Raw genomic sequence first — 144,179 nt, 5'->3', positions numbered from 1 at the left:
CATGGAAACACTCAATCAAAAGTTTCCACCATAATCAAAAGACTAAGACTGCCATCACAAGATTGCATTAAAGAACATGGCTTTTATGAGGGACATAATAGATTCAAACCAGTACACCTGCTATTCTCTTTTACCATTTTATTGTCTATGGGAACGGTAGTGATGTTTCCTCTTTCATTCCATATATTGGTAATTTGCAACTTTCATCTTTTTAAAAATCAATTTAGCTAGAGGGTTGTAAATTTTATTGCTCTTTTCAAAGAATCAACTTTTTGTTTCACTGTTTTTCTCTATTTTTGCCAGTTATGTTTTATTTCTGCTTTTATCTTTATTATTTCATTCTTTCTACTTACTTTGATTTAATTTGTTCATTTTTCCCTAGCCTCATACAATAGAAACTTAGACAACTGAATTTATATATTTTCTTATTTTTCATGTGTGCATTTACAGTATACATTTTCCTCTAAGTACTGCTTTAGTTACCTCCCAAATTTTGGTGTATTTTTCTATTCATAGGCAATTCATTTTTTATAATTCACTTAAAAAATTTTTTGTTATATATATGCTTATAATACAAATACACCCCATGCAATTTGCCATTTTAACCATTTTTTAGTGTACAATTTAGTAGCATTAATAACATTTTGAATGCGCTACCATCACCAACATCCATTACCAAAACTTTTTCATCATTCAAACAGAGACTCTGTATCCATTAAGCAGTAACTCCCCATGTTCTCTTCCTTCAACCCCTCTTAACTTCTAATCTACTTTCTATGTGAATTTGCTGATATAAGTTTGTTTCTCTTGGGAGAAACAAAATACAAGAAAAGGAAAATTACACACTTCCTTTCTGTATAACTTTCTAGCAGTAGACCTTTCTCTAATATGAAATATCAAATTATAAAATAACAAAATATGAAATTAAAATTTTTCTGGGAACATATTAAAAAACTCTAGGAATAAGAATGTGATCATAGGTAACACAAAGCATGATAAGTATTTGGAAACTTAACTCACTGTAATTCCAATAAATCAACAAAACAAATTTTGCCAGGTCTATTTAATTCGGTTTATAGTGAATTCAATTTTTTTCTGTAAGATATAAAATTTAATTCTCTCATCTTTCACTGATAATATTACTTTGCCATTAACCTGTCTTCCATATAACTCTTTCAAAAATGTGTTATGAATATTCAGCAGAAAATGTAGATGATATGAGCCCAAGAGGAAGCAAATTGAATCAGAGTAGTTGGGAGTTGGTTAAATAAGTTTATTTTATATGATCTGCACTAATAATCTTTCCAGGTCATGACAAATTTCCAGGAAATTTACCTGTAACTAGAAATTTCTACCTCATCAAAGTATTTCCACCTGGGGTTGGAAGAATATTCTTAAATTCTTAAAATCTTCACAATAAAGAGAGATGATAGGAAATGATAAGTAGCAGCCAGAGGACAAAATTTTCTCCAATAGATTGTAAGGTCTTTCAGGAAATGGGACCATGTCTTCTCCATCACCTGATGGATGGGAGGTTCTCAATGAACTGTGGAGAACTAACCAGCAGAATAACAAGTGAATGTATAACCAAAAGCCACAGGTGACTACCACATGGTTCACAGAGAAGGGAGTTTTTAGGAACCATGTTGGGAGAGAACAGATCATTATTTGGGCCTGGCCAGCCACCACATGTCATTTGCTTTTGTAGTGAATCAATCAGTGATTCCTCTTCAGACTACTGGTAGATATTTTCTCCCTTTGAATATTCCTTTTGAATGCCTAATGATGCCATGCAATTATATCTGTTAGGAGTCAGTAATATTAAAAGTGTTACATGGCAAGAGGGGAGTGAGAAAGGACCTCTGTTTCTTTTAAATTCAAATTAGCTTCCTCAAACCACAGCTGGAATAGATGATTTTTGACCTGTTTTTAAATCATAACTTATTTCTTTGCAAATTGCCACCATTGAAGTTGTCAGGACAGCAAGAAAAATGTTTCTGCTTCACATGAAGACATGATTTTACAAGGATATTTTTTGATGAATTGGGGCTTGTTTACTCATAGTTTTTCAAAATTATCAGATGGATCAGAATTATGTTCAGCTGTTAAGTTTCCCTTTGTTTCATCCTCTTTTACTCTTTACCCTCTTGAAAAACTCTAAATTCTGACTTCTTTTCTGAGGCCAATCTGATTATTGCATAAGGTAAGGCCTATAAGCTGACGTACTATATTTAATGCCACCTACATGCCAGGAACAAAGCTCTGTTATTTATTCCTTGTGACAACATCAGCAATCCCATGTTGCTGATGAGAAAACTGAGTTTAGGAACATTCAGTTATGTGTCAGGGTCACACAGATAGTGAGTGAAAGAATCAAGCCTTGTCCCCAGGCCTATTTGAGTCCAGTCTGTTAAAAACAAGATGTTACTAATTTAGTCTTCATTCACTCAATTGTTTATTCATTGTTTTATACTGTGCACTTATTATATGCTAGGCATTATTCAAGGAACAGAGTATTGAAGGGCATATAAAGATTTGTTTAAATGTCTTTTTTAAAATTGTGCTCTGTTTTAGCCTACCACTGCACCTCAAGAGAGAATAGTTATAGTTTAAAATTGGAGAGCCATTGTGTCTGATTCTGCTGTTGGTTACTATGGGAATGATTCCACATAATTTTTTTTATTATATCAGTTAAGCTAATAATTAGATGAGTTAGAGAGATGCTCAGAGCTATTTCTCTAAAACATAGAAAAAAGGAAAAATGAGAAGTCAAGTAAATAGTGGTTTTGGGTTTTTCAATGCAACAAATGGCCTGGAGTTGAAGTGTTGAATTGTTGTGTGGAATCATGGGACAATGCAACACAAGAATCCAAGTGACAGGAAAGAATAAAAGTGGACATAAGATTAAAGACCATTCAGTGTCCTTTGTATGGAGGGATTGTGTTTCAAAGTCTTCATGCCAGTAAGTTGTGGAGAACTCACAATACCCTCTCCCATAAAAATATTACATTTGGGGTTAGATTTCCAGACAAATCAAAACTGATTAAACTTTCTGTACCTTCTAAATTACTCATCACAACACCTTGAGTTCTGAGTCCTGGGAACAGGGAAGACTAATTGAGAAAGGAGTAAAGGAGGAGAAGGAAGACAGTTTCTTCTGTCTCTCTGGTTGCAGACCTGATCCTGGACAAAATTTGAAATAGAGTATGTTTGTTTTTTAGCAGCTTTATTGAGATATAATTCACTTACCATACAATTCACCTATTTAAAGTGTACAATTCAGTTGCTTTTAGCATATTCACAGAGTTGTGCAACCATCACCACAATCAATTTCAGAATATTCTATCACCCCCAAAGAAACTCTGCATCCTTTAAACATCACCCCCAACTTCCCATCCACCCTAACTCTAGGGAACCACTAATCTACCTTCTCTCTGTATAGATTTTCCTAATTGTACAGGGAAAGGGAATTATAAAATATGTAGTCCTTTTTGACTGGATTCTTTCACTCAACATAATGTTTTCAAGGTTCAACCATGTGGTAGTATGTATTAGTATTTCATAATTTTAGTGGCCAGATGAGATTCTCTTGTATGGATGTACCACATTTTATTTCTCCATACATTTCTGATGGACATTTGGGTTGTTTCTGATTTTGGTTATTATGAATAATGCTGCTATGAATGTTAATGTAAATACATTTTTGTGTCGATATATATTTTCATTTCTCTTGGGTATATACCTATGTGTGGCAATTACTGGATCATATGGTAATACTATGTTTAACAATTTGAAGACTTGCAAGAGTGTTTTCCACAGGAGCTGCTCTGTATTAGGTTCCCAACATCAGTGTATGAGAGGTCTAATATCTCCACATCCTTGTTAACACTTGTTATTTTATGTCCTTTTGATTATAGTCATCCCAGTGAGTTTGAAGTGGTATCTCACTGTGGTTTTGATTTGCATTTCCCTGACGGCTAATTATGTTGAGCATCTTTTCACGTACTAATTGGCCATTTGCATATCTTCTGTGGAGAAATGTCCATTCAGATCCTTTGCCTGTTTTAAAATTGGGTTGTCTTCATTGAGGCCTTAAAGCTCTTTATGTATTCTAGATATGTCCCTTTACAGATATGCGATTTGCAAAATTTTTCTCCCATTCTGTGAGTTGATTTCTCACTTGATGGCATCCTTTGAAGCAAAAAGTTTTAAATTTTGATTTAATCCCTGTATTGGTTTGGATATATTATGTCTCCCCAAGAGCCATATTCTATAATGCAATCTTGTGGGGGCAGACTGATTAGTCTGTTGATTAGGGTGGAAATGTTTGATTAAATCATTTCCATGGAGATGAGGGCACCACCCATTCAGGGTGGGTCTTAATTAAATCACTGGAGTCCTGTAAGAGAGCTCACAGACAGAATGATCTCAGAGCAGCTGAGAAGCTAAGAGCTGACACTGACGCTGACACTTGGAAATGCTTGGAAATGTTTGGAGATGCTAGCCCAGAGTTTGCTCTGGAAAAGCTAAGAGAGATTAGTCCAGAGACATTTTAGAGAAAGCCATTTTGAAAACAGAACCTAGGAGAAATGGTCAGCAGATGCCAACCACATGCCTTCCCAGCTAACAGGTTTTCCAGACGCCATTGGCCATTCTCCAGTGAAGGTATCCTCTTGTTGATGCCTTAGTTTGGATACTTTTATGGCCTCAGGACAGTAAATTTGTAACCAAATAAACCCCCTTTATGAAAACCAATCCATTTCTGGTATTTTGCATAACAGCAGCATTAGCAAACTAGAATAGTCCCATTTATCTATTTTTTCTTTTGCTGCTGTGTTTTTGGTGCCATATTTAAGAAATTATTGCCTAATCCAAGGTTATGGAGATTTACCTCTATGTTTTCTTCTAGAAGTTTTATAATTTGAGTTCCTACATTTAAGTCTTTGATCCATTTTGAGTTAATTTTTGTATATGGCATGAGGTAGGGGTCCAAGTATATTCTTTTGTATGTAGATATCCAGTTGTCCCAGCATCAATTGCTGAAAAAATTATTTTTTCCCATTGAATTTTTGTGACACTCTTGTTGAAAAATCAATTGATCATAAATGTGAGGGTTTATTTCTGGGATATCAGTTATATTCTATTGGTCTATATGTCTATTCCTGGGCCAGTACCACAGTGTCTTGATTGCTGTGGCTTTGTAGTCAAGTTATGAAAGTAGGAAGTTTGAGTCCTCCAATTCTGTTCTTCTTTTCCAAAATTGTTTTAGTTAATATGAGTCTTCTGACTTTCCCTGAGTTTTAGGATGAGCTTGTCAATTTCTGCAGAGATGCCAGCTTGGATTTTGCTGGGGTTTGTTGTGGGTCTGCAGATCATTTTGGGATTATTGCCATCTTAACGATATTAAGTTTTACAATCCAAGAAACATGGATGCCTTTCCATTTAATTAGATCTTCTCTAATTTCTTTCAACAATATTTTACACTTTTCAGAGTGTATGTTTTGCACTTTGTTAAATTTATTCCTACCTATTTTGTTCTTTTTGATGCCATTAGAATGGAATTGTTTTCTTAATTTCATTTTTGGTTTATTCATTGCCACTATATAGAAATACAACTGACTTCTGTATATCAACCTTGTGTCCTGCAACCTTGCTGAATTTATTAGTTCTAATTGTGTGTGTGTGTGTGTGTGTGTGTGTGTGTGTGTGTGTATATTCTTTAAGATTCTCTATATACAAGATCATGCCATCTGCAAATAGAATAGTTTTACTTCTTCCTTTCCAATCTGGATGTCTTTTGTTTCATTTTCTTGCCTAATTGCCCTGGTTAGAACCTTACTACAGTGTTGAATAAGAGAGGTTAGAGCATGCATCTTTGTCTTATTCCTGACGTTAGAGGGCAAGCATTCAGTTTTTCACCACTTAGCATGATGTTAGCTATGGGGAAAAGTATGCATTTGACAAATGCCCATGCCTGTTTTGTGTGCCTTCTCCACCTCTGGTCCACTGACCCAGTGCCCTCATATTTTTCTTGTCTCTGCTGCTGCACAGAGCCCAAGCTGCCCAACTTTCATAATGCTTCAAGCTCCAGAATGAATGTTAAAATAGCATTCCCTACTGTTCAGAGTAGATTAGCTTATTAAATTTTAAAGTAAAGACAATTTTATCAAAACCCTTGGTAAATAACTGATAGGCCTTCAAAACACCAGATGAATTTGTTAGTAAGTTTTCTTATTTTTCTAAATGAATTTCTGAGTCCCAAGTTCTTCACTTGGCCCCAATCCCTGGGCCTTTAAACCTACTGTGTCTTCTGTTTGAAATGCTCTTCTCTTAGTCTTTCTGTGGATACCTTTTCCATGTCATTTAGGTTGGAGTCACATGTCACCGTCTCAGAAAATCTTTGCCTGGCTACTCTATTTGAAGTGTCTGTCTCATACCCCCTCCTGTCACTGTCTTATATCACATCACCATAATGCTTTCTTTATCACAATAATCATTTCTAATTATATATTTATTTGTTTACTTCTCTGTAGTTTGCACTTCTCTTTAGAATGTGATATGAAAATGTAACTCTCATGTCTTGTTAACCACTCTATCCATGACACCTGGAATCTTGCCTTATATGTTGTAGACTCTCAATAAATAGTTGTTAAATGAAATAAAGTCTTGAGACCCAGAAATGCCCATGCTAAGCTCTGAATGTGAGTGTGAGCAAATAGAATATGATAAAGGTTAGTCTTAAAATAAAATGTTGAATAATGAGTACTCAAATGCTAGAATAAATGCTACATGTTAGTAGCATGTGTTCATAATAACTTATATGCATTATCCCCAAGTGTTTTGTTTTTAAATTATCTGTTGGGAAAATTAAAAATATATTGCAGAATAGTGTTTATGGTTTAAGTTCTGCCTTCTATACTCTGACATTATCTTTAGAGAAAAGAAAATGCTGGGATTTAGAAGCTGTGCTTGCCGGTCTCAATTCTGGTACCAAAAAGCTGTATGACTTTAACAGATACTTAATTTCTCTTGGACTCAATTTATGCATCTGTCAAATGGGAATAATGATGTGCTCTACCTGTTTTACATGGTTGGTATAAGGATGAAGCAATAGATTTAAAAATATTAATGTGCTGTGCAGTAATTATTGCATTCATCTGTTTAAAGAATCATACAAACATTGTTACTTATATCTAAATTTCCTTGCATTTTACTCTCTGCTTTCCAAAACGTTCGTTATAGATTTCCCTGTTTTTTTAATGGATTACTCTCCTCACATCCCAAAGAACTCAATGTAAAGTGTCCCTGATTAATTAAGCACAGTGCTGGAATAGAGTATTTAGGGATAGAAAGCTCCTTTGTGTAATAACCTGACATTGATTTATAGACAAAATGTCAATACATTTTTAAGTAGAGTGTTGAGTTAGCACAATGCCTGCCTTCAAATTTCATGTCTCCTAGTGTATGTGTATTAATATGAAAAGTTTCAGTCATGTTGTCCTGGTTGAAATATCCTCATGGTTGATTCATTGTCAACATTTTGTTTCCCTGAATATAACCTCTTGCATAATTAAGACCTAGAGCAGGTTGCATTTTGTACTTTTCCGAAAGATTTTTTTCATTGCAAACTTTTAATGGATTGAGCAGCCCTAACCAAGCAATCACAAACTGCCTTTTGGCAAATGATTTCCGTTTGCCCACTGCTTTGCAGCAATCCTCCCAGCCCTTCTATGACCTGTTTCCCTTGGAGACCACTGACCGTGGTTGAAAGAACCTGTGAGAGAACAATGTGACTGTGGTGTGCCCGAGGTCTACTGCGAGAAGCCTTTGTACCGGTTGCTGGTTTAGCTGCCCTTTTACGTTTTCTGGAGGAACGGGTTGGGGAAAAAATGGAGGCAGAAGGTATGAATCATTTTTGTAGGTTTGGTCTTTTTAAAACTGGCTTTGTATTTGTTGGAGATGACAGACAAGAGAGGGTTGATCCAGGGAAACTGTCGTTTCTGTAATTAAAAAGAAGCAAAATCAAAAAAAAAGAGTCATTCTTCAGGCTGGGCTTGAATTACAGTACATTCTTAATTAACAGCCCCTTTTCCAAGTTATTTTAATGTTTTATTAATGCTGTTCCTCAAAATATCTTCTTTCTCTTACAACCACTGGAAGAATAAAATGTGACAATTTGTTTTCTTTTGTGCTCAGTAGGAGGCGTTCTCTAACACTGTGGGTCAACACGACCTTAACTTTAGTTTTATTATATGATATCTACAATGGTGTCTTATCAGTGCCTCCTACTCTTTTGTGTTTATACAGTTTGTAAAGAATTACTGTAGATCAGTGGACCTTAACCCTTAGTAGCAGAAAATCAAATTAAGAATGCTTAACAATTATCTGCCTGCATTTCTTCCAAACTGAAATTACAAAGAAATTAATCACTTTTTTCCTTGTGGGTGGGGGTGGGGTGGGTGTAGAAAGTGAATGAATTGGTAACTAGGAGAGTTGATGTGATTTCAATAATTTCTCAACTTCAAATAGCAAAGACTTGAATATATCACAGAATTGCTAAGGAAATGAGTTGGTCTGTAGTAACGTGAGGCTGAAGTATTGAAACATATTAACAAAGGAGACTATGTAATCTTCCGCTCTGGAGAGATTTTTAACATGAATGATTTTTAGTTCAGGGGTTCTCAAAGTGTTGTCCTCAGACAAGCAGCACCAGCCTGACTTGGGAACTTGTTAGAAACAGAAATTCTCTGGTTCCACCTAGACCTGCTGAATCAGAGTCGCTTGGGATACTGCCCTGCAATCTTTGTGTTATCAACCTCTTCCAGGGGCTAAATACACTCAAGTCTGAAAGCTACTGGTAAGCTCATTCATGTTCGAGTTGCCTGTACATCAGAGTTTTGAAAACATACACATGCCAGGGTTCCACCTAAGATCACTTTGTGATTGGGACCTGGGCATTGGCATGTTGTATGGGGTCCCCACGTGACCCCACTGAACAGCTAAGTCCAGCACAGTAGAATATTTCTCAACAATATTGCTACATCATAATTACCTGGTGCTGCGGTTTGCTAATGCTGCTGTTTGCAAAATACCAGAAAATAGATTGGCTTTTATAAAGGGGGTTTATTTGGTTACAAAGTTACAGTCTTAAGGCATAAAGTGTCCAAGGTGAGGCAGTAACAATGGTGTACCTTCACTAGAGAAAGGCCATTGGCATCCAGGAAAGCTCTGTTAGCTGGGAAGGTATGTGGCTGGCATCTGCTTTCTCATAGGTTGCATTTCAGAATGGCTTTCTCCAAAATGTCTCTAAGCTGCAGCTTCTTGGAGCAAACTCTAGGCTGGTACCGCCAAAGCATCAGCAAAACTGCTTTCAACAGCGGTCTTCAAAATGTCTCTGTGAGTTGCAGCAGCAAGCTCCTTCTGTCTGAGCTCTTATATAGTGCTCTAGTAAACTAATCAAGGCCCAGGCTGAATGGAAATTATCTAATCAGAGTTATCACCTACAGTTGGGTGGGTCACATCTCCATGGAAACAACCTAATCCAAAGTTTCCAACCTAATCAACACTGATACATCTGCCTCCACAAGATTGCATCAAAGATAATGGCATTTTGGGGGCCATAACATATCCAAACTGGCACACCTGGGGAGATTTCAAAACTTACTGATGTTAGGGGCATCACCATATATCATTGAATCAGAATCTCTGGGGATGGAGCCTGGGAATTAGCATCTTTTAGGAGCTCCCCTTATAAGTCTCATCTGTAGCCAGAGTTGAGAACCACTGTTCTAACTGAAGCCATTTGAATGAATGAAATAATCTCGAAGTCTGTTCTTTTGATGAAATTTCTTTATTTAAAAATTGTGCTAAAAATATAATGCTATGTACACATTTTTTTCACTGAATCCAATTTTAATCTAGTTCTCTTTTTTTTTTTTTTTTTTTTGATCTTGTGACATTTCTGTAGTTCCCCATTAGGGTACATCACCTGTTGTTAATGGAGGAGGCATTGATCCATAAACCACCATTGATGAAAGGGAAAGAGTGGGGTGAGACGAGCACAAGGGCTGAAAGCTAGCGGCAGGGGGAAGTTTGAGGTCATGATAATTGACATGATAGAGCAAGATCTTACTTGCTGCAGAAGCAATCTTCCTATTTAGAGTTATGGTCGATTGAGTTATGTCCCTCAGAAAAAAACACTTTCTTAATCTTAATCCACTTCCCTGTGGGTGTGAACCCATTGTAAGAAGGATCTCATGAAGATGTTATTTTTTGTTAAGGTGTGGCTCAATTGAATGAGTAGGGGTCTTAATTTGGATTATTAGAGGCCTTATAAAGAAGACCCAGTTAGTCACAGAAGTTAGAAAGGAGAGGGCATTACCATGTGATGGGAGGCACATATAGAAGCCAAGGAACCCCAAGGATTGCTGGCAGCCGGCATACAGACTCCGGGAGAAAGCAAGTCTTGCCAATATATTGATTTTGGGCTTCCTTTTTGCAAAATTGTTAGTCAAGAAATTCCTGCTGTTTAAACTAACCCATTGCGTGTGTGTGTGTGTGTGTGTGTGTGTGTGTGTGTGTGTGTGTTTTCATAATATCCTGGCAAATTAGGCAGTTTTTGGTAATGGACAGTGGGGTGCTACTTTTACAAATTCCTAAAAATGTGGAAGTGGCTTTGAAATTGGTAAGTGGGTAGATGGTAGAAGAATTTTGAGTTGCTTGATAGAAAAAGCCTAGATTTCCTTGAGGATACTGTTAATAGAAATACGGATGTTAAAGGTACTTTTGGTGAGAACTTAGAAGGAAATGATGACTGTTACTGGAATGAAAAGAAAGGCAATCCTTATTATAAAACTGGCAGAGAACTTTGCAATGGTGTTCTGATGTCAGATGGAAGGTAAAACTCATAAGCAATAACTAGAATATTTAGCAAGGAGACTTCCAAGCTAAGTGTGGCAGGTGCAGAGTGGTTTCACCTTGCTGCTTAGAGTAAAATGAAAGATGGGAGAGATAAACTGGGGATTAAACAGCTAAGCACAAAGGAACAAGCTGTATGTGATGATACGGAAAATTTTCAGCCTATCTAGATAGCATGTTCTGAGAGTAAGATCAGAAGAAGCTCTATGGGGGCCTTCCCTGAGCTCCCATGAGATGAATTCACAGAGAACAGGGCTCCTCATGAGACCGTAGCTACACAACCCATTGCTAAAGAGGATGTAGTTGAACATGGATTTAGTCAGTCATCCTTGAGGAAATCAGAATTGAAAATGTTTGTCTAGAAAGGCTCTGTGGAAAATCCTTTGTTCTGATTGTGTGGACCCCTTTGAACTGCACAAAAGACCAATAAGGATCTTTAGAATTTTGTGTGAACAGAAGCACTGCCAGCCTGGACTGAAAGGGACGGAGACAGGGACAACTGAAGAAAAAATTACTTCAAGGGCAGAACCATGGAAGCAGAGATCCAGATCAAAAAGATCTCCTTGTGCCAAGACACAGGGCCCACCCACTCTTGTGGACATAGTGGATGCTCCCCTGTGCTTAGGGGGACAGGCCTTCTGCCCCAATATCTGGGGAGAGTTCAGCCACCATCCCAATGGTTGGAAAAGGTAGGGCCCACATCCCAATTTGGGGGCAGAGTGAGGCCAGCACTCCAGTGCTTGGAGAAGGTGGGACCGAGATCCCAGCATTTGGGACATGATGGCTGCTACCCCCATGCTTACAAAAAAGTGGAGTTACCACTCCATGAGGCCCAGTAAATTAGGCATTTGTTTTAGTTTCTTAGCTGCTAAGCAAATACCATGAAATGATTCATCTTAAATAATGAGAATTTATTCATTCATGGTTTTGAGGCCAGGAAAATGTCCAAATCAAGGCATCATCAAGGTGATGCTTTCTTCATGAAGACTGGTATTCTGGGCTGGCTGACAGTGATCCCTGGTCCTTAGTTTTTCACATGGTAAGGCACATGGTGGCATCCTCTGGTCTCTTCCTTCTCTTCCAGGTTCTGTTGATTTCAACTTCCGGCTGCTCAATCTGTGGCTCTTTTTCTCATGTCTGAATTCATTCCATTTATAAAGGGCTCCAGTAATAGGATTAAGACCCATCCTGATTGGGCTGGGCTACACACACCTTAACCAAAATAACCTCATCAAAAGGTTACTTACAATGGGCTCACACCCACAGGAAGGGAACAGACTTAAGAACTTGTTTTTCTGGGTTACATACAGCTTAAACCCACCATAAGATTGATCCACAGATGACTCCCAGACTGTGAAATCTAATAGAGTTTGCCCTGCTGGGTTTTCTACTTGTTTGGGACCCACAACTCCTGTTTTCCTTCTGAATTTTCTCTTGTGGAATGGGAATGTCTAGCCTATGCTTAGCCCCAACACTGTATTTTGGAATCAAATAACTTGTTTTCCAGGTTCCACAGGTCCACAGAAGGAGAAGAAAGAAGTCCCAGGACACACCACACCCATAACTAATTTTGATGACACTTTATACTTAGAGTTGTAACTGAAGTGACTTAAAGCTTTTGGGGTGTTGTGATGCTGAATGCATGTGGGAAGGACATGTTTTTTTGATATCCAGAAGGTGAACTGTGGTAGACTGAGTTACATCCCCCAGAAAAAATACATTGTTCGTCTTAATCCACTTCCCTGTGAGTGTGAACCCATTGTAAATTAGACCTCTTGAAGGAGTTATTTTCAGTTAAGGTGGGGCCTAACTGAGTGTTGGAGGGGGTTCTAATCCAGACTCCTTGAGGTTTTATACAAAGGACACAGTCATAGTAGTGAGAAAGAAGAGGACATCATCTTGTGATGGGAGGCACATATACAAACCAAGAACCCCAAGGATTGCTGGCAACAATCGCCAGAGCACACAGACTCCAGAAGAAAGCAAGTCTTGCTAATATCTTGATTTTGGACTTCTTCAGCCTCAAAACCATGAGCCAATAAATTCCCATTGTTGGTATTTGTCATAGCAACCTGGTAAACTGAGATAAGAGGAGAATGACAACATTACAGTGATCTCTTCTGAGTCTGATTCCATGATACAAAAGTGGATAAGGTATAAATAACATAAATGGTATCTGTATTTTTCCATTTTGAGTCCATAGGTATTTAAGATGCTAGATAAGACATTGATATTTACTTGGTCTCTCCCATAAACAAGTCAACACACAGGACACCTTAAAAATAACACGGTTTTGTTCTGTCTCGTTCATCACTCAGATTTAAATGAATGCTTCCACAGAAGGAAGTTTTCAAAGATTTCTTTGGTGAGTGGAATGAATCTTTTGCATTTGATACTCAAATGATTGTCTTAGTCATATTTGACTGTTAGCTCTTCTCAATTTCTTGTTTGGAATTTACCACAAAAATCTATAACCATTTTCTTGAGAATGGTTCAAGGGCTCACCATTTTCTATTCCCATTTGCCACTACTCCAAGTCTACATCCCTCTTGCTGGAGTTTCTCCCATCATCTCTTTTAATAAGCTGCTTTGTCCCAGAGTTTTCTATATATGACCCCATCCTGCATGTACTGCATCTAGGGATAATCATTAAAAAACACTGTCCCATCACGTCACTACCCTGCAAGAGCTCCAAATTTCCTTACAGATAGAGTGAATATTCTTTTGCATGTTTCAAATCTTCCCTAAATGGAGGCTGTATCTCATTTCTCCAACCTATTTTTATGCTGGTCCCCAAGGCAAACTCTCAGATCCAGTAAACTGATTCCTTTCCATATATGAAAATGGAATACATATATAAAGCTCATTCCTTTCCATATATGAAAAATATTATTTCTATTGCCATAGCATAGCAGCTCATGCTGTCACTTCCACTGCCAATCTAATGCCTCTGTCTATCCAAGTCTATACTTCAGAGTTCAGATGAAATCTTAAATCCCACACCACAGAGTTAGTTAGTCTTCAAGCTTCTCTGAGTATTAAGTTCTCTATTCTTAAACACACTGGTCTTTTCATTTGCTTCCTCCTAAAGTTCTTATCACAGAGTTCATTCCCTAATTGTCCTTTTTGTGTATAGGGGTGCTTGCTCCAGCTCATTTCTACAGTACTCTTCAGTTTCCTGTATATTCAACATCTCTCAAGTAACTTGTAACTTCCATTATGGCAGAGACCCATATTTTACCCAAGGCCAACTTTATGCTAGGACTCTGCTTTGTGTTTGACATAGATTATTACATTTCCTTTTATAATTCTAGTATTGTTGTTATCTGAACTTAACAGATAAGGGAAGGGAGACACAGAGAAGTTTTTAAAAAGAGAAAGAAAACTTACCCAAAATATACACCTATCAAGTGGAGAAGCTGGAATTCAGATCTACTAGGGGTATGTTGGAGTTCTCTGTTTAGGGTTTGCATTATTCTTGTAACTAGCCTATAAGTTTAAAAGTATTTCAAAATAAAAAGTTAAAAAAGAATATAAAGAAAATGAGGGGTAAGAATTTTCCAAGGTTAATTACTGAACATACATCCCAGAACAAGGCAGTAAGTACAAGAAGCTCTGTTGTGTGACAGATTTTAAAGGCCTAGAGCTAGGACCAACATATTGGAGATAACTTTCAAGTACAGTTCATTATTTAATAACATTTTACCTCCTAATTCTCTAAAGGTCAGGGTCAATTTTACAGTCAGACTTTATTTTCATTCTTTGTTAATTTGGAAATTGTCTCTTCAAGTACCTCTGTAAGCCTCTCATTGTATTGTGTATAGGTACTCTATTGAAAACATTCCAGTTAGCCAATCAGCCAACTTTTTCCAGCCCCTGGTGTTTTGGCTTTGTGCTAGGTGACACAGAAAGTGTATAAATATAAGGTAGATATATTATATGGTTGTGTATATATTATTGATATATATATATATATACACATCTTAATTTCAAAAAGATAAAATGTTTATGAAATGACAGCTACTATTTACTGAGCATCTGTTATATGACAAATGCTTATTGTATCATCTCTATAATCTTGATAGTAACTCCAAAAAGTGGTTAGTAGTTGCTTCCATTTTGCAGATGAGAAAACTGAGGTTTAAAGATGCTTCTTGACTTCTTCAAAGTTACATTTCTATGAAGTGGCAAATAGTGGATTTGAACTCAGATCTCTCTTTAAAATAAATAAAGTGGATTCCCTGTCCGTTGTGCTCCCATGTACCTCAGGATAGCGTGTATTATGCTATAATGATAAGTAACCTATAAATCTCAGGTATGTAACCCAACATTAGTTCATCTCTTGCTCAAACAAAATCTATTTTGGAGTTGGGCAACTTCTCAGGACTGCTGTCCTCACTGTGAAGGCTCTGCCTTAGAGGCTGCTTTGCTCTTGAAGCACCTCAATAGCTACCACAAGGGAAGAGAGTATGGGATGGTGCACATCAGCTTTTAAATGCTTCAGCTCAGAAGTGACACATTTCATTTCTGCTTACATTTTGTTGCCCAAAGCAAGTCACGTGACCATACCTAACTTCAAGGAAGTGTACCCCTAGAGGTAAGAATTGATAATTTCTACCACAACAATATATATTCTATTTCAGTACAACAAATAGTTGCTAAATCTTTACTTAGGAAAAGCAATTTGCTAAGAGCAAAGACGATGGTACTGAGTTCCAGATATTAAGAAATTGACAGTCTGGTAAGGAAGATAAATTAAAAAAAAAAGTAACTACTATCCTATTAACAGAGAGGGACAAAGAATATTTGTGTTCAGGAAAGAGAAAGGCAACTTTAATCTAGGTTAATGAGGGAAGGTTTAAGGTATTCATAAAGGTCTTTGGAGAATGGGTAGAATTTTATTCGGAAATACAGGAGAAGAAAGCCCTTCTAGATGAAGAGGCAAAAGGTGTGAAGGTGTCTGTGCTGGTTTGGATGTATTATGTCCCCCAAAACACCGTTATCTTTGATACAGTCTTGTGTGGGCAGGAAACGTATTGGTGTTGACTGGGTTGGAGATTTTTGGTTGAATGTTTCCGTGGAGAAGTGATCATTCAACTGTGGGTGAGATCTTTCACCCCAAGAGCAACTAAGAGTGACATTTTTGAGGAACTGTAGCCTAGAGAGGAACGTCCTGGGAGAAAGCCATTTTGAAACCAGAACTTTAGAGCAGATGCCAGCCATGTGCCTTCCCAGCTAACAGAGGTTTTCCAGACACCATTGGCCATTCTCCAGTGAAGGTACCCAACTGCTGATGTGTTACCTTGGACAATTTATGGCCTTAAGACTGTAACTGTGTAACCAAATAAACCCCCTTTATAAAAGCCGATCCATTTCTGGTGTTTTGATTCTGGCAGCATTAGCAAACTAGAACAGTGTCATAGGATACTTCACTTGTGGCCCAGCTACTACTGGCAGGTAACTTAAGACGATCCCCTTGCCCCCCCACCCCCAACCAAGGCAAACTTAAGTTGCCCCAATGGCAGTGGTAAGGGACACCCTCTCCACTGGCTAACTAGGCAGCAAGTCTGTGAAAAGTCCCTGCCTTTTGACTGCCTGCTCTTCAGGTATCTTGCTCTCACATTGCATCCATTAACATATTTTTATCATAATCACCACGAAGTGCATTTTAATATATTTTTGTTGTTATTTTATTTAAAAGTTGTTACTTCTGGAAAGGTTCACAGGAGTTCGACCACTGAGCTCCATAACAAGCTATACAACTGCCCCTTCCCCAACATATTCATTAGTTTTGGGGCTTGGATGCTATTGGGAGGTGGAGTTCAGCTGTCCCCTCATTAATTAACACTGAAAACTGAGGAGTCATACCCAGGTAAAGGGATCAGATCCCTGACAAACCTTGAGACTCAGGGTCACAAATGATGTCAATGGAATGGAATAGCTTTTGCCCTAAAGCCAGGGAGGGTAATGAAGACTCTAGTAGAAAATTTACTATAAAGGAATAGAGATGCGGGGCCAAAAGGTGGACTCATCACCAGGACAGATGATGCATTAGCTCGGTGCTTGCTCAACTGCTGTGAAATTCCTCCCAACTCAGGCCCGAAGAGGGTTGGAGAATGAAGAGAAATGGCCAATTGGGTGTGGAGAGCTGGAAGACATGACCAATTGTGCAATCTGAAAGGGCAAAGGCCAGGGCTTACTCAGCAACACAGATAGGTGCCCCAAGAAATTTGTGAAATCATTTGGAAGATGAGACCTTCAGAAAAGACTAGACTTCCTGTGAGTCAGTCACAACCCTCACACTTCCAGCTTCAGTGGTAGGTCATTCTTCCATCAAATCAGACTCCTGCAACCTTGGAACTATCTTTCTCTCTATCCATCAGCCCAGCCCATTCTCCTTCCCTCCTGGGCTTATTCAGCTGTGATTGCACAGGCCCTGATTATATTCACTCTCTTACAAATAGCTGCTGAAAGAACCTCACACCCGTCTCTCTCACTGCAGATAATTCTTAACTGGTTATCATTCCTGTGTGGGTTTTTATACTTTTACAACATATACGTGCATATCTAAACAGTATATAGCATTCTTCATGTTTTAAGCTTTATCTCAATGCTGTAATACACTATGTGTCACTAGGAACTTTGCTTTTTGTCCTTAACTATATGTACTTGAGACTTAGCCATGTTGATTTGACTATCTTAGCAGGAAATTTGTTCTAATGCATTAAAATTTTGGTTTGTAAGCTCATTTTTAGTGAGTGAGATTTGGGTTCTTGTGGGAGCTTTTTTTTACCTTCCCTCTTTCCTTTTACCCTTACCTCATTCATTCATTTAACAAATATTTATTGAGAACTTACCAGAAATGGGCAGAGTCCTGAGGACTGGGTATACAGCAATGAATGAAGCAGAACAACAACAACAACAAAAATCCTTACTGTCATGGAGTTACTATTCTGATTATGGAGAGATAGACCATGTACGTACAAGTCAAAATGGTGGAAAGTGCTATGGAGGAAAATAAGAAAGGGAGCTAGAGAGTATCTATGGCAAGGTTTACAATATCTAATACAATGGTCAGAAGAGGCCTCATGGAAAGGTAACATTTGAGCAAAAGCTAAAGGAGGTTAGGGAGCAAGCCCTGTGGCTCTCTAAGGGACAAGCATTCCAGTCATAGGGAACAGCAAATGCAAGACCTGAGAGAATAACAAGCATGGCCTGTGTTTAAGGAGCACTGAAGAGACCAATGAAGCTGGGATAAAGTGAGCCAGGGGAGACTTGGTGGGAAGAGGTCACAGAGATCGCAGGGAGTGTAGGGCATTGTAAAAACTTTGGCGTTTAACTCTGGATGAGATGGGAAACTTTTAAATACTTTGGACTAAAATATGATGAAATGACTGACACCTCAAAGGCTCACTCAGGCTGCCATATTGAGATTAGATGATAGGAGGGCAGAAGTACCACCAGGGCACCACTAAGGAATTGCAATAATTCAGATGAGAGATGATGGTGGCTTGAAAGAGGGTAGTAATTGTGGAGATAATAATAGGTAGTCATATTTCAGATATGATGTTAAGGTCTAGCTTTCAGGATTTGTTGACAGATTGGATGTGGAATGAGAGAAAGAGAAGAGCTAAGGATTGCAACCAAGTGTGTAGTTTCAGCAACAGGAAGGATACAGTTGTCATGAACTGAAATGGGGAAGACTATGAGAGGAGTAAGATTTGGGAATGAAATTAGGAATTTCATTTTGGAACATCCAAGTAGAAATATCAAATAGGCAATTGGGTGTTTGAATCTGAAACTTAAAAAGGTAAATTTTGAAGTCATCAGGCTATGGATGGTATTTAAACACATGAGCACGGACTGCATCACCAAAGAGTGAAGGTAGCTGAAGAGATTGGAAGATGGAGCTGTGGGCCAGTCCAATGTTTGGAGTTCCACCTAGCCTACTGGAAAGCCAATCCAGAATCAGGTTTCACAGTGGTAGATTATGTTTCCTGCCCCAGAGTAAGAAGTTGGTTTTGGACTTGGTCACAAGACTATGTCTGTATCCTTGCACATCTCTAGGTTAATTAAATACTTTATATAAGTTGTGGCTTTACATAAGTTCTTGCCTAGACCTGCCCTTGACTTAAGGGATCCTGACCAGTCCTAGAAAACCCCAGACCATTTCACATAAGCGCTCCTTGCCTCCCAGTCCAATTGCTTACTCATGGCTTCAACCACACTAATTACTTTACATGGTCTTCCATTTATATTCCATGGAAATATTTGTTTACTTTGTTTGTGAGCCTGGCTGTGTAATTATTTTTCATTTCAGATCTTAGCCATTGTAGTTATGTATGTGCTTGAAGCAGAAGGGCTATGTCAGAGTAAACTTACTACTCATCTTGACCCCTTGGCTTCCTCCCCATCCTTTCATAAGCATTTTGTACATTGACTCCCCGCTTCTCATTAAACAATTCTCTGCCTTTGGACTCTATTTTACCACACTTTTCTGATTTCCTCCTGTCTCTCTGGTTATTTCCCTGGCCCTTTGCAAGTTCATCCTACTCCTCCATGTATGGAAATTTCTCAGGCTTTAGCCTCAGGCCTTTGTCTTCAGATTCTATACTCTCTCCATAGTCAATAGCATCAGATTCTCTGATTTTAAATGCTATATATGTGCTGATGACTTCCATACTTATCTCCCTGTCTGATCTCTTTTCTAAACTCTAGCCTTGTGTATTTAGCTGCATATACACTTGGTTCTTAGAAGCATCTCAAACTTAAATTCTACAAAACTAAATTTCAGTCTTTCCCTCCAGTAGGGTCCTTCAGTATTTCTGACTTCAGTATATGTTTTCTCCTTTTGCCCAATGATTTATTCCAGGAATGAGCATGTCATTTTGACAATTTCTTCTTCCTCATTCCCACATTCCTACCACCAGCAAATGTTTTCAACTCAACCTATAAGATATATTTCAAACCATTCTTTTGTGAAATGGCTAGATAAGGCAGAACCTGGAGTTCTGTGAAACAGCATGAAGCTACTGGAACCCTCTAGCTATTGCACTGTAGGTGGGGTGTCCTGTGATCTTGGAGGGAGCAAAATAATGATGTTATACTCAAATACCTTCTTGCTAGGTTAGAATTATCACCTTTTAAACTTAAAATCGATATAGTAAATATCTAGCTTTATTCACTGACTTTGCATTAATAAAAACTAAGGCCCAGAAAGAGAAGGGCCTTACCCAAGTTTCTATTACTTGTAGTGAAAGACTCAGGATTAGCACCTACATTTCCTGATTCTGTCCAGTGCTCACAAGGACACATAGTTAGGCAGCTGTAACTGTGCTCTGATAAGTGAGGCTCATGCCATACAAATAAACTTCTTAAAATCTGTTATTTTTTTCTGAAGGATAAGGCAAAACTGGTTTTATAGAAATTTCCAGCTCTTTGGTAGTTTTGTCTTAGGATAAACCTGGTTTCATCAAACAAGAAAATTAACAAGTAACCTGGCTTAAATACAGCTCAGGTTACAAATAATGCAATTACTTGTGGTTAATGGTGTTTGTATATATGCACAAGATCTAAGATTTTGGAAGAAAAATTAACAGGAAAGCAATGGCCTTTTGCTATCCCCACATCACCCCTCCTTGTACTCTATTACCACTTTCAAAACTATTCTTCTAGAAGCTTCAAAGACCTGAGATTATTATCCTTTATTTGAGAGAGAAGATAATCCTGTTGATGTTTCTGCAACCAAGTTGTCTACACTTAAAATAGTGTACACTTAAAATAAAACATGATAATAAAATTGTGCCTTTCAATGCATAAATAAACTGATAATAGAAAGAACAAAGTGTAATTGAAGTAATCTGAGAAAAAGTTCAAGGCAGTTGACAAAATTATTTTCTTACAGAATACAGTTGGATTTATAAGCTGAGTGAAAGCTTTAATTCTCTCTTTACCTGAGTTGGATTCCGTCGTGTGAATGAATTGTGTGAGTTCAAGTAGATCCTTGCAATTAATCTGTTCTTAATAGAAAATTAACAAAGTGAAATCTTATTTTTAAATAGTAGATATGAAATTTTAGATGAAGAATTTTTATCATAGATATGGGACCAAGCAACTCTTGTGATAAAAACAGCAAAATCAAGTCTATTTATTTCATGCAAAATGAAACTATCTGAGAATACCTGTTTAATTGGCATCTAATTTCTGTACTTTGGCAAAAGAAAAATCAATGAGATAAATACTACTTATATTGCCAAAGATCTAATTTTGGCTGCCTGTTTTAAAATCATATGGTATGGATAGTCAAAGATAAAGGGATAGAGGTCAGGAAGAATTGAGTTTAAATGCTGCTTCAGTCACTGCATAGAGATTTTGAGCAGATTATTTAACATTTATATGCCGCTGTTAAATTATCTGCAAAGCTCTGATAATAACTTCTCCTTTAGAAGGTAACTTTGAGTATTCAATTAGATAATATGTTCAAATTCCTGTGCCCAGTACCTAGCACACAGTAAAGAATCAACCCGTGAATACCAATAAATGAATGAATGATGCCGATGAATATTGTTATTTATATTTATAGATGAGATAAAAAATAGTATAAAATGTAATGTATGGATTTTAGATGGCTGATGGATTTGTGTTCTACTGAGGAAAATAATAACAGTGACAGCAGCCATCTTTTGGTCTCTGTATTAGTTCCCTGTGGTTGCTATAATAAATTACCACAATCTGGTTGACTTAAAACAACAGAAATTTATTCTCTTAAAGTTCTGGAAGATAGAAGCCTGAAATCAAGCTGTCATCAGGGACACACTCTCCCTGGAGACTATAGGAGAGAATCCATTCTTTTCCTCTTCCAGTTTTTGGTAACTGCCAACATTCCTTGATTTATGGCCACATCACTCTAATCTTTGCCTCCGTGGTCACATTGTCTTGTCCTCTTCTGTTCTGTGTGAAATCTCCTTTTGCCTCACTCTTATAAGGATATAGATCATAGGGCCCACCCAGAAAATCCAGGGTGATCTCCTCAAGAGCCTCCACTTAATTACATCTGGAAAGACCCTTTTTCCAACATTCACATGTCTTGGGAATTAAGATGTGGACATATCTTTTGGGGGTCCACCATTCAATCCACCAGTTTCCAAATCCCAGATACATTGCTTAGTGCCGAGAATCAGAAAATGGAAATGGCTATATTTTACAATCTATTGGTAGATCTGAAAACATAATCACCACATAATATAATAAGCATTTATTGGATTCCTTATACCATGCTAAGGTAATAGAAGTGACAGACTAATTTTATCAGGAGATCCAGGGAGAGATTCATAGATAAGGTAGCATTTAAGCTGAACTCTGAAGGATGAGTAGGGGGCGTTGCTTAATAGAAGACTGAAGGATGTACATACAACTCACAGGGAACACCTCAAACAAAGTAGAATTATGAAAGGCACGGTGATTAGAGAACAGCCTACATGATCTGGGAGAGGCGGCTTGGGATGTGGGTTGGTAAGTTGAGCTGGCTTTGATTGGATGGATTCTTGTATGATATGATGAGCTTGAAATGTATATGTAAAATTCTTGATATTATTTTACAGCAAAGAGATGATATTATCTATACTTCTTATGAAGATTAGAGTGGAGGAACCAGGTAGAAGGCTTTTGTAATAGCCCAGAGGAGACCTAAGGCAGTGGCAGGGGGAATAGAGAGAAGGTATATTTCAGAGCTATTTCTGAGGTTATAATAATAAGGCACATGGAAAGCGAGGACTCTGATTTGAGTGACTGGTTGATACTATTAATAGAGGCAGGGAATTTAGATGGAAATGGCCAATGTCCCCACCACACCAAACTGCTTATTATGTGAGGCCATTATGTTCCCTCAGACTTCCACACCATTGTACTTGATGCCTCCTATCTCATTCAGTCTGAACACCTTCATCTCCTCTACCCCCTCACTGCCTAGCTAACTGAACATCTGTTAATATTCAATCCATGTGTTTCTTCTTTCAGGAAGTTCTCTCTGATTCAGTAAATAGGTTAAATTTGGATCTGGCATAGCTTGGTCTTAAATTTTTTAAATTCCATTTCAATTGTCTGTTTTACTGTCCTGTCTGTGAACTTCTTCAGGGCAGGGAACTTGACATTTATTTTTGCCTTTCAGCACCTGACATGAGGCTTGGCACACAGTAGGAGTGCAACGTATTTTGGTAAACTGGATAAAAAAGAAAGCTGAAGTGAAGAAAAGCTAGAGAAGTTAACTAAAATAACTAAAGTTGGAGAGCATTTGACCTCTTGTTGGTGCTTGCTGATAAATGCCTATCAGTCCACAGTCACCTACACTCAGCAAGTATTAGAAAATAAGGCAAAGACTAAAACAATAGCAGTTGTAGGTTATTTCTGCCCCTTCTTGCTGTTCACATACAGATCCTGTGTCCGGTAAAGCCTGCAGTATCTATCCAACCCAACCTCTGTGATCAACTCCCAGGCTTGTCATCCATTTAGCACTTTTTTTCAGCCATGTCTTGGAGTGACAAGAAAAGAAATAACTGGTTGCAAAAAAACCAGACACTTCAAATCTATTCTTCCTTCCTCTTTTTCATCATAGAAAACTGAAAAATATTCCTTCTCCATAGGTAGTAGAATTAAAAAAAACAAATATTTGCCTCCATTCCTCCAGATTCAGACCTACACTTGAACATAATCATTATATAAGGAAGCAAAGAGTTTAAGAGACAAGTTTAGTTGGACAAATAATGAGTCTGAGAAGAGAAAGCAAATATTATCCAGTCGTGGATTAAATCGTGTCCCCCACAAAGACACGTTTAGTCCTAACCCCTGGTCTTGTGGATGTGAACCCATTCATAAACAGCATTCTCTGAAGACGTTCTTAGTTAAGGTAAGGCCAAACTCAATTAGGGTAGAATGTGGACTCATTTGTAAGTAAGATCTCTGAAGATGATATTAGTTAAGATGAGCCCAAGCTGAATCAATATGACTAGAGAGTCCTTATAAGGAGAGGATATCTAGACAGGTGCAGACGACTGAGTAGGAGACAAAAGGAGACAGAACACCACATGAGAGAGGCAGAGAATGAGTTACGGATTGCTGGCAAGCCATCACCAGAACGCTACAGACTTCAGAGAGAAAGCATGGCCTGCCAACACTTTGATTTTTGACTTCTGGCCTACACATCTGTGAGACAATAAATCCCTGTTTTGTAAGCCAACCACTTTGCAGATTTGTTATAATGGTCCTGGCAAACCAAGACAGCCACCAGCCACTTTGTCTTAGACAACAAATAGGTTTGTAACTACTCCTTAGCTGCAGAACCGGGATCATACAATATGAGACAATACATGCTAATAAGGAGACACTTCAGTAGAACTGCTATCTTTCTATGTGATTAAAAAATGCCTAAGTTCAAGTTACTTATCAAGGTTTTCCTACAACTTAGCCCTTGGGGAATCATTTTTTAAAAGGTAAATAAGATAAAGTAGATTGAAGGAAATCACTGCTTCTAAATGTAAATGTGTGACATTTAGTATCTGCATTTTTTAATGAGTGAGAATTCTGTGTCAAAATGTTCTGTTGATGCTGTTATGCAGATTTGTACAGACCTTGAGACTAAAAGAAACAAGGCATAGCCTAAAGAAATGAATTAGAAACTAGCTAAAGTTAACTGTCAGATTTAGGCTATGGATGCCACTGCTCCCAGACACCTCCCTATTAAAATTGGAAAAGTCTAAATGAACATATTTCAAGACAATGCATTTTTAACTTGTCTATAAAACATTTATTAAGTAAAGTTAATCCTAATTTTAGATTAAAAACAAAGTGCTGAAATATCAATGTTAGGATAAACTAAAATCAAGATGCAAATGACATTAGGATCATCAAGGATCCCTAATCTTTAGATCTGTTGATTGAGTTTTGGAGGTCTGAAATTTTATGTCACCCTTTCTTAGAGTTATCAGTTAGAAAATAGAACCATATAATTCAATAGAATTACAATTTCCTCCCTCTCTCTTAGTCCCCATTCCTCAATTAATGAAGTAATTGCCTACTTGTCCCATGGCTCCTTTTGAAATCAGAGACAGGAGTGATATTTTCTGGATAATACAACCAGAACAAGACTCTTTTGGAACAGTCCTAGGAGATCTGAAAGGTGCTTAGTACTTAGACTGTTTGCAACAGTTGAATGATTCTTTGCTTAAATTGAGCATAACTGATTCAAGCTAATAGTGCAGGGGAACTTCAAAGGGAAATTTCTCCCGAGATTTCAAAAGTCTTGGGACATATACTCAAGGATAGGGAGGAGAATAAGGCGGGTTGATTTTCCACCTTACATGCTCAATATCATGGAATAAGTTAAAAAAAAAACCTGGGAATGCTTAACCTGGAGAAGAGCAAACTCTGGGGTAACATGATGCTGATATCAACTACTTGTAGGACTGTTTAATGGGAGAGAGAGTAGACTTTCTACATGTGGACTAAAGAGAGAAAACAAGGATGAAGTGGAAGGATTTTCTCCCAGCCTTAGACGTAAACCTATCTTTGAGACTGTGGCCATATCATCACTTGAAGGCAGTTAAGTATAGTTTGAACAATCCATTTATTGGAAATTTTAAAACAGAAATTCAACTGCTAGGGAGGTGAGTTAGATTGCAATAGATAACATTTGAGAGTCTATATTTCATTAAAAAGTTGAAATTAAAACACTCTATAGAGAACTTCTGTTTGTGACTATGATATAGTAACTAGCACTGGACAAATCCTTCTGCAATATGCAACTACAAATATGGGCAAAATATATGAAAGTGCTATTTTCAGACTTCAGACAAAAGACAGTGAAACAAATGAGGTAAACCCTATGATTGCCCAGGTTTTTGCTTAGTCACTTTCCAGATTGCAATGCACTGAAGGGGAATTTATGCAGGTCATAGTGATCTTCCTTCCTGAGTTGAGGATACGTAATTCAAATTTTGAAAGCATTACGTAGACAGAAATTTGGGAGCTAATAGGTTAAAGGGAGCTACTCAGAGAATGATCCCTGGAAATCTGCATAGGGATTCTCTTGAGTCTTCAATGAATACTAAGCTGCACAAGTGTAGGGTAAAACTCTATAAGTTAGAATAAAGAAGAACTGCTGGAGAAAGAACAAGAACTGGGTAATAATAAGTCGAACAACTATCAAAGCTCATACAGCACATGGAGACCTTGAAGTTCCAACTAACTAGAGTGGTGTGACCTCACTGAATATGCTGGCCTTCCAGTAAAGATCCCAGAAAGCCCATGACTTAGGTAAAGAGCTAAGTTAGTCCTTTAGTAAAAGCTATTCTAGACCCACATAACAAAGGAATTTAAAAATGTTTGAAAAGATCAAACTGATAAGCAAGTAAATTGATTGTCTGCTAGAATTAAAATGAGTCATATAAATATGTTCAAAGAAAATGAAGACATAAATGGAAATTATATATTTAAAAAACAATAGGACATCTAGGGATTAAAAATGTATCTGAAATGAAAATATCCCCAGAAGGGCTTTAAAACAAATTATACACTGCAGAAGAAAAGGTCAGTGAACTTGATGCTAAGGCATTCAAAACTAACCAATCAGAAATAAAGAGAAAAAATAAGCTGAAATAAAAGAACAAAAAATGGTGACACTCTGGTGGGCACTCTTATGCACTATATAGATAACCCTTTTTAGTTTTAGTGCAGTGAAATAGCTAGAAATAAATACCTGGAACTGTCAAACTACAACCCAGTAGCCTTGACTCTCGAAGACAATTGTATAGCATTGCAGCTTACAAGGGGTGACAGTGTGATTGTGAAAGTCTTGTAGATTGCAGTCCTTTTATCCAGAGTATGGATGGATGAGTAGAAAAACGGCGACAAAAAAACTAAAGGAAAAATAGGGTGGGGGGGTGATTTGGGTGTTCTTTTTTACTTTTATTTTTATTCTTTTTTTTTCACTTTTTCTGGTACAAGGAAAATGTTCAAAAAATAGATTGGGGTGATGAATGCACAGCTATATGATGGTACTGTGAACAGTGGATTGTACACTTTGGATGACTGTATGGTATGTGAATATATCTCAGTAAAAATGAATTTAAAAAATGGTGAGGCCTTTACTGCCCTGAAAGATAATCTAAAGCAATCTAACAAACATGCTATTGGAGTCTCAGAAGGAGGCAGGGGATAGAATGTATATTTGTAGAAATAATGAACAAAAACTTTATGTATTTGATGAAAAATTTCAACATACAGATCCAAGAAGCTCAACAAACCCCAAGAAAATAAACACAAGGAAAACAACAAGGAATGTTATAACCAAGTATATTTAAAACAATGATAAAGAGAAAATTTCAAAAGCAGCTTAAAAAAAGGACATGTTACAAACAAAGGGAAAAGAAAAGAATTACAACTGATTTCTCATTAGAAACAATGCAAACCAGAAGACAATGCAATGACATTTTTAAAGTGATGATAAGGAAAAAACAAACAAACAAGCATTAGAATACTATGTCCAGTGAAGATAGTCATCAAAAATGAAGGCTAGAGAAAGATATTTTCAGACAAAAAAGCTAAATAGATTATAAATAACTCATAGGATGAAGGGAAAAAAATCACAGGGGAAATTATAAAATAATCTGAACTGAATGATAATGAAAACACAACATATCAGAATTTGTGAAATGAAGCTAAAGCAGTGCTTAGAAATAAATTTATAGCTTTCCATGCCTATGTTAGTTAAGATGAGGGCAATCTGAATAAGGATGTGATATAGAAGAAAGAAGGAAAAAAGAAAAGACTAAATTATCTAAGCTTCCCTCTTTAGCTAGACAAAAGAACAGCAAAGGAAACAACATAAGTAGAAGGAAGGAAATAAAAAGTAACAACAGAAATCAAACAAATACAAGAAAACAATAGAGAAAGTCAACAAAAGCAAAAGTTAGTTCTTTGCAAAGACAAATAAAATAAACATCTAGCTAGATTGATCAAGTTATCTACATCGGCTGTGAAACAAGGGGAATCACTACAAATCCCATAAACGTTGAAAGGATAATAAGGTAATGTTATGAATAACTTTTATTTATTGCTAACAGACAACCATTACGAAAATGCTAAATAAAATTTTTAGGCTGGAGGAATATAACAAATGAAAACTCAGATCTACACAAAGATGAAGCAAGCATCAGAAATGTTAAATATTTGAATATATATGTATAAGATGTTTGCCTAAGCATCAGAAATGTTAAATATCTGATTATATATGAGACATTTGTCTAAGTTTTCCAGGTCTGCTATAACAAATACCATGGACCAGTTAGCTTAACAACAGGAATTTATTGTCCCATGGTTTTAGAGGCTATAAGTCTGAAGTCAAAGTGTCAACAGGATCATGCTTTCTCTTAAGTCTATGACATTCTGGTGGTGGTGTGCTGGTGATTCATCACTCAGCCTCTATCTCTGTCCCATGGCCATCTGCTTCCTTTGTCTCCTACTTCCCCAGTACTGTTGCCTCATTTTCTCTGCTTATGAGGGCTACAGTTATGTTAGATTAAGCCCCACCTGATTCAGTTTTGCCTCACCTTAATAGGATTTGAAGATCCTATTTACAAATAAGTTCACATCCACAGAACCGGGGGTTAGGACTTGAAAATGTTTTGGAGGGGTACATGTCTCAATTCATAAAAATATTTTTCTTGCTTTTTAATTTCTTTAAAAGATAACTGTTTAAACCAAAATAAGCACAAGTTAACACAAACAATAATGACAAAGACCTACGAGAAAAGACAGAACATTGTAGACATTTCAAATACAAATACCAACAAGTGTTTTCATAAGTCTTACAAGCTAATTATAAAATTTATATGAAACAGTAACGGGCAAGAATAGCAAAGAAACTGGCATAAATTTGCCCCATCAAGTATCAAGACTTATTATAAAGCAATGAAATTTAACACTATGTAGTTTTAAGATAGTCAAAGAAAAAGAGAACAATGGAATAGAATTGAACGTCTGGAAATAGACCCATAAAAGGATATGTGATGTACAACGGAAGTGTCTTTTCAGAACAATGAGGAAAACATAGACTATTAAGTATAGGGAGCTTGGAAAATTGGCTATTCTTTTTTTGTTTTTTTTGGCTATTCTTGCAGAGGAAAAAAATAGAATTTTATGCCTATACCATACCAGGCATAAAAATTAATTCCAGATGGAAAACAAAGCTTGAAAGTGAAAAGAAAAATGTAAAATCTCAGAAGAAAGTATTGAAGTTATCTTTAAGTACCTGAGGGAAGAATTATACTACAGCTTCAATTACAAGCCTCCTTACAAGAAATATACTTAAGAAGCAGAGAATTAAAACTAAAAAGAGCAAATGTCTGTATGCTGAAAAACAAAACAAAACAAAAAAAGAATTGTTTTATTGTTTTTATTTTCAGCACTGAAATAAAATATGAATCATATAATTAAATTTACATTAATTATAATGCACAGTGAAGGTGCCCTAGAGATCAAGTACTATCTATCCAGTAGCATAATTTTCCAAATGGCATAATAGAACAAAACCATTGGAAAAACAAGGAGGTATTTAGAAAAATATAAATATTTTTGTGGTGAAAAATTAACAAATCTTAATAGACTTTGTCAGAGCAAATACATTGTGAAAGCAATGGGGAGCATCAATTCATGGATATATTGAGCTTTCTACTTTGAAAACTGCATACACCGTCTTTCAAGCATCTATGGAAATTTTACTAAATTTAATCATGTATCATATCTGGAAGAAAGCCTCAACTAAATTCAAAATATAAACAGAATCCATAATAAAAGTAACAAAAACAACACTTAGGTAAAATAGGATATAAAATTTACACAAAAATCAGTAATGTATCTATTCAGACAATAAACAATTAAAAGATACCATCACAAAGAAAATCCCTCTTACAATTCCACACCCACCCTAATACTTAGGAATAAACAAGAAATACCCTGTATATGCAAAACATACATGATGAAAACTTGAAAGCACTCCTGAGAAACACAAAATTAGATTTAATGAATGAGATACTTGTTCTTGTACAGGATGACTCAATATCATAAAGATATCAATTTTCATCAGTTTAATATATAAATTTAGTGCAAGCCCAATATAAATAAGTTTTATTTCTTCCTGGAATAAGAAAAGTTTATGGGGAGTTTATGGAGAGAAAAAACATGCAAGAGTAAGTTAGAAACTGCTATAAAAGAAAGGGAATGAAAGGGAATGAACCCGTTAGATTTTAAAATTTACTATTAAGCCTCTAATAAAACAGTGCAGTCCTAGCATGTAAATAATGAGTTATATCAATGTAACATGACAGAAAGTTCTAGGAATAAACCTGAGTGGGTATCAAAATTTAGCATATGATGTAGTTAATGTCTCAAATCACTGGAGAAAAGGACATTTTAGAAATGGTGTTGGGGACAACTGGATAACCATTTTGGAAAAAAGGTAAAATTGGATTCAAATATCACATACATACCAGAAAAAAAATCTCCAAATGTTTCTGAAATGTAAATGTAAACAATGAACCCATACTAGTACTAGCAAAAAACATGACTGAAATTTTCACTGAATTGGAGTGGGGAAACGTCAATTTAACTAGACTGGAAATCCAACTGCAACAAAAGAAAAGATTAATACATTTCACTAAATAAAAACAAAATGCATGGCAAAGACCCCATGAGCAGAATCCAAAGAAAGTGACACTGTGAAAAAGTATTTGAAATGTCCCAGAAAAAAGGCTGATTTCGTTAATACATACAGAATTATTTAATATTAAAGGGGAAAATAAAAATCTGGTAGAAAAATAGGCAAAAGCACAACTATAAATCCCATAAAACAATGTACATGTGGCATTTAAACATGAGAAAAGTGCTCAGCTTCACCCATAATAAGAGAAACACTAATTTAAACTACTGTGTGTTGCAATTTCTTACCTATCAGATTGGCAAAAAATTAAAAAGCTTAACAACATACTTTGTTGGTGAGGCTGTGGGGAAACAGACACTCTTTTTTACACTGCTGGTTGAGTATAAAATGATACTATTCCTACTGGAGGGAATTTGGCAATATCTGACAAAACTATGCAGATATTTACCCTTTGTCCCAGCAATCTCACTTCTAGGAATTTACCTGAAGATATGCTTCCATAAATAGAAGACCAAAGTTATACATTGCATCATTATTTATATATCAAATAGCCATCCATAGGAGACTGATTGAATAAACTATAGTACAGCCATGAAATGAAGAACTGTGGAACTATACATGTACACACACACACACACACACACACACAAAAGAGAAAAAAACTATGAAGTGATATGGGCTCATTTCAAGGATACATTGTTAAGTAGAAAAAAAGCAAAATTCAGGGTAATGTGCTTCCTTTTATTTTAAGAAAGATCAGGCAAAAAGGATATGTATGTATTTGCTTATTTCTTCAAAAGAAATACAGAAAGGATAAACCATAAATTAATGAAAATGTTTATTTGAAAATGCTTAGGGCATGGGTGGGGATAGGGAAGAAGGGGGAATTCAGATAAGAATAGAGCTATAGCTAGAAATGGTGATAGACATAGGGACAGAAATGGAGCTGGAGATAGATACATAGAGAGATAAAGACAGAAAGATTTGATATTTACCAAGGATCAAGCCAGCCCTAGTTTTTGTTGTTGTTTAATTTCCTATTTTCTGACTCTGATTCTCAAATTGTTACTTAACTAGGTTCCTGATTCCTAGCCCAACTGCCCAGACAGCCAAGGATACATTTCTTTTTATTTGGACTTTAAAAATAAGGTTGTGACATATTTCTTTTCATGCTGAATTACACCGCAAGATTGCCAAAGCAATTTTCCCTTTTACTTTTAGCTCTTTTTCCTGCAGGTTTCTAAGTGTTGAGAAACATGGAGACTTTCTCCTGTTTTAAAGTGAAGAGACTTAAAATAGTTCTTATTTGTACCTGGTTAAGTTGAAGTGAGGGAGAGCCAGGGAGCATCTGTATGAGGGGGTGGGTAGGAAGTAGTAATTGGAAGCTAATACTAAATGGTGGAGCTTGGAGATAACATCTAATTTCATCTTTTTCTGTGAATATTCATGGCTATTTTCCACATAGACAAAAGGCATTTGAAATGATCAGCAAATCCAGATATTTGTACGTAAGCTCAAAGAATTTTTGCTAACTGCTTAAATTCTGCAGGAGAAGTGACTGTGGCAAATTGCTGGTGTGGTAGGAAGTATTCTATATATCAGAAAAATCACTGTCAGGAACAAGGTCTGGAGAGAAGATCCATGACAAATCTATAGAGTGCAGCGTATAGCTAAGGTTAAGTCAATCTGCTCATTCCACTTCCCTGGTCAACTGTTGGCTCAGATCAGGAATATAAATCAAGTCTAGCCAATCAGAACTAGAAGATTCAATTCTAGGGTTATTGGAAGGGGAAGCAGACTCTCACTTTTGTGCTTCTGCAGGCCTGAGCGTTTAGGTCACCTGTAAAATCTGAAATGGTTCCAACTGAGTAGAAGCAGAGCCAAGAAAGTCATCTGGTAACATTTGAACCAGAAATCAACTCTGCTACACTCAACTGTATCTCTCCAAACAAATAAATCTCTAGATATATCAATCATATCTATCATGCATTACTCAAGTCTATTTGGCTTATATTTTCAGTCACTTGCAACTGAAAGTATTCTAACTAATACACCTTGCTTATCTTGTGAGAGTGGTTCTTGCTGGAATGGCAGGGAGGAACAAATATTGTTGAACAAAAGAAACTCTCCAACCTGAAATTCTAACTGCTGCTTTTCTCAATGGGAAATCTCAGTGACTGCTTCTTTCAACATTTTTCAATGGTAAGGGATTTACTTCTTCCAGCTCCTTGTAAGTATAAGCTTGAACCTCAGCTACTCTCAGCTAACAACATATCTCATAGGTTTCCCAGTGAAACTTGCCTCTTTGCCCAAGACCTGCATATGGCTGGGAGAGCTAGACAACTCTCACTCTTATATTCTCATCACCTTTCCAAAAGGCAGCTCATGACCGGCATTTTAAATGTGGTTGCTACAGCTCTTTGCAGGAAAGAATTTTTGTTTGTTTGTTTGTTTGTTTTAATTTAAAAGTTGTTCATTAAAAAGGAAGGTTTGATGACTCTCAGAATTTTATAACTGGAAGATAATTCATTTATCTAATAATCCAAATTCATGATTTACAGATAAGTAAAGAGGTTTATTGAGTAAACTATGAAAGGAGTATATGAGTTAACATTGTGTTAAATTGTGACTAATAAAGGCCTCAAATATGGTAGATTAAACAAGAAAAGCATACTTTTCTATCACATGGCTATAATATGGAGATCAGCAGTTTTGGTGGAGACCGCTCTCTGCTCATTAACAAGCATTCTCCACTTCTTCTATTGTATTCAAGTTGCTGCTGAACACAGGAGCTGATTGTCCAGTTGGACCACATTTTGTTGCTTCCTAGCATGTAGGTGTGGCTTAGTAAGTATGATGTCATCAATGCAATGTGAGCAGAAATGATGGGTGTCATTTCTTCAGTCATTGGGTGCGTGCTCCTCATGTTTTCTTTTCTTCCCACTGACTGGGGAAAGAAAGACTGAGGCAGTCTAGAAGCCATGTGTTAAGGATGTCGTGGGTGATTTTGAAAAGTCAGCTTGATCCTTTCCTTTGAAGAACTGGAATTCTAACTTGTTTGAGCTCATCATATTCAAGGGCTATTTTTAATAAAAGTTTGGCCTTCACCACAATTAATACTGACATCGAAGGCTGGCAAAGTAATTCTCTGGTACCTGTAATCTCAAATCCTTCTATCCTATTGCTCTACTTTCCTTGATTTCTATTAGAGGCAATTCAGGGTCCAAAATGGCTATAGAAACATCTGCAGTTATATGTACATTTCAAATAGCAGGAAGAGGAAGGGAAAAATACAAAACAGAGGATGTGCTTCCTTTGTAAAGAGACTTTTCAAAACACACCGCCCTACACTTCAGTTTACATCTCATTGGCAAGAGCTTAGTCACTTGGCCTTACTTAGCTGCAAGGGAAATGCATCTTTAGTTGGATGGCAATATGCCCGGCTATAAAAATAAGCGTTGTTTTACTAAGAGGGAGAGTGACTAGAGGGAATAAAACAGCAATTTGTCATATAAAAGTAAATTGGTCTTTAATTTCTCATCAAAATCAGAAATTAAAAACAACAGCAAGCATGGGTTAAGTAAACACATTGAAGAAATGGAGAGGTCCTATCAGGACTATGTTCAACTTGAGCCATAAGAGTGGCAAAAGCTTCTAGAAAGTTCAGCAGAATTCTTACTACTGCAATTAACAAGCACTAGTTCCAGTTCCAACATCTGCAATATTAAAAGGCAGACCTGAACAGGCTATAAACTGCCAGGAGCTGACTTATCCTAGACCAAAGTTGGGAGATCCCCACACGGACAATGAAAATGGGGAACTTCCATGAAGTATTTTTTTATTTTTGTTTGGCCTCAGTGAAGGACGCTGTCCAACCAAGGCCATCACACAGATTCATCCACCCTGTTGGCCCCTCAGAGTGATTTTCCATGTCAAAATTTGGGCTTAGGTTATGTTCTTATATTTCTAAGGGGAAGATTTCTAGTATATTATAGAATAAGTATCATCAATTGCCTCAGCATTATCCAAATTGTTCCTGTACATATATATAGCTCAGAATTAACTACAACCCGAGTCATAGTCTTAACTCTGGGTATTCCAATATTCCTCAATGTAGATGTGCTAGATGTGCAAACACTATTAAAGAACCTGGGGTAAAAGCATAGCAGTAGATAAAATGTAACCCAAGTATGAACCACTTGGGGTTCTTCAACTCTGTGGGATACCCAGAGTCTTCTGAGGGTGGGCTATTGTGATAGATTGAATTATGTGTCCCAGTTTAGACACATTTTTGGCCTTAATCTGCATTCCTCTGGATGTGAACCCATTCTGAATATGCTATTGCTAAAGTGTGGCTCAATTGAATGAGGGTGGGTCTTAAACCACATGACTGGAGTCCTTGTAAGAGAAAGACACGGAGAGGAGCCAGAAGCCTGAGGTCAATGGAACCCGGATGAGAAAGGAGAGGACATTGCCATGTGACAGGAGTCAGTGATACAAGCTAATGAACCCCAAAGATTGCCTGCAGCCAGAACCAGAATGTTACAGACTTGGGGAAGAAAGCATTACATTGCTGATGCCTTGATTTTGGACTTCTCCTTAGCCTCAAAACTGTGAGTCAATAATTTCTTGTTGTTAAGCCAAAGCCAGTTTGTCGTATTTGTCATGGAAGCCTGGAAAACTAAGACAGTTACATATAAAAATTTATATATAATGTATTAAATATATAGTGTATGTAGTGTGTGTGTATATATATATAGAAACATATCTCCCCTTAGCCCACAAAATTTGAGAGAGCCGTCATTCTGCCCATGTTTTTGAGGATTAGTAGAAAGCCTGCATTTTGCTGTATCATCTCTGGCTCCAGTTTCTAACTCTCTTCTATAGCCGGTTTCTTCTGCCCATTCCATCAAACATGGAACATACCCTTTCACCTTGATTTTCCAATGCAACTACAGCACAAGGCTATTTAGTGCAACAGTTTCACTGTAGGTTTTGGGGGAGGATAATGGAGGAAAGTTTCATCCAGGCACAGCAAACAACTTAAAATTGCTTATAATATACTTTGCTCTTAAAAGGTTCTTAATCAATTCCCACCATTGAGATTGTCTCCTTCACTGGCTAGCTCCTTTTTTCAGTCCCCTAGTTTCCCTCCACATTCCTAAGCTTTTATTCTCTCTCTCTCTTCATCTCTCATCTGCTCCTCCTTCTCATTCCATTATTCTCCCCCTCACTCATCTCTCCTCTTTTCCCGCTCTCCACCTTTAAATAAAAATATCTCTTGCTTTATTTTGCAGAACAGTTCAGCATTATTTTCCTCACACTTCCACCTTTAAAACCTTTCCTGGAATTTCTCTTGAAGGCCAAGCAGTGTCTTTTGCTAAATAAAGACAATATTCAAGGTCTTAAAATTAAAGTCTTTCCTTAAACATGATCACAAATTCTTAGGCAAGGCTCACATATCCATCATTTTTGTAGGTATGAGAGGATATTCATATTTATTCTTCCACTAAATGAATTGTTTTCTCACCATAAGAGGCAATGGTGTTATAATTTTGTAAAAATTTTAAGTAACAATTATCTCTGCTCTTTACATAATAATCTTATGTAGAATAAACTAATAAAATTTATGTTCTGTAATAATTTCTTAGTAATCTCTAGTATTTTTAATTTTATTTCCTTATCAGTAATAATCTACTATTTATAGAGCTCCTGTAAGACATCAAGTGTTGTTCCACTGATGCTTTGCATTCTTCATATCATTTAATCTTCACAAGAACCTTGTAAGGTGGGTGTTGGGGATTGAATCATGTCACCTATAAAGATGGTTTCAAGTCTTAATCTGCATTTCTGTGGGTGTGAACCCATTTTTAAATAAGAATTTTGAAGATGTTATTATTAGTTAAGGTGTGGACTTATTTGTGAATAGGATCTTGAAAGTTCCTATTTAGATGAGGCCAAATTTATTCATGGTGGTCCTTTAATCTACATACCTAGAGTTCTTTATCAGGCAAAGGAAATTCATATGCAGTCAGAGAAAGCCATAGGAGGAGACCAAGTACAAAAATTTGCAATTGGTTGGAGGCAGAGATGCAAGCAAAGCCAGCCCCAGAACACTACAGACTCTAGGAGAAAGCATGGCCTGTCAAGACCTTGGTTTTGGAATTCTAGCCTCCCAAACCATCCACAATAAACTCCTGTTCTTTAAGCCAATCCATTGTGTAGTATTTGTCATAGCAGTCCTGGCAAACTAAGACAGTAGGGTGTCATTGATCCCATTTTACTGATGAGAAAACTGACAATTGGAAAGGATAATTACTGAGCTAAACTCAGTTTTACTGCAGCTCCTATGTTTTCCTATAGGCCTCTGTATTCTTATAAGATGGCTCACACTGTCACATCCTGCCAAGTCTCTCTGAAATAACTGTGGTAGTCCACCTGCCCCTTTTAGCCCATGGAGGCTCTAAGAGGGCAAATTGTCACCTCCTAGGCCTCAGTTTTAGGTGTCTGCAAATTTTAAGCTCAGTTCTACTCCACTCCAACCCATACTCAACAGTCATCCTTTCTCTGAGAAAGGATTAGGTAAAATAATTCTTATCTGGTTGCACACACACACATACATGCCATGCTATGCAAACCTCCTAGGTACACAGATACAAGCTATTCATCCACAAGAAGGGGAGCTGACAATGGCACTATCCTCTGGGATCTTTCTCAGTTTCTTAAGCAATCCTATGCTGATGTCATATTCTGGGGCTGTCCTGGTAGAAATATAAATTTTACTACCCCCAGGAGCTGCCAGGGGAGCTTGTTAAGCAAGACAAGAATTAACATTTTCATTTAATATATCCTCCCTTTCGAAATGCTTTATGACTGACTTGGGTATTTACCTAGGCAACCCATTGTATCTTTTTTGGAAAAGGAGATAAAATACTTGACATTTACTTCATAGAGCAATTTGAAATAATATTAAGGAAAATGCTGAGACATTTCTGAAGCTAATTGGAAAGAACACAGAGTGGAAATATTTCTCCTCCTAGTAAATGGACTGGATGTAGTCTTTTCCCTGACATAGTGGCAGAACTTTATCATGTGGCTAATCATTATGTTCCCCTAAGCAGAGAATAGTGGAAAACATTAGTTAACTTATAGGAAGAAAATATCACTCCCTACTGATGGTAAAGTCCATTTCTCTTAGACAATCACCAATGTTGGCTTGGTTTTGCTAACTATTCTGATGGTCTGATAGATCTTTGATGCCTGTATGATTTCTATTCTCCCAAATGACAGCACTGCTCCTGGATAAAAAAGGAGAAAATAGCTCTGGGATATTTTGAGTACATTTGATTTACAACTTTGAAATTATAGTTCTAATATTTCCTATTTACTCCAAGTAAAAAATGTTTTAAAATTTCTTAAAACATTGAATACAGACATAGAGGAAGGAATGAAAGATACCTAGGCTATATTAATTACATTAGATGACAGGCTACAATAAAGCACAGACATACCCAACTTAACATCCCAACCTAGGTGTTTTATAGGCATTGCAAACTCAGAATGTCCAAAATCAAACTCATGACCTGCCCCACCAAGTCTGGACTAGCCTTATTTCTCCCTGTCTCTGTGAATTCATTACCATCTACCTGGTTGACACCATCCTCTTTCCCAATACCAGTACTTAAGCCCCAGTCAAGTCCTTTGATTTGACCTCCTAAATATCACTGGGATCTGTACACTTTTCCTTGTTGACCCCTTTAGGTTAACATGGTCCACTGGATTTCTTCAATAGCCTTCTGTCTCTTTCCCTGTGTTAAATCTGTTATCCACACTGCAACCGGGATAACCTTTAGAAATGCAAATCTAATTATGTGTTTTCTTGCTTAAAATCCATCCATCTTCCCATCTGCTCTTAGAACAAATATTGATGTCCTCTTTACGGTCTCGTGACTCAACAAGTCTGGACTCTGCTTACCGCACCAGTCTCCGCTTTCCTAATGGTCTGTTAGAGTGCTGTGCACGTGTGTGTGTATATGTTTGTGGACTTTATAGAAATGTTGTAGCAGGTGCCATGGATTGAATTGTGCCTCCCCAATAGGTATATTAAAGTCCTAACCCCCCAGTACCTCTGAATATGTTATTTAGAAATAGGGGTCATTTCAGATGGAATTAGGCAAGTTAAAATAAGGGCATACTGAATTAGGATGGACCATAAATCAGTATTACCGGTGTCCTTATAAGAAGAGGAGAAGCGACAAACACAGAGACACAGAGAAGAGAGTCATGTGAATGAGCGATACACAAGGAGTGGACAGCCATGTAAAGACAGAGGTGGAGATTGAAGTGGTGCATCTACTAACCAAGGAACACTAAGGATTACTGGGAACCACCGGAAGCTGGAAGATACAAGGAAGGGTTCTCCCTTAGAGCATTTGGAAAGAGCATGGCTTTGTCAACATCTTCATTTTGAACCTCTAGCCTCCAGAACCCTAAGAGACTAAATTGCTGTTGTTTTTAGCCAGCTATATTGTGTTACTTTGTTAGGGCAGCCCTAGGACACTAAAGACGATAGGGATAGGGAATTGTTGCCTTTTCCGTTCATCTTACATCTCTGTTGTTGCCCCATTTGTTTGTGTCTCAACACCAAGAGGAGTTTTAATCCTGCAGGTCAGTGATCCAGTGACCCCAAGTTCCAGCCCAGTGGTGCATGAGCCATTTTAACTTCCACTGTCCACTGTGCACCCTCCAAAGCAGCAACCTTCTTAACTAGAGTATGAGCTTCTGGAAAGTGCTTATTAATCACTGCAGTTGCAGTTCCTGGGCTTGTTCTTGTTGCTGGGTGCTGAGGGCTGTTTCTCAAGTGTAATGGCCCTTCAACCTGTTAAGAAATGCCCCTCCCCCCTTTTTAATATCCTGCCATAAGATTAATCGTTCAAACGTGTTTCCACATGCAAACACCTCGATAAGATCTTACTTAATAAAAAGCAAGCAGAGACTTACTTTGGAGAACATATGTCTTTTGAGGAATTCAAAGCAAATTGGAGACAGCTTTGTAAAATGTCTCAGGAAAAGTAAAAGTTCTAAATGAGAACATTTATCATCATCATAAATTCATGTGAGCTGTCAAGTCACAATAAAGATTTTAACTCATTTTGTCTCAGGCAGCCTTTTCCACAGGGGACCTTCATTAACAATAGTCCCCGCTTGACCTGCTCCTGCTCAGCCACGTCTCCCACCATGGAGGACAGGGTGTGAAATATATGTTTTCAAATGGATGTCATTGATTTTAATATACCTTTAATAATATTGCAGTTCAGTGTTTTAATTACTCATACTTTTTGGTACTTCCACCCTCAGGCAATTTTATCTAATAAATCTGATAAGTGCCATAGATTCTGACACCCTGATATTGGATGGCGAGCTTATGCCATGGGGGAGACCGTTTCCTCCGTAGTGGACTCAGAGATAGGTCAAAAGTATACTCTGAAGAACCCAGCCACTCTGGCCTGCTGCCCACTGAAGAAGGGAGGTTTCATATCCTTAGCAACAATGAGACACACTTCTCTGGCCTGTTGGAGCATCCCAGGAGAATCCTTTATGGTTCTGTTCAAATGACAGCCTCATTGGGTCATAAACCCTCTCTACCAAGTTGTTTTAGTTTCCTACATGATTCCAAGCAAATACTATGAAATGTGTTCACTCGAACAATGGGAATTTATTAGCTAACAGTTTTAAGTCTGAGAAAATGTCCAAATCAAGGCATCATTAAGGTGATGCTTTCTTCCCAAAGACCAGCTGTCTACAATACTTGGCTCCTCTGCCACATGGCAAGGCAGGTAGCAGTGTCTGCCAGTCTCTTCCTTCTCTTCCAGGTTTCACTGCCTTCAGCTTCTTGCTTCTGTGGCTTTCTCTCTCTGTCTGAATTTCATTCTGTTGATCAGTGTTGAAGCACCACAATTCAAGGAGCTGATTTGTTGGAGAGTAATGAAGATTGTAAATTATGGATACTTCCATTACTGGGAGAGATGGGATCAGAGGGAATGATAGATAAGGAACAGATATTTTAGCAGGGATGGATCAAGAAAGGTGGTTAGAGCTAAAGTCATAAATTGCAAGCACGTGCCCAAACATACCTCTCAGTGGTGCCTGGCTCAGGTCTGGGAGGCAGGTGAGCAAACTCAAAGAAATCATGCAAGGCTGACATTAGGATCCACCTTGTGGTTATTCAACTAGAGTACAGCAGAATGATAAACTCGAAAACATGATGGTGTGGTTCAAGGAAAACAGTTCTCTGGAAATCAAAGTTCTTGCAAAAACTAGAAGGCAAATTATAGCCTAGAGAGGCATAGAAAAATAGTTGGTACCAAGCAATTGGGATTCCTTGGTCTCAGGTGTATGAGTCAAACACTGGGGAGCACCCTGGGAAGCCTGACATTCACCATCTTGGGGCTGATCTGAAACCTTGAAGGGTCTGGCTAAGGACAGACCTGTCTGGAGATGGTCTTTAAAGAGCAGTAGTTTCTATGTAGGATTATAGTAGACTTACTAAAGTCTGGGAAGAAGATACTTGACACAGTCTATCCTTTTTTATATCAGTTCATATCTAATTGAAATGAATAACTATAACTGTAAACCACTGAGTAACTCAAACAGAAGCTGCAGACTGGCTTCTCCTTTTCTGCAAGCAGCCTGTAGGTGTTTTTCTTAACTCTGTATACACTTTGGCCCACATTCCATATTTTAAAAACTTTGGTTGCCAAAAAAGACCACCAGAAGCATTTGCTGTGTTACTGCTTCACTCATTCATGACACTGGACTAACCCCAGTTGCCATTTAGTTTCCAGATACCAGACTTGGCATGTTTGCCATGTAACAAATTGATTAAACCCCTCTTGTTTCTCTTAAAACTGTAAAAATTCTTTTAAAGTAGAGTATAGAATAAGGTTGGCCTAAATTGTTTTAATTTACATATATCTAAATGCAAATGCTAGGACTAGATTCTAGAGAAATATCATAGCTGTCCTACTTAGAACAAACATTTGCAGTATAAAAATGTCTAGATGAAAATAAAGTATGACTAAGCCAGATGGACAGTGAAGTGATATAACTAATAAAAGTTTAAATAAAGTAATTGGTTTTATGATTTTGAAAGTAACAAGTAAGAATCATAGAAAACTTAAAATACAGAAAATTATAAAGAAAAAAGTCACCCACAATTCCACTACCCTGAGACACTTGTTGAAGAGTTCCTGTGCCTTTTCTCTATATGGATATAAGAAGTTTGGATTTTAATCATAACCTTGGGATGCAAGACATGTCATGGTCCTTTTTGCCTTCAAATTAAATTTAATGTGAGACCCCATCTGCAGAACTGGAGGAAAATGTCAGCCATTATTAACCCCTATCTATACTGGGTGGAGGTTGGGTGGAGGCGATGTTTTCCAAAAAGGTTTTATGTGATCATACACAATTAAGAACATTCTGGAAAGGGACTTTTTCTACATTCCACACTGTTTACCACTGTTGAACAATCTTTTGAAGCCAGGCATAAAGATCAGGCAGGAGGATCTTTGCTGTGCCCTCCCAATTCATGGCTTGAGTGTTCAGTCTTCACCAACCCCAGTCCCAAACACACTTGTACTACTATTCCTTCATAAGTCCTTTTACTAGTGTGTTGGGTGTCACCACAGGAATGGGAGACTGGTCTCCATTAACTGAGGAACCTGAAAATAAATCCCCATCTACTTCTCAGTGATGGGATAAGCTCCCTAAACCTCATGTCAATTCTCTTGTTCCCATCTCCTCTCCAAAAACTCTTGCCTCCCTGCCACCTCCCCTGCCCACCCAACTTGGCCTAATCTCCACTAGGAGACAGGTGGAAGTGGCCATGGGAGTGGCTGGCCACTTCTACTTTGGCCCTCTTACAAAGTATCCACTGAGACGAGAGCAGAGACCAGGCGGCCTTTTTGAAATAGTGGGAGGAAAACATCTATAAGCAGAAAGAACAAAACCACCAAGTTAATTTCCAATACATTTTCCTGACATATTTAACTGATATAACTAGGATCATACCATTTATTCAATTTTCTACTGTATTATTTTATTTTCATTATAACATAAGCATTTTTCAATGATAAAAACCCTAAGTAAACGTGATTAAGAACTACATAGTGTTTAAGCACAAGAATGCATTCTATGCAGAAAATATTGGGATAAATAGCTTAAGATAGGAGTTAAAAGAGGACGCTATGGAACCAGACTATCAAGACAGGACTCACAGCTCTGCCACTGATGATTAGTACTATCTTGTTAAGCTAATTATAAAATGGGGGTGATAACAGTATGTATTCATGTTGTGAAAATTAAATGAGATAATATGTGTGAAGCCGTTAGGAAAGTGTCATGCGAACTATTATTTCACTACATTGAAGTTGCGTCATTAAGATGATGGACTCTAGATAGTCCTTGCTTTAGTCTGAGTGCTGTTCTCCATCATCTGTGTGGCCATGGGTAAATTACGTAGCTTCTCTGAACTTCAGTTTTCTCATCTATAAACATCTTTTCAGGGTTGTCCTGTGGATTAAATACAATACTAAAGCACGATGTCTGGCATAAATCAAGTGTTCAGTATGTTATGACTTAATCTTTCTGCATTGCCTGTGCCTAACACAAAGCCTTCTAAATAGTAAGTTCTCAAATTATATTTGTTTAATGGTTGACAGAATGAATAGATGTTCATTGATTAAAGAGTTGGGTCACAATGTACTTATGTGAATGTGAACGTTTATTAAAAAACAGGAAGGATGCGCACTAACTAGATAATGGAAAATGCTTATGTAAATGAGATCGGGAGAGGGTTAAGGGGATTTCACTTTTTCTCTATTTAAAGTTTGCAGTGAAAATAAATCCATATTTTACTTTTATAATTTAAAACAAATTTTTAAAAATGATTCAACCTGAAAGCAAGCAAACATACAGAAAAAAATAGTGTTTTGCAGGGTCCTAGGTTTGGTTCATGGGTCATACTGGTCCAGGTGTCATGAAAGAAGGAAGGTGGCATATGTATTCCAGATCTTCCCAAAAGGCTGTCTATCATCTTGCTTTATATTGATCTTCCCTTTGAGTCTGAATCCACACCTACCAAAGGCTGTCAGAATTGGCTTTTACCCCTGAATCAGTAATTTTCACATATGTGAGGAAAGATTTTCTTGGAAATTGAGACAAAATAAAAAAGAACATTTCACATCACCATTCAAGGAACACAAATCCATCTCGGAGCAATATCTTAAGTTTTGACACTCCTCCAGGTAAAATGTTTCCATTGTAATAGATTCCATTAAATGCTTCATGTTGAGGTGAAATGGTGAAAAATTGTCTTATGTTGAGCTTAGCTCAGTTGGCAAGGTCATGAATTTCTCTGGGTTTGATGTTTCTCTGTGTGCTGATGGTCACTCACCTGTTGCTAGTAGCCTCAGAGGTGAACTTGGTGAAGAGGTGGTTAGTTAGCTCTCCAATAGACTTTCTTGGCAGGTTATGCCACCCCAAGCAGCATTTGGCAGTAGCTGCTCACAAATGAGGGCACCATGAACACAGATAAGCTGCCCATGGGATGGAATTGAACATTCTAAATGAAGGCACTGACCATTGGGTGTGCTCACCTGTCTCCTCCTGCCCAGCCCCTTGAGCTTGTCTGGGAGTTCATTTATCTGCTCTGCATTATATCTCACCTCTTTCTCTAGAGGCGCCTGCCATTTGGCTAGAGGATTATTTGAAATGGTGCTCTGAGACCTGGGGTATTCACTGGTCCTAGAGCAAGGAGAGAACACCCAGGTAACAACTAAGAGGAATGCCTGTGTTGACTGGAGAAGTTGCACTTCATCCCTGGATGTCAGAGAAAATGGTTGGAATTAGATCAGATGCCATTGTACCAAGTAAGCAAGAAAAGACAGGACTTGGAATTGATGGAACAAATCCTGGGATAGAAAGAACAGTTTCAATGATACAACCAGGTACAAAATTGGAAGTAGATAAAATGTTGCCTAATGGTCTTCATCCGTTGCAGTGGTTTCCATCCCTCTAGAGTCTTGTCATGATGGAAAGAGCACAGAAGAAGGTCACACCAAGATTGTTTCAAATCCTGGTATTGCCATTTACTGACCATTTGGCTTTAGCTATGTTCTTTATCTTAGAAGGCCTTCAGTTTCCTTGTTTACAAAATGGAGATAATAATATCCAGCTCATAGGCCTATGATAAGGAATAAAGAGATTAAGCAGTTAGCATATGGTAAATTTTCAGTAATGATAACTGAATTATTAGTGGCTTTGTATGTACACCCAGAGCATGGAGCCCATCCAATCCCAGCCCCCCAGCAACTTGATATCTGACAGTTGTCAACCAACTTGTTGATTTGATAACAGATTTGCAGTGTTATTTTTCACAGTTACAGTTTAATTGAAGACTTTATGAACTATTTTCTTTTTAATTAAAAAATTTAAAATAGGTTACACATTCACATGGTTCAAAAATAAAAGCAGTATATAAATGTTTACATTGAGAATTTACTCTTATCTCCAATCCCATTCATCATGTTCCCTTCCCTGGCCAGGTAACCACTCTCATTAGTTTGTCTTGCATCTTTTCAGTGTATCTTTATGCAAATAGTGAGCAAGAATAAATATGGATTCTTATTTTTTCCCCTTTTATAGAAAAGTTAACATATGCACCAATCTCTTCATGATATAACTCAAGTTGTTTTGAATTTTTGCTATTTAGCAGAATTCTGAAATACATAATCTTCTATATTTGTCATTAATTTGTGCAGATTTTCCTGCAAGATTGATTCCTAAGATTGGGTTTGGTAAATCTAAGGGTAAATGTATTTGTGAGTTTCATAGCTATTGCTAAATTCTCCTCAATCTGGATTGTAGCCACCAACAATGCTATAAGAGCATCTCTTTGCCCAGTTTCACACATAAAAAAACATTAAATTTTCATGTCTTGGCCAAGCTTGTAAGTGAAAAATGGTATCTGAGTATATTTTTAATTTATATTTTTTTATTATGAGTACAGTTGAGCATCTTTTCGTACATGTAGAGGGAGATTTAGGTAGCATGCATGAAGTCCACCTTCAGCTATGCCGGAGATGTGCAACATGGCCGCCAGGGCTGATACAACAATAGCTTAAGTTACCCTCAGCCTTCTTTACGGAAGTAGTTCGCGCCAAAAGTGCTAGTTCGCGCCAAAAATGCTAACCCCACATCTGCCATCCGCCCTAGCAACAGCAGCCACCAATCCTAGACCGCCACGAGCCCTTGCTAGCCACTTCCCCTTCTCCTAGAGTATATATGCTCTGCCTCTTCAATAAAGTTTTGCAGCTTGATCAGAAACCTGTCTTGCTGTCATTCCTCGTGTCTCTTGTCCCATACCATTCCTCCCTTACAGGTATCAGAGCCTCCGTTGATTGTCCCGCGGGTCGGGACAGTACATTTAGAAGTCACCAATAGTTTTGTTTTTTCTTTTCCTTTTTTTTTTTTTTTTTTAGCTACTGACCTACAAATATCCAAAATCCAAAGTAATGAACAGCTAATGGCAACTGTTTCGCACTGGGGCAAGTGGGAGGGAGATAATTTGGGGATTAGAATCTGTCAATTCTTTCCACTTTCTTCCCATACCCAATGTAAACAGTTTTGCTTTTTTCTAGGGTAAAACCTGCTTCCTGATATCCCGGGAGAACTTGCTTCTGACTGGAGAATGGTGAGGATTTGGGAAGAAGGGAGTCTGTCTTCTGTGTGTGTTAGGTCATGCATGGTATGAAAAGTGGGCTGTGAGTCAGTAAGTCTAATAAAACCACTTTGTTTAATGTCCTACCAACTTTTTCATGCAATTTCCAAAGAGCCTCCTGTGAAAATCTCCACAAGAAAGATGATCACCTGAGTTTGCAGATTTTACACGAGATAGCTCCACAATTTCTTGGGAGAAACCACAAAGCCATTCAATCATTCCCTTTGAGATGAGAATAAATAACAACACTGCCACATAAATAGCATCAGTTGGCCATGGGGCAAGCTGTCATTTCCAGAAGGGGATGTGGTTTATATCCCAGGGTGCAGCATATGATCATATTAAAAAAATTCCAAAGAGAGCAGAAATTCAAATGGGTTCATTTTGTCATTAAACTGCCTGCAGGTGTTCTATTTAGGTCAGGTGCCACATTCTCAAATCAGAAGGAAAGGAGTGGGCTTTTGCTTAATTCATTCAATACCAGAAGAAAATGAACATTTTTTTTTTTTTTTCATGACAAACTGGAATTTGCCTCAGATGAGCTTGGCAGATTGCTGGCCTGTGGTCTAACTTTGTCTGAGAATGTCACTCCATTCTTCCAAAGTTGCCAGATCAGAGGCCAAAAGTAAAAAGAATGGGGCTTTTCTAAAACTGTTGGATGATATCCTCCCCACAATCCATCCTGATGTGTCATTGCAAGTGTCTGGATGACTAGGGACAGAGGAAAAAAAAAAAAAAAAGAGAGGCCTTCTTTAGCCTAGATATGGCTTCTGGTAACACAAAATAACCAAGGGATATGATGGGTTCAGGACATCTATAACCAACCTGGACTGGATCAGCATTTCTAAGTTTTTAACCAAGAAATATTGATTTATGTTTATTATGCTTTATGGCACTTTAGAGCAATTTATAACACTTACATTAAGGAATGGATGGGCTGGGAAAAGAGCCAATATGGGCAAGAAAAAAGATGAAGTGCTGTCAGGAATAGCAACTTTCAAGTATCAGGTGCAATTTCTTGCTTTTGCATTTTATCTGGACTATTTAACATGAAACAAGAAAATTATTATTGATTTTTAGTTATGCAAAGAAAAATTGAGACAAGTTGGATAAACCTGAAGCAGTTCTTAAAACACACACATATACACATGCATACTTGTAGCCTCAAAACTTAAAAGAAAACTAAAACACAAAAATAAAATCCTTTTCCACATACTTTTAAAAAATACATTTAAGTAGTGCTATTATGGAAAATAAAAGGAACAAATAGTACTGTATAAAATACGAGTTTTTACTTCAAATGTGACTTATTTTAATAAAAAAACAAACAAAAAATGCAGCACAATACTGTGGAGATATGCCAAGACAGCCTTTTCTTCCTTAATAAATTGTAATGAATCAGGAAAGATTTCATAGTATGGAGACACTTTCCCTGTATGGGTCCCACTAGAGCAGTTTCAGGATTTTAGCATTAAGTAAACTACTGAATATATGCAAAATGGTCTCGAGACAACAATAGTATGCCCTGAAAAAAATACAGTTTTACAGATATAGAAGTTGCTTATTCTTATCATCAATAGTTACTGGTAGAAAACACTTGCAGAGCTAGAAAGTTTTCAAAAGCATTTATCTAACTAATTACTGACATTTGCATTTTTTTAAATAGTGAGGTTCCCTAGGGTGGGCTTGACATCTTCTCAAAAACAGCAGTATCTCAAGGAAGAGCTCACACTGAGATAAGGATAAAAAAGCTGGGAGTAAGGTGAGGCACATGAAGTTTTTTAGGATGGATGTAGTTTTAATATCTTTAATTCAGAATTTTCCCTGTAGGAGAATGTCTATGACTCTACACAAAAATTATACACATCATAGAAGAATTGGGTTTTGAGTTGAGGTTTGAAAGGCTCACGTAAAATGATTTAATGATATAACAAGATGCAATTCTAAGAAGGAATGTTAGGGTTTGGTGAGAAGAGGTGGAATGATCTCTGATTAACATTCGCACTGGTAGCAGGAAGTGAAATGATATGAGCAGACAAAGAAACATTCACATGAGACATTGAAGACAAGAGTGAATGTGGACTGAAGGCATAAAGTAAAACAAAACAGAATTTTTGGAAGGGAGAAAGCTGAGTTCAAGAAGAAGGGAAAGAGTGTAAAAGAGTGATCCTCAGTAGAAATGGATTCAATTAGATTTGGGGAAAATCTGTAATAGGGAAATAAGTGAACCAAAGGAAGAGTAGATTTCCCTATTATCTGACATCATGCACTCTCTCAATCCAATATCTATGTTGATTTCCGTTTATTGGTTTGTACTGTAGAGGTTAGCCTGGCATGCAGGACACTTCACAGTTTGGTCCTAATCTGTTCTCTTTATCTTCGAAACACACAAAGGGCCTCCACTTGTGACCATGTGTACTGATTGACACTTGAGGCTTCCTCCAGTTCTCTGCTTCCTATTCCCCCCTCAGCCCCTGGAACAAGCACTCCATCACATCCATTTTCTCTGTTGGGGTACAGCTGCCCCTTAGGCAATATTGCTTCACAATGCCTCGAGGCCAGCTCCATTTGCCCCATAGGGAAACTGAGCCTGCAGGTGACAGTGACACTCCCTCTCTCCTGTCTCACCTTCCTCTGACACCAGGTGGGCAATTTTTGCCACTCTTGAAACCTTTACATTTCTCAAGCTTGTGTCTGACCCCTGCCCTTATTCCTATGCCCTCCTCACCTCCTCTCCCCACCCCACCCCCAACTCCAGGGACACAGATCAAGCTCTCTCTACTTACAGCCCAGACTTGGCCTCAGATGGTGGGAGCAGAGCACTACCTCCCTCTCCAGCAATTTTCCTTTAGTGCTGGCTGTGGTGATTGCTTCTGCTGGCAGAATTAGTTTGACTCATTTGGCCTGTTCCCTCACTTCACTGGGGAATGGGGGTTACAATTTATGCTCAGCCTCTGTTGCCTCAGCCAAAACTGGATTTTAATGTCCAGCTCCACTTATATATTTGATGGTATTGCTCTTGTTTAATTTTAGAGGTAGAAAGACTCTTTGGTGTTCTCCAATGTATCTCTTTCAAAGTGAGAATCCTTTATTCATATGAATTATTCAACCTCAACTCAAATATATGCATTGGTGTTGAGTTCACTCTTCCTGAGGCAGTCAGTTGCATTGCTAGATATGACACATTTCTAGATTTTTCCTTATATAAAGATGACTTTTTGTTCCCTGTAATTTCACTTCATCTCTCCTGGTTCTGTCCTTTGGAGAGGACTGCAAATTTTCAGCATTAGCTCCTAGGATCAGTTTACAATATGGTGCTGCATAAAGATGGCTGTGTGAAAATGGCAGAAATGGTAAGTCACTTAATAGAAAACTAATTGAATGCAGGTCAAAATGGTGGCCAAGAATCAGAATTGAGTCCAGATAAAGATGTGGCAAAGACAATCCAGTTGCAAGCAAGATTCAGGGATGAAAGACAGAGTGATACTTTTTTGTGGGTGTGTGTATACTTTGAGGAAATGTTTAATCTAGGGCCAATGGCCTGAGGACATGGCTTTGGATGTACAGGCAAGAGATAGTAACAGTGCATCTAAAAAAATTCTCCTAAAATGAAAGGTCAGCTTGCAGCATGGTATGCTTGCATAGGAGAGGGGAAGATACAGGTAGAGTTAAAAGTAAAAAAAGAAAAAAAAAATTTAGATAGTTTATGTTGCAGTGTTTATTTAAGCAGTTAATATATAATAATTCTCCTGGAGCAGGAAAAAAGAGCTTGTGGGAGCTGAACTGACAATGAGAGCAAGGTGGGAGTGAAAGTTGGTATCCTGTGAAAGCTCATAGAGAAAGTATCCTGCTGAGATCCTTCAAAGGTTATCAAAAATTTCTATCACTTCTAACACAGCTTTTGACACCACTTCAAATATTGCAGTAACTCAATCCAGCTCAAGTCTGACTCTACCAGGAGTTAGGCCAAACTCTGCAAGTTAAGATTTCCCTTTAGGAACCAGCCAAGGTTAGAGGCCCAGGCCACCTGCACTTCTGACCAACTGGCTACAAATTCAGGGGTTTGTACTACCCCCTTGGGTTCAGTAATTCACTAGAATTCACTGAAAGCACTATATTTATGATTATAGTTTTATAATAAAGAATGCAAATAAGGAGACGCCAGAAGAAGAGACTGATGGAGAAGTCATGGACATGCTCTGCAGCCATCTCCCAGCCCTTACCTAGCCCTCTCCTTTTCCTCTCTTGCTTGATTGTGTGCAGATGTTTCAATATGCTTCCATTCCACAGCCTGGGGGGAGATGTTATCTCTAATAGACCCTCCTGACTGTACCTTGAACCCAAAACCAGGAATAAGCTGCTCTGGTTGCTTATCAGGGCAGGAACTCTGATATGCATGCCTTTATGTATGACTTTTGCTCAGGGGCAGGGCCCCTTCCCAACCTGGGGTGTATAAATACCTATGCCTTGGGCAGCACAAGTGTTCCTCATCTCTATCTCTAGTGAAAAGTGGAGCATGTGGAGACACCATTCACAAAAACTTACCTGAGCAGTAGACCTCCCTGGGGGACTGGCAATTATGGGACATTTTCCCCTGCTCTTTTAGACCCTTTGTACTGTGTATGTAATAAAGTAGTCATGTGTTGAGAACTTCTGTTGTGTCTGAGCCTATAATCCCACAATGCACCATACAGCAATTCACTCCACTGAGACACACAGGGTAAGGTCTACGAGGGTCTCAAATGCAAGCTTCCTTTCCTCTCCACTGGAGTTAAAATGTATCATCTTCCAGACACAGAGGTGTATTTTATCAGTTATGGAAGCTCTCTAGGCCACATGTCCCAAGTTTATATGGGGTCACATTACCTAGACATGATTGATAGAATCAGTGTCCATGTGGTTGAACACAATCTAAAACCCCTCTCCCTCCCAGAAGTCTAGCAGATGGGCCGACATGACATGGCTCAAAGTGCCAACCCCCTAATTATCTGGCTGGTCTTTCTGGCATGGCCAGCCCCCATTGCAGGGGTGGCTGGTGCCTCTTCATCATCTATTTAGCATATGAACTATCAGGTGTGGTCTTGGGCCCACCATGAAAAACAAACATCACTCCTATCACAGGTAATTCCAGAGTCAGAGATTGCTTCCCCAAGAACTGGAAACAAAGACCAGCCATGCTTTTCATTATACTACAGATCCCAAAAGTGTAGCAAGGGACTGAGATTGACAAACATTAAAAGGGGTTCAAATGGGGGGCTAAAATATCAAGAGGGATTAAAGTAGATTTGGGAACTGGAGTTCGGAGACAAAAGATTGAAGACCTGGAAATAACAGTCAGGAGAGAAGATTATAGGCAAACATTTGTGATGAGTCTGATGTCCATAGCTTACTTCTATGATCTCCACACCATGATGTGTGAGTGGACTAGTGACATTTAAAGGCTTGGGGATGCAAAGTTTGCCCCTCCTCTGGTCATAATGTTATCTAGGATTCTCATATTAGAGTGCTCTCTCTTGTATTACTGGGACTAAGAATTGAGATGTAGATTAAAGAAGGTGTTCTTAGCAAATTGAGAATCAATGAAAAATCTGTGCAAAATGAGATAGAGAGCATGAAGGCCATGAGTTTAATGCTCACCATTCTTTGAAGAAACCTCAATAGCATCCCTTCAGTTGGGAGCAGAGCCATGTGGGAACTATAGAATGGCAAATAGTCAGAGACTGCCAATCAGATGTTATTCTTGTTCCTGACTGGTCTATATTTTATGCTGTTCGGGCATACAAAAAGTCCTCTGAGCAGTGTTTTTTCATACATACTTGCTACTAGGGTGATGATGGTTGAAGGTGGAAACCATAATTGCTGTGGAAGATGGTGCTCTGGGTGAAGAAATGCAGTATATTATTGAATTTTAATTTCATGTGGTTAGATACTGGATGAGTTACATTGTGGGGAGTAAAGTTAAGAAGATATTCCTCAGGGCCCAGTGGATAAGTGGATATAGGCCTCATTAGGTCATTATGCTGTCATGGGTGGGAACACACAGGTGGTAGTTATGGAGGACTTTTAAAGAACCTAAAAACGAGGATGAGAAATGGTTTTCTTTCTTTCTTTTTTTTTTTTTTTTTTTTACTAAGGTGAGCTCTCTGGATATTTCATGGAGGTGAAAAATTCCCTTTATGAAAATTGTGGCCTGGCACAGATTACCAAGAGAAGTGAGGAGGGGGAGCAGTTTAATGGATAAGGTGTGACACTTTGGCTAGCTCAAACATTACCATTTAGGATGGGGTCACACCCAAAATGTGTGCAGAGATGTGACATGATACCCATTGGAAATTCCTGGGGCAATTCCTAAGGTTAGCAAGGACATACTACTTCCTGGGATCTCTCTGGATAGATCTCCTGCTGCAAATGTAATAGGAGTCTGGAGGGTATCATCTTAGATTAGGAATCCCTTTGGACCATGTACATTTTCTGAATGTGCTGCAGTGGCCTCTTTAGGTAGCAGCATCATAAAACTTGGGTGTGGGTCTCTTCTCCAGCCCAGACCTAGTCTATCATCTCATAAACCACTGGCCACCTCTTGGTGGCTGGAGGTTTTGGTCTGGTTCTGTGGTATGTATTTGCTAGCTACCTGTACTGGGTCATTTCATTTGGCTGTGGCTTGAAGTTGTAGGGAGAGGAAATTTCTGGAATTGGAGCTACCCAACTATCCTAGACAGTTCAACTTGATAGATAAGATTGGCTGCTCCTAATTTACCTGATGGAAATGTGAAACCTCTTGCAACCTGAGTTTCTAGGTCTGCCTTAACTCTTCTAAGAAGTGGCCGTTTGGCTGCCAAAGGTGGTCTTGATCATTAAAATTCTCCTCCAGGGTTAGGTGATTGATTTGGCCATTGTGTTTCCTAAGACATCAATGTTGAGAAGGAGTTTCCTGGGTCCTTCAAAGTTGGAAGCCTTAGTGTCTCTGCTGTACAGAGCTGACCAGGACCATGGCAAATGTTAACTCAGTTTTAAATGCCAGAAATGTACAAATGTAACTAGGACCCAACAAACCCTTACCTTCCCCAAGGAGATTGTTTGTGCTATCAAGGTAGAAAAATGGAGAACAAGTCAATACTATTCTGCAGTGGACCCCAGAAATCAATACATATTCCTGATCATCTTCAGGGACATTCACCAATATTTAGTTGTATCATGGCATCATGTAGGCTGGACAAAACATGGCCACATTTTTTAAGGTTGGTCCTGGAGTGGTGCTGTTTCTTGGCCCCAAGGTTCTTGTAAGGCTAGATTCATTCAACAGGTAAGGATTTTGTCTAGACAAATGATGAGGAGCCCTTGGTCTAAGGCACCTTGCTGGGGGAAGGACACCAGCCTAATAGCATTCAGAGTTGTTGAGGGATGTCTGAGCATCTGCCTTTCATTCACTGCCCTTCCAGATCCAGACAAGGTTATAAGTGCCCCGCATAGCCAATAATTCATTCACCAGAGAAGCAGGAAGAGGCTGCAGAACCTGAAGAGTAGGTCTTGTTTTGCTTGGGGAACATAGAAGAGAAAGCACAGTTCTCCTTCAAGGAGGGGTGATGATTTTTGCCAACACCCTGGAAACCAGGCGGGGAGAAATCACATCCAGTATCCTGTGGGCCCAGCATGGGGCCCAGGCAGTGTCCAAAGATGGTGCCACCTGGACTCAGGTCATGGAGGGTGGGTGGCAACCCTGAAACAGTGAGACTCATGTGTAACAGCTTCATAGATGGTTGGTGGCAAGAAGCGAGAAATGGCTTTGGGGTGACCAGAGAGAAAGCATCTGACAGGTGGGACAACATCTCTCCAGACTCAAGACAGTAGGGATCCAAGGAGGTGACTATAGCTGCCAAGGGGGCTGAACTGCTGAGGAAACAGGGATTTCAGCACTGATACTGCTAGGTGTCACAGCAACCAGAGAGGACCGGATTCCTTCATCATTAGCAATTATCTAATTTCTTCCCTTTTCCCATACATAGCTTCCCATACTATCAGCGGGAAGAGATGTTCCATTATTTCTTTAGAAAAAAAAAAAAAAAGAAAAAAAAAGTAGTGCTTAACCTAAGCCAGTTTAGCTGTCTTATCAGAACCCTGAGTTTATAGACATAAACTCTCTCCCCCATACCCCAAATAGTACCAGCTGTTTCTCCTTATCCTCATCTTTTACCCAGAGACTCATTTTTAAGCAAGGTCTTGGTTTGTAACAAAGAATACCCAATTTCTGACTTCTTTGCCAGAGGAAATATTGCCAAATTGAGATCAGTTTTGAAGATAAATACACTGTCTTAAAGATCTAATTGTATTGTTTCCCTCTTTTTTGTTTTGATTACTTTGACAGATGGGATCTTCACAATATACTCATTGTTCAGCTGTAAACCCCATGGAGCTGTAACCTGAACCCCTTGTCCTGAGGCCATTCCAGAGTGTTCCCCACCGTATGGTGTTTGTGGACCCCAGCGGAGAGGTGGGCAAAGCGTTATTAAGCCACTTGAAATTGCTTTTAGTGAACCGAAAAGTGGTTGGGACATTTCAGGCCACAGCAGTGTGGCCGAGTGCCCGAATGTTTACGTCAAGCAGTGTTTATAAATTAGAAATTACCAGCCATTTGGTTCCTTGCTGATCAGTCAGAGTCCCTGGAAGACTGGACCGACGTGCCTGGGGCAGAGTTTTTACTGGCCCAAACAAAGCATAGCTCTTGGTTAATCAGTCATGATTTGTCTACCTTGTGGTGTTTTTGAAAGAGACTTGGAAGTACATGTCTCTTCAACTGCAGGGCTGTGTGGCTAATCATTCCAGCTAAACAAAAGCATTAAAACCAGGTCCATGACAGTGTCTTTGCCAATCACAGAAAACTGATCATAAAATCCAGAGACAAAGATAGCCCAGTATGATTTTTATCTCCAGATGTATTTCATCTACTCTAAAAATGTTTACTGAGCACCAGTGTGTCAGACACAAGCATGATTGAACTAGCCCCCTCCCCAGTTTTTACTGAGTCATTACTAGGTACAGTAAACTATGTTAAACCCTTTATGTATATTAACAGATTTAAACTCTAGGAGGAAGCAACTGCTAATGATTCCATTTTACATTTGAAGAAACTGAGGCTTAGAGAATTAAGCAGGTTTTCCAGGGTCCCCACAGCTAGTGAACGGTGGAGCTGTGACATGAATTTGGCAACCTGACTTTAAAGTCCATTCTTGTCTTTTGTTTTCATAGTTATCCTGACTGCATATCTGCTGGTGGGGAGACTGGGGCTGGTGACCACTATCACTTCTGAATCTGCTTAGACTTTCTGAGACTCTCCCCTGACCAGGTCCAGATAAAACCTCCAAGGCCTACCTTTTCCTCCGCAGGCACCTTGCAGTACCCCCAGCTGGGAGGAATTCCTGCTGCCCAGTTGCCTTCCATCTTCAGCCCAGCCCAGGCCAGCGTCCCCTCTGATGTGAGCCATTCCCAGAGCTTAGTCTGAGCACAGTTGCCCCTGGGTCCAGCTGCCTCTCTCTGTTTCTCTCTCAGCCCCAATGATCCTGAGAACCAGTCCTGATATGTTCTGACCTCCCTCTGCACAGATGGGTAAGCCATGGCCACTGCTTTGGGATAATTGGAAACCGGGAAGAAAAAAAGGGGAGTGGGGGAGGAAAAGAAAATATTTTGATTAAAGGGCAAATGGCTAGAGAGAAACAATAAAAGCCTTTGAATTAAATGTAGCAGATTGAACACATGCTTATCTCCCAAAAGCCCCCAATGACAAGAACAAAGAGAAGAAGAGCAGACAAAAAAGGCAGATGAGTCATGGTCAAGTGATAATTCACATAGATTCTGGCTTTCTGGGAATTTACATGCCTGCTGGAGGGAAGCCAAAAGCAAGCCACAGAACCTTGGAAAAACTCTGGGAGTGGAGGCACCAGGCGGTTCAGAAGGAGGTGTGAAGGGAGCTGACCTGAATCCATCTATCAAAACTCTGTAAGGGTTAGTTGTATCCCCAGGTGCCTTCTCTCATTACACACAGCCAGTCAGCTGCCCTTCCCTGACTCTGGCAGAAACAAGAAGCTCACCATCGAGATTACCATGAAAGTGAAGCTCTTGACTGATGGAAACCAGTAACACTGACTGTGGATGGGAGGCCAGCAGTGACAAGGAAGACATTAGTTAGATATTCTGCATTCTTATTTGTGAGGCTCCCGGCTCATCCCCCCTCCTCCCCTGGAGGTTCAGATTTGTGGACTGCCAGGTTTATATCCCACCTGGCAGGAGAAAGGAGGATCAGCTTTAGCAGAATTTATGATTCTGAGAGAAAACACTTGCAGTCAATGAGCCTCATCTCTTAGTTTACCATCAACTCTTTAGATCCTCATGGTTAAATTCAAACAATATGCAGTCATTTAGAAAAGCTTTTATTATTTAACATGGAATCCAAAACAGAAAAAAGAAATGAACTTGGAGGATGCAAGAAGAATGGGGAAAAAAAAAATTCAAAATTTTAATTAACATAATCAGATAGTTAAGAGAAGGAATTGCATTTCTTAAGAACAGAAGGCTACAGAAAAGTAAGAGAATAAGAAACACCTTCGAACAAGTGATGATAGCAGAAATAAAATATTCAACAGAAAGTATGTAAGATAATTTAGGACATCTCTTGAACAGAAGAATTAATAGAAAAAAAGATGATTGAAAATAGGAGGGAAAGGGTAAGAAAGTTAAGAGAATCAAGTCAGGATATCCAGTAGACAGACTATAGGAGCTCCAGAAATAGAAAAAGTGGAGGAAAGGAAATTGTTAGGAAATAAAAGAAAATTTCATGGATCTCTAGAACATGAGTTCCACAAAAGTTATGGGCATGTGGTGAGACTTGGTAAACTGGAACAAGAATTCTAAAGTACCCACAATTGCGTACAATACAGTAAGTGACAAGGCCCAGCATCAAAACTTTGGAAAATCTGCAACATAGAGAGTGTGTTAAAAGCTTGCAGGGAAGGATCAACATCAGAGTGGTTTTGGACTTCCCAAAGGTACCCTGCAAGCTAGAAGACAATGGAGGAAAACTTTCAAAATTTGGGGGAAATGATTTCCAACATAGAATTTTATATCAAACCAAATTATCAATCAGCACTGAGGATAGACTAAAAACATCTTCAGACATGAAAAAAAAAAAAATCCCTTCTCTGCTTTCCACAAACACACACACATTTTCTTGGGAGGATACTGTAGTATGTACTCTAAAAAAAAAACACAAAGCAAGGAAATCAAATGATTCCGAAATTGGGATCCAACGTGGGAGAGAAGCTAAGGGAATTCCCAGGATGAAGATGAAGGAAAGTCCCAGGAAAATAACTCTGCTGAGGCTAACAGAGAAATAAGTCGAGATCAGAATGGGAATAAAGAGGATTCCAGGAAGGATATTGCCAAGAAAACCATAAGATCGGTATGCCTGACTGTGTTGATATGGATTTAGAATTCCATCAGAGATTAGGGATGCACTGATGCCAGATATAAGCAAATAAACAAGGCAATTATTAAATCCAGGAAAAACTAAAAGTTGTATAAAAAAAGAAATGTAATCATGTTATCTGCAAGACTCAATTTGAATAAAACTTTACTTAAATCCATCAATGTAAACACAAAATATTGATTTAAAAACTTGACATGGAACTATCATGGAAAAACAGGAGAAAGGAAAGTATGGGTGTTGGTGTTGATGTAAGATGGCTAAATCTTTTTTTTAGAATGAAGTAAATAATTTGTAGAATTGAAAAATGTTGAGAAATAGCACTAGAAGCAATTTATTTAGAAATATGAAATAGAATTTTTAGAACGTGCAAGGAGAGACAAGCAAAGCAATAGAAAGTGATTATTCTGAGGTCTAGGACTAGAAAATGGGAAGTATGGAGAAGGCGCTATTCTTTCTAGTTAAATGAATTATATCATTTTACTTATTTTTTATTGTGTTAAAATACATGTAACATAAAATTAGCCATTTTAACCAATCTTAAGTATATAATTCAGTGACATTAATTGCATTTGCAATGTTGTACAGCCATCACCATTACATATTTCCAGAAATTTTCACCACCACCTCAAACAGAAACTCTCTACCCTTTAAGCAATAACCCACTAATTAGTTCTCCTCCCATCTCCTGGTATCTTCTAATCTATTTTCTATCTCTATGAATTTGCCTGTTCTAGATGTATCATCTAAGTGGAATCACACAATATTTGTCCCTTTGTGTCTGTCTTCTTTCACTTAGCATTCTGTATTCCAGGTTCACCCATGTTGTAGCCTGCATCAGAACTTCATTCCTTTTTATGGCTGAATAATAGCCCATTGTATAGGCATAACATATTTGATTTATCCATGTATCTGTCAATGGACACTTGTGTTGTTTCCAACTTTTGGCATTGTGAATAATGCTACTGTGAAATTTGATACACAAGTATCTGTTTGAGTTCCTGTTTTTAATTCTTTTGGGCATATACCCACAAGTGGAATTACTGGGTCATATGGTAATTCTATGTTTAACTTTTTGAGGAACTGCCAAATTGTTTTCCCCATTTGACTTTTTAAATCATGTACATATATTAGATGGAAATAGAAGTTAGACGAAAGAAAGACATAGAAAAAGAGAAAGAGAGGAAAAACAACAGAAGAAAGAAAATGAAAGAGAAATAAAGGAAATAGAAAGAGAGGGACAAAGGGAAGGAGGGAACACAGAATGTCATTAGAGAAGTGCCCGATGAACTGGTACTGAGTGCTTTGGGCTTTCAAGGGATGGTGGGATGACTAAATCAGATCTGTTAGGGCAAGATCTCATGAGAAAGTGACACTGAAAGGACAAGTATGATTTAGGTAATGGAGAAGAAGGTTTATAAAGGCCAGAGACACAGCGTGAGGCAATCATTGAGGCAAGTTTACATATAGTGTGTTCTAGACTTCTAGTAGCCTAAAGGATGATGACTTCAAATAAATGGAAAGACCTCCCTTTACTCCTCAAGATTTAGCAATTGTTCAAACTGAGCGATGGGTATGGGGGAAGGGTCTCTATCTTTATGATATTAAAAATCTCCTAGTTTAAAAAGAAAAATAAATGGTACTCTTTTGGAACAGATGCAGCTTCTCCCCATGGGCATATGGCTTATGAACAGATGGAACCATCTGCAAATTTGAAGGGTGTCTCTTCCTCCTGTGAACACAGCCCCAAGCCAGGACACATGGCTTGGTGAGCAAAGCATGAGTGGACTTTCAGCTCCCTTAGCTGGATGCTATTGGAGATTCCACATTCACCCTTTCACATCCCCAATCTATAGTCTCCCTGAATCTGACCCTGGGGGGATCAGAAATCACAGTGAGTGGGCCAAGAAAGGGGATGTGTCTACCTACCTTCTCCCTGCCACCACCTTCCAGGTCTGATCATTATTGAACTGTGAGAGGGGAGGAGTTCTAAACTGGGTATGAGTTTGGAGTTTTGATTATTACCCTGTACTAGATATTTTAGTTGATAACTGGGATTATGTTTGTAACAAAAAGTGATTAGAACCATTTTTATTAAGCGACTACTTGAGATTTCACCCAAGTGGTTTGAAAGAGCCAGTTAGCAGATCAGGTTTAAAAGGAGACTGGATGAGAAAATAAATGTTGATTTCTGTGTCTAGCTCATGTATTATAACAGTTATAAAATGATCTTATTTTGATGGAGGGATATCTATTACCATCAATTAAAAGAATAAGAGATGAACAGCATATCCCTCTATTACTGTATCTGCTGGTTATTATGCCTTAATACTTGAATGTGGCCCAGCACTACATATCAGAAGAGAGATTCTAAAGAGGCTATAAAACTTTAACATGATCAATAGAGAAAGTCAAATAACTTTGCAATGGTATCTTATCATTTTGACAGACTTAACTTCATTTCGTGTTTACTCACTTAATCTAGTTGCACTTAAATTGGAAAAGAAGCTTGATTTATAAATCAGAATATTTCAAATACATGTATACACAATTCTTTTTAATTTCCATAAAGTTTCAAAAAGACCTTAGAAGTACATTGAGCTTCAGAGTTTCCACCAACTTCCCAGAAGGGTGCATAAGCCCCTGTATGTTTTCATTTTTTATCCTTTATTGAGATATAAATCACATACCATAAAATCCACCAAAATAAATGGTTTTAGTATATTCACATACTTATGCAACATCACCACAAGCTAAATTCAGCACATTTTCATTATCCCAAAGAGAAATCACCTAACTATTAGCAGTCATTCTTCATCTCACCCCACCCTAACTTACCCCCCTCCCCCACCAGAGGAAACCAAAGTCTACTTTCTTTTTGTATCAATGTGCCTATTCTGAGCTTTCATATAACTTGAATCATACAATATGTGGTTTTGGTTCCTGGCATCTTTCATTTAACATAATGTTTTCAAGGTTCATCCATGTTGTAATGTGTATCAGTACTTCATTGCTTTTTATGACTGAATAATATTCCACTGTCAGGAAACAATTGGTGTATCCATTCATCAGTTGATGGACGTTTGAGTTGTTTCCACTTTTTATCTATTGTGCTGGTTTGAATCTATTACATCCACAAAAGGCATGTTCTTTAATGCAGTCTTGTGGGGGCAAGCTTATTGGTCTTTTGATTAAGGTGGAAACTTTTGATTGAGTGTTTCCATGGAGATGTAACTCACCCAACCATGGGTGAGAACTTCGATTAAATTATTTCCATGGAGATGTGACCCCACCCATTCCAGGTTGGTCTTAATTAGATCACTGGAGTCCTTTAAGAGAGACATTTTGGAGAGAGACTAAGAGCTGACACAGATACAACTGCTTGGAGACACAGACAGAAAGATGTTTGGAGATGCTAAGGTAAGATAGGACCCCCAGACACTTAGAGAGGAATGCCCTAGGAGAACAAGCAAGGATTCACAGGAGCTGAGAGAGATAAAATAAGAGAGACAGAAGCCCAAAGACATTTTGGAGACAGCCATTCAAAACCTGGGAGCATAGGACCAGCAGATGCCAGCCATGTGCCTTCCCAGCTGACAAAGGTGTTCTGGATGCAATTGGCCTCTCTTCAGTGAAGGTATACTCTTCTTGATGCCTTAGTTTGGACACTTTTACGGCCTTAGAATTGTAAATTTGTAACCTAATAAATTCCCTTTATAAAAGTCAATCCATTTCTGGTATTTGGGATAATGGCAACTTCAGCGCACCGAAACAGCTGTTATGAATAAGGCTTCTGTGAACATTAATGTACACATTTTGGCTTGGATATATGTTTTCATTTCTCTTGGATATATATCTAGGAGTGAAATTGCTCCTCCTTGATATATATCCAAGATTATCATACAATGAAATGTGGTAACTCTTTTTTTAACTTGTTCCAAACTGTTTTCAAAGAGGCTGTACCATTTTACATTTCTACCAGCAAAGTACTACAGTTCCAATTTAACCATATCCTTTCCAACACTTGTTATTTTCTGTTTTTGTTTTTATTAAAGTATTATTATAGCCATCCTAGTGTGTATGATGTATTATATTATTGTGGTTTGATTTGCATTTCCTTAATAACCAGTGATGTTAAACATCTTTCTATGTGCTTGTTGGTCATTTGTAGGTCTTCTTTGGAGAAATGTCTTGTCAAATCCTTTGTCCATTTTTAATTGGATTACTTGTATCCTTATTCTATTCTTATTGTTGAGCTTTAAGAGTTCTTCATATATAGTATATACCAGTTTCTTATCAGATATATAATTTGCAAATATCTTCTCCCATTCTTTGGGTAGTCTTTTCACTTTCTTGGTAGTATCATTTGCAACCCCAAAGTTTTAAATTTTGATGTAGTCCAAATCATCTGTTTTTTCTTTCACTGTTTATTCCTGTATTGGTTTTTATAAGCAGTCACTTAATTGTGGTTTGATCAATGATACCTTGAGATGAATGGCAGAAATCTCCATAGAATATGTCAGGATGCCTTTATTTTGGCCTTCTCTGCATTTTGGTTTGTTGGTGACCTTGGTCAAACACTTACCCTCTCAGAAGATATTTTCCTTTGCCTCCTAAAAGGGAAGAAATAATAATATATGGACTACTTTGCCTGTGGGATTCAACAAATATTTATTGACCACCTATCATGTAGGAAGCCAGGCAGATGGCCTCATCCAAAGAGAGAGATTTTCTCTGGCTCCTGGGAGGTAAACCCTAAACACTTGGAATTTTCTGAGTGATAGGAATGTCTTGGTTATTTCTGGTGGACTCCTGGACCCACACTTGATACTCTATGCTGACCAGGTGATTCCTGTGGCCCTGTCAGAACATATATGGCAGTTTATGCTCATGGGAAGACTCAGGGTGGGCCCAGTCTTAGGGGTGGTTTGGCCATACCAGAAAGACCAATCATGTGATTTAGGGTAGCAGCTTTGGGTTGCTTGGTATCAGTCAACCTAGAGACAATCAATCAGTCAATCAATCATGCCTGCATACTAAATCCCTACGAAAACTATGGACACCGAAGCTTGAGTGGCTTCTTTGATTGGTAATACTGTGTGCATATTACCACAGATTGTGGCTAAATGAAGTAATGTTGTCCATGACTCCACAAGCAAGGATTGGACCCTTCCCCAAGCCCTCTGCTATGTGTCTCTTCTCTTGTCTAATTTTAATGTATCTTTTCTCTGTAATACATGTAGTCATGAGAATAATAGGTTTCAGTGAGTTCTGTTAAGTCTTTCTAGAGAATTATCAAAGCTGGAGGAGGGTGGTTTCGGGAAATGAGGTAATGTCAGAAATCAGAGTGGTCTTATGTGGACTCTTCCTTCTAATTTCGTAGCTGGAAACTGACTCCAGGCAGTTGGAGTCAGAAGTCTTGGGCAGACATTGCAGTCTAGAGGATTGTGCTTTTATATCAGCTCTCTGGCTAATTCTGGGTACTATAAGTTAAGCTTGGACTTGGAAGGATCAGGGAGGCGGGAATATTGGGAAGATGCAGTGCTAAATAAAATACAGTTTCTGACCTAAAAAACCTTATTTATACAAAGGATACCATCTTATGAGTGATAAAAATATAAAGAAAATACCATTCCAGGTAGACAATTTCATTTAGAACAGGATGGGTAACACTACTCATCCTTTAAGGCTCAGGTGAAACAGCACTTCTCTAGGAGACTTCTCCTCATGGGAGATATCCTCTCATGTGTTCTCATAACATGGCATCCCCCATTTTGTCCTTACAATAACCCTATTACCCTTTTATCAGTGGGTGATCATCGAGTTTCAAAGATGAGAAAAATAAAAATAACTGTAATCATAATGAATTGAGCAACTAATCTATATGTCAGGTGTGTACTATATGCACTACGTGCCTTCTCTCATTAACCCCCATAATGTCATTATGAAGTAGTATCATTACTAAGCCCCAATCCTAACAGATGAAGAAGCTATGACTCCAAAATGGTGAGCGGTTTCCCTAACTTTATCCATGTCATTAATTTTACAGCTAATATTTAAACCTGAATCTGATTCCAAAGTTTGATTTTTAATTTTCTTTTCTATATTGATAATGGTCTTATAATTAGGGCAGTGATCTTTAAAAGGAGATGATAACCCTTTAGACAGCATATGAATTATACAGTTTCATCCACAAGGGATTTCCTTGTGATTGTCTGAATTAATAAATTATATTCCATGAGTAATCAATGTAACTATTCAAGCTTTTTGGGAGACTAAATGCCAAAACATAATGAAAGTGAGTTGAGGTCTGTCTTTTAATATATGATGTATATGCATTTTTAATGAGCACCCTAAATTAGAGAGGACATTTTACCAACACTTCTCAGAAGATTTGTGTCTGAAAATTAAATATACAGAGATTGGACATTGAAACAATACATCTTAAGAGAATGTTAATTTTTATTAACATACAAGTCAAATATTGGAGACTAGAAATGTGTCTGGAACTAGAATTAAATAGTAAAAAAAGAGTTTATATTAACTATATTTATATTTGTAAATGTTACCTAAAACATAATACATAAAAAAAACATTAGTCATGATTCTTAATGAATATAAATCTGATTGTATCAATGTCAAAAGCAAAAAAGCATGCTATCTTTTCAGTCTACCCACTCAAAATGAGCCTGACTGTGAATGCATGTTACTTCGATTGATAAGATTTTTTCAAGTATTGTCATAATGATGAAACAAGTCATAGCCATTTAATTGTTAATTTCTCAGGAAAAGTTTCAGTCAGATTCAGAACACTGACTTTCATGAAGCATGAACTCATTGCCCCAGACTACCAATAGGCAGTAAGGAAAACCAACACCTCCTGGTGCATAGATCACATGATCTAATGTGAGCCTCACAATAATTTTGCAAGGTAAGTGTTGCTGTCCCTATTTTACACACTAGGGCTCAGAGAGGTCATGTTCAGAGGAAATGGCTCCATGTTCAAAGCTGGTTAGGTGGTAAAGAGGATTCAAATGTAGATTAAGCCCCATCACCCATGCTTGTTCTACTAGAATATTCCATGTCTCAGAATTCCTGGCCTTGAGTCTTCAGCTTAAGACATTGGTTCAATCTGCTTCTGGATGAGAGGATAATGGGTTAAGGCACTGAATGCTTACATGGAGATTTTAGTCCTCTTCAGAAAGACTCCATTTATCAAGACCTGGAGCAAACTCAAAAGCTCCATTTTGGGATGATACTAGCATAATCATCAAAAGTGGGTTCTGTTTTAATCAGTAATAATTGGCACAATAGTAAAGGCTGCTTGTTCGTATTGCCAGTGTTTCTTAGGGATAATATTTCACCTTGCATTCACTGAGAAGTGATGTGACATCCCCTGTGACCTCTGACACCAAGCTCTGACCTTCCAGTGAATTATTTGGGGAGACCCCACTGACATCGAGCATTCTTTTTACTACACCATCCCATGTTCTATGGTTCCGAAACAAGAAGAGATAGCATGGAGCCCTTTTTAAAGACTAAGAAATCAAATTATCCCATTAACCTTGTAGTAAAAGACTTTCCATGTTTTTGGTGTGATAGATGTATATATGGTGATAAGAAGCCAAACATAGTCCTGGAAAGGTCCCTGTAAAAAGAACAAAAAATTGAAGCTGTATGTATTACAGAAAGACATGTTCTTAAATTTAATACATTCCTGTGGTGTGGACCCATTGTTAAGTAGGACCTTTTTTTTTTTTTTTTTTTTTTTTTGAGGCTAGTAATAATTCCTTTACTTCTTTTATTGCACAATAATATGCCCCTGGCATGGGTAGTCCACAATTTTTTTTAAAATAAACTTTAGATTTTAGAATAGTTTTAGATTTACAGAAAGTTGGAAAGATGCTACAGAGTTCCCGTATACCCTTTCCTCAGGGCTTTATAACAGCTGATAATATTCCTCATAGGATGTTCCACAGTTTAAACAATCCCCTATTGAAAGTTATTTAGGTTGTTTGGGTCATTTACAATCATTTGCAATAACAAAATGTTGCAACACCCTTTAATATATGTCATTTTGTAAATATGCAAGTATATCTGTAAGACAAATTTGTAAAGAAGGATTTGGATTAGCTGGATCAAAGGGTTTGTGCAATTTTTTGTAGGATATTGATAGAGTGTTTCTTAGAAAGGTTATACCAATTTACACTCCCACCAGTAATATTATAAAAGTGCCTGTTCCTTTCCTCTCTCATTACCACACCACATAATCCAGTTTTCTTATCTTTGGCAATCTAATAGGCAAAAGATTGTAGCTCGTAGTTTAATCTGCATTTCTCCTTTACGAGTGAGGTTGAACCTCATTACATCCTTTTAAAAACAATTTGTATTTCTTCTTTTGTGAGCTATCTGTTCACAGCTGTGCCAGTTTGTATATGTTATGTCACCCAGAAAAAGCCATATTCTTTGATGCAATCTTATGGGGGCAGATGTACTAGCATTGATTAGTTGGAACCTATTAGTTCAGTGTTTCCACGGAGATGTGACTCAATCAATGTGGGTGAGAACTTTCATTGGATTATTTCCATGGAGGTGTTGCCCCACCCATTCAGGGTGGGTCTTTATTGGATCACTGGAGTACTTTAAAAAGAGAAGCTAAGAGTGACATTTTGGAGAGGAGCTGCAGCTAAGAGAGGACAAAACGCCCCGAGAGCAACCTTTGGAGAATGCCATTTTGAAACGCAACCTGGAAGCAAGCAGATGCCAGCCATGTGTGTACCCAGCTAACAGAGTTTTTCTGGATGCCATTGGGCATTCTTCAACAAAGGTACCCTCTTGTTGATGGCTGACCTTTGAATGGCTGTAAGACTGTAACTCTGTAATCAAATAAACACTCTCTATAAAAGCAAATCCATTTCTGATATTTTGCATAATGAGCAGCATTAGCAAGCTGGAACAATGTTTTTTCTTATGATTTGCAGGAGCTTTTTATTTTTTTTAAATTCATTTTATTGAGATATATTCACATACCACGCAGTCATACAAAACAAAGCATACATTCAATTGTTCACAGTACCATTACATAGTTGTACATTCATCACCAAAATCAATCCCTGACACCTTCATTACCACACACACACAAGTAACAAGAATAATAATTAAAGTGAAAAAGAGCAATTAAAGTAAAAAAGAACACTGGGTGTCTTTGTTTGTTTCCTTCCCCCATTTTTCTACTCATCCATCCATAAACTAGACAAAGGGGAGTGTGGTCCATATGGCTTTCCCAGTCACATTGTCACCCCTCATGAGCTACATTTTTATACAATTGTCTTGAAGATTCATGGGTTCTGGGTGGTAGTTTGATAGTTTCATGTATCTACTGCCAGCTACCCCAATTTATTAGAACCTAAAAAGGGTTGTCTATATTGTGCGTAAGAGTGCCCACCAGAGTGACCTCTTGGCTCCTTTTGGAATCTCTCTGCCACTAATGCTTATTTCATTTCCTTTCACTTCCCCTTTTTGGTCAAGAAGATGTTCTCCATCCCATGATACTGGGTCTACATTCCTCCCCAGAAATCATATTCCACATTGTCAGGGAGATTCACTCCCCTGGGAGTCTGATCCCACATAGGGGGGAAGGCAGTGATTTCACCTGCCAAGTTGGCTTAGCTAGAGAGAGAGGGCCACATCTGAGCAACAAAGAGACATTCGGGAGGAGGCTCTTAGGCACAATTATAGGGAGGCCTAGCCTCTCCTTTGCAGCAACAGTCTTTCCAAGGGCAAGTCCTCTGGTAGAGGGCTCAACCCATCAAACCACCAGTCCCCTATGTCTGTGAGCACATTAGCAACCATTGAGCTGGGGCAGGCCCATACCCCTGCATTCTCCACCAGCGCCTCAAGGGGACTCTGCATATTTTTTTCCTTGTCTTTTTTTTATTAACTCTTTTTTTTTTTTTAAATCAATTGTATAAAAATAAAAAAATAAATTTAAAAAAACATACAATAAAAGAACATTTTAAATGTACTGTAACAAGGGAGTAAGAGAAAGGCAACTAACCTAAGATAACTACTTTACTTCCAGCATGTTCCTACTCTACCCCAAGAAAGTAACCTAATACAGCAACATTTCTGTGAACTTGTTCCTACTATACCTATCAGAAATTAACAGACCATAGTCATTCCTGGTCATTCCCAGAACATTAAATTTACCCACGATAGCTTATCTGTTCTTATTGGATTATTGTTCCCCCTTCCTTAATTGCTCTCTATCACTAGTTCCCCTACAGTCTACATTATAAACCATTTGTTTTACATTTTTCAATGTTCACATTAGTGGTAGCATATAATATTTCTCTTTTTGTGCCTGGCTTATTTCACTTAGCATTATGTCTTCAAGGTTCATCCATGTTGTCATATGTTTCAAAACATCGTTCTTTCTTATTGCTGTGTAGTATTCCATCGTGTGTATATATGTAAGTAGGACCTTTTGACGAGGCTACTTCAGTTAAGGTGTAACCCACCTCATTCAAGATGGATCTTAATCCTTTAACCATAGTTCTTTCTAAATGGAATGAATACAAAGAGAGAGAGAGAGTGTGTGTGAAAGCCACAGAAACAAGAATCTGAAAGCAACAAAACCCAGAAGAGAAGGGAGAGACCAGCAGATGTTGCCACGTGCTTTGCCATGTGGCAGAGGGGCCAAGGATTGAGAGCAACCAATCTTCAGGAAGAAAGCATCGCCCTGATGATGCCTTGATTTGGGCATTTTCTTGCCCTCAAATCATAAGCTAATAAATTTCCATCATTTAAGCCAACTCACTTCATAGTATCTGCTTTGAGCAGCCTAAGAAACTAAAACAATCTGTTAAAAACAAAAAAACAAAAAAACTGAACTCTGAGATTAATTCAGATGTCCAGTTTGTGGCAATAAATGTACTATGTCACAGTGGGAATTGAATGTCTTCCTCAGTAGAATCCTAAACATAACCTTGGGATAACAGGAGGCAAACCAGAGACTATTCTGAGCTTGACATTTCCTAAAGCCTTCCCAGATGAATCCCAGCCATTATGACATGTTGTCTCTTGGAGCCTCCACATTTAGGTACTTTCCTCAGAAAACACCAATTTGTTCCTGTTTTCCTGGTTTATTTGTTTCTTGCTACAGTCCTTCTCACATGTGATTTCCCATAGTACCACATCAAATGAGGTTTTGAAAGCAGAGACTACCCAGAGCCTTGATTTTTTTTCCCTAAATCCAATACTCCTCCTGCCCCCAGCTCATTCTGGGGTCCCATTATTTGTAGGTAGGAAAGAAGTTGACCTGTGTCATCACGATGATGACCTGCGATGATGCAGGTCCATCCAACCTTGGCCACCTTGGAAGGAAGCTCTGAAGAGAGTGTTACCTGTCAGCATCTCCCATATGGCCCATAGCCAGGCCTTTATTCTCCCCTTTCCCACATCTGCTTGCTCATCGTTGCATGCAGGGAATCTGGGGGGATGGGACCTGGATTGAAGGAGTGACTCTGCATCTGAGACCAACCTCAAAAGAGCTGCCGACTGGAGCCAGTCTGCTAGATACCTGCTCTGTAGCAGGGCAGTGCATCCTTCCCAGGGGTATCTGGGTGACTGCCAGGCCACCCCTACCACCCTCCAAAAGATACTCTTCCCTACTATTCAAAAACTGGTGGCTACTGAAATTTTACCTTCAGGACTTTATCTGAATACAAATATTCCTGAGAAGTAACCCTTTAGAGCTTGTACCCACTACCGATTTTTTTGGTGAAACAGCTTCAGATCCTTTCTCCAAAGAAGGTTTTAAAAGGATCTGGAATGTATTAGAGACAGGATCCAAAGAGCACAGTGCCAATATTATGATTTTGCCAGGGGCCATCCCCTCTTTTTACAGATGAGAAAATCAAGACCCAGAAAATTGAGGTGGCCAAGGGAAGGCCTTTCAGCTGCAGAAGTCAAAACCCCTCTTCCCCATGCTCTTTCCTCTAGCTCTTCTCACTCAAGCATCTTGAGAATTGTAGAGACATTGCCAACAGAGACATTCTGTTTAATGTGCAAAACAGTGCTTGTGCCCTAAAATAATCATTTCTTTGGTTTTCATTTGTGGAGTTGCCAGGGGAGTGAACTCATTGCTATGCATGTGTAGACTGGGAGGAATAATGGTTTACTAGTGTGGGAAAAACACAAAAACGAGCCCTCTCCAACCTCTCTAAATCTTATTTCTTCTTTGCTCAGGTGAGGATAATGAATCCTGCCTGCTTATCCCAGAGTGGCTGTGAAATTTCTAAAATACAGGTGAGCAAGTGTACAGTACATTATTATTTAACTACAGGCAGACACTTACTTAGAAACGCTTTTAGACCCTGGCGATAATGAAAATATTAAAGATCACGCACTGCATGGGTTCTGACCAATCCAAATAAAGTCTTGTGGTAAACCCTGGGCCAGCCATGCTATTGGTGCCTACTGGAGGAAAATCAGTGTTATGTTTAGGATTAAATCACCTCCCAGATCCCTAATGCATATACCTTCACTGATAGGATAACACTGGACTATGTGTAGCTTAATGAAGTCCCAAGGGCTTAGCAATTAATTGCTTTGGGCTATTTTGCAGCAATGCATTGTGTTTGCCTATTGGATTTATTTGATTAAGGGCAATGCTCCTCTATTGGGCTCTTAATAAGTGATTTTCCTTCCAGGGCTGTCAATCCCATATTCTATTGAGCATCTGATACACTTCAGATACTCATATAGGTTTAAAATTACTCTTAGAACATGACATTTGGAACAAAAAGATCCTCTAATAAAGACAACAACAGCAGCTGCACCTGCAACAAAAGCAGTAGGTTAGATATAAAGCAGGTGGCACAGAAGAATTGGCATTAAAATAGTACATGGCCCGGGAATCTCCAGAGACTCCCTGACAATTGGCACTGGATGTTGATCCTTCAGTAATTACAGAGCTCAGTGACCTGAGAAAGAATCAGCAGTGAGCAAGCTTGCCTCAGTCATGCTTCCCACCCCTGTGCTCACACCAGCTGGGGGCCTTAGGCTGGTTTAAATTCTAGCAAGAATCTCATACCAGTGTAACATTTACATAATACAGGGTATTTATCTTGGCACCAAAGATATTTAAGCATCTTTCAGCTTCACCTGACATTTAAAACCTGGAGCACTGTCCTGTTGAAATTATCCCATATTGATGCATTTATGGTGATTCCAGATTTTTCTTTTTTTGTGATAGTGATTCCCCACTCCTAATATGCCATTCATTCTACATTTTATGAAAGGGAAGAAAAGTAGGGAAGTGGGATAGTGCAAAGGCCAAGTCTGGCTTTATGCACCCCTTGATCATAGCACTGCAGTGGTATGCCAATTTGGATGTATTATGTCCCCCAAAACACCATGTTCTTTGATGCAGTCTTGTGGGAATAGATGTATTAGTGTTGATTAAGTTGGAATCTTTGGATTAGATTGTTTCCATGGAGATGTGACCCAACCATGGTTAATACCTTTGATTAGTTCATTTCCATGGAGGTGTGAACCCACCCATTCAGCGCGGGTCTTAACTTAAATCACTGGAGCCATATAAGAGCTCAGACAGAAGGAGCTCGCTGCTGCAGCTGAGAGACACGTTTTGAAGACAGCCATTGAAAGCTGGCACTTACATTTTGGAAAACACCGTTTTGAAACACAACCTAGGAGCAAGCAGACATCAGCCATGTGCCTTCCCAGCTAACAGAGGTTTTCCTGATACCATTGGCTTTCCTTTGGTGAAGGTATACTTGTGTTGATGCCTTAATTTGGACATTTCATGGGCTTCAGACTGTAAATTTGTAACCAAATAAACCTTTATAAAAGCCAATCAATTTCTGTTATTTTGCATAACGGCAGAATTAGCAAACTGGAACAAGTGGTAAGGGCCGACTGGCAAGGAATTATGATCATGTACTGTGTTTCCTGGACAAAGTGATGCTAATGGCCTGAATAGTGTTGGACTAGGTAGAGACTGGCTTTTCTAGTGGTGCTGAAGTCTTCTCTTCTCTCCTGACCTCTGTAGGAAATCAATGATAGAAGTCAAGAGGCCCAGAGAGTGGCTACAGTGGCCTCATTTGCAGAACGCTCAAACCAAGTGAGCCAAACAGTTTAGAGAAACCATTCCCTCTTCAACTTCCAAGTAAGGAGGATCTGTGAAATTTTCTATGGGTCTTGGCACAAAACCAAGTAAACCCCAATAAAGAGCTTTTGCCTCACCACTTAAATATGAAACGTCTTAAAGTTGAAGAGGGAGGGAGGGAATCAAGCTAAAAAACAAGTAATTTCAAAACTTTCTTAAATATATAAACATTAAGTGAATGTGGCATTGAATGTAAAGATATAATTGCTTTATATTTCAGAGGAATAATCTAATCCTAAAATTTTATGCTCATAGTGCATATTCTATGCAATGTCTTCCCTTGGAAAGATACATTTTCTTTCAGACACCTGTAGTCCTTTTTCTTTGGATAGCAAAGTTTTATTCCTTTTATACACATGCATTTATCCATCATTCATTCATTCTGCAAACACTTATCAAGCAAGATATTGCTGGTTCTTTAAAATAAATTAGATGTAGTTCCTGTTCTCAGGGAAGTATCCTTCTTCAAAAGAATGATAGGGTATTAATTAATTCATCAAGAGGACTCATTGGACATTTAATAAATTGATGTACATTCTCTAATTTATCCTCCCACCAAGATGAGATGCCAGAAAAAGCTCAATCTTCACCCACACACTAAACACATTTCTTTTCAGAGGTTGACATATTTCCATGATATATATTTATTTTTTTATGAATGTAGCTTATCATTACATGGGCCGCTTGCCCCTTGAAAATCTTCAAAAATAAGAATCCACACCACAATAAAAAGTGTGATTTTCTTTTTGGCAGAGCATTACTATAATCAGTACAGCATGGTATGTCTTGTCATTTTAAAAATATGTAAGTCGTGTTTACAGGGATTTAAAACTAAATGTCTTCACCATTTTAAGAGAATATAAGTGCTAAAGTGCATGCTGAGTAATTCCAGAAGGGCTTTTTTTTTTCTTGGTAGTTGTATAATTTAAATGGTTCTTAATTTTAAAATGTATTTTTGGCCAAGGTATTTAATGTTGAAAAGTGGCTACTCAGCATGCAAGAGACCATAAGTACTTTTCATAAGAATTTTTATTATAAAGCAGTAGGCATTTTAAAAATTGTTATTTACACAAAAGGCCCTAATGGCTCTAATAGTTTATCAGATCAATAATAAATATTCTTCAAAGTTACTTAATTCAAATTTATGTAATCTGCATTACGAAAAGATCTTTTACATATATACATCATAACGCCTAGTGATTCCGTCATAAATATTTCTGTCTCCAGTGTCATCTTATACACCATTATGATGGAAATATTTTTAATACCAATAGTATTAGAATATTGTTTGTTTCCCAGCTCCTAAAACAAATACTATACCATGGATTGCCTTAAAAAATGGGAATTTATTGGATCACAATTTTGAGGCTAGGAAAGTCCAAAATTTGAGTGTCAACAAGGTGATCCTTTCTTCCCGAAGACTTGGGCTGGCAGCCCATGATCCTTGGTCCTTGGCTTTTCTGTCATATGGCAATCACACGGTGACATCTTCCTTCTCTTCTAGGTTCCATTGACTTCCAGCATCTGGCTGCCCCCCATGGCTTCTCTTCCCATGTCCAATTTCCTTTGCTCCAATTTCAGTCATATTGGATTAAAACTCACCCTCATTTGGTTTGGGCACATCTTAACTAATAATATCTTAAAAGATCTTAAAAGATCCTATTTACAAGTGGGTTCACACTCACAAGACCAAGGGTGGACATGATTTTTGTGTGTTTTATCACTTTTATGATTTTTATGGTAGACATGATTCAATCTCCAACAAATATCAAAAGATATTGTTGCATAACCAAGTACATTGATCATCATCTAAGGCTGTGGCAGTGACCCTAAAATAATATTGGTTGCGTCTCCTTTCCTGTAATGTTCCTGATTTTAAGTTCTAATGGATCAACCATTGTATGAAGAGAACAGAAAATTCAAAGGAAATTAAAAGAGTTTGCAATAAAATATTTCTAATGTCTTGGATGTCTGTCAAAACAACTTATATGGCCTTTGTTGGTCATAATACAGATAAGAGAAAGAAAAAGCCACATGGCATCCCAAAATTCCTCTCGAATTTGTGGGCATGAGTCTGCTAGGTGCTTTTCAATATTTACAGACTCAACTGTCACCTACCACCAGTTTTATACAACTGATGCCAGTTCAATACTACACACATCAAGGGCCTTTGGGAATAACAAAAAACTCATCAGACCTGTCTCCATATCCCAGTCTGGTCTCCTTCAGGATATTTGTTGTCCTTTGGGTTTTGAAACAAGCAAATATCAAAATGCTCTTTTTTTCTGGGTCCGTCTTTGAAACTTTTTTTTCCTTCTCTGAATTATTCACCTAATTAGTACTATTTCCCCAATGAATAAGCCTGAGGGCAATTTGATACAGCCAGACTCTTTGAATTTCCCATAACCAAAACATATATTTATATAATTGTCCTGAGTTGGAAAAAATGGGATTCCTGCTAGGTCCCACCCCATAACCTGTCTGCAGGGAACACTACGCCTTAGGAAATCTCTGGTTTCTGATTACGATCTCTTTAAAAGGATTGCATAAAACTTGGAATTCTTTATGTGACTTTTCCTATTCTTTAAAAACAATTTCCAGTGAATGATATCACACACAGAAAAGAACAAAAGTAAAAAATTTTCATTTTTTGATGACTTTCTTTTAACCTAGCCCAACTCCCCTCACCCCCCACACCGAGTCCAACCTTTGTAGGAATGTTATATCATCAGTTCCTTCTCACTTTCATTTGCTTCCCCCTTTTCTTTTCCTTCAAGAGCCCTGTAAATCATATGATTAACTTTCAAACCAAGGCTGGTTGATGTGAGTGAAGGAAAAACCTAATTGGAATACAATCACCCCCCCTACTGCTCTTAACACTTTTTTGTGCATCTAAATGTGATCTGAATTTCAGATATGGTCTACTTGACATTTATTTTCCTCCAGCATGTATGTGCTACATCTTGACCTAAATTGGGTTGTTATCTTTTTCTGCCCTTTGAACTTAACAATGTAAATTTAATATTGTCTTACTGAAATAAACTCCTTTGCAGATTTTATGTATATGGAGGGTATTTCAATGGTATTTGAGAATAAATATCGAGTTATTAAGTCTCATAGAGCAAGTTATAGACTTTCTTCATTTAAGAGAGTATATGCTCATTTATATCAGTAAAATAAGGAGTCGGTTAGGTCTGAAGGGATGAAAACATACTATTCAAAATCTGTCATTATTAATTTTAAGATAAAAGTAAATAGATCTACTGAAAAAATACATTGAATTTTGGTAGCTCCCAAGACTGTTGTTTTGACTTGACACTTTTCATGAATTTGATACATTTGTTCATCTCCAGCTTCTATTATAAATCACTTCTCTCACTCCAAAATTAAATAATAATCAATCTTGGAATTAATGGATCTAAAATAAAGGAAACATTATTATCAAGAATTTTTATATTAAAAAATTAAAATAAATCCTCATTCAAAGGGAGGAAAGAAATATATACCTTTAAAATATTAATGATGCAGAAATTTCCATGATATCTAGACTGCTTCTCAAGAAACAGCAGGGAATCTTGGTGAAATTAGCAAAAATTAAAATATATATCACTTTGAAGGTGAAAAGGAGTCAAGGTTGTGATTACAAGAGTACCATTGGGAAAATTGTTTTATTATATACAATCAGACTAACCATGGAGCATTTTTTAAAAACCATGCAAAACTAAAAATTCACTGTTTTGCTATTAGAATCTCAGTTTTTCCATTTGGGGTATTAATTTTGGAATTTATACTAACACAGCTAATAATCTGGAAACCATGGCCAAGTCTGAAGTTTTAGGAACCAAAAGACCTGGAAATTTGGTAAGGGGTTTCTCAGGCAAATAGTAATTATTCTCTACTGTACTTGTGTGCACATTTCTGGGGCTTATCAAGACATACTGAAAAGCTGTACTTGACTAAGGAGGTAGATTTATGACTGTTTGGGAATCTACTACACGGAGCATGGGGCCTTTTGTGGTTAAAGATGTCTAAATAACAATAAGGCAGTATCACAAAGCAGGAAACAGACCTTGGCTTGCTTCATCTTGGGGTTATTGGGGTTTAGAAAGGGAAACTTATGTCTCTTGCCAGACACGATTTTTAAACATTTATAACCTGGTTACCAGTTATCACTGTAAAGCACTTTGTCCATAAAGGGTGACACTTATGTGGAAAGTCATATTTTATTATCGGATGAAAACTCTTTTGAACAAGTGAAAACATTTGTCTTTAATGGTGCTTAACTGCTTGACGAGTTTAAATTTTTACAGAGAACAAAATGAGCTAAGTGCAAAACAGGCTTCTAGCACGTTTCCAAAAATAAACAACAATGAATAAAGGAGATTAACGCACTGAATATTTCCAAAATTGGGGGATCGAAAACCTCTTTAAAGTAAATTTAATAATTTCTTTATATAACCCTACAAACTGAAGAATAAAGATATCCCCTCCACTATAATGTATGTAATTATCAAAATATTGATCATTTCTTTGCTTTTGTTGTTTCCTGGAATAGCTGACTCTCATTGAATAATTTTACCCTTGAAGCACATCTACGCTTTATTCTCCTCTGTTTAGTAATTGGTGCAAACCCACTGTCTTCTATTTAGTACAAGACCCATGAAATATTTTTAACTTGGTATTTTATTGGATTAGACCTATTTGAATGGAGACAAAATAGCAATTAAACCTCTGTGAAATCATATTTGCCCAGTGCAAATCACAAGAAACATTCTTTAGAGTAATTTTTGAGGTTTCCTTCTCAGTCTATGAGGCATAACATTGGATTAGAAAAAAGATTTAAAAAATTCTCTAAGTTGTCAGCATCAGGCAGAGAAAAAGAAGAAAAAAGCAGCATATAATCATACTGAATGTAGACAGCATTGAAACTCATGAGTGAACATGCAGCCATTCTGGAGACATCCTACTTTTCTTTTCCTTTGCAGTTCTTGAGGTCACACTAATTGAGCTTAATCTCACACTTGTTACTTCTCCAGTTTCTTGGGAGCAAGAAAACCCTGACCTAGGAGTTTAAATGTCTGTTGTTGTCTGTTCAAGAAATAGAAGTTCTGGCTTTGGCATTAGCTCCAACTGTCAGCACAAAGAAGTTGATGGGCCTAATCTAATGATTTCCAAAGCCTGCTCTGATGTTTGGGGGTTGATAAAGCGATATATACTAATTAGGCACAGGACAGTAGCATGAGAAGTGAATTTTACAGATAAGCCAAAAACTCATCTGTGCATGGAATTTTAGAATTCTTTGAATAGAGCTGTTGACATTGGCCAAATATCCAATACACTCATTTAAGTTAAAGCTTTTTCTTCTAAATGGAACTCCTATAGAGCTTTGTCTCTATATTTCTTATGGTACTTAGAGGTTTCAATTCGCTTTAATGATTTTTCCTTTCTACCAGATTGTGAATTCCCTGAAGGTCAGATTCCTGTCTAATTTATATCACATTTCCATGTATCTACTGGAGTTCTCTGTGCAAATTAGTCATTCAAATATTTGTTGAATGCAGAGCCCATAAGGCATGCTTTTGTAAAATGGGGAAAAAAGCACCTCTTCCTCCAGGAAGATGCTACACCACATCAGGATGCTTGATTGGCAGGTATTGTTCAGAGTCTTGGAACAACCATGTTCCATGAAGCATTTACCTTTGTTGCAACTGTTTTTTGGAAATTAGTCTCTTTAATTCAGGAATGAGAAAGTATGATTTTGCAATTGCTCCTTTGGTGGGAAGTAATATCCTGTGAAAATGTTTCTTAAATTCAGTCTTAGACAGTGGTCTGAGTAATAAGTGGAAAAATCCCAGGGAATTACAGGTCTGATTTTTTAATATGTCTAAAGTAAATTTTAAAATGCTATAATTATTTTTTTACAAGTATGTGTAGATGACATCAGAGGGGGTTTGATAGTTTAAGAATGGCGGACTTTTCTTTTACTGAATTGCATAGTCTAAGGTTCCTGTGTTTTTGCTGAAGACGAAGTAGTTGTTATTTATAATAACCCTCAAGTCACTTATCATAAACATCTCCAAAGATGTTTGAAATAAACATTTCAAAGTTATGAAATCTCAGAGTTATTGACCCTGCTTAAATTTTGGCCAAATAATCCAAATTCTTGTCCTCAATTTTCCATGGTGGTTGGATCTAGTCTAGAGGTAATTATATGAGCGATGACAATCCTGTGAGCAAAGCCCAAGCAGAGTCAAATTTTAAAATGTGGACAATGACTCCTTATTTATGTTATTTTGTAAAAAGTAGAAATACAAAGCAAGGAAAATACAGTTGCCTTGATGAGAAACTAGATATAACATGCCATAAATTATTTAGTAGAATTCTAAAATCTTATGGATAAATGCCCTTCAGTCTGATTCTGAGATCCCAAGTCTGGCTTAAGCTATTTATTGCAATTATTCCTCCAGTACCCAAATCCCATTTTCCTTCCTCATACTTGTTACCCACTGCTCCCATTCATGTATTATACATATATACACATTCAAAATAATGTGACTTTAAAGCTATAATAATAATCAAGGTTTATTAAAATTTATATGCCAAAATACACAAAACTTTATTTAGAAAGGGACCTCTTTCAAAGATCTAACTGGATCATACACATATAAAATATAAATGACAAATTTTTCAGTTACATTTTGTCACACACTACCCTTTATAAGTGTTACTCTTTCTACATATAAAACAATTGGCATTAATTAAAAAAAAAAAAACTATCACCAGAAAATGCATAAACGTCATTGTTAGAAAGAAGGTAGAAACGAACACATAACTTCATTCAATGTACCAAATTTCATGAATTGCAAAAAGACCTATTATTCAAAGGCCAAAATTGTACCCAAATCAATAAACAGAAAATACTTAAGCTTAGTCATAAACTGAAAAGTGGCTTGTCTGGCAGGAAAGGGATTAGAAATGGAACAAAAAGAGATATTGGCCATTTTATCCTACCCCAATCCCTACCCTCACCCCCCTTCACCTAGGCTGAACAAGCACCGAAAACAACCAATAAATGAAAGGAAACGCAAAGGTCACTCAGGGTCATTATTTTCACATACCTTTGAATAATGAGAGCATCACATGTCAGCTAGAGGAGAACAAAATGTCACATTCTCTAGCTAAAGGTCGGCCTCGGTCAAAGGTCACTGAAGGGAGGCCAGGAAATAACCTATGAGGTTAGGCCGGGTGCACAAAGAAAGGTCACCAAATGTCAATGAAAGCATGCAGCTGTTTGGAGATGAAACAACTGAGGCACCCTTTTGTGCTGACATCGGCTAGAAAAAATGTCTCTGCTGACATTTTTTTTTTAGCTGGCAGTTTTATAGGACACTGACATTAATGTACCCAACCCTGAATTAGCCTTTTTAAAAGCAACAGTTTGGAAGTTAAGTGCAGCAGTTTCCAAAGAGTCATAACCGTGACATTTTTTATTTCAAATGATGAATACAGGAATGGACTTCTAGCAACAGATTTAGATTTCATCCTGAGCTCTTTCATTGTGGCAATGTGTTAGCAACCAGGCCTGAGGACAGGTCACAATCAGCAACCAGTATTTTCATATTTTTAAGAACTATGACTATTTCTTAACACAAAATGTATTCAGAATCCTCAGCCTGCAGTGCTGCAGGATTGAAAGATATGAACAATTTCTTCGCTGGGGCTGACAGTTGGCTCTTCTTGACCTACTGATAAAATCCATTCAAAGGGGGAAAAAATGACGGATACATTTTGCAACCTGTTTTAAAGGAATGTATGCAAAACTCTTGCAAAATAAATCCTTATATATCGGAGTACACATTCCTTTTTTCAACCTAATAATTTCCTGTTTAAATAACCAGTCCTCAGAGAACAGTGCTTGGGGAAGTGGTGATAGCATTCCCAAATACTCTCAAACATCAGACTCCACTGGAAAGAAGTTCAGAAAAAAACAGACATCTTGAATTACTCAGATACTTAACTTAGAGTTGACACCAACTACCAGCTTCTGTTTTCTGTGGGTCTATTTTACACACACATACGATACTGATCCAGCTATTTTTAGACAAAGTTAGAATATTCCACATCTATAAACATCCATTACTGATTCACAGGCACCAGTCCATGTTTTAATGCAAGATGTATTTTTCCATCATCAGGGTTCCAACAAGTGGCCCCAATTTATGACTTAGGCAACTCCACATTTTTGCCCAAATCTTCTAGAAAATGTCGAGCCATCTTCTTAATGTCACCTTTGTTACAGTTCTAAATGTTCTTAAAAGGAAGAACATTATGCATTGATACAGTAAAAAATAAAGTCCACATACGAAAGCAAAAAAAAAAAAACAAAACAAAACATAAAACCTGCTTCAAAAGCAAAAGCTCCCTGTAATCTCCAGTGTAATCTCCAGTTCAGATGATTCTCTTTTTGTTTGTTCCTTCATAAACATCCAGGGGGACTGCCAAAGAATAATTCTCATCCCAGGATTATTTCAAAACTTACTCAGAGGTAAAACTACATCCCTACCTAATGTGCCCTAGACATATGAGGCCTATCAGGAGAACATCATAAATCATGGAGATAGCAAGAAGAGGGAAGAGCCAGACACACAAATCCTTTGCACTTAGGAGAAAGAGTTATTTAACACATCAGGGAAGTGCATTTAATAAATGAAGTCAGTGACTTGAACATGTCATATTTGATCTGTACAGAGGTTGCTGAACTTTCCTTTAAAAGTCATTTTTATGCTGGTTGCTTTTCTTATGAAATCTTCTACACTTGTAGTGTATGAAATGGATGTGTAAGCAGCTGATTGAGAAATGGCTAAGGTCAAAGTGAATAAGGAAAGCAGAAGGTCTAAAAGCAGGCTGTCTATTTTGCCCCTTAGAGTTCAAGAGACTCCATGTGAAGTGGGCATGACATATTAATGTTTCTGACTTTTTAAAAATTTGCCTTCAGATAACTGATACTTGCACAGTAAGAATTGTGGAAGGAGTTCCATTGCTGGAATTATAAAGATGAACTTTCTGTTTCTAATTTCATGGGCCAGACTTTTATCTTTAAAGGTAGAATGATGGAAGAGCTAGTCTAGAGACAAGCAAAATGATAATCAAAGACTTGGAGGAATCAAACATTGCCTAAAATGACAGAACTTTGGAAATTATGAGTAGACACTGGAAAAGAGCAAAGAAACGAGTGAGAATATAGAATTAGGCGTCTCTCTGAAAAAAAAAAAATAGCAGAACACAGCAAGTAGATCAACATATACAAACCTCACTGCTATTATGGAAAATGTTTTTGGATCCCCTCCAGCCTGAATCTCTTACATTTTAAGTTGTGATGGTCTCAGGGTTATTTTGTCACATGAAAAAGGATAACATCTTGGTCGAATCAACAAATGAGTTTGCTGTCCCGTCAGGGATTTAATTGAAACTTGGATCACACACAGTGAGGTTCATCAGATAAGCTTGAGCCAAATTTGAGATTTATATATACTCCAAAAGGGATGCTATAGCTTCTCTGAAAAACTACCTCTTCATCTTCAGATGTGATAAAGCTTGAATGATGCTTTTGGACTTAGAAACAGAAACCACATTTGGAGGGGGAAAAAAAACTCAAAAACCCCAAATACTGAAAAGAAAAAAAATCTTACCAGATTTTTGATTTGGAAAAGCCACAGTTATTTTACTTGCTGTACACAGTATGCATTGATGGAAAAAAAAAAAAATAGAAATCCTGGTACCTAGAAATTTATGTTTGCACATTTAAGTGGAAATTACTCTCTAAATGACTTGAAATAATTGCCTCTTCTGCTTTATATTAACTTGACATATTTTTATTTTTTGTCAAGTCATGGTTCTTTTCCTAGTATCTGAAAATGTGCCAAACTAAATGTCATTGCTTCCATAAGGAAGATTTAAAGTTCCTTTTGGAGCAAATAGAAACCTCAAACGACAAACAGGCTTACCCTGAACGTCCCTCCTGCAGATGTGACTTACCTCAGAACAAGGCCAGAGGTCCTGGTAGAGAAGAGCTATGATTTGTTTGAGTTGACATTCCTTGGTGTTTCCCTGTGTTATTTCTGTATCATCCTTTTGTGGCAGAGAGAGCAAGACAAGCCCTTGCTTTCAGGTATATCTGGCTGGTGGCCCTATATACCACAGAGAGCTGCTGCAGCTTTCACTTTATGGAAAGCTTCCATTTGACTTTAATGCTGTTAAGCATTGCAGAGGCGAGTTTTGAAGTCTCTCTTCTGGCCAAACTCGAGCTGAAAAGTTCACCCGTCCTCCTCCTGGAATGCCTCTAATCTAGCCTTTTAGCTAAACTTTAGCAGCCACGCACTGCAGTAGAGTGGCTGGCGTGGTGCCTGTGAGGCCGGAGGTCTAGACTAGGCCCAGTTTCTTCATGTCCATCATTTCTAAGGGAAGGCTAGGTGTGAAATGACAGAAGGAGTCAGGGATGGGAACGATTTTGCACTCGATCAACAAACATTTATCTTTCACCTATTGGAGGGTGTCAGTTTTCTAGGGCTGCCATAACAAAGTACCAAAAAACTAAGTGGCTTGAAACAACAGAAATTTATTTTCTCACAGTTCTGGAGGATAGAAGTTCTAAATCCAGGTATCAGCAGGGCCATATTTCCACTGAAACCTGTAGGGGAGAACCCTTCCTTGCCTCTTCTAAGCTTCTAGCAGTTGTCGGCAATCCTTGGCTTTCCTTGGATTGTAGACGCATCACTGCACTCTCTGCCCCCGTCCCCTGAGAGTGTCCTTTCTTTTCTCCACCTTCACATGGTGTTTTCCTCTCTGTCTCTTCTCCCCTTTTAAGAACACCAGTCATATTTGATGAAGGGCCTATGCTACTCTGGTATAACCTCATTTTAACTTAACTGATTCCATTTGCTCTCATCCTATTTCCAAATAAGGCCACATTCACAAGCACCTGGACTTAGGACTTCAACATGGCTTTTTTTAGCAGGGTGGGGAGAGGACACACAATTCAAACCATAACAGAGGGCAAAGACAGTTCTGGGCACAGGGAACACAAAGTCACAATGCCATGTTTCCAATTTTCAAGATGTTTATAAGCCAGAACTGGAACACCCTACTCTGGAGGTCCCAGAGATGCTATCTGCTTCTCTCTTGGGTCACCATTATCCTAGGGACCAAGGAGGGAAGAAACTTATTTCAGTGAAAAACAGTTTCCCGTGCCTAGCATTTCCTCACTCCCTGACTTATTGTTCTCTTGTGCCTTGGCCTCATACAGTGGCAAATACTGATGGCTTGGAGCCACATCTAAAACAGCATTGAGGAATTTAAGGATGTAAGCTACGTACATTATATAAGAAGTGTAGGTTTATTTTCAGGTTTTTCAAGAACTTAGCAGAAACTTCAGGGCCATTCTTCCTCAGACACATTCCTTCAATATTATGATATCTTCTAGGACGTGAAAAAGGACACTTTCTCAGACTTTCCTCAGCAGCAAGACCTGCACCACCGAGAACTTCTTGCTCCTCTCTTCAGTTTCCATTTCTTGACATTTTAATCACATGCATCTGAACTTACTTTCACTTGCCCATTGTCCACTTGTATTGCTTCTTTTCTGGAAACTGTTCTGAGTTCCTCTCCAACCCAGTGCCGTTGAACTTTCATGACTTACCTCTATATTTACAAAGCAACTCCAACAGATTTCCATCACAAGTTTCAAACACCAAGAATGACATTGATATCGAAACTCAAGCACACTGCTTAGAGGAACTCCCTCGATATACTCAATCACCATTTAGGGAAGTAAGACTTCTCTAACAAAGAAAGAGGGAAATGACCTCTTTTAAACTAAAGTATTGAAAATCTCTACTTATTTTCATTCCAAAGGGGGAAAAAAAAAGTCATAAAAGAAAATAAATGATCTCCTCTTATAACCCCTCCATTAACTGAATGGACAATATTAAGATAATAGTGTTCAGTGTGTTCATAAGAAGACAAAATGGTATTTTTCTTCATAACTCCCTTATGAGAGGCCATTTGGCAATGTATGAGCTTTCTAAATGTATAAGGGATAATTTCTTTATGCAGGTCTATAATGGCTGTTTCACTCCTCTGGCATCTCTTCCCTTATCTTCTTTCATCTTTCCCTTCTAATTAGATATATGTCTATGTACATATATATTTTTTCCAAATATAAATTTAGAATGGAGGGTAAGTCCCATATTGCCTAAGGTTTGAATTGAAAAAAATCTTTCAGTAGGGCTGGCCAGGTCTGGGTCCCAGCAAAAAATGGAATTTCCCACCCCTATGTTTCAAATAAAGAGATTTTAATGATAAAGAGAAAATGTAAATTGTCTCTTCAGCTGTGTCTAATGTGCTGTTTAAACTTTCTATTGGGTTTTTAATTTCACTAACTATAGTTCTCATTTCTAGAAGTTCTGTTTTCATTTTTTATCAAAACTGCCTCATCAATTTCCATATTTTCTTATTCCTTATACAAGGGTTTGATATTTTCCTTTTTTTAGTCGAAACTTACTGAGCATTCTTAATTTTTATATTCTAAATTCAATAATCCCAATATCTGAAGCAGAGTGTGGGGAAAAAATATGGGGTAGTGAAGTACCCAGGGACTAGCAACATTACAGCCCCTTGGGCTGAAGAGACAAGAAGAAGGATTATGTTATCAGAAGTCTGTGAGAACTGGAATCATGGAGGAAAGTCTACCCAGCAGGAGCTATAATCATGGAGGAACACAACTCAAAGATGCAGTGCTGAAGCAGGGAAGAAATGCCCCAGCTTTTCTCCCCTCCTACCATTGATCTCCTGCCAGTGTGTCTCAGTGGCCAGATCCAATCAATAACATGCCAGCAAAGGAGATACTGAAGGAGAAAGCCTCCTGAGGCACAGAGCAGGGAAGAAATAGCTAGAGAGTAAATTTGAGGTGGGGAATAAAGAACAACCATCACCAAACTTCCCTGTTAAATATTTTAGGAATAGAGTACACTCAACTACAGCATCTATAACTGATATTCAGGAGTTCTTAGATAGCTACTATGTGGAAGGCTGGGCCAAGTATTAGATATACCTAGTAGAAGAGAGTACAGGCTTTGAGTCATATAGATGAGCATATTAAGACTTATTCTCTCCCACACTAGTTGCAGACTTGGAGAACTACTCTGAACTTCAGTTTTCCAGTTTGAACAATGAGTAAGATAATTCCTACATCATATGGCTTTCAAAAAATCAAATTTCTTCTTGCATCTCATTCCTTTCTTTCTCTGTCTTCTTTTATGAAATTCTGATCAGGCATAAGCACAACTTTCTATCTCTACTCTTATGTCTAAACCTCCATTTCATGTTTTCCAAGTCTTTACTTCTATTTTTTTCTGAGTCACTTCTTCAGTTCTGTTGTTCAACTATAAATTGTCTCTTCAGCTCTGTCTAATGTGCTGTTTAAACTTTCTATTGAGTTAATTTCAATAACTATAGTTCTCATTTCTAGAAGTTCTGTTTTTATTTTTTATCAAAACTGCCTCATCAATTTCCATATTTTCTTATTCCTTATACAAGGGTTTAATATTTTCCTTTTTTTAGTTGAAACTTATTGAGCATTCTTAATTTTTATGTTCTAAATTCCATAATCCCAATATCTGAAGCTTTATGGGTCTGTTTCTTCTCTTTGTAATTTATGCTGATTCTTGGGCTCAGTGTTTTATTTCCTATTGTGTTTTGTTAGTTTTGTTGTTGGTGGTGGTGTTGTGAGTTCATGATTGATGGAACTTTTTCTGTGAGAATATTCTGAGTCCTGCACTGTGAGTGTGTTCCTCCAGAAATTATTTGCATTTACTTATGCCATGCTTCAGCTGGCATTACCAATCAGTGGTGATATAAATTCAGAACTGTTCTAGCTTGCTAATGCTGCCAGAATGCAAAACACCAGAGATGGACTGGCTTTTATAAAAGGGGGTTTATTTGGTTACACAGTTACAGTCTTAAGGCCATAAAGTGTCCAAGGTGACACATCAGCAATTGGGTACCTTCACTGGAGAATGGCCAGTGGTGTCCAGGAAACCTCTGTTATCTGGGAAGGCATGTGGCTGGCATCTGCTCCAAAGTTCTGGTTTCAAAATGTCTTTCTCCCAGGACGTTCACTCACAGCTGCACTGAGTTCCCTCTGCCCGTCAGCTCATTTATATGGCTCCACTGATCAAGGCCCACCCTGAATGGGCGGGGCCATGCTTCCATGGAAACATCTCATCAGAGTTATCACCTACAGCTGGGCGGGGCACATCTCCATGCAAACAACCCAATCCAAACTTAATCCCCACTAATATGTCTGCCCCACAAGATTGCATCAAAGAACATGACTTTTTCTGGGTGACATAATACATTCAAACCAGCACAAGAACACATGCCCACATTAGGTCCTGCTTATGTTTTTTAATTCCTAGGAGAAGCTTTTTTATTTGTTTCTTTGCTTGTTTAGTTTTGTGGTCTGTTTTCTTCCCCCTTTACCAAGATAAGGTAGAGAGTCAATTTTCCTTGCTGAAAACCTTTACAAGACAGAGTTATTTTGTTTTGTTTTGTTTCTGACAATTTTGCCAAGGACCCCTTTGGAGTTCTTACTTTATGTGAAGTCTCTGACCCAATTCTTCATCTTTTGGGAGCCTTAGGTTTTGGTTTTTAGAACCACATGTAGTCCATCAATATCAAAGCTCTTGTTCAGATAGTTCTAGAAATTATCTTTAGGGCAACTAACACGCCTTTCCCCAGATTCAGGCTTTGACTTTGTTTGACCTCTCTTGCCAGTTCAGCAAGGTGAATGAGGGTGGGTGTGTTTGCATGTCTTTGCACATTTTTCTCAGTATTTAAAAATGTTTCTCAATAGATGGATTTTATAAGATATTTCCTCTACCCTAGTCTCAGAAACAGAAGTCCTTCTTAGAGGACTTTTTGGCAATTAAAAGGGATTATGTATACCAAAAGCATAAAATGTGGTTTCTAATCAATAGATGTCATTTCACTTTTCTCTGTATATTGTTATGAAGTGTACAAGAAATGCACAATGATTAATCACTGCTTACTATTGCTTCAAAATATAATGAGTTATATGTATCTGCTGTTGTGGGAAATTGAGTGAAAACTTGGGTCCTGCTTGATTTCCCTTGAAGTGGCCCCACCAACGTCACTCCAATACTACTTCCCTGTGCCCCCCATTAAAAGGTTCACTAACACGGACACCAGCAATAGTGATCAGGACATTGAATTATTTGTGGTGTACCTTTTAAAAATGAACATTCTTGTTTACCATTTCCACTTTATATAATATACTGTTTTCTAAAAAGTAATGTTGAAGCAAAACCATCTAGAAGTAACCTGAAATATGTTATTCTGTCAGATTCCTGTGCATGAAAGTATAGTTGCCTCTTAAAGAGGAGCAGAAGAGTTAACTTCTGAGGCTATCACCACAGAATATCTATCTATAGGCAAAGTAAGCCTGAATCAACACAAGGGAAGTCCAGGAGCAGGACACAAGTCATCATGAAAATGACTGAAGCAAGACTCAACATGAATTGAACCTCTAGTCTGGAGAGTGAATGTCCTGTTAAAGCTGACTGCAGATGCCATTTTCTCATTGATCCGGGTCAAACATTGATTATATTGTGACTGTTCAGTCTCCTGATTTCTGTCTACTGCAAGTTTGAGCAAAATAGTTCAACAGTTAAAATATTTTTCATTCTGAATCGCAATTTAACTGTTTTTCTAATACATTATATACAATTCCAAGTTATATACAACAATATATCAAATGAGATATATTTATCAAATACATCAGTTAGAGCCTAATGTTGATAAAAGTAATTTTTATTCAATGTCTGATGAGATGCTCATATATACATATTCACACCATTTTAACCAATTTAAATCATGAACTTGTCCTGCTTTTTTTCTCCTATTAGCAGAAAATGTCATTGTCTGCCCTTGGGTTTGAGGTATTTGGGGCTTTCTTTTGCTTTTGAACTTAGGGTCTTGCTATACTACAGTTTGGGTCAAGCTTTCTGTCCATGAATGCAATAGTTATGTCATTATATTATAAGAAGCTAATTGTATTGCTTGTGCTAATGAATTATTCATGGTATAATCACATAAATTCATTCCACAGTGATACTTTATTTTGCATACTAATTTGTGCATGGTGCATTTTTCACACTTTGATCTAGAGATGATCTCAGATGATGACCTGTTTATGGATATAAGGGTTTACATTGACCTCAATATTCCTCTTTTTGCTAAACATTGCTCCATGATGTGTATATTTCACCAGAGTGGTATAGATCATTCAGTCAGGGCACTGCTAATAATTTATTGCAAGGTCCTCCCATTATTGCTTATTAACAGATTTCCAAGAGAATATTTTTTAAATGAAGCATTGTGTTGCCCAGGACTTTCCAAATAGCAGACATTCCAACCTTCACCTTCTCCTTCTAACTCACCCTTCAAACTCCTCAACTCTCTGCAGTCTTGCTCAGTCCCAGGAGTTTTCATTTAAGTACTCTTTTCTCATTTGCACCCTTTGAGTCCATAAGAATAATCACTTATAGATAATTCTTGATCTTTAAATATGGAGTTATGATTCACCATTGACCAGTGACAGTGTATCCTAACTGGTCTCCTAGAACATTACATTAGCTCTTCAACAACTGCTGATGATAGCCTGTGCTTCCTTTGCACAAAAATATGCTGTGGCTTATTAGTCACTACCCACATTGAAACAGCTCTGCTTAGCTTTCAAATCATCTCTAAGTTATCCACTCTTCCTAGAGATCTTATTTCATCTTTCATTCCAGTTAAGCCAGCTTACCTACTGCTCTAGAAACATAGCAAATTTGTACTAATACTTATAACTTCATTAACCACCCCAATTTTCTACATTTGCTTCTAACCCACATGACACTTGCCATTCTCTAAATGCTCAGCATAAATGGAGTCTAGTTTATGAAACTGTCTGACCACTACAACACTCAGTGATTTTCCCTGATTTCCCTCAGAAAACCTGATGTATACATCAGCATTTTGTTACGTTTCCTCATGTTTTACTGTTTACTCGTTTCATGTTTTTTATTATTACCTTCCTAACTAGATTATGAATTTTTTGAGAGCCAGAGCCATACTATATATTAACTTAATTTCTTCCTTTGAAGGAATGAATAAATTTTTGCTGCACAGTAGAATCTAATACATCATAAGTGCATATAACCATTATTATATTTGATTGATTATTAATGCCTGTCATGGCAGGTGTTGACATGTACATAGCACCATTAAAGAGGGTCCAAATGACCAAGTAATATTTCAGATTATGGGTGACACTCTAAGCACAGTGATTTTTATTTATGGAGTCCACAACTGGAAAATTATTTGACTTATCTTTCCTGCATTGGAAATATCTAGCATCAACTTTTTGAATGTGTGGTTGCTTTGGTTGCAATATCTGCTATCCATTTGACTGCTAGGGTGGATTTAGTTCATCTTACTGACCAGCCAGGTGTCCTTTTCATCCTAGATTCTTAAGTTGCAAGACAGAATTGAGAGGATGAGCATCCACTTGCAAGACGAGGACTATTCCATAGTCAAGAGTATAAAAGGAGCTGTACTTTTTGCTACCATATTTTAGGAACCAAAGCAATAATTGGTATTTTGGCACTCTAAAAGTAGTATCTATGCCTAAGTATGTCACAAACTTGCAAGAATTATTTTTAATCTTTGGATTTCAATTTCAATGCCTTAAATTAATGAAAAGGTGACTTTAAACCAGTAAGGTTTCCTTGACTACATGCAAGAGCTAAACTGCAAATTCTGTCAAGGAAAGTTAGAGACTTTCTGCTTTATTTCTACTGTGCACAGTGGCTAGCATCTAGTAGATGCTCAATGAATGTTTCTTGAATAAATCAATAATGAACATATAAGAACATAAATTTAAGTGTAACCCAAGTGTTGTAGACTCTACCCATCACTAAATTCAGAGGTGTCTCCATTGATACTAATATCCTACATTTATTTTCCTGAACCACTTTTCTGATTCACCATAGGAAGACAAGTGTTTTGTAGAGTTTCCCTCCTCAGGGACACTTATCAGTCTTTGCTGTTTGTTGCCAGGGCTAGCAAGCCAGGACATTCATCTCTGTCCTTGGTTCCATGGAAGAAATGCTCTAAGGTTAAAATTCTGTTTCTGTGGCTGCTGCCTGTTATAGTCACCAGGAATATCTCCCATGCAATGTGTCTATGAAACTGGGCCTGTTCCTCCGTGCATTGAGGTGGAGGGCACTTGGGCAGTAAAAAGGATGCTCACTCTCTATTAGGCTCACCTAGAGGTCCCATGGCAATTTTGCTCAAGCCCTAAAGGTTAGGGCACTCAGTGACCCAGCACTCTCATTCATCCACATTTAGCTAGAGAACTAGGATCCTGACAGCTAAACTGTATTTCCACCAAGGCCACATCTAGGCTGAGGCTCTGCTCCGATCCTCATCCTTCCCACCCACCCCATATGGAAGATTGTTTTGATGTACCTGGCTTTGCACTTTAAGAGAATTACTAGATTAAATCCCTTGACAATGGTTTTAGAGTCATGAAAAGGGCATTGAGAAAACCAGTTTATTTTTTAGGGTTTCCCCCCTCCACCCCATGATTTTAAAACTTAATCTTTACTAGTACCTTCCAAAAATTTTTGTTCAAATCCTGATGATTTAGATTAAACTGGAAAGGAATTTCTTTTTTTAATTTAATTTTATTGAGATTGTTCACATACCATATAATTATCCAAAGATCCAAAGTGTACAATCAATTGCCCATGGTACCATCATACAGCAGTGCATCCATCACCACAGTTAAATTTTTTTCAAATTTCAGAACATTTTCATTACTCCAGAAAAGAAATAAAGTAAAAAAAAAGGAAACTCAAACCCTCCTATACTCCTAACCACCCTCCCCCTCCATTATTGACTCATAGTCTTGGTATAGTACATTAGTTACTGTTGATGAAAGAATGTTAACTACTAACTGTAGTATATAGTTTGCATATATGCCCCTCTATTATTGACTGCTGGTTATAGTGTTATAACATTTGTTCTAGTTCATGAAAGAGATTTCTAATATTTGTACAGTTAATCAGGGACAGTGCCCACCACAAAATTCACTGTTATATACATTCCCATCTTTTAATCTCCAACTTTCCTTCTGGTGACATACATGACTCTGTGCCTCCCCTTTTCACCACATTCACACACCATTCAACACTGTTAGTTATTCTCACAACATGCTACCATCACCTCTGTCCATTTCCAAACATTTAAGTTTAACCTAGTAGAACAGTCTGCTCATAATAAGCGACTGCTCCCCATTCTTTAGCCTCGTTCTATTTCCTGGTAACTTATGTTTTATGTCTATAAGTTTACATATTATAATTAGTTCATATCAGTGAGACCCTGCAATATTTGTCCTTATGTCTCTGACTTATTTTACTCAATATAGTGCCCTCAAGGTTTCTTCATCAACCCATTTTTTTAAGATGGTTTTGTTCACCCACCATACATTCTGTCCTAAGTAAACAATCAGTGGTTCCCTGTATAGTCATGTATTTATGTATTTGCCACCATCACCACTATCTATATAAGGACATCTCCATTTCTTCTGTAAAGAAGGAGGAAGAGTCAAAGAAGGTAGAGAGACAAAAGAAAAAGGAAAAAAAAAAAGATAAAAAAAAATAACACCTAGGAAGCAATGAAAGGAAAGATAGAATTAAACAAAAGTGAAATAAAGAGTCAGATAACATCACCAATGCCAGGAATCCCATACTTCTCCCTTATGTCCCCCCCTTATATGCATTTAGCTTTGGTATATTGCCTTTGTTATGTTAAAGGAAGCATAATACAACATTTCTGTTAACTATAGCCCCTAGTTTGCATTGATTGTATTGTATTTGTTCACCCGGTAACACCCTATTTTTAACACCTTGCAGGGTTGACATTTCATTGTTCTCCCTCATGTAAAACATTTTTTTACATTTTATCACAATTGTTGAGCACTCTAGGTTTCACTGAGCTATACAGTCCCAGTCTTTATCTTTCCTCTTTCCTTCTGGTGCCCCACATGCTCCTAACCTTCCTCTTTCAACCATACTCAAAGTCATCTTTGTTCAGTGTACTTACATTGCTGTGCTACTATCTCCCAAAATTGTGTTCCAAACCTCTCACTCCTATCTTTTCCTACATGTCTGTAGTGCTCCCTTTACTATTTCCTATAGTGCAGGTTTCTTGTTCGCAAACTCTCTCATTGTCTGTTTGTCAGAGAATATTTTAAACTCTACCTCATATTTCAAGGACAGTTTTGCTGGATATAGGATTCTTGGTTGGCAGTTTTTCTCTTTCAGTGTCTTAAATATATCATACCACTTCCTTCTTGCATCCATGGTTTCTACTGAGAAATCAACATATAGTCTTATCAAGTGTCCTTTGTATGTGATGGATCACTTTTCTCTTGCCACTTTCAGAATTCTCTTTATCTTTGACATTTGATAATCTGATTATTAAGTGTCTTGGCATAGGCCTATTCAGATCTATTCTGTTTGGGGTATGCTGTGCTTCTTGGATCTGTAATTTTTTGTCTTTCATAAAAGACGGGATATTTTGACTATTTCCTCTATTATTGCTTCTGCCCCTTTTCCCTTCTCTTCTCCTTCTGGGACACCCATGACATGTACATTCATGCATTTCATGTTGTCATTCAATTCCCTGAGATGTTGGTCATATTTTTCCATTCTTTTCCCTATCTGTTCTTTTGAGTGTAGGATTTCAGTTTCTCCAGTTCCTGACTGTTTTCTTCTGCCTCTTGAGATCTGCTTTGTATGTCTCCATTGTGTCTTTCATCTCTTGTATTGTGCCTTTCAATTCCATAGATTCTGCTAGTTGTTTTTTCAAACTTTCAATTTCCACCTTATGTTTGCCCATTGTTTTCATTATACCCTTCATCTCATTTGCCATATCTTCCCTAAACTTGTTGAATTGATTCAGCATTAGTTGTTTCAATTCTTGTATCTCATTTCAAGTGTAAGTTTGTTCCTTTGACTGGGCCATATCTTCATTTTTCTTAGTGTAGGTTGTAATTTTCTGTTGTCTAGGCAGGTGGCTTCCTTAGTTAACCCAATCAGGTTTTCCCAGATCAGAATGGACTCAGGTCTCAGAAGGGGGCAATGTTCAGTATCAGGTTTCCCTGAGGGTGTATCTTAGAAGATTGACACACCCTGTGAGGCCTCTAGCTGCTGGGCTTTTCCTAACATCCCCTGCAATTGGAGACTGTCAGTCTGTCATTCCTGACTGGTGTAAGGAGGTGTGGCCCCCTTAGTTTCTGTTTTGGCTGTTTTCCTCCAGGCTCTGGGGTCTGGTTCTGAGTAGAAGGCCAGCAGTAAAGCTAGGCACCACCTCCTTCCTCTTAGGGAGGAGTTATCATCAGCATTTAAATAGGTTCTTTGTCTCTCTGACTCTGCTATCTCCACCCTTGCCTGGTCAGAGCACTGTGAACTGAAAATGACTGAGGTTTTCTCCACTGAGCTGCTCACATTGAGAGAGAAAAAGGGACAGAAATCCCCCTTTCAGAGCCAGTCCATGGGGCCCCAATTTCACTCATTGGCCAGAGGTACACCTGGTCTTCTGGACTCCCCCTCCTGGAGCAGCAGAGTCTTCTGGTTCTTTAAGGTCAGTTGTCACTAAAAGCCTCTGTCTGCTTGTTGAGGATTTGCAGCTTGTATTCAGCAGCCCACAATTGTTAATTAAAACTCCAGTTGGAGCTGGGCTGAGGTATATTCGCTTGTTCAGAGAGTGCTGCTTTCTACCACAGCAAGGCTTTGCTGTTCAGCCTGCTATGGGGAAGAGGGCTCCTGGCATGTTTCTGCAGCTTTTACTTACAGATTTTATGCCGCAATCTCAGGCATTCCTCCCAGTCCAGGCTGGTGTACAATGTGTGGGCAGTCACAGTTGTCACCCAGCAGTTATTCCAGATTGTACTAGTTGTTCCTGGTTGTTTATTCATTGTTTCTTTACACTTTTTTATATTTTCTAAACTTTTATTTGTTTATGAAAATACTCCAAAAAGGCATTAAAGATATTTTCAATAAAATAAAATTAAAAATAATTTCCTTTATTCTTCCAAATGTGCTGTCCTCATATCTATAGGAGCATTTACCACATAGTAATTATAAACTGAATGTTTGTCTCTCTCCCCCAACTAGACTATAAGCATTTGGGGGATGGGGTCAGAGTTAGTGTCTTTGCATCCTTGTAGCAGTGATCAGCATAATGCATAGCACACCACTGAGAAAAGCCAAAATGCATAGTGCAAAAAAAAATGCATAGTGTCTATGTTGCCAGCTAGACTTACAACTCTCCATGCTTCAGTTTCCCTGGCATAACACTGTATTACAACTGTATCTATGCAGCCTGTCTCTGTCATTGATCATTAGAATGTTGACTCTGAATCCTTGGTACAAATTAGGATTAGGTCTGCATTCTCTGTTGCAGAAATTACAAAGGGATGTAATTCATTCCTGCGATGTTTCCATTGAAATGGTTGGCATCTTTGGCTTAACCATTTTGGCTTAAAGGAACAAACATCAGTAATTTTAAAAATTCTCATATGTGGAGCCCCTCATTTGCTCAGAGACCTGGCTATGTCTGTTAATTAAGAGTGATGGGCTAGGGAGATGAGACAATACTTTCCAGAGTTGCATTATAGAGACAAAACACCATCTGTGGTTCATTGGCTACAGAAGATGACCATGTACCACGTTCTAGAATAAGAAAAGGTGAATTTTATATGTGATGTTTCATGTGGTAGCTATAATGCAAAGCATTTTTTTCAGCATGATTTATTTATAACATCCATGCCACCTAAAAATATTGTGTTAAAATATTTATCTATAAAATAGCCATAGGTTTATATGTATATACATTGAAGTCCACATGAGTCTTCTCAACTCAGGGTACTCTCAGGACATTTTCTCTCCACTTGAAACCTCCCTCACTATGCTTAGGAAATACAAAAAAATATTTTTCGGTGTCAGTTTAAAAGTCAAATCTCAGTAGGTTTCTGTTTCCAGACTCCCAAATCCTAAAAAATCTCTACATTGTATGGCACATTCTCTAGATTTTACAGTCAATATTTATATATTTTTTCATTTTTATTGAGATTGTTCAGATACCATACAATTATCCAAAGATCCAAAGTGTACAATCATTTGCCCCTGGGTACCCTCATACAGCTGTGCATCCATCACACTTAATTTTTGTTCAATTTTTAGAAACTTTTCATAACTCCAGACAAGAAATAAAGTGAAAGATGAAAAAAGAAAAAAAGAAAAGGAAACTCTAATCCTCCCCTATCCCTAACCAACCCCCCTCAATTGTTGACTCGTAGTATTGATATAGTACATTTGTTACTGTTTATGAAAAAATGTTGAAATACTACTAACTGTAGTATATAGTTTGTAATAGGTATATAGTTCTTCCCTATATGCCCATCTAATATTAACTTCTAATTGTATTGTCGTACATTTGTTCTGGTTCATGGAAGCGATTTCTAGTATTTGTACAGTTAATCATGGACATTGCCCACCATAGGATTCAGTTTTATACATTCCCATCTTTTGACCTCCAACTTTCCTTCTGGTGTCATATATGACTCTGAGCTTCCCCTTTCCACCTCATTCACATACCATTCGGCGCTGTTAGTTATTCTCACATCTTGCTACCAACACCCCTGTTCATTTCCAAACATTTAAGTTCATCCTAATTGAACATTCTGCTCATACTAAGCAACCACTCCCCATTCTTAAGCCTTATCCTATATCTTGGTACCTTATATTTCATATCTATGAGTTTACATATTATAATTAATTCCTATCAGTGAGGGCCTGCAATAATTGTCCTTATGTGTCTGGCTTATTTCACTCAGTATATTGCCCTCGAGGTTTTGTTATCAACCCATTTTTTTTTTAATATGGTTTTGTTCACTCACCATACATTCCATCCCAAGTAAATAATCAATGGTTCTCTGCATGGTCATACATTTATGTGTTCACCACCTTCACCACTATCTATATAAGGGCATCTACATTTCTTCCACAAGGCAGGAGGGAGAGTCAAAGAAGGTAGAGAGGCAAAAGAAAGAGGAAGAAAAAAAAATGACAGCTAGGAAGCAGCAAAAGGAAAAATAACCTTAAATCAAAGTAGAATAAAGAATCAGACAATACCACCAATGTCAAGTGTCTCCCCTATCCCCCCCCCTTATCTGCATTCACCTTGGTATATCACCTTTGTTACATTAAAGGAAGCATAATACAATGATTCTATTAGTTACAGTCTCTAGTTTATGCTGATTGCATCCCTCCCCCAATGACTCCCCATTTTTAACACCTTGCAAGGTTGACATTTGCTTCTTCTCCCTCGTAAAAGAACATATTTGTACATTTTATCACAATTGTTGAATACTCTAGATTTCACCAAGTTACACAGTCCCAGTCTTTATCTTTCCTCCTTTCTTGTGGTGTCTCACATGCTCCCCACCTTTCTTTCTCAACTGTATTCATAGTTACCTTTGTTCAGTGTACTTACATTGTTGTGCTACCATCTCCCAAAATTGTGTTCCAAACCACGCACTCCTGTCTTCTATCACCCTGTAGTGCTCCTTTTAGTATTTCCTGTAGGGCAGGTGTCTTGTTCACAAAGTCTCTCATTGTCTGTTTGTCAGAAAATATTTTGAGCTCTCCCTCATATTTGAAGGACAGCTTTGCTGGATATAGGATTCTTGGTTGGTGGTTTTTCTCTTTCAGTATCTTAAATATGTCACACCACTTCCTTCTTGCCTCCATGGTTTCTGCTGAGAGATCCGCACATAGTCTTATTAAGCTTCCTTTGTATGTAATGGATCGCATTTCTCTTGCTGCTTTCAGGATTCTCTCTTTGTCTTTGACATTTGATAATCTGATTATTAAGTGTCTTGGTGTAGGCCTATTCATATCTCTTCTGTTTGGAGTACGCTGCGCTTCTTGGATCTGTAATTTTATGTCTTTCATAAGAGATGGGAAATTTTCATTAATTATTTCCTCTATTATTGCTTCTGCCCCCTTTCCCTTCTCTTCTCCTTCTGGGACACCAATGATACGTACATTATTGTACTTTGTTTCATCCTTGAGTTCCCGGAGACGTTGCTCATATTTTTTCATTCTTTTCTCCATCTGCTCCTTTGCGTGTAGGCTTTCAGGTGTTTTGTTCTCCAGTTCCTGAGTGTTTTCTTCTGCCTCTTGAGATCTGCTGTTGTATGTTTCCATTGTGTCTTTCATTTCTTGTGTTGTGCCTTTCATTTCCATAGATTCTACTAGTAGGTTTTTTGAACTTTTGATTTCTGCAGTATATATGCCCAGTGTTTCCTTTACAGCCTCTATCTCTTTTGCAATATCTTCTCTAAACTTTTTGAATTGATTTAGCATTAGTTGTTTAAATTCCTGTATCTCAGTTGAAGTGTACATTTGTTCCTTTGCCTGGGCCATAACTTTGTTTTCCTTAGTGTAGGTTGTAATTTTCTGTTGTCTAGGCATGGTTTCCTTGGTTATCCAAATCAGGTTTTCCCAGACCAGACAATGCAAAGCATTTTTGCAAATAAAGTGTGAAAAATGCCAAAGCTCTGCTTTTGTTCTGACCTATTCTTTTAAGGCCCCCTTCTCAACACAGCAGAAGGACTGAATGAGGTATTAAAATTCTACTCTTCAAATTAGCATTTGTAAATGGAATCCAATCATGTCTCTCTCTTCCTAATGAGGTGGATTAATCTTTGTTTGTGTAAAACTATGGCTGTTTAACCAGGGAGAAATTTATGAGTTACTGCACAGTGGATATAGTGGCAGAGATATCTGACAAGAATAATATAATTCAGCATATATTATTTTTGCTTTGCAAATGATTTTGAAGTACATTGTGGTATCTTAGAAGGGACTTTGAAAGTAGGACAAAAGTGTTGCTTTACCACCATTGCATTAACAGAAACCAGTTTTCCCAATTTGCCCATAAATGTACCAAGGACTTTCCAGGAGAGTCTCTTAACCCCAGAGGCAGTGATTCAAAATTAAAGTGCACATTAGGAAACTTTGAACTACAATCAACTCAAGTATCAGTACTAATGCGCAATGAACTAGCATGGGTAAATCAATCCACAGATGATTTTCTACTTTAGCCATTAAATTTTACTCCATTTCCACATCTTTAAATCTAAATTCACTGGTAAAGTTACTTGATTTATCCCTAAGCTCTTATTCTTGTTCAACTCCTTGAAGGTAGTGCTGAAAAACAGAAAAGTAAATCCAAAGCAAGTAGAAGGAGGAAGAAGGAAAAAGTGACATGTCAATGATTAATCCCTAGATATTTAGACTTAATAATGAATAGGAACTATTTTCAGCTAATAAAAGAAAATGATACCATAGGCAGTAAACCTAAGATATGCAACTGTAAGAGCTGATAAGACTGTAAGTATGAAGAACTTTTGGAAAGGTTTAGAATACTGTATTGAATTTTGGAATATTTAGACCAATGTGTTTTTAAAAAGTGGAAATTATGGAATATCTTGCTAACATTTTAAGGATGCTATCAGGAAGATAGTGAAGACTTCCCTAAAGCACAGATTTATGTATCCTTGAAAATTGTTTGATATGAAGCGACTAAACCGTACTGCCCTTGCTTGACCCACCATTAAACTGTTAAGCCTGACATGCTGCTGCTCAGGAAACAGTTAATGCTATTCCACAGGAAACATGGCACCCAAGTTTTTGGCCAACAGTGAATTTTTTTGCTAATCACATTATGAGTAGGGAGTAACTTTTCCCACCAGTGGGAAGTTAAAGCACTCTTCCAACACCACTCTAAAGATGAGAATGCTAATCCTACAACCACCAAATGAAGGATGTATAGCACTGATCATAATACAGCCTTGCAAAGAACTCTCTAAGAAAAATTGAAGAAAAGCAAATCCCCAATAAAAAAACAAGAGAAGCTATAAATATTTTAAAACAGTATTTGAAATATGTACATATGAAAATTAAGCCTGATTATTAATAAGGCTCTTAAAGAAAGGAGCCTACCTACATCCCAAGGCAGATTTTTAAAAGCAAAGGATATTAGGATAAAACACTATTCCTTCAGCCATGCTGATTGATGATTTTCACCAGTTTCTTACCCCAGAGGAAGTGGAGGGCCACACTCCAATTCCCATGTCTGCATAGAGTTTACCATACAGAAAGTTTACCATATCCAAGAAAGTATGGTAAACACTATCTAGCCCTATTTTAACACTGTTTTACCAACATTTGAGACAGTCACTACCATCAAATCCAATTGTCGTCTTCATAGAACTGAGTTAAAGAACCCACCATTGGGGTTTCATGGACAGGTATGTAGAATAATACACCCAATGAATATTTGCTAAATGAATGAATCCTGAATTTAGTAAGCTTCCAAACTCATCATGATTCTGATATTCTGAATGGGGAAAAACAGGTCAAAAAGTAATCCTTAAAGAATTCTTCTTAACAGGGATTATTTTTGTCTGAATGTACAACATAGTATATGATGCTTTTCATTATCAAGATGAAATGCATCTGATGGAGTAAGTATTCTGACAAACTTCACCTCTCTGGCCTTGACCTTTCAAATGTATTTTGGTTCTGGTCTTGGCTTTTGGATAAGTGTCTATATAGAGCTCATCCCTCATGGCCTGTTCAGTCTGGCTGAACACAATGTCCAGTAGAGGGCTCCGTGAAAGACTAATTTAGCTCCAGAGTCCTTTTGGCCCATTCTATTGGCAGGGTTAAAGAATTCAGATAGGTCCACTGAGAACTTTTCAGCTATCCCAGACTTCCTGGGCCTTGAGGAGTTCTTTTGATCAGGGAGAATTAGCAGGTGATTTAGAACTACTTGTTTCACTGTATCCCAAATGAATTTTGTAAGCTGAAAAGAAATTTGTGATGTCATATTTGGTACTCTAAAATCTTATTGAAAAATTAATCTATCTATTTTAAGATTATGTCTATATTATCAAGTAATTATTTTCACTTATTTTTCTGTTCATTAGTTGTTCATCCTCACAATTCATATTTTGAGTTCGCCAATTTTTTGTTATGGGAAGCTGTCCTGTACATTGTAGGATGTTTGGCGACATCCTTGATCTTTACACCTGAATACCAGTAGTATACCCCTTTCTTGCCACTGGCCAATTATGACTATAAAAGAATGTCCCCAGACATTGCCAAATGACCATGGAGCAGAGGGTGGGAAAGGGAACCCTTGGTTGGAAACCGAACCCTTGGTTGGAAACCACTGTTCTACATCAAATATTGCTAGATGGCTCATTAGAAGTTATATTAAAATATGAAAATTTACCAAAATCAATTTTTGATGTACTCTGTTGCCCTGAAAATATTATTTAAAAGCTTTATTTCATTTTGGCCCAAAATAATGAATGATTTGGGAGATTTTTCTAATGTGTACATAGCTTTAGATGGCCTAGTCTACACTAGACAAGACAAGAAATAAACCAGGCTAAGAGTGTGCTTTCCGATTTGTTTAACTGTTGTTCAAGAACAGACAGAAATCCACAAACTTCAACTAGGAAAGAGATATTGGTTTCCTTCTTAATAAGGTTTGACAGAAAAATACATATGATACCCATAAATGAAGTTAAATTGCAGAAAATCTTTTTTATACTGAAGACTAGAAACATTGATTAATCCTTATTGGTAAGTTCAAAATGGAATTCTCAAACAGTGGATCTAATCATTAATTCAGTAACACCCAAGCCACTTACAAGTTAAAACAAGACACTGGGCACAGATCCATGAGCTGTTAATATTGTCTGTTTAAAAAAAAAACATAGCAGAATGCACATTACCAAATTTTGCTCCTTCAAGGTTGTAGTCATCTCAGTAAGCTTCACTACTTACCTACAACACTGTCATTGACCACTTTCCCAAACATTTTAGACCTGGAGTAACTGCCAGGTTGAATCACAACAGTATATCGTTCTTGTTTAGAATTACATCTTATTTAGTTCAACTGGGTTTTTTTATCTACCAGATTTGTTTCCAGCATTCAAATCCACATTTAAAAATTTAACGGTACTACCATTATAGATATTCAAAAAAAATGTTCAATTTTCCAAGAAAATTCAAAAGGAAAATCCTAAAATATTTTGAACAATGATAACATCTTTGAAGTAAATATAAGATTCCTCCAAGATGACTACCTGAGGAAAACAATATGCATTTGTATTTATGTTTGAGTATATTTGTCTTTTTAAAAAAATCTTAATTATTTTATACTTTCAAACTGAAGATTCGATGATCCACTATCTAAAAATTCTCTGAAAACAGTAAAGTTTTCTTTCTAAAGTTTTCACTAATGTTACTAAATCCAAATAGCAGCAATGATCTTTTTGTGCTACTAATTAACTGAATTGAAAAGCAGCACAGCATACTGGATAAAACCATGAGCCTGGTAACTCAACTGCCAGGATATAATTCTGATTCTGCCATTTATTCACTGTGTGACATTGGTTTCCTAATTTGTAAAATGGGTCTAACAATAATATCAACCTCATTGTTGTGAAGATTAAATGAGTTAATATAGAGAGAGCATTAAGAATAGGGATTGGCACATAGTAAGTGCTCAATAAATGTTGATTACTACTGTTATTGCGTCACTTTTCTCATGTCTCTTTCTATTTGATTTGAACCAGTTCCCTAAAAACCTCAATGTCTTGAACCAAAGAGTTGCCTATAATTTCTTTCACTCAGCTAAGAAATAAAAATTTGAACCCAAGAGATTCTCTACAAGCCATGCTTTTCATCTTTTGATTTCTCATTATTGTCTTTTGGGATCATATCTTTCCTTTGCATTTTACAAATTCTCTTTCAATCACTACTTACTTTCATTACATATTAAATCATATTGACAATATATGGAAAAGAAATTCTTTGGCACAGAATAAAGGTTTTAAACTTACAGCTGCACAGATATAGAAAGGGTAGGAGATTATTTTGTGTAATATGAATCAAACATGATGAAAAGAATGTAATCTCCCTCATAGAATACGTTTCCATTTAAGGGTTGATAACATTTAAATTCTTTAAGAATCAACTTCTCTGATACTCTTAATGACGCAGTATTTTTTTTAATATCACACAGCATTCTTTTGAGTGCATTCTTATGGTGGAGTTCCAGGTTCTGTTCTCTTGATTAATTTCTTAATCTTAACATACTTATCAACTCCAATAGAGGGAAACTCTTTGTATCATTCAATATTCATTGATAAGTGCAATGTAGCAGTAATATTGTAAATATTATCAATGACATATTGAAATCAATTTCTTGAGATCTGCTCTTCTTAATCCAAGAGATACTATGCATATATGTACATGTATATTTATAAAATATGGAAAATTACAACCCTAGTAATTGTCAGAACACCATGGTTAACCAGTTATTTCACTCAGACAAATAATTGTATTAAAATCTAGAAAGGACCTATAAAAATAATAAAAACAATAAAGTAGAAAATAAAACCAGCAAAACTTCAAGTTTATAATGTGTCCTTAAGGAGGAAACACAACATAGAATCTTTTTGCTTCCTCATTACTATAGCCATTTCACTGATGAACACTCTTTGATTCTAAGCATGACAACCAATTTAAATTATTTTTGGAGGCAAAATTTCTAGGATGTGGGCAATTTTTCTTATTTACTTGGGTGATTTCTTCAAAGATTCATATCAATTAAATTTAATTTTAGTAAGCTCTTCATTTGAAAGTAACATAAGTTGTCATAGTGAGAGAAAATCCTAAAATTATTTAATCATACATTTGTGCAAAAGAGTAGTTATCGGAGGCAGGGCAAGATGGCGGACTGGTGAGCTGTATGTTTTAGTTACTCCTCCAGGAAAGTAGGTAGAAAGCCAGGAACTGTGTGGACTGGACACCACAGAGCAATCTGACTTTGGGCATACTTCATACAACACTCATGAAAACGTGGAACTGCTGAGATCAGCGAAATCTGTAAGTTTTTGTGGCCAGGGAACCCGCACCCCTCCCTGCCAGGCTCAGTCCCATGGGAGGAGGGGCGGTCAGCTCCGGGAAGGAGAAGAGAGAACTGCAGTGGCAGCCCTTATCGGAAACTCATTCTACTGATCCAAACTCCAACCATAGATAGACTGAGACCAGACACCAGAGAATCTGAGAGCAGCCAGCCCAGCAGAGAGGAAACAGGCATAGAAAAAACAACACTAAAAACTCCAAAATAAAAGTGGAGGATTTTTGGAGTTCTGGTGAACATAGAAAGGGGAAGGGCAGAGTTCAGGCCCTGAGGCACATATGCAAATCCCGAAGAAAAGCTGATCTCTCTGCCCTGTGGACCTTTCCTTAATGGCCCTGGTTGCTTTGTCTCTTAGCATTTCAATAACCCATTAGATCTCTGAGGAGGGCCCTTTTTTTTTTTAATCCTTTTTTCTTTTTCTAAAACAATTACTCTAAGAAGCCCAATACAGAAAGCTTCAAAGACTTGCAATTTGGGCAGGTCAAGACAAGAGCAGAACTAAGAGAGCTCTGAGACAAAAGGCAATAATCCAGTGGCTGAGAAAATTCACTAAACACCACAACTTCCCAAGAAAAGGGGGGTGTCCACTCACAGCCATCATCCTAGTGGACAGGAAACACTCCTGCCCATCGCCAGCCCCATAGCCCAGAGCTGCCCCAGACAACCCAGTGTGACAGAAGCGCTTCAAATAACAGGCACACACCACAAAACTGGGCGTGGACATTAGCCTTCCCTGCAACCTCAGCTGATTGTCCCAGAGTTGGGAAGGTGGAGCAGTGTGAATTAACAAAGCCCCATTCAGCCATCATTTCAGCAGACTGGGAGCCTCCCTACACAGCCCAGCAGCCCAGAACTGCCCTGGGGGGACGGTACTCACCTGTGATGTAGCACAGTTATCCCTCAACAGAGGACCAGGGGGGTGCACAGCCTGGAAGAGGGGCCCACTTGCAAGTCTCAGGAGCCATACGCCAATACCAAGGACTTGTGGGTCAGTGGCAGAGACAAACTGTGGCAGGACTGAACTGAAGGATTAGACTATTGCAGCAGCTTTAAAACTCCACGATCACCAGGGAGATTTGATTGTTAGAGCCACCCCCCCTCCCTGACTGCCCAGAAACACGCCCCATATACAGGGTGGGCAACACCAACTACACACGCAAGCTTGGTACACCAATTGGAATCCACAAGACTCACTCCCCCACTCACCAAAAAGGCTAAGCAGGGGAGAACTGGCTTGTGGAGAACAGGTAGCTCGTGGACGCCACCTGCTGGTTAGTTAGAGAAAGTGTACTCCACGAAGCTGTAGATCTGATAAATTAGAGATAAGGACTTCAATTGGTCTACAAATCCTAAAAGAACCCTATCAAGTTCAGCAAATGCCAAGAGGCCAAAAACAACAGAAAATTATAAAGCACATGAAAAGAACAGATGATATGGACAACCCAAGCCCAAGCAACCAAATCAAAAGTTCAGAAGAGACACAGCACCTAGAGCAGCTACACAAAGAACTAAAGATGAACAATGAGACCATAGTACGGGATACAAAGGATATCAAGAAGACCCTAGAAGAGCATAAAGAAGACATTGCAAGACTAAATAAAAAAATAGATGATCTTATGGAAATTAAAGAAACTGTTGACCAAATTAAAAAGATTCTGGACACTCATAGTACAAGATTAGAGGAAGTTGAACAATGAATCAGTGACCTGGAAGATGACAGAATGGAAAATGAAAGTATAAAAGAAAGAATGGGGAAAAAAATTGAAAAAATCGAAACGGACCTCAGGGATATGATAGATAATTTAAAACATCCAAATATAAGACTCATTGGTGTTCCAGAAGGGGAAGAAAAGGGTAAAGGTCTAGGAAGAGTATTCAAAGAAATTGTTGGGGAAAACTTCCCAAATCTTCTAAACAATATAAATACACAAATCATAAATGCTCAGCGAACTCCAAATAGAATAAATCCAAATAAACCCACTCCAAGACATATTCTGATCACACTGTCAAACACGGAAGAGAAGGAGCAAGTACTGAAAGCAGCAAGAGAAAAGCAATTCCCCACATACAAAGGAAACAGCATAAGACTAAGTAGTGACTACTCAGCAGCCACCATGGAGGCGAGAAGGCAGTGGCACGATATATTTAAAATTCTGAGTGAGAAAAATTTCCAACCAAGAATACTTTACGCAGCAAAGCTCTCCTTCAAATTTGAAAGAGAGCTTAAATTTTTCACAGACAAACAAATGCTGAGAGAATTTGCTAACAAGAGACCTGCACTACTGGAGATACTAAAGGGAGCCCTACAGACAGAGAAACAAAGGAAGGACAGAGAGACTTGGAGAAAGGTTCAGTACTAAAGAGATTCGGTATGGGTACAATTAAGGATATTAATAGAGAGAGGGGGAAAATATGACAAACATAAGCCAAAGGATAAGATGGCTGATTCAAGAAATGCCTTCATGGTTATAACGTTGAATGTAAATGGATTAAACTCTCCAATTAAAAGATATAGATTTGCAGAATGGATCAAAAAAAAATGAACCATCAATATGTTGCATACAAGAGACTCATCTTAGACACAGGGACACAAAGAAATTGAAAGTGAAAGGATGGAAAAAAATATTTCATGCAAGCTACAGCCAAAAGAAAGCAGGTTTAGCAATATTAATCTCAGATAAAATAGACTTTAAATGCAGGGATGTTTTGAGAGACAAAGAAGGCCACTACATACTAATAAAAGGGGCAATTCAACAAGAAGAAATAACAATCATAAATGTCTATGCACCCAATCAAGGTGCCACAAAATACATGAGAGAAACACTGGCAAAACTAAAGGAAGCAATTGATGTTTCCACAATAATTGGGGGAGACTTCAACACATCACTCTCTCCTATAGATAGATCAACCAGACAGAAGACCAATAAGGAAACTGAAAACCTAAACAATCTGATAAATGAATTAGATTTAACAGACATATACAGGACATTACATCCCAAATCACCAGGATACACATATTTTTCTAGTGCTCGCAGAACTTTCTCCAGAATAGATCATATGCTGGGAGATAAAACAAGCCTCAATAAATTTAAAAAGATTGAAATTATTCAAAGCACATTCTCTGACCACAATGGAATACAATTAGAAGTCAATAACCATCAGAGACTTAGAAAATTCACAAATACCTGGAGGTTAAACAACACACTCCTAAACAATCAGTGGGTTAAAGAAGAAATAGCAAGAGAAATTGCTAAATATATAGAGATGAATGAAAATGAGAACACAACATACCAAAACCTATGGGATGCAGCAAAGCAGTGCTAAGGGGAAAATTTATAGCACTAAATGCATATATTAAAAAGGAAGAAAGAGCCAAAATCAAAGAACTAATGGATCAACTGAAGAAGCTAGAAAATGAACAGCAAACCAATCCTAAACCAAGTACAAGAAAAGAAATAACAAGGATTAAAGCAGAAATAAATGACATAGAGAACAAAAAAACAATAGAGAGGATAAATATCACCAAAAGTTGGTTCTTTAAGAAGATCAACAAGATTGACAAGCCCCTAGCTAGACTGACAAAATCAAAAAGAGAGAAGACCCATATAAACAAAATAATGAATGAGAAAGGTGACATAACTGCAGATCCTGAAGAAATTAAAAAAATTATAAGAGGATACTATGAACAACTGTATGGCAACAAACTGGATAATGTAGAGGAAATGGACAATTTCCTGGAAACATATGAACAACCTAGACTGACCAGAGAAGAAATAGAAGACCTCAACCAACCCATCACAACCAAAGAGATCCGATCAGTCATCAAAAATCTTCCCACAAATAAATGCCCAGGGCCAGATGGCTTCACAGGGAAATTCTACCAAACTTTCCAGAAAGAACTGACACCAATCTTACTCAAACTCTTTCAAAACATTGAAGAAAATGGAACACTACCTAACTCATTTTATGAAGCTAACATCAATCTAATACCAAAACCAGGCAAAGATGTTACAAAAAAGGAAAACTACCGGCCAATCTCCCTAATGAATATAGATGCAAAAATCCTCAACAAAATACTTGCAAATCGAATCCAAAGTCACATTAAAAAAATCATACACCATGACCAAGTGGGGTTTATTCCAGGCATGCAAGGATGGTTCAACATAACAAAATCAATCAATGTATTACAACACATTAAAAATTCGAAAGGGAAAAATCAAATGATCATCTCAATAGATGCTGAAAAAGCATTTGACAAAGTCCAACATCCGTTTTTGATAAAAACACTTCAAAAGGTAGGAATTGAAGGAAACTTCCTCAATATGATAAAGAGCATATATGAAAAACCCACAGCCAGCATAGTACTCAATGGTGAGAGACTGAAAGCCTTCCCTCTAAGATCAGGAACAAGACAAGGATGCCTGCTGTGACCACTGTTATTCAACATTGTGCTGGAAGTGCTAGCCAGGGCAATCCGGCAAGACAAAGAAATAAAAGGCATCCAAATTGGAAAAGAAGAAGTAAAACTGTCATTGTTTGCAGATTATATGATCTTATATCTGGAAAACCCTGAGAAATCGACGATACAGCTACAAGAGCTAATAAACAAATTTAGCAAAGTAGCGGGATACAAGATTAATGCACATAAGTCAGTAATGTTTCTATATGCTAGAAATGAACAAACTGAAGAGACACTCAAGAAAAAGATACCATTTTCAATAGCAACTAAAAAACTCAAGTACCTAGGAATAAACTTAACCAAAGAGGTAAAAGACCTATACAAAGAAAACTACACAACTCTACTAAAAGAAATAGAAGGGGATCTTAAACGATGGAAAAATATTCCATGTTCAAGGATAGGAAGGCTAAATGTCATTAAGATGTCAATTCTACCCAAACTCATCTACAGATTCAATGCAATCCCAATCAAAATTCCAACAACCTACCTTGCAGACTTGGAAAAACTAGTTATCAAATTTATTTGGAAAGGGAAGATGCCTCGAATTGCTAAAGACACTCTAAAAAAGAACAGCGAAGTGGGAAGACTTAACACTCCCTGACTTTGAAGCTTATTATAAAGCCACAGTTGTCAAAACAGCATGGTACTGGCACAAAGACAGACATATAGATCAATGGAATTGAATTGAGAATTCAGAGATAGACCCTCAGATCTACGGCCGACTGATCTTTGATAAGGCCCCCAAATTCACTGAACTGAGTCATAATGGTCTTTTCAACAAATGGGGCTGGGAGAGTTGGATATCTATATCCAAAAGAATGAAAGAGGACCTCTACCTCACCCCCTACAAAAAAATTAACTCAAAATGGATGAAAGATCTCAATATAAAATTAAGTACCATAAACCTCCTAGAAGATAATGTAGGAAAACATCTTCAAGACCTTGTATTAGGCGGCCACTTCCTAGACTTTACACCCAAAGCACAAGCAACAAAAGAAAAAATAGATAAATGGGAACTCCTCAAGCTTAGAAGTTTCTGCACCTCAACGGAATTTCTCAAAAAGGTAAAGAAGCAGCCAACCCAATGGGAAAAAATTTTTGGAAACCATGTATCTGACAAAAGACTGATATCTTGCATATATAAAGAAATCCTACAACTCAATGACAATAGTACAGACAGCGCAATTAGAAAATGGGCAAAAGATATGAAAAGACAGTTCTCTGAAGAGGAAATACAAATGGCCAAGAAACACATGAAAAAATGTTCAGCTTCACTAGCTATTACAGAGATGCAAATTAAGACCACAATGAGATACCATCTAACACCGATTAGAATGGCTGCCATTAAACAAACAGGAAACTACAAATGCTGGAGGGGATGTGGAGAAATTGGAACTCTTATTCATTGTTGGTGGGACTGTATAATGGTTCAGCCACTCTGGAAGTCAGTCTGGCAGTTCCTTAGAAAACTAGATATAGAGTTACCGTTCGATCCAGCCATTGTACTTCTCGGTATATACCCGGAAGATCGGAAAGCAGTGACACGAACAGATATCTGCACGCCAATGTTCATAGCAGCATTATTCATAATTGCCAAGAGATGGAAACAACCCAAATGTCCTTCAACAGATGAGTGGATAAATAAAATGTGGTATATACACACGATGGAATACTACACGGCAGTAAGAAGGAACGATCTCATGAAACATATGACAACTTGGATGAACCTTGAAGGCATAATGCTGAGCGAAATAAGCCAGGCACAAAAAGAGAAATATTATATGCTACCACTAATGTGAACTTTGAAAAATGTAAAACAAATGGTTTATAATGTAGAATGTAGGGGAACTAGCAATAGAGAGCAATTAAGGAAGGGGGAACAACAATCCGAGAAGAACAGATCAGCTATTTAACGTTCTGGGGATGCCCAGAAATGACTATGGTCTGTTAATTTCTGATGGATATAGTAGGAACAAGTTCACAGAAATGTTGCTATATTATGTAACTTTCTTGGGGTAAAGTAGGAACATGTTGGAAGTTAAGCAGTTATCTTAGGTTAGTTGTCTTTTTCTTCCTCCCTTGTTATGGTCTCTTTGAAATGTTCTTTTATTGTATGTTTTTTTTTTTTTAATTTTTTTTCATACAGTTGATTTAAAAAAGAAAGGAGAGTTAAAAAAAAAAAAGAAAAACAAGGAAAAAAATATGTAGTGCCCCCTTGAGGAGCCTGTGGAGAATGCAGGGGTATTGGCCTACCCCACCTCGATGGTTGCTAACATGACCACAGACATAGGGGACTGGTGGTTTGATGGGTTGAGCCCTCTACCATAGGTTTTACCCTTGGGAAGACGGTTGCTGCAAAGGAGAGGCTAGGCCTCCCTATAATTATGCCTAAGAGCCTCCTCCCGAATGCCTCTTTGTTGCTCAGATGTGGCCCTCTCTCTCTAGCTAAGCCAACTTGAAAGGTGAAATCACTGCCCTCCCCCCTACGTGGGATCAGACACCCAGGGGAGTGAATCTCCCTGGCAACGTGGAATACGACTCCCGGAGAGGAATGTAGACCTGACATCGTGGGACAGAGAACATCTTCTTGACCAAAAGGGGGATGTGAAAGGAAATGAAATAAGCTTCAGTGGCAGAGAGATTCCAAAAGGAGCTGAGAATTCACTCTGGTGGGCACTCATACACACACTTTAGACAACCCTTTTTAGGTTCTAAAGAATTGGGGTAGCTGGTGGTGGATACCTGAAACTATCAAACTACAACCCAGAACCCATGAATCTCGAAGACAATTGTATAAAAATGTAGCTTATGAGGGGTGACAGTGGGATTGGGAAAGCCATAAGGACCACACTCTACTTTGTCTAGTTTATGGTTGGATGAGTAGAAAAATAGGGGAAGGAAACAAACAAACAAACAGAGAAAGGTACCCAGTGTTCTTTTTTACTTCAATTGCTGTTTTTCACTTTAATTATTATTCTTGTTATTTTTGTGTGTGTGCTAATGAAAGTGTCAGGGATTGATTTAGGTGATGAATGTACAACTATTTAATGGTACTGTGAACAATCGAATATACGATTTGTCTTGTAAAAAGAAAAAAAAAAAAGAGTAGTTATCAAAACAGTCTTTAGGACCACTTTAATTGGGCAAAGACTTGAGGGATTTGGGGCTTGTGGCTGGATGCTGCCTCAAGGTGGTTATAAAGGTAGAGAGGTAGAAGTTGATGCAGAAGTTGCACCATTTGTAAATAAAGAGGCATAAAACTATGTTCCTATGTGTTTCACCTATTTGTTGCTCCTCTCCCCAAAGGTCTAGAAAAAGAGAGGTATAAAACACTCAAATACCCATCAATTCCTGCACAAATCTGAACTCTACCACTGGCCTTTAATGGAGTTTTCTCCCCTCAGAACATCCTTTAAACCTGATTTTACCTAATTTTTAAAAATCATATAAAAAAATCATATATCGTAATGGATTTAGGTCTAGAGTATATAATCTAAAACATCTGGAATATTATAATAATTAAAAGACAACAATTAAATTTAAAAATGAGCAAAAATTTGAATCAACAACTCACCAAGGAAGAGATACAGACAGTAAATAAGCACATAGAAGAATGATCAACATCTTTATAATTGGTGAAATGCCAATTATAAACCAAAGTGAGATACCACAGCATACATACTAGATCAGATAACATTTTAAAAACTGAAAGTACCAAGTGCTGATGAGGATATGGAACTTATGGAGGTCTCATGATACTGGGAATGTGAAACGGTACAACCAATTTGAAAAATGGTTTTGAAAAACAGTTAAACATACACTTACCAATATGACTAAGCAATACCTCTTCTAAGTGTTATTTACCTGAAAGAAATGAATACACATGGCCACAAAAAGGCCCATGTGTGAGTGTTTATAGCAATTCTGTTTATAATTGCCCCAAATTGGAAACAACTCAAATGCCCATCACCTGGTAAATGGATAAACAGATTATTATTTTTTCATACAATGGAGTTCTACTCACCAATCAAAATGAATAAACTACTAATGCAACAATATGGATGAATCACAAAAGCATTATGTTAACTGGAAGAAGCCAGACACAAAGTTTACACACTGTATGATTCCATTTATGTGAATACTGGAAAGGGCAAAATTATAGGGACACAAATCAGAGCAGTGGTTGCTTTGGACCAGGAAAGAGGATTGATCATAAAGGAGAACAATGGAAATTTTTGGAGTAATGGCAATATTCTATATCTTGATGATAGCCATGGTTAATGATGGTAGACACTCATAAAATTCATAAAACTGTAAGCCTAAATAGAATGAATTTGTACATATATGAATTATATCTCAATAAACTTGAGTTTAAAAACACAGTGCTGTAATTGAAATCATCCCTCACGTGGGATAGGTAGTTCATTCCAAATCCAAACTCACCTAGGCAGGACCAAGTCACGATCAGGGGAATAGATGTCAGTCATCATCATTTATTTCAGCTTACCACACTTATGTAATATAGGATGTAAAAATCCAAAACCTGGTAGCACGATTGCATTTGATAAGAAATGGACAATTTCTCTAAGGTCCCTGCATTAAAATCATGATAGACCAGGTTATGCTATAGTAGCAAAGCCCAAATCTCAGGGGTTAAACACAACAAATATTTTTTTCTTGCTCATGTAAATTCCTCTGCAAGTTTCTGGTCACTGTCCAGAGCAACTGCTGTCCATACAGTTCCTCAGTGGTCTCAAACGAACAAATCTCCACCATACTGTAGCTGTATCATCTGTAGCATGCAGGCTCTTGGTTAGTGTGGCAGGGGAAGAGAATTCTCACAGCAGTAATTAAATGCTCTGGTCTGGAAGTGACAACCCACATTTCTGCTGCTCACAATACTTTGTCAAGGACTGGTCACAAGGTCTAACTTACCTGCAAGGGGCAGAGAAATACAATCTCCCTTGTGCAAGGAAAAAGAGGAGGATCAGAGAGAGGTAAGCACCAGAAGTCTCTAACGCAGTCTCTTTTTATTTAATTTCATGATGTATATTCTGCATCTTCTTATTCAAGTAACTATTCATTCACTCATTCTTCTGGACTGCAAAAATGGCAACATAATTACTAGGCAGAAGCAATATGATGGCATATTCTTGCCCTGAATTTCATCATTTGAACCTCAACAACTGTTATCCTGGTGGCAAATTAAGTCTGCCAAGGGCTTAATATTTTCTCCTGGGATTTCCATTGAGTTCTGGTATCCAGAGGCTGATGAGAATTTGCTTTGCATGCTCCTGCTTAGTCTTCTGGCATTTGGGAATTTAGGAGCAATTAAAGTCATCTTTTAATGATAGAAGGAATTAAATGTGTACTAGCTATGTTAATAGAATATACTCAAAGTTTCAGATGGCAGTCTGAACTTTGGAACATTTTTGGGCCAAACCCACACTCAATTCTTTAGTGATCCCTTAAAATGTAAGGTGAAACAGGACAAAATTTAAACAAAGAAGAAAAGATATTTTCCAACAGGAGGAGCTTTAAGGTCACCACGGAATGGGGCTGAGAATCTATACACTGAAGAGAGAGGAGTAAACATCAGATAATTGGTGAAGTGGAAGTTTCTAACATGAAAGGAAGGTACTAAATGCTATGGAGGTAGGAAACAAGCTGTTAGAATAGGGGGCAGTGGATCAACATTGGGGAGGGATGCAGAACAGAGATCGATCTCAATCTTAAAATGGGTTTTGGGAAAGCAGTAAAAGTTCAGAAGCCCTTGAATCTGTCTCAATTTATCCTTACCCTATGAAAAAAATGAGCTAACCATTTGTCCTTTAAATCCATTAAAAAGAGTGAATACAACAGACAAGGTTGGTTAAGAGGAAGGTCCACTGAGGTAGATTGAACTATCCTGTTCTTAACAGTGATATATGTTCAGCTTGTATATACATATATATACATTTATATATAGTATATCTTATGTACATATAGACATATATATGTAGGCTACAAATATATATGGGCTTAAAATAGGTAAACAGAAAAATTCCTCAGAGAAAGTAGACAAAGATTCCATCACAATACAATTCAGAAAGTAGCTATAGCATAATAATCTTTTAGGAGAGGCAATATGTGCTGCTCATTCTACCCCCTTCTCCATTCTACATCATTGTATCTCAATACAGACATTATTAAAGGAACTCAGCTCTCTTTCCCATGGAGCCCAGACCAAGAGTTAGCATCATTTTCAGCCCAGTACTGGAAGCAGCCTCTACAAATCATCAATCAATCAATAAACAAATAATTAAAAAGATAAACTAACTCAAACTTTGCATTCAATTTGAAATCTATTTTCTCTGAAAGATGAGTAAAAGATTTATGAATTTTGAGTAGTAGAAAAGAGTTTCTCCAGATATTTTTCTTCACCGTAGAATCCTAGGAAAATCATTCACTTCCTTCTTCCTTCTTTTGTCCCTCTCTTCCCTCTTTCCTTAAACAAATATGAATTTAGCACTTACCACATGCCAAGCATTGTGCCAGGTGCTGGACATACAGTGGTGACCAAAACACAGTGGTGAAATTCTAAATAGCATGCAGTCTTCATGGTCCTTCCCTTCTGGAAAGATTTTCTTCACTTTGCTGAAAGCTTAGATGGGCTTGGTCTAAGTCCAATCTGGCACTGCTTCTCAGTCTCCATTGCTACCACCTCTCTCCAAACTCCATGGTCTCCCACCTGAGTTGAAGTAGCCTCCATAGTAAATCTCTCCATTCTCTACAATCCCATCCAATCCATTCTCCACACTGAGCTAGAGCAATCTTAAAATTTCATACCAGATCATGTGACAAGCCTGCTTAAAACTCTCCATTGGATTCCTCTGCTGTTAAAGCAGAAGCCAAGACTCCTAAAATGGCTTCCAAGGCCCTGAATGATTCCTTCGTAACTGTTCCTAGCTTCACCAACTGCTCTTCTACCCTTTGCACTCTATAATTCAACCACAACACTCTTTTCGAAGTTCTCAGATTTACCCAATTTCTTTCTGCCTCATGACTTTGATCCTGTTGTTTTGTCCCCTGGAATGCTCTTTTCTCACCCTTTCCTTTAAATTAACCCTTCGTCACCCACCAGAGCTCAGCTCGGAAGTCACTACTTAAAGATTTCTTCTCTGACCAACTGCCCCACTCCCACCCTAGATTTCATTATTCTCATGGTACCACATACCTTTCCTTCTTTCACTACCTTTTATGTTTATATATTTGATCTGTTTGATTATTTGATTATCTGCCTGCCCCATTAGACTATAAGCTCAACAGCTACATGATGAGTGCAAGGAAAATGTCTGCTTTGATACTTTGTGTGTGTGTTTGTGTAATCTAGCACATAGTAGATGCTTCACAAATAGTTGAGGTTTGAAGAAATGAAAAAATAATTAACTCACCAGTTGCGTGAATGAACAAATAAATATTCCACTATTTCTGTCCCTAAAGCTTACAATCTAATGGAATAAATTCTGTGAAAGGAGAAGCATAGTGTGCTATGGAAAAACATAAGAAGGGTATCTAATTCCAATTTTGAGGGTATTCTATGATGAGAAATAATTATATATCAAGAATTATAATAGGCATATTTATAGAAATAGAAAAGACTCACATTTCTAGCATTTGCAGGGCTGCGTATAGTAATAAGAATAGCAACAGAAGTTGTGGAAATTCAGTTGAAAAAGGCTGCATTTTAAGGTCTGAACTCCCAATGGTTGCAAGCACAGAGACCCAGAATTCTTCCAATTAACACATCAGTCCTGACCCATGGAAGTATCTGCAGTGAGGCCCATCAACATTAAAAAAAAACAGAGAAAGCACAGAGGTAAATCAACCAATGTTGAAAATACAAATAATGACAGAATAAGAGAACCGTGGTCACACCTGGGGTATATGCTTTTTATTTGATTGTTCATGGCTAGAAAAGGTTGGCAAGAAATCCTACAATCTCATTGTAGTTTTAGTAAGCACTGTTTCTAGACACTTCATATATATGTGTACATATGCACTTCATCCAATATAATACATTAAATATAGTTCATTTTACATGATGGCTTCCGTCATTTTGGGTTAACCTTCTTTGTTATCTTTATGAAATTTTGACTTTTAAAAAATCTTTTATTGCTAAGCATTTATTTAGACACAAACATATTCATAATACATTTGCAGATGAGATCCTGGTAGCCAAGCTGAGAAACCCACCTGTTTGATAATTGTTCTTGAATCAGATCTGTTCCTGGCAGAGGTTGGGCCAAATGTTCTTCATAAGTAAACAGGAACTCAGATAGCTTTGCTGTGGATTTGCCATGTAGCTTCCAAGGCTAGGGAAAGAGGTCCCATGAGAGTCTGTGATGATGGAACCCGACAGCACTTGGGCAGAATGTAAATGCTAAGCTACAGAATCCATTTTTCCTCACTGTGATCAACCAGATTGCTATAGGGAAGCAAATAACTGTGGGGTCCAGTGGGAGAAGTCAAACAGCTGTCACTACCCCAAACAAATGGGAGTCTGAGAAAGCATTCAGCAATGTCATATTGCCACGGGTGTGTCAGGAGCTGCCCCTGAGACCTCATCTTCCTCTTCATTTCCTCAGCAAAGGAAATTAAATGTCATTGGTGAGCACAGAAGCTCCCTGATTTCACCGTTACCTTCTCATTTCCAAAGATTCTTTGTGTTCTTTCTCAAAGTACTAAAAAAAAAAGTCTATTTCTAGAAATAGTGTTTCTTTCTTGCACAAAGAATTTTTCTTGCTTTTTTGGAAAACATTTCACTCATTTTCTTTTTTTCTGAATTAATATTTTCAGGGCAATTTGACATTTGGAGGCATAAATCAAATTATCAAATTTAGTATTGGTGAAATTATCTTAATTCTTTTAAGAGATATATGTCTTTGGTTAAAAGCATGATGATAATTAATGACAACTATAATGTGTTTTTAAATACATGGCATGTAATTACAGAGTGCCATAGGTTAATGCAGACTGAAATAGACTTGTGTTCAGAATAACTAGTCTACTGCATCTATCCTTGCGTTCTTAAATAAACCATTTAATGACTTTACAGGACTCACCTGTAAAGCAAAAATAGCAGTCAGAATCCTATCTATTTCAACAGGCTGAAATATTTAAAATGATGTGAGTAGAAATTTTAGGGAACTTTAAGGCACTAAACATGTTAGATATTAGTATTATTACTATTATCATCGCTCGAAGCTAGAAAAACAATTAAGTTTTTTTTTTTTTTAGGTACATCTCTAGACATTATACATTCTTTTTCTTTCTCTTGATTTTGAGTAACTAATGTTTTCCTAAAATGAAATTTGTAGTGCATCGGACCTCAGGTATGAGATAGTCTACTGAAATTGTTTTTGTTTTCTTTTATGTTGAAGTAAAATCCTGAGACTTCATACATGTGTGAGGGGCTCAGGCTGTTCTGAGTAGCCATGATTTGTGCAAGAGGGCATTGCACGTGGATCAAGTGGTCTCAGTGCTTTCCTCAATGACATATTTTCCCACTGTTCTTAATTTTCAGCCTACAGGCAGACCCCGGACATCTTGCTGACATCACCACTCATCCAAGTGTGAACCCTGATCTTTGCATAGGTGCACCAATGCCCTCTGCTGGACAGACTGCAGCAGGCAGCTTCAGAGTTACTTCTCCATTGTGGGTTTCCTGCAGCTTTTCAACATCATCAAACCTGGGTGGTTGCTTACCATCTTCAAGAGGGATCTGGTGAAGCTGATTAATGCAGTGCTTTGGGTCTGCCACAGAAGATGCTTTGAGTAACATGCTAAAAAAGCATCTGACTTTTTAACTTGGGAGTACGTTTCAACAATACTCATGGCAAAGTAACTCACGTTCACATTTTGGAACACATCCATTCTTTTCCATTCGTTCAGAATATTTTGCTGGAGTATCCTCAAGTCAGAGAACTATTTCATCTTATATGACTTAGAAGACACGGTCCATAAGAGTTTAAGATGATCTTCCAGTGAAATGCAACTTTTCCTTCTGAATAATTAGACATGACTGGTAGCTGTTCTGTTATTTTGTCATCAAGTATTTATTGAACATCTATTAAGTATCATTACTAGGCATATCTTGGTGAATAAAATACTTCTATGAAGGTACTTTTTGAAGTAATATACAAGTAACCTTGTGTCTACTTTTGACCTGCTGAAATAGAAATACCAATGGGAATACAACTAGAGTGAACAGCCATCCTCATTTGCTTGGGACTGAAGAGTTTCCCAGGATGCAGCACTTTCAGTCTTAAACAAATCTCAGGCAAAGTGGGATGAGCTGGCCACTCTAAATTCACTTCCTATCATAGAAGACTGTAACTTGCAGGAGCATTCATTGAAAAATAATCTTTCAATAGCATTAGTTTCATCCCTGATGCGCTTATTCTGAACAGTTTCTTCACGTTAAAAACTGGTTGTAACTTATGTACATAACACTTATGAATCAATCTATTGAATTACCATTTGCAAAGCATTTTCTTATACACAAAAGATGCTGAGCAAGCCCAAAATCATAAATATAAATTTGTACTGTGAAAGCCAAGGAAAATAGATGCTTGAAAAGCTGAGCTCAACCTTGTAAGATGCAGAAAGAGTTTAGGTTACCTATGATGAAAGGTTTTAGAACAAAAAGTGAAATTAAAACCAGAGAAAGGTATTTCTTAATGGAATCCATGAAAAAGACTAAGCAAACTCCCATGAGTCAGGTGATAAAATATCACAGAAGCTTAGAATGAAATAGACATAAATTCATCCACTCTTTTTAGCCAAACCAACAGTTTTTCCTGGATTTGATGTCATTTGTTAAGTTTTGAATAGATCTTCGGACATATAATTCTGAAAAATTAATCTATATCTCTCATTGCTAAAAGTTCCCCACATTTTATTTAAATATGATCCTATTTCTCATCATTTTTCTTTAGCATTAAAAAAATTAAAGCATATTCACACTTGTGATATCTTACAAAATGCTACACAATTCTTCTCAGTTCTATCTTTCCCAGTGGTTTCTACCTTTATCTCCCAAAATCACTCTTTGGGTGAAGCCAGCAAATGGCTTACATATAACAAGACATTGAAATAGACCTATGTTTGTTGCAAATGAGCCTCTCATAGCAGTTGAGGGATGAATGAACCGAAAGCTTTTAAGAAGCTAGGTGCCTCATCCTATGAGTGATGCTGGATGGAAAGTACTCAGAAATTACTGCAGCCAAGGAGGAATTGAAAGAAAGATATGCATGTGTTTTAGCAAAGATCCTATAAAAAAAAAGAACATCAAATTATAAATTTCATGGTAAATTAAGAAAGGTCATGTAAGTACAGAAATCCACAGATAATATCCTTCTCTTTTTTCCACTAATGGTTTAATTCTCCTTTCAAACTTTTAGTCTTATACGTAGCAGAGGTTATAAGAACAAGAAAAGTACTAAATGAATTTTTATGCCTTTAACTTGTTCCTGCTCCCTCTGAAATAAAGAAATTGATAAGCAATGCACTGGATAATAAATAGATATATGTAAAGGACAATTCTGAGAATGTTAGCAGTGGAGAGGACCTGAGAAACTCCCTAGTCCAATTGTCCTCCTCTTGCTGAATTAATGGATGTGAAAACGAGGTTTGGTAAACTGTCCGTGGTGAATGTCAGATGCCAGTGTCAGGCTTTCTAACACTCAGCCCAGTCTCTTCCCATCGCAACTCTTCCCAACTTAACTGAGAATTGACTCAATAGCTTGGCCAGATTCCTAATGTGGTATGTTAGCATATTCATTGAATGTCAATGTAATGCATTAAGAAAGCACAGATTCTTTGTTATCCTGGGTCAGGCAACATCTCTGGGAATCTTACAAACCCAATGCAAATTGCAATTATTAGGAGACTCCAGAATTCAAGACATTCATTAAGTAAGTGATCAATAATATTATTTGGTATCTTTTAAATTGAACACAATTTGAAAAGAACTATGGTTAAATATCAAGGAGGCATAATTATATAAAATATCAAACTTCCATAGGACCAGCCCAGACCAGGTTTTTACCTATGCATTACCTACGTATAAAAGACAGTGCAAATTACAAGGAAGTATAATGTCACCCAGTGGAAGCAGGCAATGCAAAACAAAATTGAACTGAAAATGGAGCTCTGGGAAACCTCAAAAGTAAGAGTAATACTACAAGAGTAATCCTAAATTGAGAAGAGGATTCTTTGTGAGCCTGGACCAGACTAGGCCAAACAGCTCAAAGAAATTGAATTAAAGAACATGCCAAATAACTAGGAGAATTTCACACACACATCTACACACACCCTTTTCTAAAAATATGCAAACCAAAAACTTAAATATATAATAAATAATAAAATAATCTCTACATTATAAGGAGAGGGGAGGAAGGAGCTTTGTGTATCACACTCCCACCTCCAGAGAATGCTGGAAAGTGAAAGTTGAGAAGTCCAGTTATCTTCTGTAATATAGATATTTTCCTTTTACAAAATTCATGTTATTTCATGAAATTCTAGTCATTGGGGCATTTTTTCTGAAAATCTATGTTAATATATAAAGTGCAGGAAAATTGCTAAAATGTCTAAACTAAATTAAGTATTCTGATGATGTACCTTCAAAGTACAGAGAGTACTGACAATGTTTTAAGGAAGTTTGATTGGGATTATAGTCAAGAAAATAAAAGTAATTTTATGTACCTTCAAACCGGATGAAACCTCTCCTTGAAAAACTAAGCAGACAGGCCTCCACAAGTGGAAGGCTTTCCCAGCCAACTTCAGTGACAGCCAAAAAGACGAGGTCATTTCCAAAAATCTAACTCGGGAATTAACGGTGATTTATTACTCAGAGATGTGACATTAATTAAAGCAAATTTAGCAATATCCTTATCACTTCAAGTTGATGTTATTGCAGTTGGCTGGAAAGAGAATACCAATTACTCAGGCAAAGGCCTCTGGTCAATCAGGTCCCCCTAAAATGCGGCTTTATATCAGCCGAGAGGTTTCCAGAACTCTAGAATCCCCAAATTAAATTATGTTGGAGGGACCCTAGCCTGACTATCCTCTTAATTTTGGCCATCTATACTTCTCCCAAATGTAAGACACTGCTCTTTTTCAAACTCCACAAGATAGTGCGTGATGCAAAGAGACAGGGCCAGAAAAAGGATTTGAGGGAGAAAGTGTACTTGGCTTGTCCAGTCCAACTTACAAGAATACCATAGACCTGAGTTATACTTACTGAAGAGTAATTAGAAATATGAATTCTTAATAACTAATATTTGAGTTAATATGTTAGAGGAGGATGACAATCTTATAAATACATTAAATTTATTTTATTTGCTTTTGTGACAACAAACATCAATCCTCATTCACAACTCTTGAATGCCTAAATAGTCCACAATGCAAATCAACCATAGGGGAGAATACTAAATTTTTTTCTATACATTTTGTAATTATCATCTTTTTTGACCCCAAGCTTCTAAGTATATATGTCAAGTTTTACAATTTTACTTTAAACATTTTGGTGCTAAATAGGAAACTAAACATCTGACTGCAGCACACTTTTTTTCATATTCTCTGATTGAGTTTCAGATAATATCAGATTCAACTGGTAGTCCCACCAGATCCATCACTGAGCATTGCCAGTTGCAGTCATTTAGACTTCCATGCAATTTCTAAGTCAATGTTACTGAAAGTTAACTCCTGCTATGTACCCCATGTACACCTACCATGGCTTGATACATTTTGTTGGTTCTCATAACAACCTTATGACAAAGGTAAACAAATGACTCAACCAAAACACAAAAAGCTTAAGTAACTTATAAATGGCCACACTATTACAAAGGGGTGAACCTGGGATTTAAACACAGGTGTATTTGTTATCTGTTGCAGTATAACAAAGAGTCCCAAATCTTAGTGACTTAAAATAGCGTTTATTTTCTGAGAGTTAGGTCTCCATGTGGCAAAGCTGAGTCCTCTGGCTCTGGATTTCTCACAAGGATGAAATCTAGGTATTGGCCTGGGTTGCAGTCATTTCAAGTTCACCTGAGGGTGGATCCACTTCCAAGCTCACATGATTGTTGGCAAGATTCGGTTCCCCACTGGCTATTGCACTGAAGGCCTCAGTTCCTTGCAGGCTGGTGCCTGGAGGACACATTCAGTCCCTTGCACATCGGCCTCTCCATAGGGTGGCTCAGAACACAGCAGCTGGCTTCATCAGAATGGGCAAACAAGAAAGCCCAAGAAAGAATGTCAGCCAAACAGAAGTAACTATCTTTTACAATCTAATCTTGGAAGTGACATCCCTTAGAAACAAGTCATCAAGTCCAGCCCACACTCAGGGGAAGGAGATAATACAAGGGCATGAATTCCAGGAGTCAGTAATCACTGGGTGCCAACTCCAGACACTGATAGATCTTTTTTCTGTTCAATGGGGTAGTGAAGGGATTTCTGCAGTACTTAAATATATTCATAAAGCCAGTTAATGAATCTAAATATAAAGTCAATCTTTTCTAGGTTGTGAGATGGCAATCGGCATCTTCCTGAGAAGTTGGACATGATTAATCTAACCTAGTGTAAAATCCAATCATATCTTTAGAGGGAGGAAACAGTGATAGCACTTCCTGAACTGGAATTACTATTACTATCAAAATTCCAAAAGCATGATAATACCACTTTAACCACCAGCCAATCCCACTTAAATCAGAACTGTTCAACAAGAATATTCTATCAGCCATTCATGATCTGAATTCTGATTTATCATATCAATTGAAACATGGTTCCTGTTTAAAAAAACTATCATGAGACTTTTGTGTCTTAGAATAAATAAGGCAGTGACCAAATATTATTCATTAGTTGCTTTTGGGGGGATAAGTTATCAAGTCTTTCCTTTCTCTCTTCTTACTAATAGCAGCTGCAAAGTTTGGGAGTCCCCAAGACCACTTTCAGTTTCAATATATTGCTAGAAGGACTCACAGACTCAGAAAAGGTATTATACTCATAATTATAGATTATTACAGCAAAAAAGTACAGATCAAAATCAACAAGGTGAAGAACAAGGTCCAGGGGACACCAAAGTACAGACCTTCCAGTTGTCTTTTCCCACGAAGTGATGGGGACAGTGTCTATTTCTCCCAGCAACAGAATGTGAAAATATGCATTGAGTATTGCCAACCAGGGAAGTTTACCTGAGCTTTGGTGTCCAGAGTTTGTATTGGGATCCAGTCACATAGACACGATTGACCACCTATGTGACTGACCTTAGTCTCTGTACCTCCAGATGTCAAGCCCCTACCACCAAGGCTTGACATAAATCACTTTGTAGCATAAACTCTCTGGTATGGCCCAATACCCCTAGATAAACAGAGAGACTCTTATCAGGCAGGACATTCCAGGGTTTTAGAGTTTACCTCCCAGGAGCTGAGGTATTCTCTATGGACAAACCTCTCATTGGGCCAGGTTACTTCTTTACTGCACACCAGCCAAGGTCATTTTTGTTCTAGGGATGTACTTCTGTCACTCTACATACTCTGACAGTGTTTCCTCTCCCCAGGGTGATTCCATAGCCCTTGTTGGAATCAGCGTAAGAGAATCCAAGGGTCCGATCTGCCTTCTGCCCAAACAGAATATTCAGACTTGGCCGCATTTTGTACTTTCCTCCTTTTTTCACAGTATGTCACTGGGCATGCTTTTGAACAAAAATCCCCTTGTCCAGTCCACTCAACTGGGATAGAACAAGCTCTTCAACAAATGGTATTTGGAGAACTGGATATCCATATCCAAAAGAATGAAAGAGGACCCCTAACTCACACCTTATACAAAAATTAACTCAAAATGGATCAAAGACCTAAACATTAGAGCTAAGACCATAAAACTTTTAGAAGAAAATGTATGAAAATACTTAAAGATCTTGAAGTAGGAGGTAGTTTCCTAGATCTTACACCCAAAGCGCAAGCAATGAAAGAAGAAATGGCTAAACGGCATATCTTCAAAATTGAATACTTTTGTGCGTCAAAGATTTTGTCAGAAAAGTAAAAAGGCATCTTACACAATGGGAGATAATATTTGGAAAGCACATATTGGATAAGGATTTGATAGCCAGAATATATAAAGAGATCCTACAACTCAACAACAAAAATACAAACAATACAATTTAAAAATGGGCAAAAGACATGGATAGACACTTTCCAAAGAAGAAATACAAATGGCTCAAAAGCATATGAAAAAATGCTCGATTTCACTTGCTATTAGGGAAATGCAAATCAAAACCACAATGAAATATCATCTCACACCTACTAGAATGTCCATTATATATATATATACATAATAAACAAACAGAAAACTACAAGTACTGTAGAGGATGAAGAGAAATAGGTACACTTATTCACTTTTGGTGGTACTGTAGAATGGTGCAGTCACTCTGGAAGGCAGTTTGGCAGTTTCTCAGGAAGCTAAGTATAGAATTGCCATATGATCCAGCAATACTAGGCATATACTCAGAAGAACTGAAAGCATGGAGGTGAACAGACATTTGCAAACCAATGTTCATAGCAACATTATTCATGATTGCCAATAGAAGGAAACAACCCAAATGTCCATCAACTGATGGGTGGATAAACAAACTGTGGTATATACATACAATGGAATATTATGCAGCTGTAAGATGGAATAAAGCCATGACATATGCAACAATGTGGATGAACCTTGACGACATTATGTTGAGCAGAATAAGCCAGAAACAAAAAGACAAATACTGCATCATCTCACTAATATGAACTAACCATAATGAGCAAACTCTGAGAGTGAAAGTTGAGAACACAGGTTATCAGGAGATAGAAAGAGGGTAGAAATTGGGCATTTGATGCTTAAGGATTACAGGATGTTCAACAGGATTGGTTGTAAAGATTCAGAAATAGATAGCACAATACTGTGTGATGGTAGCACAATATTGTAAGTACACTGAACAAAGCTAAGTGTGAATATGTTGAAAGGAGAAGGCTGGGGGAATGTATGGCACCAGAAGGAAATATAAAGTTTAAAAACTGGGATTGTATAACTTAGTGAGACTTAGAGTGGACAATAATAGCAATTAAATATACAAATATAAGAAAGTTTTTACAAGAGCAAAAAGTGTATGTCACCATTACAAGGTGTTAAAATGGGATAGTATATGGAAAAAATACCGTTAATGCAACCTGGGGTCTATAGTTAATAGTAACATGGTAATATTCTTTCATTAATTGTAACAAAGGCAATATGTCAAAGCTGAATGTCAGTAAGAGTGGTGTTTAAGGCAGGGGTACAGGATTCTTGTTATTATGGTTATCTCTCCTTTTTGTTTTTTTGTTGTTGTTTGTTTTTATTCTTTGCTTTTTTATTTGCTTTTCCTCTTCTTTGTGGAAGAAATGGAAATGTTCTCATATAGATTGTGGTGGTGAATGCATAACTATGTGATTATACCAGGACTCCCTGATAGTTCACTTAGGATGGATTGTATTATGCATGAATAAAACCATTTAAAAAATAAACAGAAGGATACAAGTGCTGGAGAAGATGTGGAGATAGAGATATACCTATTCACTGTTGGTGGAGAAGTAAAATGGTGCAGCCCCTCTGGAGGGCAGTGTGGTGGTTCCACAAGAGACTGGGTGTAGGGCTGTCATATGATCCTGCAACCCCATTACTTGGTGTATACTTAGAAGACCTGAAGGCAAGGACATGAATAGACATTTGCACACTGGTGTTTATGGCAGCATTATTCACAATTTGCAATGGAGGGAAGTGGTCTAAGGGTACATCAATGAACAGAGGGGGAAACTGTGGTGAATACATACAATGGAATATTGAGCAGCTGCAGTAAGGATTGAAATCATGAGGTATGCAACTAGGTGAATGAATCTGGAGGACATTATGTTGAGTGGAATAAGCCAGAAACAAAAGGACAAATATTGTAGGGTCTCACTAATACAAACTAAGTACAATGTGAAAACACTAAGAATTGAATTTAAGAGCATTATCAGGAGATAGAATGGGGGCAGAGATTGTACAACCGATTATTAAGGAGTACAGAATGTTCAGTAAGGCTTATTGTAAGGGTTCCTAGATTGTAAGCTCTTACAGCAGTCACATCTATTCCTGTGTTTAACTGTTATTTCTAAATTCTGAGATGCTGAGCCTTTTGTGTATAACTTGGTAGTTCCCTGGAAATTTGGGTATCTGTGTGATACCTGAGACTTAGAGTTCTGCAGCTCTGAAAGTCAGCATTACTCCACAAAGCAACTGTTAAAGAAGATGAAAAAGAGACCAGACTACAAATGAATGAAACAGACTTGGTTAGGACTAAGGTAAATTAGAATACAGGGTAAAGGATGATAGTGACTGTATTTTAAAACTTCAACTTCTGTGTGAGACCAAAGGAAGAGAGGTTTATTTGGTACAAAATTTATATTTTCTGTAGCACACTATCTAATTTAACCTGTCTGGTCAGTTTATTTAAACAACATAATTACATGGAACCTAGAGTAGGGTATGAGAAAACAATTAAACCTCCCCCACCCGGGGAATTTGTGCTATTCTCTTAAGCAATAGAGGCTCCCAATTTAATAAGCCAAGTCCTCAATCTAGAATCTTGCCCTTATGAAATTTATCTCTCCAATGGCAAAGCTAAGCCTATTTATAACTATGCTAAAGGATCACCCCCAGAGAACCTCTTTTGTTGCTCAGATGTGGCCTGTATCTCTAAGCCAATTCTGCAAATTAACCCACTACCTTCCTCCTTATGTGGGACTTTACTACCAGGAGTGTAAGCCTCCCTGTCAACATGGGACATGACTCCCACAGATGAGCCTGGCCCTGGCATCATGGGATTGAGAATGCCTTCTTGACCAAAAGAGGGAAAAGAAATGAAACAAAATAAAGTTTTGGTGGCTGAGAGATTTCAAATGGAGTTAAGATGTCATTCTTGAGGTTATTCTTATGCAAGCGTCAGTTGGATATTGCAAATTGCTCCAGTAGGCCAAGCCCCAACCAACAGATTTCTGGAAAACACTAAAGAATACCCTGAGCTGTATCTAAGACTCGATGAAATTTTTACCTATTAAGTTTATTTTTTCAGAAACTTAAAGCCCTGAAACCCAGAGGTCCCAGTCTCTCCAAGAACATCAACCAGTTTTATTCCTCTACTTCATAATGTCAATACCTCTTTTCAGCATGAAGAAGTTAGAGTGGTCATTGCCCAGATATCCCTGAATACTGAGAGAAAGATCAAATGAGAGGGAAGACTTATAACTGAGAAGTTAGGATTAAACAAATTATTATGACTACTGATTCATTATATAGATATTTCTTTTTAGTTTCTGGTGTATTAGAATAGCCAGAAAGAAATACTTGAAATTGTTGAACTGTAGCTAGTAGTCTTGATCTTTGATAATGATTGTATAAATATATAGCTTTCATCTGTGACCATGTGATTGTAAAAACCTTGTAACTGACACCCCCTTTATCCAGTGTATGGATATATGAATAAAAAAATAAAGACATACAATAATAATAATAATAGTAATAGTAATAATAATAAGTTAGGAATATGGGGAAAAAATACCCCTACATCAACTATGGGCAATACTAATAGTACTACTGTAATAATCTTTCATTAACTGTAACAAATATGTAACTACTGTTAAAAAAATAGTAGAATTACAAAAAAAAAATACTATCATCAATTGCAACAAATTCTCTTCAACAATGCAAGTGTTGGTACCGGGGGTGGGGGGGGGGGGTGTATGGGAATCTTGTATTTTATGCATGACTTTCCGTAAACCCACAAATTCTCTAATAGAATTTTTTTTTTAAATCCCCTTATCCTTCCCAGTGTCACCCATTTTGGAATTTGCTCTCTTGTTGCACATGATATTAAGTTTTCCACTTAGAAATTGGATGCCCTGACTCTCCTGGGCACATTTTTAGCCACTGTACTATTATTTTAGCTTGAGTTGTCCAAAAAGTAGAACCTGAGATAAAGACTTGTGTGCCAGAGTTCATTTAGGAGATGATTCTAGGAAATAGGAACAAGGGAGCAGGCAGTGTGGCATGGAAAAGGGGGGGAAATCCAAATGAGAGTGTGTTTCAAGATTTCTCCTGAGAAGAATGGTGCATTATTCCCCTGGAACATCCAGAGAAGTCCACAGAACATTCCCCAAATTATTCACCTAATGACAGACAGGAGACCACTGATTCATTGGCTTATATCTTACATCCCCCACTGGTAAAGAATTACCCTGCTGGAACTCACTCCCTCTCCAGTCTTTGGCATTGGAGGAGACCTGGAGCAGAAGTCAGACACATTGTCACTGGTGATCTGCAGTACCCACTGGAACTGTCTGCTCCAGCTATGGCTGGTGCTGGAGGAGGGACATCAGCCATGTCTGCTGCAACTATATCACCTAAAACAGTGGTTCACAAAATTGAAGAGTTTCAGAACCATCTGGTGAGCTAATAAGGCACATAGAGGTTTGGGCTCACTGAAGAGGCAAATGGCTTGGGCCTTTGTATTTTTACCAATGTCTCCAGGTAATTCTGATACTTACACCATTTGACTACCACTTATGGTACTCTCCATGGGCTAGATAGGGAGAGGAAAGCCTCACCAGGATTGATTTGTAGCTAATTTTGCTGTTATTAACCTGAACTCATGGCAGGCCTAGAGCATGCTGGGACTCCCCCATACCCTTCTAGCCACAGGATCCCCAACTGTGTTGGCTCAGCCCATGTCATTGTTACTCCTGCCTGTCCAGCTAGTACCCTGACACTCTACCTAGCTCTTGCCAACCTGCTCCCTCAAAGGAAAGGAAAAGCACATTTATCAAACACCTGCTATGAATTAGTCAAATTTGACAGACATTTCACAAAGTTGACTCCATTTGACTCTCATGATGATAACCCTGTGAAGTAAGTTGCATTATCCCTATTTTTTTATTCTTTCATTTTCTGTTCTGTGGTCTTCTAGGACACTGAGTCATTGTTCAACTTCCTCTAATCTTGTATTACGAGTATCCAGAGTCTTTTTGATTTGGCCAACAGTTTCTTTTATTTCCATAAGATCTTCTATTTTTTTATTTACTCTTGCAATTTCTTCTTTATGCTCTTCTAGGGTTTCCTTTATGTCCTTTATATCCTGTGCCATGTTCTTCTTCATGTCCTTTATATCCTGTGCCATGCGCTCATTCTTTGATTGTAGTCCTTTGATTAATTGCACCAAGTACTGTGTCTCTTCTGATATTTTGATTTGGGTGTTTGGGATTTGGTTCTCCATATCGTCTGGTTTTATCATATGCTTTAAGATTTTCTGTTGTTTTTGGCCTCTTGGCATTTGCTTTGCTTGATAGGGTTCTTTCAAGTTGTAAAAAATACAACTTGTGAGGTGTGTGTCTGGGTGGTTAGGAAGGCAGGGCAGCTTTAATATTCAAACCTCCCAGGTGTTCTCAGAGATTCAAGGCTGTTGCAAGAGTCTAAGGCTTCATTTCAGTTTTGCCCCAGATTTTCTCTGCCACTGACCCACAAGTCACCGGCATTGACGTAGCATCCCTGGGTTTTCTGAGCAGGCCCCTTTCTCAGCTGTGATCTTCCAGGACCTCTGCTGAGGGAAAGCTGTGCTATGTCACAAGTGCGTGCCGTCCCTCAAGGGAAGCCCCAGGCCGCCGGGCCGTGCAGGAGCGCTCCCAGCCTAATGCAAAGATGGCTGAATGGGGTATCTCAACCCCCCCCCCCCTTTTCGCACAGCTCCACCTTCCCAGCTCCAGGACAACTAGCTGTGTATGCACCCAAGGCCACTGTCCACGGCTGATATTGTGGCATGTGCATGGTGAAGTGGGATACATTCTCCATCACACTGGGTTTCCTGGTGCGGCTCTGGGCTGTGGGTACCGCCCAGGCAGGAGTGTCTCCAGCCCGCCGGGGAGCCAGCTGCAAGCAGTGTGGTTTCTTTCTCCTTTTGACTCTCCCCTCTGCCCCCCAGCCCTGAGGGAACCAGCAGCGGTCTATCCTCCATGCCAGACACCAAGAGGTTGGCACAGCCCGCTCCTGCCGTGCTTCACTGCACAGTTCTCACTGTTGTAACTGCAGCCGCTCCTGGGTTTTTTTTTTTTTTAAAAGAACTAGTCTGTCTCCAAACGCCAACCCCCAGATTCCCCACACTGCAGCATGGCCGCGGGGCTTTCAGCCAGCTTACTCACTTGTTTCAGAATGCAGACTCCCGGTTTCACCCAGTGCACAGTCCCTGTGGTTTTAGCAGACCTTGTCCAGCTGGTGCATTGCTGAAACTGGTATTCTGGGTCACTTTCTGGTTTTTATCTAATATTTTTCATGGAAGTGATTTTTTGCCCTGTCTCACCTAGCCGCCATCTTAGGTTCTCCTCCCCTATTATTTTAGATGATAAAATTAAAGCTCTGAGAGAGCTGAAATCCCTTATCTACTGTGTACTGGATGAGGAACTAGATCTACTTATCTATCAAGACACCTCCAGTCTTCCACATTATGGTCTTTGGGGGGGAACAGTTACCAAAACCTGCATTAATTCCACCCAAAAGAGGACTTGACTTTCTTTTACTTTGAAGAGGAATATACTGATCCAATAGGGAAAACATTTTAAATTGTAGTGGTCAAACTGATCACCTTGTGCTTAAAACTACCTGATCACACATTGGCTGGACAGGTTTATTTAATGGGAAAGGGATTTATTGAGCACCTACAGTGTACAAGGCACAGTGTTAGGTGCTTTGTATACATCTCCTTCCTTTATTGCTCATCCCATGAAAAGCGTCATCACCTCCTTCCTGATCTTACAAAAGAACATATGTATCTTTCTGCAACAAATAGTTCCAGTAGCTCTATTACTCAGAGAACAGAACCTCACAAGACATAATTAAAGAGAGAACTAACTGGAAGAAGGTAATAAAATGTGGACAATATCATTCAGAGTTCTTGCTGAGTTTCATTAGATCTATTTGAATTACTTTTGGACCTAAACTGAGACAGCCCTTAATTTTGAAGTTTAGGAATTATTACTGAACTTCCCATGTTTATTTATTATTTACAGGCTTTGGTAAGAATTTTTAATTCTAAGTTTAAACGCATTTTAAAACACTTAAGGAAATAAAATACATCTTAGTATTTAATGACAGTTTGGACAGTTTGGGACATATCTTCCAACATCTATTTTCATTGTATTTATTCTGATTGGTGCTTTCTCCTTTTCCATTAGTTTTAGTAGCAAAGGAAAGCCTTATAAGCACAATGTAGAACAAGTCTACATTTAGTTCTTCCTGCCACATGAACAGTGATTCTAAGCTCTCCAGCACTCAGTCTATGTGAAATTGTTAATCCTTTCCAGGGATACTCCAAACATTCTTCAAAGCACATGTATTTGGTATATTACTTTGTAGTCTTTGAACAGACAGCAGCATAGTTTCTGACAGCATATTTTCAACAGCTAAGCATGAAGACATTGTAAAACAGTGTAAAAACATTTAGTCTGGTGTTAATGATCTGTTTTGACTCTCTCTTGTCTACAGTGTCTGATGTTTCTGCATCAGCTTCTGCTGCCGAAGACAAGATGACATTTGATACTTGGGTTCGTCCCATGAAAAGTTTAATTTAATTACAGAAGGTTCTGATTTACTAGATTAAAAGGTCAAGTGAATTATAAAATTCATTTTGGGGGCAGAGATTTGAGAGGGCTACACAGTACAGGGTTCATAGAGGCAGGTGAGAGCAAGACTTTTTTAGAAATGAGGCAAAGCTAAAAATCAGTGGCATGTTCACTAGAGGAGATAAATATTCAAATAGATACAAGGGGTTGAACGCAACACAATCATTAATTGTCATTACTGATTTTTAGCTCTTTGAGAGTTTTGCATCAAAATGAGTTGCAAACAAAAATGACATTTTAGGAAGCTAGGTTACAATTGTCTTTGTTTTAAAATACTGCAAAATTGTGTCGAACTATTAAAATGAAATCTACTAAATAAAGCAGGCAACTGTTTCACAATGCCCCCCCAACAATCATTTTATCTCAACCATCACATGCAAAATCTGCTTAATTTTTATTGACATTAAATGCTTTAAGGCTTGAGAAATGGCAATATATTCCAGTTATCTGTGTTTGCTGTTAGCTCCCCTGCCCCCGGTCTCATACTAAGAGACAGTAAAAGCCAATGCTTCTGAGCAACTTCATCTAAGAATGTGAAGTTCCTGAGAAATGAGGCTCATGTCCATGGCATCAGGGTCGACTTGACCAGCTGGTTTTAAAACAATTTGAAACAGCCAAGTGACTACCTTATACCAAAGAATAAAGAATTGCAGAGGCTCGGCTGGTTAGAAATGAATTCAGGGCTGCAAGAGTGTTAATAACTCAGCCAGAGAAGGAGAGGGAGGGAAAAGTGCACCAGTGAATCTGTTGGACTCTCAGAATTTGGCTTCATTCCATAGGTCAAATGTTGATCAAAGGATGAAAGAGGATCAAAAAATGACTCAAAGATTCCTGGCCAGACCGGCTGTTAAAGGGTCCGCTTCATTAGACAACATGGTGGTGAGGAACGCAAGGAGCAGCTGGCATTTTACTTCCATTAAAAAATCCTCCAGCTTATCATCGATATTACACTTGTGCCTGAGTCAACACTTCCACACATGAATTTTCACTAGGCGGAGAGACAGCTCAGGCAGTTCACACAAGCAAAACTTGATCTCCTCCCCACCCTCCCACCTCCACTCTTGAAAAATCTAATTACAAAATCACTGGGTGAAGGAAACGTGTAGATGTAATATGCCTAGATCTCCATATTACATTCGATGCAGTGCCTTGCAAAATCTTAACTTGAAAAAATTAATACAAATTGATTTGGATGGAAGTGTTGTCGCATGGATTGAAAACTGGTTCAAAGACTATAAACAAAGGATAATGACAACTGACAGTGCAATCAAGGTGCGGGTATCCAGTTTTTCATAAGAGGGTTGCATCCAGCGGGAGCTCCATGACTCAGGATTTGAGTTTATTTTTAGTCAGTACATGCTTTATCTACAAAAGGAGTGAGGAGCATATGAGCAAAATCACAATAGATACTCAATAGGAAGGAAGGTAAACATTAACAAAAAGCAAATAACATTGGGTCAAAGGAATGCTAGAAATATAGAAGGGGTAAACCAACTAAAGCTTACTGATATTAACATGAGAAAATGACAAGGAGACATTCTTCCAAAACTCAAAAGATTTGGAGCACGCATGCAGATAAACTCAAACAGTGGAGTTTACCTAACATTTTGCCATCTCCCAAGTTTCCTGTTGATGCTCTAAAATTTATTTGAACGAAATAATGATACATTCGAGGGCAATGAACATTTCTAAATTTGAAAAGCTTTATAAAAATTAGAATTATTTAGTCTCGACCCTCCTGCCTTCAATACCCAGACCTTTAGATGTTAGTTAAATTGCATGCTAATTTTCCCACTGAAAATCAGAAAGAGTGAAAACTTGAAAGTATTTGTAGTCAGGCAACCAAAGTTGAAGATAAAGAGAAAAAATGAGGATGCAGATATGGTTCATATCATTTGCACATGGAGCTCCTAGAGACAGGCTATTTATTGGTGTGAAGAATAGAAATGTCCTGCAAATTATGAAATGAATGAATGAATTACATATTGATTGTGCTTCTATTTGTTGAACCCTTTACTAAAAGGTTTTTGTTTGGGCAGGAAGGGAGTTGCTCCAAAATAAAATTATAAAAACAAAAACAAGAAAAGCACGTTTCCTAATCTCAAAAAGTTTTGCTCACAAGTAGATTCTTAGAATTTCAGTGCTAAAGAGGACCTAAGAACTCATTGATTCCAACCCCCTGGGACTCCACAGGGAAATGAGACTCCCCTGCTCATGGAGATGTGGATTAGAAGAGGACCATGGGAGAGATTGCCCAAATGTCCCACATAACTGTGCACCCATGAGCCCTGATGGAATCTTTCACTTCCCATATGCTTCTATCATGCCTGAGGTCTAACTGTATCACTTGCCTTCCAGCCCAGCTGGGCCAAGCTTAACACAGGTACAAGGTACTTTTCTCAGGCATCAGTTTGGAATCCTGACCAAGCTCACTGCCTGTGTGAGCCACAGATGATAACCCCCATCAATACCTCTCTTTGTGCCAGGGTGAACAGGACTCAGCCTTTCAGAAACTTGGAGCCACTTAACCCCACAGAGCTTTTCATTCCTGCCATCCTTGGCCTCCACCCAATATCCACATTCCTGCAGTCTTCTGTCCTCTCATGTCCTCATCCTCATGCTGATCTGTTTCCTATCCTATGACTCATCTTCCCATCTCCACTTGATTTTGCTGCCAACTTTTGCTCACACTGCTCCCTCTTCTTGTCCTGCCTCTCCCTCCAGGCTTCACCTAGTGAAAACCCACTGGCCTTTCAAGACTCATCTCAATCATCATCCCCTCCTCTGCAAAGGAGAATCTCCACCTGTCTCCTCCCCATATACCTGCACCATAGAATTGACAAGTAACTCTGCGTTTGCTTCCCCCACAGCATCAATTTGATGGGACCAGGTAGCCCTCATAGCTTATAAAACAGTACAAGAATTTCTGTGTTTACTTGTCTGTCCCCACTGGAATGCAATATCTTGGAGGGAGTTCCTAGACTTCGTTTTGCATCCTCAGGGCCTAGAACAAACGGTGTCACTTAGCACATAGTAAGCTCTAACTAAATATTGTTTAACTAAAATGAGAATCTCCCTCTACTGGACCATTAAAATCCTTGAGGCAGGAAAATGGTACTGCCACCCCACCCCACCCCAATCCCATCTCCATACACAGTTTCTAGCACATACATGGCTGGATGAACATTCCTACAATGCTATCTGGAACCCTTACTCCAATGTAAATAAATTCCTCTATGCATTCAAGCATTTCATCCAATTCTCCTCCCCCCATCTACTTAATATATATTAAACCTTGTTCTCCCCCCATTTGCCCTTTTGAAAAGAGGCTGCTCATTCCCAGAGGTCCTTTTACCTGAGACCTATAATCAGCCTACTTCTAGATCCCAGTTTCAATGCAATCTCTTTCTGTTACAGCCAAGATCACTGACAGAGTAGTCTACACTCCTGCCCTCCCTTCCCCCAATCAGCCTCTGGTACCCAACTCTACCAAAATGGCTTGCAATATGGCCAAATGCAAAGGACACTTTTCAAGCCTGTTTCTGGCTACTTCCAACTCTCCACTCATATATTTCTCAACTTCTCTGAAAGATCTAATACTTGCTGCTTAAACATCTGCCTTTCCTGGAAGCTCATTTTCCTTCTACTTCCTTGTTCTATCTTTTGTGGACTCTTTGGGAGGCCCCTTGTCTTCTGTCTGGCTCCTAAATAGCAATGTGACCTAGAATTCTGGCCTCAGGCCTCTGTACCCTAGTCTACTGTTCAACTACCTCCTTTACAATGATGAATCTTAAGTCCATTCTCCTAAGGCCCAGTCTCACTTATCCAGCTGTCTCTGGAGAACTCCACTTGGGTAAACTAAAACACCTCAAAATCAGCATTTACAAGGCTAAATTCATTATCTATCCCCTAACTCTTCTCCTTTTGTGGCATTCCTTGTTCAGTCAATGGTACTTTGATTATCCTGACACTCAAGCCAGAAACCTGGAAGTTATTTCTAGACAACTCCTACTCTTTTCCCATCAGTATCTTCATTTCTGTCATGCATCTAAGGCCCAATGTCTGTCATTCTACTTCAAATGTCATTTTCTTATCCATCCCTTCCTCTCTCTCCTTGTGGTGTCAATGTTAAAGTCGGCTCTGATCCCATTTCTCCTGTTTAACAAAGATAAAAAGTAATTATGAGAATTTGCAATATTTCCTCCTCCCTTTTGCAGGAATTACATAAGAACCATCTGCTATGCAGACAGAGATAGTAGGTAGAAAAAGTTGAGTTTGGGAAGTAGTCAGAAACAGGCTCAAGGGAGAGAAAAGCTAGTGGGGTGAAAGAACAGATCAAGGAAAGCAAAGGAAGGAATGAAAAAGTCCTGGAGCCCACATTTGAATTGAGGATAGAAGAAAGTCTTTGTGGGGGGCAGAATCGGGGGTAGCTCAAGGCTTTGAGGGAGATAGAGAAATGGAGGAACAAAAAGAATTTTAATACTACTCCTGAGATTCTAATAAAATCTTGTATTCCAAGTAAATATTATTGGCTGAAAAACTTGTGTTTCCCAAAAACTTCCCAAAGAAGCTGGACCACATGAGGACCAAGGTTTAGATAAACTACACATGGCTTATTGCCGTAGCCTTTCTCTGATGTCCTGGACTCTAGCCTCATTCATTTCAAACATACACATGGATGCCAGAGTGATTTAAAATGGATTTCATTTTAAAGATGAAAATCTGATCATGACAATCATTTCTTTAAAATTTTTCAGTGATCCATCCAAACTTTCACAAAAAGTTCAAGTTCCTAATTTTGGCAAAATAGTCTTTTATAGTGTACCTCTTGTCCAAACCTTCAACCAAAGCCTTAGACATTCCTCAGAGCTAAAGCCAAACTGAATAGCCAGCAGTACCCTGAAAACATTTCACCTAGCGTATGATATTTTTCCTCTACTTCAAATGTTCTCCTTTCCTTCTTCACATCACAAATTCCTATTGCACCTTCAAAACACTGTACAAATGACTGCTCCTAAAAGTCATTTCCTGACTCCCTAATCTAAAACAGATGATCGCTCCCACTCACCCAGTGTTCATGCCTTATCCACTCCATGGCCTAACATACCTTCTCCTCCTGGAGATCAGCAGCATTACCAGTTTGACATTTGCCTGCAATAATTTTCTTCAGAACATTTATAAACACTGCCTACAATCTGTACATATAATAGCAGGTATATTTTGCAAAATTGGTTGCATTTATTATGAAATTTATTGGCAAAGAATATAGATAGGAAAATAGCCAGGATTCTTTTGAACAAAAAGATGAATTACAGAACACCTGTCATGCCGCACAGTATAATCTACTCTTTCATCATGAAGACTGTGGATTCCAGGCATGTGAAGTTTCCTATAGATCAGTGGGACAGTGAAGAGTCCATGAATTGGAGACACTCTAAAGAGAGTATTTAAAATCAGTGAATAAGGATGAGGGGCTGATAAAGGAAATAAAAAATCTAGCCAAATTATTGAAAAAGAAATATTAGATTTCTACCTTATTACAAGCATAACAATAAATCCCATGTGAAATAAACATTAGAATGTAAAAATCAAACCATACAAGTACTTGAAGAAAATACAGGAAATTGTTTTCATTATTTTGGAGCAAAGAGGGCCGTTCTTAGTGCAGCGCAAAGACCAGATTCCCTAAAGAAGAGAAATTTTAACTAACCAAGCTAAAAAATCAAAATTGGAAAAAATAATTATATCATCAGTAAATTAAATAATCTCTTAAAGAGTAAAACATCATGCTTTTAAAGCCATAATTTTTCATGGTATTATGCTTCTTTTAAATGCTGTAAACTATAGATTTTCAACTTCTGGGCCTCTGGCTATTTCTCATTAAAAATGACTGAAAAGCTATTGTTTCTATTATAGAGTTCAAGGAAAAGTTTACAGACCACCAATACTGTCCTATGATTGTAGGCTTCATTATCTACTTAAATATCCCAGGATATAAGGATCTATCTTGTTTACGGAATTTTTCCATCTGGAAATCTTTTGATTCTTGCCAAATTTTCTCCTACTTTTTTATCTCAATCTTCATGTTAACCAAGTGTTTCACATCTGTCTTTCCGTGGGCATACAGAACAACCGAGCCCTTTCTCCATATGAGGTGTGGTTGTAGAATTTATGAACTTAGTAGCACTAATTTTCTATTTGCCCTGTCTCCTTTAAACTAAGTAATTATAGTTTCTGTCAATTTCCTTCAATGCTCTGTTCAAGATAGCAAAATGTTGCTAAGTCCCTTATCACTCATTGTATCTTGTTTGGTCGAGGAAGCAGAATAGGAAAGGCAACCTGAAGTGAGAATCTAAGAACCAGGAATTGGAAACTATTACTGAAGTTCAAGGCTGAAGAATCAAGGCCAGCAGCCAGAATCTTGGCACCCAGCAATGGAGGGCAAAGTAGCTAAGAGTTGTAGGACACATCCAGGCCAGAACCAATGGACAAGCACACCCAACTACAACCTAAGATCAGATCAATTTAGGAAAGAAGGTAAAGCCAGAAGGTCATGAGAAAAGTAAACATTTCTTTTATAGGTAAGTACCTCAGGAAGATGCAGATACTTCAGTGTCCCCGCATCTCTTACAAGGGGATTGAGAGATAATACCAGGATATGAGTATAGCCAGCTGGAGAGGTAATGTACACCAATAGTTCCTTCTGTATTTTCCTGATCAATTCCTGCTAATGACCCAGACCCAGAAAATTGAGATTTCCTCAAGTTCTCCTTCCCTTTTAAATGATAGACATGAACATGGAGGTTAACTTCAGTGTAATGAAATATAAGGAACAGTCACAATTCTTTAATGTCTAGAACAGAGGTCAGCAAATTTTTTCTACAAAGGACTAGAGAGTAAATATTTTAGACCTTGAAGGCCATGCAATCCCTGTCACAACTATTCAACTCTGCTGTTATAGCATGAAAGCAGCTATAGACAATATGTAAGTGAATGGACATGGCTATGTGCCAATAAAACTTTATTTATGAAAGCAGGCAGCAACTTTGCTGACCTCTGGTCTAGAATTTCAGTATATTCAATGTTGTTGCCTACAATTCTTACAACCCAAGCCAGGTTTTGGAGAGCTTTTTACTATACCAAATTTTCATTATTAAGCTATTTCATAAAGCATTTGATCTATGATGTTTTAACAATGTTTCCCCTAATATTAAGTGTGAAGGAATTTTATTTTTAATCTGTTTTAGTTTGCTAAAGCTGATGAAATGCAATATACCCGAAATGGGCTGACTTTTACCTTGGGGATTTATTAATGTACAAGTTTATGGTTCTAAAGCTGTGAAAATGTCCAAATCAAGGCATCAGTAGATGAAGCTTTCTCTGCAAAAAAGGGCTACTGGCGATCCTCAGTTCTCTGTCACATGGCCAGGCATGTGACAATGCAAGCTGGTCCTTCTCTCCTGGATTTTTGGCTTTCAGCTTCTGGCTGCTCCATCTGTGACTTTCTTTCCATACTTTTCTATGTTTGTCCTTGTCTCTTAGTTTCTCTGAATTTTATCTCTGTTTTCTGTGTTTCCTCTCTCTGTTTTTTTTTTATCCTTAGTTCTCCTTCTCTTTTAAATGATAGATGTGAACATGGAGGTTAACTTCAGTGTAATAAAATATAAGGAACAGTCACAGTTCTTTACTGTGTAGAACAGAGGTCAGCAAATTTTTTCTACAAAGGGCCAAGGAGTAAATATTTTACTCCAGTAAGAGGATTAAGACCCACCCTGAATAAGGGGGGGGTCACATCTCAAGTTAAGAACCTAGTCACCATAAGATCCTACAAAATACCGGTCCACGCACACAGAAATGGATTAGCCTTAAGAACATACTTTAATGGGGTACATACAGCTTCAAAACTATCACAATAATATTTCTCAATTAAAAATCAGAGAGCAATATTTCCAGGTATCAGGAATCTTAGAAATCCATTTCTTATCTGTGATATGATATTAATGCTGATATGAACAGGCAAAAGACAGGTAAGTTGGAAAGAACTTTCTCCCCTGAGACAATGAAGATCAGTGAAAGATATTTTTAAAAAGTGATGCTGGAAAGTGCCTTTTGCTGGTCATCTCTTTCATCTTGCACTGTGGCCAAAGTAAGAAGCATTTAATCTTTTTTTGCATGGTTTCCAGTAAGAAATCACTCTCTAATTCCCTCACCCCACTCAGGATGCTAAGTAAACCTGAAGAGACACACTGTCCATGAAGGAGTTCAAGAGGCCAAGTGATCAATTATTTGCCAAAGCAGCAGAATATTGCTTACTTGCCTACAGTTCTTTAAGGAAAACAAGAAAAATGAACAAAGGAAGAACCGTGAAGAAATTGAAAAGGTCCCAGAATGTATCAAGCGTCTATAAAACAATTTAATTTCAAGTCAAGATGTTTCATATGGTAATGAATAAATCATGCCCCTATTTGTTAATATGCTTCATCAGGTTACTTGTTTTGAGGGAAAACAAGGAATCTGCTGCTAACCTGTTTTCCCTTATTTGGTGGCTATAACTTTTTCAGCACTTCTACCTGTGTATTTCTCATTAACACTTTGTTACCACTTCTCACATATCAAGAGCTATAGGGGCAAATCGATTCAAGCCAGTTCACTGTTCAGTTCAAGGAATTTTTATTGAGTGCCTACTGTGTAACTGTCAATGGTAGTGCTTGAGCTAGAGCGGCGATCAAAACAGACAAAGATCCATCTTCTCATGGAGCTTACAGACCATTGGATGGAGATAGACAATAAACCAGAAAAACAATAAACAATATGCCAGTTATTCAGTATGTTACAAGGTGAATTATGATGTGATTCTGAAGCTGAAGGCAGGTGTTGGAGGGTTACAATATTAGATAGGGTTTAAGGTAGGCCTCTTTGAGAAGGTAAAATTGGGAGCAAAGACTTGAAGGAGTGATAAGTTAGCCATTTCTGGGTGAAGAGGTTTTCAGGCAGAGGAACTAGCTAGAGCAAAAGCCTCAAGTGGGAATGTCTCTGGAAAATGGGAGATCTGCAAGGAGAACAGTGTGGATAGTGAGGTCGGGTGTAGGAAAGTTGTTCATGGATCAGGATTAAAGGGATGGGATTAGGGACTCTTTATGGACACTCGAATGTCTTTTACTCTGTGTGAAAGGGTGAATCATTGCAGGGTTTTGAACAGAAGAGAGATATAATCTCATCCATGTTTAATTGGATCACTCTGGCTTCTGTGTTGAGAATAGAAAAAAGGAAGTCAAGTGTATAAGGATGAAGACTATTTAGGAAGCTATTGGCATAATTCTGGTAAGCAATGAAGGTGATTCTGGAACGATGAGAAAGAGTCAGATTCTATAAATAAGTTAGAGCCAACAAAAGCCAAAGGACTACTCTATTCCTGATTGAGGCATTTGAGAGGCCAGCCACTAAATGGACTCATCCTCATTTACTACATGGCTTAATCAAATACTCCCATAGTTCATAATTATATACTATTTCACTCTCCATATTCCTAAAGATTTGGATGCATAGTGGAACAAATTTAAATTCTAATTCAGACTGAGAGGGGAAAAAAGAGAGTGTTTGTTAAGAACAGTGGAAAGAGAGTAGAAAAGACTCGAGTAACGTATCAATCAAGTCAGGCTGAATGTATGTATGAGCCAAACGTCACAGACTAGACCACTCTAATAGCATAGGATTTGGGACAAGAGAGGGGGACAGAAACCATGGCAAAGAGAATTCTAGTGTGTAGTTTTACCTAAAAGTGTATGGAAATTATATGCAAAATGCTATATTTTAGAAATTTGGGCACGTATTAGTTATCTATCACTGAGTAACAAATTACACCCAAATTTAACTGCTTTAAACAAAAACGTTTATTAGTGCACAGTTTCAGCAGTTTCATTGGGTGTGGCTTAGCTGGTTACCTCTGGCTCAGGGTCTCTCAGAAGGTTTCAGACCAGCTGTAGGCTAGGATGACAGGCATTTCATCTGGGGAAGGATCCACTTCCAAGCTCACTCAGGTGGCTTTTGGCAGGCTTCAGGACCTCAGATCTTATCTACTGCCTACAGACATCAGTTTTTTGTCGTGTGGGTCTCTCTATGGGCCTACCCACAATAAGAGAGTTTGCTTCCCTCTGAGCAAGGGCTGAGACAGACAGACAGAGTGAGAACCCAAGACGGAGGCCACAGTCTACTTGTAACCTAACCTCAGAAGTAACAATTCTATTCATTTGAAGCCCGTGCTCCAGAAAGGCTATCTTTTTGACTGCCTACCACAGCATACCCTGGAACACTGGAATTAAGGCGTTAGGTACCTGCACTGTAGCTAATGTACACTTATGCAACTCGTGGATTATCAGTGCTCTCTGACAACTAAGTGAATCTTAACTTTGCACTGTACTCACATGGCTGACTAATCAATACCCGGTACTTGTTCTGAGTTCATTCATCCATTCATTGCTAAAGTTTAATTGCAATAAAATTCCCTAATTTCTAGAAAACAAAATATTGGGGTAACTATGGCTATAATGCTAAGAAAGATTTTACATAATGCATCCAAATATTTTACATTCATTTCCTGAATACCCTAATTGAATAGTATCATGACATTTTACATCACTTACAATGGGAATAATACAAGGAGAGTGGTAATTCTTTCTTTTTTAGAAAATGAAAAATCAGTTGAATAAGTGAAAATTTAGAAAAAAGAAACAAAGGATATTTTCCCCTAAAAAAATTGAAGGTATTTTTCATGGTGGAGTGAAGACAAAGGAATGTTTAAATCACTGCTTGATATCTATATGTAATGTTTTGATATTTATGTGTTTGATATCTACATATAATGTGTCTATAGTAGAAAACATATCTGTAACTATTCTGGAGATACTTTCATTAGTTTTACCAATTGCAAATGAATGTGTTGCTCTCTCCACAATTTAGCCCTGTGCACATTTTGATGACCTGGACAACAGGATCCCCACAAGTTAGTTTACATAAAAACTTTCGACTTACTTGAGCATGTAAAGAGTTGCCAAAAATGATGGTGGGGAAAGGAAGGGAGTATAAAAAATATGAGAAAGCTGGTATATTCATGTTAGTTATGTGACACTTTACAGACAAGTCATGTAACTTTGAGGGGTGGTGGTTAAATCATGCAACATCTGTGATTTCTTCTCGTCTGCCATATGGCACAATGAAATTGCCTTCTGTTCATTTACTCAATAAAAGTTAGTCTTTTGGTTTCATATTTCCTCAATTGAATGTGTGTGCTTTGCATTTGATTATTATTTCCACAGGGTGGGGACCACTCTTAGTTAACCAACCCATAGAAACCAGGGGTTCACAGGGAATGCTTAAGGATATTGATAGAGATAAAATTTCAAAGATCTATGCACATGGACACTGTGAAGACCCCTGGAGAAGCAGGCAGACAGAATTTGTAGGGGCTAAACCAAATGGAAAAGATGTGGCCACATTCAGACAAGTAGTTAAGGGCCCCAAGACTTTGTCTTTTTGTCCTGATCCTGTTACAACCTGATAGCCTGAAGAGATACATCTCCTAACTTTAATGACTTTAATTTCCTAAGTTCCTGAACTTGGCTTACATATCTGGTTTTGATCTCCTAAGTTCCATCCTTCTTTTATCTTTATTCAGTCTGCATCCTCCTATTCTTTTCTTCCAACATTCATGAAGTGAACAAATAACTACTGGAACTTACTATGCAGGAATATTATAGTCAAAATAAACAAACAATTCTTTCCCCAATGGACCTGACAACCAAAGGAGGAATTAAAATGTGAAAATCAAAAGTATACTAAATGTTACAAAAGAATATGACAAGTGTGCCAGTTTGAATGTATTGTGTCCCCCAAAATGCCATTATCTTTGATGCAATTTTGTGTGGGCAAATGTTATTAGTGTTGATTAGCTTGTAAATCTTTCAGTGTTTCCATGGAGATGTGACCCACCTAACTGTAGGTGATAACTCTGATTAGATAATTTCCGTGGAGGTGTGGCCCCACGCATTCAGTCCTACTATCTGATGGCTTTGACCCCTGTGTGCTTCATGCGAAGTCAACAGAATTTTTGCAAGATATTTATAGACAGAGGTGCTGCTGGTCTGAACTGGAGGACACAGACAAGGAACAAATTAAAGGAAATATTTCTTCAAAGACAGAGCCATGGAGGTTGAGGTCAGAGTCAGGATGTCTTGGGCTGGGAGAGTGGAGTGGCCCACAAGCATGGAAAGTGTGAGTTTGCCCCAGAGGACGAGGACGGGCCTTCTGCCTCGATGCTCAGGAAAAGTTCTGCTACCCCAAGCCCCAAAGAGGGTGGAGCACATTCCCAGGGAATTGGGGAGAGCTTGGCTGCCACCCCACCTCTGAAGGGGTTGAGTGTGTGCCCCGGAGATGGAAGGGAATCTGAGTGCTGCCCCTATGTTTGAGGAGGGTGGGGCCAAGAAGGTGGTCTCTCCAATGTGTGTACATGTTGGAACACTCATCACAGCATTTGGAGAGGAAAGGGCTGCCACAAAGGCCCCTAGGAAGGGTTAGACTCCCACTCTCTCAAGCCCCAAGGATGCAATGTCGCTCTGTAAGTGACCCTCAGACTTGGAAATCTAGTGGAGTTTGCCCTGTGTGTTTTAGGAACTGTTTTGATACTGTTAACCCTGTTTTCCTT

General features: G+C 37.9%; 1 long non-coding RNA gene across 2 annotated transcripts; it reads right to left on the bottom strand.

The window, feature by feature from the left end:
• Positions 1 to 41,373: 41,373 nt before the first annotated feature.
• Positions 41,374 to 116,510, bottom strand: LOC119531777. 2 transcript variants are annotated; one of them, XR_005216407.1, is made up of 5 exons: positions 115,968 to 116,510; positions 115,378 to 115,542; positions 112,668 to 112,833; positions 47,327 to 47,446; positions 41,374 to 44,870 (listed from the first exon to the last, which is right to left on the bottom strand). It is a non-coding gene; the product is annotated as an uncharacterized LOC119531777 (long non-coding RNA). The 2 variants fall into 2 exon arrangements; XR_005216406.1 differs by lacking the exon at positions 47,327 to 47,446.
• Positions 116,511 to 144,179: the final 27,669 nt, after the last annotated feature.

The sequence above is a fragment of the Choloepus didactylus genome, chromosome 1, assembly GCF_015220235.1.
Source record: "Choloepus didactylus isolate mChoDid1 chromosome 1, mChoDid1.pri, whole genome shotgun sequence".
Taxonomy (NCBI): Eukaryota; Metazoa; Chordata; class Mammalia; order Pilosa; family Megalonychidae; genus Choloepus; species Choloepus didactylus.
The sequence above is the reverse complement of the archived record's forward strand: the minus strand, read 5'-3'. Positions and strand labels throughout refer to the sequence as shown.